The 118,943-nt window shown below is 37.0% G+C and overlaps 6 protein-coding genes across 6 annotated transcripts; all 6 read left to right on the forward strand.

Annotated features, from left to right (window-relative positions):
* Positions 1–2,279: 2,279 nt before the first annotated feature.
* On the forward strand, positions 2,280–55,514 carry LOC139123819 (uncharacterized). The gene is made up of 31 exons (XM_070689970.1): positions 2,280–2,810; positions 6,086–6,262; positions 6,577–6,656; positions 7,134–7,163; positions 7,832–7,929; positions 10,341–10,456; positions 11,560–11,663; positions 12,380–12,502; positions 13,093–13,234; positions 13,922–14,050; positions 17,155–17,372; positions 37,158–37,236; positions 37,851–38,005; positions 38,913–39,053; positions 39,623–39,745; positions 41,074–41,260; positions 41,837–42,055; positions 42,288–42,672; positions 43,204–43,263; positions 43,649–43,798; positions 44,415–44,514; positions 44,873–45,037; positions 45,639–45,759; positions 46,567–46,724; positions 48,563–48,613; positions 50,341–50,417; positions 50,949–51,088; positions 51,383–51,439; positions 52,231–52,347; positions 52,641–52,841; positions 53,652–55,514. The coding sequence occupies exons 1-24, from the start codon at positions 2,280–2,282 to the stop codon at positions 46,618–46,620; spliced, it is 3,687 nt and encodes a 1,228-aa protein (XP_070546071.1). The 3' UTR covers positions 46,621–46,724; positions 48,563–48,613; positions 50,341–50,417; positions 50,949–51,088; positions 51,383–51,439; positions 52,231–52,347; positions 52,641–52,841; positions 53,652–55,514.
* Positions 55,515–63,323: 7,809 nt separating this feature from the next.
* LOC139123820 (tripartite motif-containing protein 2-like) lies at positions 63,324–64,610 on the forward strand. Its single transcript, XM_070689971.1, has one exon. The coding sequence runs from the start codon at positions 63,324–63,326 to the stop codon at positions 64,608–64,610; it is 1,287 nt and encodes a 428-aa protein (XP_070546072.1).
* Positions 64,611–90,200: 25,590 nt separating this feature from the next.
* LOC139123821 (E3 ubiquitin-protein ligase TRIM56-like) lies at positions 90,201–90,845 on the forward strand. The gene has a single exon (XM_070689972.1). It carries the CDS (start codon positions 90,201–90,203, stop codon positions 90,843–90,845), a length of 645 nt encoding a protein of 214 aa, XP_070546073.1.
* Positions 90,846–90,950: 105 nt separating this feature from the next.
* LOC139123823 (tripartite motif-containing protein 2-like) lies at positions 90,951–92,396 on the forward strand. The gene is made up of 2 exons (XM_070689974.1): positions 90,951–91,251; positions 91,408–92,396. The coding sequence occupies exons 1-2, from the start codon at positions 90,951–90,953 to the stop codon at positions 92,394–92,396; spliced, it is 1,290 nt and encodes a 429-aa protein (XP_070546075.1).
* A 9,176-nt stretch (positions 92,397–101,572) lies between these two features.
* On the forward strand, positions 101,573–108,215 carry LOC139123824 (tripartite motif-containing protein 2-like). Its single transcript, XM_070689975.1, has 3 exons — positions 101,573–101,795; positions 102,107–102,628; positions 108,100–108,215. The coding sequence occupies exons 1-3, from the start codon at positions 101,573–101,575 to the stop codon at positions 108,213–108,215; spliced, it is 861 nt and encodes a 286-aa protein (XP_070546076.1).
* A 6,116-nt stretch (positions 108,216–114,331) lies between these two features.
* LOC139123825 (E3 ubiquitin-protein ligase TRIM71-like) lies at positions 114,332–115,303 on the forward strand. The gene has a single exon (XM_070689976.1). It carries the CDS (start codon positions 114,332–114,334, stop codon positions 115,301–115,303), a length of 972 nt encoding a protein of 323 aa, XP_070546077.1.
* The last annotated feature ends 3,640 nt before the right edge of the window (positions 115,304–118,943 follow it).

The following is a 118,943-nucleotide window of genomic DNA, read 5'->3' on the forward strand; positions in this document are numbered from 1 at the left end:
GAGGGACAATAATAAGTAAAGTTAAGACTATGCTTAAAACTTTGTGTCATTCTAGTAGACAAGATTTAAAAATTGCCTTAAAAATTATTACGTCCATATTTAAAATAGTTTCATTTCCTTAAAGAACGAAAATAATCAACTACTTGTTTTATTCCTTATTTTGGTCAATGACTGTATTTGTTAGTGACGTAATGTTTTTGTATATGAGCGCAACATGTTTAGTGTGCAGTTTTGTTGCGACCTTGAAGGCCCCAAGTCGGCCCAAGTACACGGGGGTGGGGGGGGGGGGGATTATCAACAGAAGTGGTTGATAGATCCTGCAAATACAGGTATATGAAATTATGAGAATAAATAATATGGGAAAAGAAAATTACATGGTAACTCATCGGTCGGTCTCAGAGGGTCCCTCAAGTTCCCTCTCTTGAAAAGCTTGACATAATATCAGAGTTTGAAAATATGTTGTTAAAGCTGAGTCGATTGTTAAAGTAACGTAAACTTGGTTCTAAAATTACTTTATTTGATGTTATTTGCATGTGTCCTTTTGTATACGTGAGGTATCATGTGGAGAGAAAGCTGCAATTTTCCACTCGATTTGCGACCAAGTTGGTCGACCCACAGTGCATTCTGGGTAAGAAACGTCATGCATACAAATGAGCTGCCTTCATGCGCGCAAGTAGCGATCGTAAACACGGCAGTTTGTGCTGTATTATTTACGAAAATAGGCAGCGTCATGTGTTTCTACAGCTACTGAAGTGAGACAATACATCCCGCGCGCATTTCTGCCTTTTTCCGTCCAAACTTAGAGGTTTTCCGACCCGGAGGAGTCGTGATCCGAAACCGGAAGACGATCTGACAGGTAGAGAGTGCACCCGAGAACATACATTCCAAAATGGCGATGACAACTTAGCGTTGTGCAAACAGCTAGCAACGGGGACAGGACGCTAATTTCTCTAGAAATGTTGATGTCAGCCGTCGAACCCGCAACGAAAGTCACCAGAAAGGCGATACGGAGTGTGACACTTCATGAAACACATTGAAATCGAAGGTAAGGTTTAGTTTATTGCCTTTCACGTCCTTCAAAGTCGGTGCTATGGTTTCTGTGTGCAAGCTTGCGTTTCGAAAAGTGTAGGCTAGGCTATCACAAAGGTTTAATTTTATAGTTCTACCTTTAAACTTTATTGATTTTTTCCGCCGGCGACATAAATACCACAATCGCAATAGCCCCATATCTCGTTATATTTGTCTTAAATGGGAGAATAGTCTAGAAAGAGTTCCTTTTTTGCACCATCCTTTCAATTTATAAGTTTATTGATGAATTACGAATGGTTTCCACACGATGTATGTGCTATTGAAGTTGAACATAATTTTGTCTTTTTGTCCACCAAGAGTAAACCCTGCACCCTTCAAATTTATCACCAGACTGTGTTCTGAACTTACATTTTGTATTCTATAGGTAATACCCGTCAAGTCAAATATTACTTTAATTTAGTTACCCCACTCTCACTCGTGAAAAATTATCTTATTATCAAGTGATATCCCCTTCTAATTATGCTATTGTGCTATTGTACTATGAACAACAGTCCACTGAAGCAGCATAACAATGCTTGACACAAAATATTGTTCAAATACATTAGGGAAATGAACTGTATACTATGTCTTCCAAAATGTTATTGTAATTGCTGTCAAGATCAAAGAGAGAAAACATACATTTCTTAAACCCCATTCCTTTCAATTTACTTTTCACCATTTTGCTGTCATGTGCCAGCTTAAAAGTATTATATAGCAATTTCGTACTTGCAACAAAATTTTAAACTTTTTCTTTTGATATCAAAAGTTCCAGACACTGCTCCCAAAGCCACAAGAAATTTTTACAACTGTAAAATCATTTGACGGTAGATTGTCTTTGAAATAGAAGCGCTGCATTTTTATCGAAACTACAGTGCAAGTGGTGTACTAAATACCCCAGTATGTCAGAGTGTACATGTCTATGTAATGTATATTTTTGTATGTGTGTGTGCAAGAGAGAGTGCTGTGCTGTCTCGTTTGACTGTCTATGGTTTGAGTATAACCATATGAGAGAGACTGACAGAGAGAGTGAGGGAGAGGGGCTGTTGTGTCTCATTGAAATAGTCCAATAAAAAGAGAGCGAGAGAGAGAGAGAGAGAGAGAGAGAGAGAGAGAGAGAGAGAGAGAGAGAGAGAGTGTTCGTGTTTTGTTTCAGAAGTGTAACCTTACAGATGATCACTGTTTTGTATTTTCTGGTGCAGGCATATAATAAGATGTCCTTTCAGAATTCTGGTAAAAATGGGACGGAGAAAAACATAAATGGGAATAATGGGAATAGATTAGTAAAGCCAACGGAAAGACAGCGTCCTAGCACGGGAAAGCTTGGTCCAACCGGAAGACCGCCACTGAACCGAAAAGAGAGTAAATCGCTGACTGATCTCCGATCTGCTGATCTTGACGAGGCCATTGCAAAGACAAATGAAAGGAAAAAGCTGATTGATCCCGAGGATTTGAAGGATTCTGCGCAAACTGTCGAAGATGACGGAGGGAGGAAGAAGAATGGAGACGAAGAAAAGAAGAGGCTGGTCATCCTGTCGACGAAAATGCGAAACTTTTCGCAGATTGCGAACGCTGTTTTGCCAAACGTGGCTCTAGTGCAATACAAGTATGAGAATGTGACATTGGAAGGATTACTGCAGCAGATTTCACAGACTCTAGGAAGCAGGAATGTGGACAGTATAGCATGTGTGATGTATTCAAGCCCCGGGTCAATAACAATATGTGGGAATGGTGATAGTAAAGAGGTAGGTCAAATATAATTCATTATTGCCTCATGCACTGATCACATATTAAAGGGCCTGTAGTTGTGACTTACAATGATCTTTACATTTTGTTTTTAATGTCAACTACAGTTTCTTGTTCATCTTCCCTAAGCATGTTGAGATACACAGTATTCAGCTTGTCAACTCAGCCTGTACATGTGTAGACTGCATTGTTATTGTTGACAAGTGAATTCTGGTCCGGACTAGAATTTAAATGTCAACAGTAACAGTGTACTGCACGTGACAAGTTGTGTAAACACTGTTTTGACAAGCTGAATGGTGAGTCTTTCAACATGGGGAGTAAAACAAGAATTTTTTGTTGATATATACAAAACAAAAATAGTGAACAAAACCGCCAAAAGTGACGGCCACTGGCCCTTGAACATCTTTAATGTTGAACAGAATATGTACAATTTTAATGATAAGGTTCGTTTTGAAATTTTTTCCTAAAAGTGTGGACTCAGAGTTAAAGTGCCACTCTGTAATGCTGCACCAACATCCTTGTCCCTGCTGTGCGGTACTGTGATATTGTAGCCTCTGTTCCTCAGGGTAATAGGTCTCCAGATATGCATGTGGGTTTCACATAAAATTCCATTTTCTTTTGTGCTCAATATTTAGAGTTCAATACTGTAAATGTAGTAGTAGGTATGTAAGGGTAGTTCTTGTATTAGACTTGGCAGATAGTCAGGCCTTAAAGGGTGGATATGTATGAAAACAATGGAACATTAAAGGAATTTCTGGAATCTCAAAAAATGAATACAAAAAGAGTTTAGTATTAATAAAGATTTGCATGTCAGAAATGATATTAAAAATGAAACATGGTACCTGTCTCAATAATTTGAGCCAGGTTTGCTTTTACACAGAAGTGACAAAGAATTGAAAAATAAAAGGAAATGTAATTAGCATATTATTAAGTCTGCTAAATCTACTGATTGTTCAGCCATTGAAATTTTAATTATTTCCCTCTGTAAATATCGGACTGAACTCATGTTGAAAGACAGTTACGGTCACGGACAGAAAACATTTGTAAAACAGTTTGCTTTCAATGGTTGCACTCTCATTGTAGAATAAAAAAAATTACAAGAGTTAAAATGCGGAAAGGTTCAATTCTTGTTTGCAATGTATGCGCCCTTTGTTTCTTATTTTTATAGTCATATTCTGTCCCCTCCTTTTTCCATGGCTCCCCTACTGTGTCTGTATCCATTTGTCTCTCTGTCTCTCCTTCTCTGTCTTTCCCTTTCCCGCCCCATCTTCCTCCTCCAGCATGAGTTTTTATTCTGTCTCTCACCCTTTCTACTTCCTCCTGTTTGTTTCATTTGTCAATTTTGTTTATCAACGTTTGATCTCCCAGGGGTAGACGTTAATGAGCTCAGATGATAATTATCTCCAAACTAGCCGTAAAATGTGGCATCCATACCATGCGTGTGAGCTAGTTAAATTTTATTGCAACACTATGAACGGAAGTTTAAAAATTGTATTACATATAACACAGACTTCAGGTTTTGGAACAGGAAAACTGGGTCGTTTCTTAAATTCACTAGCAAAACCACTGTATGTAGAATATTTTATATTCACTGAAATAACTGAAATTTTTCCTTCATCATAGAGGTGGTTTTAAACTTTGCTTCTATGCATCTAGTCATTTGAAACGTGAATAATTGTATCACCAGGTTTTAGATGATGTAGGTAAATATTTCAAAACTTTTCATATGGTGTGTTTTATGGTAAAGTCAGAGTGTTTATGTTACTAAGTATCCAACAAGTCAATATTTTTACACTGATGTACTTTTTAATAAAATGGAACTATAAAAATGGCAATCCTATATTTGTGTTTAGATAGTGCAAGATTTTATGCCTACAAATATTAGTTATAGATGTTGACTTACGGTCTGTTCATTTGTTTTCTCAAACAATGCTCATTTTCCCGCCCAAAATTTTAGTGCAAAATTTCCCAATTTTTGATTTGTTTTATAATTTTTTTGACAATTTTTGGACCAAATGGGCCTTTCTTTTCATTGGCAATAGTGTTTGATCAAAAATTTGGAAAAAAAATCTGAAAAAAATAGTAAATACATTTTATAAAGTTGTCAGCAAATGACTTGCATACAAAGGCTTAATTAACATTTTGAGCAACGAAGTCAATTAGTTGCATTTATAAAATGTACCACTGTCAGATTTTTTTCAGACTTCTGCTAATATTTTGATAAAAATTGTAGCTAATGAAATGTGATGTCTGTTTGGTCCAAAATTATCAAAAAATTACAGAAAAATTTCATAAAAATTGGTAAAATGTTGCACTAAAATTTTTGTGGAAAAACTTACAGCACTCAAAGACAGGGTTAATAAACTTTGCATAAATGAATACATTTATTTAGAAAATCGAGCATAGATTTTTTATGTTGAAGGGAAAACATGTTTCATCCCATTAGTGATTTTAAGTCAGTATGCTAGATTTGCTCAAATGTTGCCCCACTCTTTTTACCAGCTAGAAATATTAGATGTCAGTAGCAACATGTTTCTCATATTGACCTGAATTTTATAAAATTAGCCTTTGGATTAAATATTTGCATACTGCCCCCAAATAATACTCATGTCAACATTCCCAGTCCCAGGATGTAAAATATGAAAGCAAACAAATACTTTGGTGATGATAGATTGTGGTACAGATTAGTGTGAATCCAATATTTTTGGTCTTGTGAATCCCATCTGTTGTTTTTGCTACGTTCACTGTTATATTATCCTTCTGTGAAAAAGTAAATGGTCTAATGATTGGATGAACTAATTCAGTAAATGACCAAGTCAATGAATAAATATACAAATGAATAACTGACTAAGTAAATGAATGAATGACCAAGAATGAATTTACAAATGAATAAAGATGCAAATCAATAATGACCAAGTGAATGAATAAATGAAAAAATGAATATCCATACACAAATGAAAAAATGACAGTGTGAGTAAGTGAATGAATGAATGATTGAATGAATATATGACTGAATAAATGTACAAATGAATAAATGAAAGAGTGAGTGAGTTTATAAACAAATTAATGAATGTATGTACATATGAATAAATGACCAAGTGAGTCAGTCAGTCAGTAAATGAATGAAGGAATAAGCATACAAATGAATAAATGAACAAACATGTTCAATGAATAATGTATGAAATGAAAACAGGATTATTTAATAAGACACAGAAATGGTGGATTGAATATAAAATAGTTTCTGAAACTGAGAAAGTTTTGATTTCATTTGCAGATCATCACATCGACAACACTATCAGAGCAACAAAACATCAGGGACTTCTTCTGTAATTTGGTAAAGAACTACCTAGACAAGGACAATGTCAATGCCAGAATTGACTTCTTAGCGTGTCATGCCGCACAGAATCCAGATGGAACACATATTGCTAAGGAACTGGAGAGTTTGATTGGGGTGAGTGGTTTTGCCTTGATTTTGATATATCGGAATCAGCGTTTTCCATCAGGGATTTTTAGGGCTGGGCCACCCCTCTGTTTTTCAGCAACCTATTTGTATGTTATTATTGTTATAACTAAGCAAATGAATATATTCCTGCAACAAAAGATTATTATGCATTGTTATGTAGATGGGCTGCCCTCTTTGGTTTTCCAAGTTAAAGAGAACACTATGAAGCTGTTATGGTTTTGATTCATCTTTGACAAAGCAGGTCATTGTTGTCCATAGTAGACATCCATGATATGTAGAAAAAGTTGCTTTGGTTATTAAAGGCCAAAAAAAAGCAAAAGCTTTTTATTTCTCATCCACCCGTGGATCGATCTAGACTGGTCACATCAGCCTTGTTTCACATGTTTGTAAAACTTACGAAATAAAAAAATTACGTTGTGTAATGTGCAGCAGAAAATAACACATTTATTACCGGGTAGCTATAGGATGACATGCACTAAAATTTGTAAAGTTTGGAAAATTTGTGATAACTGATATCACAATCATAATGCCAGATATCAGAATTACTGTTGCATGTAAACGTTGTCTTTTTCAAGTCAAAGCTGGATCTTATGAGCTCAAAATACAAAAGAAACAAACAAACAAAAAAACGATCAAAAAACCTCCCCCAAAATAAAAGACCTCATTGCTGGGTTTGTTTACTTTTATGATTATTTTTATGCCTTGACCCAAAAAGGTTTAAAATAGGAGAATAAAAGAAACTGTTAAGAATATAGCAAACTAAATTACTGATGTGGACACCTTATATGTTGTATGATTTTGTTTTGTTTACAGGTGTCTGTTGGATTATCAAAAGAAATTTTAGGTACTGACATTCCAGCACTAGAGTTGGAGACACCAGCAAAATAAGGTAAGAAATCGTATGGATTGTGAATGATGTCATCATTTCTTGTGCACTTACAAATCGAAACTGGTGTTCCAAATTTAATGATGTTTTAGAGACTGCAAGTAAGAAAATTGTAACAAAATGGCATTTTTTCACCTTCTTTGTTTTGACAAAATGATGGAGAATTTGAGCAGCTCAAGAAAAATAATACAGAAAAGGCCAAACACATAATAATACAGCTTTGTTTTAATTTGCTGTTTTAAGTCAATTGTGCATTATAATAGAATTTATTCTAGTTAACTCCAACACCTAAGAAAGACATTGAATTTACTTTTGATGCTTTCAAAAAGTGATATTTTTCAAAGAAATTCAACTTATGGGGTGCAATGAGAGGAACTTTGAAAAGTCATACAGGGTGTACAAAAAAATCGAAATTCTACTTTGTGATTATATAAACCTTACATATTTCTATGATTGGTATGCAATGGTGTTGTTCTTACGATTGTATGAATACAATGATAGCTCTCCCTAATTATCTCACTTGATTTCAAAGGAGTGAAGCTATTAACATTCCCTACACAGAGTGTCACCCTCAATGAAAGATTTTATTGTCGAAAAGCATTTACCACAGAAGAGGAGATTCATTTTTATAGTAGGATGTAGTTTAGGATGTCTTTTGTTTCTCTCTGTAGTGTCGGTGAGCTTTACTTCAAGGTTGAAAAACTAGAAAAGTGGAAAACAACTCCCCAGTCACTAGCTGGCTTTGAGAAAATCAGGACTGTAGGCAAAGGTGAGGCCATATTGAGATAAATATCTGTTTACAGCTGTAACTTTTTATGTATTTTTCAATACTTGTGTCATGTTTTAAACTGTACAGTTTCTTGTCCTATTCCGAAAATTGTGTCAAAATACCAAGTATTCAACACTGTCAATATCTTCTGTATGTGTACCGGGGTATAATAACCAATATTATTGTTGACAAATGAATTTAAGCACTGACTATCATTCCTTTGTTAACAAGAACATTGCATATTGTGCACATCGTGTTGTGTTTACAAGGTTAATACTTTTATTTTCACATACTTAAGGGGCAAGAAGACAAATGCACTTGTTTTATGAAGAAAAATTTTATAAAAATTTTATAAAAATTTCAGCCACTGTCCCTTTAGTTGGCTAGAAAATCTTAAATCTTACTGTCATGCCATGAAAGTTTATGAATTAAAATAGGAAACATTACACTGTCTTGAGTTTGGAACCCAGACAGTGTGATTGTTTAATCCTTTGAGTGGTGTACATGTTTTGGGGCATATTTCAGTGCAACATTTTACCAACTTTTATGAAATTTTCTGTAATTGTTTTGATAGTTTTGGACCAAATAGACTTAAATTTTCACCAGCTACAGGTTTTGACCAAAATTTTGGATGAAATATAAGAGAAAAATTATCTTGATAACAAGATGTGAGAAAAAGTGTTTGTGTTGTATTCTGCAAAGGGAACAAAAATTGTCTTTGGCACTCAAAGGGTATACATTTGAAACGCACTCATGTAGTGGCAATATTCAGGACTTGCCATCTGCACATCTTTGTCATGTTGCTCAGAAACCCTGGAATTTCATCTCAGGATTCGTAAGGAAAGCTGGTGGTCTTCACTATATTGAACTAGTAAATTAAATGCTGTTTGTTTCGACAAGTATATGATTTGATTTGTACATGCCTGAAAAGCACAGTGATTCCAACTGGATATTTATTGTACAGCATATGGTCTGTAGACTGTCATATACACTGTATACAGACAACACATTCATTACAAGTCGTTGCAGAGTATGCATTCATCATAAACAAACTCGTAAATGGTAATGTGTATGCCATTCATACAAGTACTCACAAATGCTGCATGTTATGGCCTATCAGTCTCATAATATTCAATGTCCGCACCAATTAAGCAAAACTGTGCCTGTCTGGTAATTTGTAGGCTTGACTGTGAGTTTTAGCTCCCATTTCCATATGTACAAATAACAAGTCAGAAAGTTGGTGTGAATATTTGTTTCTTTAAAAGTACAATGTCAAGGTTTCATCAGGTCTCTTAATTTTTTAATCAATTTTAATTAGTATTACCAAGGCTTGTCAATGCACAAATTTCAACTGGAAATCGTGCAGCGTGTTTGCTAAAGAGAGGAAAAACCAATTTTTGGAAAAGTTTTGTCACATGACCATTATGCAAATAATGGCTATGTACTGTGCACGGTCACATTTCCCAATATCAGGGTTTTCAGGAAATACATACTTTAAGAGGGACCGTCTCAGATTGTCGCAGAAGTTCAAAAAGCGAAATTTATTCGTTTAGGGGGGGGAGGGGTTTGACCTCCATTCAATTAGTGAACTTCACTTTCGCACTTTTAGTTTGTGATCACAAGTTTTCGTGTGTTTATTTTAAATTAAAGAAAAACTGCACACTCGTGCCAACAAATTTGTAACTGTTTCCATCTCGTTTGTGCCCCAAACACAATTTACCGATAGGAACATTGTATCCTAAACATTTCATTCATCAAATTATACAAAGACAAAAAGTATCATTTTTTAAAAATGTGCTATTTATAAGCGTCTGCTCTAACCACTAGATGTCTTTATTCTCACTTGTTATGCACCTGGTCATAGTCGTTTTAATATGATTGAACATGCCTGGGCCCCCTTGTCAAAGTTTTTCGCTTATTTACCGCCCCTACCAAGTACAAATTGCGTGTTCACAAAGACAAAGAACAGCACAAGAGATGCAAAAAGGGAAAGTAAATAAAATGAAACTTTTATGCGGTAAAATGCCCTGTTAGTACTCAAATCTGATCGATTACTTTAATTGTAATGTGGCAAGGGGAATACGTCTTTAGTAGCTATAGCAAAATGCAACATTGTACTCTCAGGCAGACATGAACATTTCGTACTTTTGAAGTTTCGTTTAGGGGAGGGGGGGGAGGGGTTTTGATCTAAACGAAGAAATTTCGTTTCTTGAACTTCTGCGACAATCTGAGACGGTCCTTTAGGGTTTGGGACTTCTACCATAACTGAGAAAAAAATAAAAATCTCAAAGTGTCTAAGGTACCGGTATGTAGCTACCTTAAATTTGCATCAAATCTGAAGAAATGAGAGCACAGTTTCATTGATGCTGTTTTCCCAGTATATATTTGACATTGATTTTTCCATCCACCAGGTGCCTATGGAGCAGCTGTACTCTACAGGAAGAAAGATGATGACTCGCTGGTCATTTTGAAGGAAATTAATATGCATGATTTGACGGCTGCTGAAAGACAAATGTCTCTAAACGAGGTAATGAAGCATGCATCATATCTCTTATTCATTTTTCCCAAGCCTTTTGAATTAAAAGGCACTGTCTTCTATTTATTTAATTCTGTCTTTCTTTATTAATTAATTAATTAATTAATTTCAAGGAAGACCAACAGGAACAAGTCCCATTTACAGGCTCCATGATATAAATAGAAAAATATAAATGCAACAAGTTCTGTAAAACAATAAGCAACACAGACAACTAACTGTAAGAAACCATTAAAAACATCTACAAATTTAAGCATGACATTCTGACCAGGCATCTGAAGCTTCGATAAGATGAAGTGATGTCAATGTCAGGGTTTGAAATGCACTATTCATTTAATGTGGCCATATATCGTTGAAGAGCAGAGCACTTAAAACATTGAGTTTACAAACTGCAAGTCTGAACCTTATTCATTTAAATGCCGACTGTCAATATTTAAACCTGCCATCATATAGAGTTTACAATGAGACAATGAGAATTATGTGATGTGATAACATATTTGCTCAGAGTTAATTTCATAAGATGGATGTCTTTTTGTTTTCACTGGTTTAAATTCACTTATTTGCCCTTATAACAATAGAATCTATTGTTATTTAGCATTTTCATTGGAATTGAGAGGAATTCAACCATCAGCAAAAATGGCGGAATGAAATCCCAGTAAATAACTAATGCCTGTATTTCAATTTACGTATTCAAGAAACTCAACTCACACTGTGTATATCTTCAGTATTATAGACAGATTTCCTAAATCCATCTTTTCCGCTGCTGTCAAATGCTTAAAGCCCAACATCTTTTGTAGTATTCATGTGTACAAAGCTGTGTATGTAGAGGGTATTGTTGGTGTATGCAGGGCTTCCTGCAAGGGGATTTTGAGGGGTGGCCCACTGCTACGTTTTTGGAACAGTCTGTTTATATGTGAATAACGATATAAAAGAATACATTTTTACAACAAAAGTATATGCAAATAATATATTGTTTTTCCAAGCATTGGAGTACATTGAGTATGAAAATGTCATGATAAAATTATGCACACTGGTGTATTTGGAGTAATGCTCTGTTTTCAACCGACATTGAGATCTGATTTTTTCCTCTTGACAAGGTCAACGTGCTAGCCATGTTGGATCATCCTAACATCATCAGTTACTACGACAGCTTTGAAGAGGATGGTACACTGATGATAGAAATGGGATATGCAGATGGAGGGTAGGTCATGACTTCTAACCTTTAACCTCATCACTTTGATCTTGAAAAAGGCACAGTGACTCAAAGGCAACATATGTGCTTACAGTCTTTATATTGTTTACAGCTGACCTTTCTAGGTCAAATGACCTTTGTTTTGTCATACAAGATTTTGTGCTGTTTCGTGATACTGTCCTCAAGTTTGGATTTTGAAAAAAATGAGCTTTGAACAACTGAACAACATTATTGAATATCACAAAATGTTTGTAAAATTACAGTATCTGAAAAAAGGTATCAATTTCAGAAATTAAAGACACACTCAAGACAACGTTGTGTGATAAATTTTATGAGTTGTAAAATTTGATGAGTTCGTGCCTGTTCAATGATTTTATTGTGAGATGTCGTAAGGTCACTGGCAAACAATAAATAATGGATGAAAAATGTTTGCAATGTGGTGAGGTTTTGCATAAAAATGGTCGTATCTTAGAAAAAAAAGAATAATTTTTGTCCCAATTTTAGCATTTTTTAAGTTTGAAAACAAGTCAGAAAATAATCACATTTTTAGCCAAATTTTTTTTTGTAATCTCAATGTCTTGCAAAACTTGAAGATGCTATTTTTACCCAATGTTTAGATAATGATTTGTCCCATGGCTGTCTTCAGTTGAAAATTCTGTTTAGAAATAACTTTGCATGCCTGGATGCTCATCGTAGCAATGCATTTTTGTTTTGTTTGTTTGCAGCACTTTACACCAGTACCTAGCCAACCAGCAGAGGAAAGAGTTGGAAGAAAAAGAAATTTTGAACATGTTTCAACAAATGGTAGCGGCCATCAGACACATCCATGAACACAACATCTTACATAGGTGAGTAGAGAAATAGCACTGATATGTTCAAGTTAGAAAGGTACAGTTACTGTTGTCTGATGACCCAGTATGGTTTCTGCCTGCATTCTATGCAGATATATCTACCTTGTCAGAAAGCTATCTTCGCCAGGGACAGTGACAGTGTAGTTTAACGTAGACATTGAATTGATTAGGATGTCAGTGAAAAGATTTAATATTAATCAGTAAGTTTTATAGGAACATTTTACCACACTTTATGCTGAATTCATCAATTTTTATTCCCATTTTCCTAGTGTATCCATAATAAGAGGTCTTTGGATTAATTGACATTCTGTATGGAAAAGGCATATAACTTTTAGTGGCAAGGAAGTTTCCGGAAATTCCTATATTGACTCATGGATCCCAGAAATGTTGTAAGGTACAGGGCATACAGTAACAGTATGTGCATACATGTGTTCAGAAAGGTTGAACTTGGACTGAAAAATGAACCCATTGCAGCACAAGCCAAGAGGCAGGTTGAACAACTGGCTAGTTGTATTGTGTACTCTTGCGTCATAAAAGCTGCATAACATCGTCCTAAAATCATGCATTTGTCTCCTCATTTCTTTCAGAGATTTGAAAACAGCCAACATCTTCCTGACCAAGGAAGGCATTGTGAAAGTTGGTGACTTTGGCATTTCCAAGATAATGACATCAAATAACAAGGGTGCTAACACTGTCCTTGGAACACCTTACTACATTTCACCTGAAATTGTAAGTCAAGGACTATGTAATTGCTCATACATGTAATCATGTATTTCTAATGCTTTCATCACTTAGCTGAGAACACAATTTCAAAGTCAGACTGTTAACTGCTAGTAAAGCTTTTGTTTAGCTTGTATTAAAGTTTAGACAGTCATATAACACTTTAACTCAATGAATGATGGCACTGAACATTATTGATAAATTTTATTGTTTAGTATTATATTGATATGTGCAGTTTGTTGTCCAAGTATCATATCGCATTATGTCAGGTCACAGCGGGTTATGTTTAAATCATGTCATGTCAAGTAGAGTCACATCACATGACACCATATCATGTGGCTACACCTCATACATTATGAAGTGCAAAGTTTGCTTGAGTCCATCATGGGCTGGGAGGGGTACATTATTGCTATTATTTTATAGTTTTCGCAATGCCAGTGAATTTGTAGATGTAGAAAACATCTGAGCCACAATGCTGGGTAATCGGATACATTATCTGTGATAATCTGATGGTATGACGTCGCAAAATTCACTGGTATTGATAAAGCCGTAATAAAATCATAAGTATAGTAGGACCAGACATAGAATCATTTGACTGTGATAAAGCATTGTGTGTTCCGTATTCTAAGAAAGACCAAAGAATCTCAAACTGTTGAGGATTGCATTGATAAACTGATTTGTATCTTATATTGACAGTGTGAAGGCAAACCGTACAATGAAAAATCTGACATCTGGGCATTGGGCTGCATCCTGTATGAAATGGCCTGTCTGCAGAAGACGTTTGAAGGATCCAATTTACCAGCCTTAGTTAACAAAATTATGAAGGTAAGCAATTCTTAGATTTTAGGTTTATGGGTCTTGGTAAATGATGGTAGATTGATCAAGAAATGAAAGAGCACAGTTATGATGCAGAATTTGAACTCTGTTCAAAATGTGGAACTACAACCTGACTGGGAGAACAAATTACAGAAGTTCCCTAAAATTGAAAACTGTTGAGCTGCTCCTGCTCCTCTGTAAGTGTAATGAAATGAAATGGAAATAATACCAGTGTACTTTGCATCATTATACATCTACCACCAAGAATATTGAAATTTTGCATGCACTGAAAAAGCGGTACAGAATGACTTCCATAACATACACTTTTTAGCTCCCATTTGCCATACATATATGGCAATTGGGAGGTTATATGGTTGAAAAGTCTGTATGTGAGATGTATGTATGTATGTATGTATGTATGTATGTATGTATGTATGTATGTATGTCCGTCCAACGCAAAAACTCCGAAACTGCTGCACGTATAAAGCTGATATTTGGTGTACTGATGCCATATGTGGTCTAGATGTGCCGTTGTTAAAATGAACTTGTTAGTTTTATGGATATGCAAATGAGGTAGAAAAAAGGGCGAAAATGGTCAAAAATCAATAACTCAGGAACTACTCTTCTGATCATTGTCATATTTGGTTTTTAGGTACCTTGGGCCCCACTCATTCAAACATATAGATTTGGTGTCAATATTGGCTGCTTTCTATTTTTAATGAATTTTTTCTCTTTTTTTTGCCATTTCAGTAAAAAATTGTTTCCTCTGAAACCAATGGTCTGTTCGCTTTAAAATTTGGTTTGCAGCTTTCTTGTGATGACCCAAAATAAGATTCATCGAAATTATGGCAAAATTTGCATATTTGTATTTTTGGGCAATTTTTGCCATTTTTGGTCAAAAACATCTTCTTTGAAACTGTGTATGCCATTACTTTCTAATTGGGTGTGCAGGTTCCTAGGAGTGACCTGAAGATGACTCGGTGAACTAATGGCGAAATTTGCAAATTTGTGGTACTTTTTGCCATGCTTTCAAATTTGGTACACAGGTGAAATGTAGGTCATTCATTTAAAGTCAAGTACTGCCTGTGTGAATGAGCAGATTATGATTGTGCTGTTCCAGGCTGAGGTGTTATTTATAGGAATGATGCAATGTTAGACGGTAATTGATATTTACTGAATTTGACTTACATTGTATGTAACTCTTGTACTGTATAAACCCTATCAATTCACCCAGAAAAAAATAATTAATATAATTTTAAATAATTGAATTAATTAGGAAATCAACAAAGCCAAAATAATTTTAGTGTAGAATTATTAGAAAGTTCAACATTTTTGACAGTTCATAGTGAAATGTTTACCATTTTGGATGATTAAAACATGTAAAGGCAACTTTCCTGAATCCCGACTTTGACATATTCTGTACCGTCATGTATTGTTCTCTGTATGTTATCTAAAAGAAATTGCTCATAATAGTTTGTCATGATAGGTCGGCCAAATAAAGAGAGATAGAGACAGTTCCTATTTCCAGTTGTAATCAACTTGATAAGGATTAAATAAAATTACATTTTGAGGTAAAAAATAGAGTGGTCAATTAAAAGAGTGGTCAAAGTGATAGGGTTTTTATGGTAAAGCTGGGCTATAATATTCCTCATGTTCTATTTATAGCAATTATGCAATCTGTGTAAACAGTGCAATGAAAGAGTTACATGATTCCTTATAATGCTTTTGATGACCTTGAACTTCTTAAGTTGAAAACATTTGTCTCTTCAGTGTGCTTTCTCTGAGTACGTACAGTCTCAACTTATTCAACAGAACTTACTTGCAATGTTAATTTGAGAGTTAAAATGTGCTTGGTTAATACGATGAAAATACTGATAAAGTTAACAAGCTGAAGATTCTTTATAACATGACAGATATTCTGGGTTTTTTTGACATATATTGATAAGCAAGGCATGTTTACTTTAATTAGAATGTAATTAACTCTTGTTTATATTATTATAAGCAGTAGTACTGGGTATCAAGTTGAACAAGCTGATATTGATAGGTTGGGCGGCTGTTGGAGGTTAAAAGCTGTAAAAATAAATGTATGTATGTATGCATGTCTATCTGTCTGTCTGTCTGTCTGTAGGTATGTATGTATGTATGTATGTATGTATGCATGCATGCATGTATGCATGTATGTATGTATGTATGTATGTATGTATGTATGTATGTATGTATGTATGTCCATCCACATTAAAAACTTCTAAACCGCAGCACCTAGGCTCTTTATAGTGATTTTAGTTACATTTCTTCAAATTGTGGTGAAATGTTGAAAGTTGTATTTTTGGGGCGATTTTCCCATTTTTGGTCAAAAAATCTTATTTTCTGAAAGCCCTCATCCCATTGCTTTGAAAACTTGTATGTATTATCCCAGGGTTTGCCTTTGTCAGATTCGTTCAAATTGTGGTGAGATTTTCATATTTGTATTGTTGGGGCAATTTTTCCTATTTTTTGTCAAAAAAGTCATTTTCTCCCAAAGTATTTGTTGGATTGCTTTAAAACATGGTCGTCTTGATCCTAGGGTTGTTTTCTGTCAGATATGTAAAAGTCATTATGACATGGAGCATTTCATATTGCTGGGGTATAAGATTAATTTGGACTCACAATGGAATTTTCTTAGTAATCAACCTGTAGGAATGCACTGTCATGTGTGTACTGGTACTTAGTATTTCTGTAAAATGGGAGCACAGTGTCATTGACACTATTTTTCTAGATGTACCCACCAGATGCGTCTTGGCATTTACTTTCGAATTGTAAGGGATCCATCTGACGAATGCTAGAACATGTCTCGTGCTCGTGTGTGCAGTGTCTGTGTAGTTCACAGAATGTCCAGTATCGCGTCCATGCTTGTGTTATAAAGTTGTTGAACTGGCATAAAATGCTCAATATTTGCCCATTTGACACCACAGTCACAAATGTAAGATGTATTATAACAAGGTCATTACGAAAATACCGCAAAAGATGCTGTCAGACATTGGCGCTGTGCATCTCCCCACTGCAACAAAGCTACCGGTAGATGTATGGCGCCCTCATTTGATATGAATTCCCTTTATTTTGTTTTTTTCTAACAGGGTCAATTTACGCCTGTAAAGGGAAACTACTCGCCAGGTTTCAAAGCCTTGATTCGTGACATGTTGCAACGTGAACCAGAATACCGTCCATCCGCCAATGAATTAATGTATGCAAGATTGCCGGAGCTGATGAGCCAGTATGAAGATCCTGTCACCGATGTTGACGACGAGTTCATGTTATCGGCTGACAGCATGACAAGCAGGAAACAACGTACCAGGTATGCAGTCAGTAGACTGAATCAATTTGAAAACACACCAGTTTGGCCAGAAAGCTGCCATCACCAGGCACAGCCACTGAATAGTGTGTATGCCCATAATTACAGATAGCTTGTGCAAGAATTGTGTTACACTGCACTGATTTTGTGGAGGGCGGTATATAGGTTTATCATATACCTACATTCACATGCCTGTGTAAAGCTATGGAAGAAAGTGCCCTCAGATCCTTGCATTTTTTTACGTATCACGCCCTAGCCCGGTGCCCAAATATGGGTCAATCGCGTGCATTTCTGAGCTACCTCGATTCTGGTTACTACGCGCGTTGCTATCCGCAAAAGTTCCATTGTACACAAAGACAGCAGGAGATTAGGAAACGTCTGCTCGTTCAGATCGTAGTTGGGCGTGGCGACAGTGGAGTCGCGCAGGTAACACAGGCTTTTATTTCTAAATTCTAGTGAAATCCTGTGTATACTAAGTGCATGCCTGTTCAGTATAAATTACAGAAACTGACATCACGATTTTGTCCTTCTTACACCTGAATTCAGCCTTGATCTCTGTTGGTCACGTAATAGTACGGATGTTGCTTTGCGCGTTCTAGAATTCTGCAGGTAAGCAAATGACGTCATTATGTATGTCAATCCGCGACGGGAAGTGGCCATCGTATTTATGAAAAACTGACTCAAATGGCGATGAATTTTTGACATCGCACGCATTTTTATCTCCTAAACAATGTTGAATATTATGTAAACTACATATTTATCATTCCATAAGGTAGGTATATGATAAAACCTTTACGGGCCTGATACCGCTTTTGCGGCCCTTGGTCGTACAGCGTACGGGCCCTCGCACGCTCGGGCCCTTCCGCCGTACGACCTCGGGCCGCAAAAGCCGTATCAGGCCCGTAAAGATTAAAATTGACTGGCACTCCCGGTCATATGCGCCTTTCTAGAGGGCATTATATAGGTAAATTGACTGGCATTCCCGGTCATATGCACTTTCTAGAGGGCGGTATACAGGTAAATTAACACTTTCACTGCGTAATTAATTTTTATACATGCATTCCTGTGCGTAGTTTTCTTATCGAAACATAGCCTTATATATATTGATTTACATGCATGAGCTGTATCTTTGTAATTATAAGAGTATTCGGGACAATTTTTTCAGTAAGTATTGCAATATGACAGAGCATCATAAAAATGCACAAAAGGTCATGTGACACGTAGGTCACGTAATCATGGCGGCCATATTTGATTTTACAAAAAAATTTCAAAAATGTTGCATTTTTTTGTTATTTCAATATATAAATGTATTTTTTTCAGCGTAACACTTTAAAAATTACTACTTACGTTTCATTAACTCAAATTCAGTAGGGGGAACACATACTCTAAAACATATTCCACATAAATGAGGTGAATATGCATATTTATTACAAGTCCATCTTAAAACAACAGGTATTATCTGGCATTCAAAAGAAAGCTCCATTATATATAAGCTTATATACTGGTAGCTAGTCCGATGTGTAATTGTCATTGATAGATTGATGTCGTACAACATCCACAGGATACCCCATCAACGTTTGTGACGTCGGTCACCGGCCCTTTGTCGCACTTTTCTCTCAGCATGCTCAGCTGGCCTACCTTCCTGTCTTGCTTGCAATCTCTGTCTTTGCTCAACTGGTTCGGGAACATATTCAAGTTTGGTATTAGAGTTGTAATTTGAAATTTGACTTCCGCTATCTCCGTCGAGTTCAGTTTCAGGATCAGTGACAATTCCACTATCACTGTCTAGAAAAACATGCTCAAGGGCTTGGTCGGTGGTTAACTGTGCCCGCGTCGCCATTTTTAAATACTCTCTGACAGAAAAACAACAACCGATCACACGATCCGTGCAAATCACGGCGGCGAAATGACCGAGTATGGCGGCATTTGTTTACAAATTTGGCGCGCATGCTCATTTAGGTTTGACCTCTACCTCGTACGCTACGCTAGGCTTGAGGAAATAGTCAACAAACATGATGTAGATTAGACAAAGCCAACGTATATTGAATTCATGTAAACGCGTACGTTCTTGGCGCGTTACGTGCCTCCCGCAGTCTGGCCGTTGGCGCAGAATGCGCCCACCCCGCGGTGAAAGTGTTAACTGGCACTCCTAGTCATATGCATTTTTCTAGAGGGCGGTACATAGATTAATTTTCTGACTTTTCTCGGTCATGTGTTTTTCTAGAGGGTGGTGTATAGGTAAATTTACTGGCGTTCCCCGTCATATTACTAGGGTTTCCTTTAAATCTATGTTATCATATCAGAGAACAACAGAAATGGTGTAGGATCCCCAAACTATTTACCTGTGTCCTAAAATCATCGGAAAAATACTATCTAAGCAATGATACTATGTAAAACTAGACCACGGTATGTTGATATAACCCGTAACCCCAATGTTATCAATAGTTAGTGCGGACCTGTTAACAGGGAATTTGCGGTGAGCAGGCTAAAGTTTCATTGAATCAGTATAAATGTTGGTGAGTTGATTTTATATGAACAGAATTTTTGACTGTATCAACTTTGGCTCATGTTGGTCTAAATGCCTTAGAAAATGTCAAATATCATTAGGCTCTTTTCAACCACGACATATCTGACATGTGTTTTGCTTAGGATGTGTTTGCAGACAATTTTGATCAAATTTTGTCAGGGAAACTAAACATTTTCTCAGTGTGGCTAGTTAATTTGAGAATTGTCCTGTGGGAAACATTATTTGCTGCAGTCTTAGTAAAAATTATACAAGTGAGTCTTTTTTGGATTGTTTGGCCAGTGTGGTGATTCTGAAATATAATTTGCCAATTTGACAAATTAAATATTATCAGATCTAGGAATACAGCCATTACCCCTGTGTGGCCAGTTCAATTTCAGAATTGTCCGGTGGGAAGTATTATTTGCTGCAGTCTTGGTAAAAGTGATATAAGTGGGTCTTTTTTTGGATTGTTTGGCCAGTGTGGTGATTCTAAAATATAATTTGCCAATTTGGCAAATTAAATATTATCAGATTGAGGAATACAGCCATAACCCCTGTGTTGCTAGTTTAATTTCAGAATTGTCTTGTGGGAAGTATTATTTGCTGCATTCTTAGTAAAAGTTGTAGTGAACCTTTTTATAGATTGTCTGGCCAGTAATGTGATTCTGAAACATTATTTGCCAATTTGGCAAATTAAACGTCGTCAGATTTGAGAATACAGCTATTGAACATCACTCCAGTGAGGCCAGTTTAATTTCAGAATTGTCATGTGGGAAGTATTATTTGCTGCAGTCTTGGTAAAAGCTGTATAAGAAAGCCTTTGTCCATAACATGATTCCAAAATATTACATGTACCCTACCGGACAGATGTAAGTTGACCACTTCACGCAGTATTTCGACGGTATTTTATCGTAATTAATTCAGGTAAACATCGTTATCGGACATTATGTACCGCGGGTGGGTTATAATCTTCACGCGAACAATGAACGTGTACTTCGAGCAAACACGACATTGCGTGTACTTCAACACAGTGCGTTGCTTGTGAACAGTAAGTGTGAGCGCCACCTACGGTTCATCATCGTAGACGAGAATTTCTCAGAACCACCTTGCACCTCCCCGATCAAATGACGGATATGGCCGTGTGTTGAATAGTGCAGGTTTGAAACGCCAGTGCCTTTGTTGTATTGCAAGGTGTCTTGATTGGCCGATGCAGAACTTAAAAAATACTAGCCCTGCGTACGATGCTGTGTGTTCTGCTACAGCTAATCGCCCCGCTCACCGCTTGGTGAGCGGGGCGATTAGCTGTAGCGGAACACACAGCATCGTACGCAGGGCTAAAAAAATACGAACTTTTCATACGTACATAACATAGACTAATTATTTTGTTTTGTCTATAGTGCATGTCATGCAATGTTCATTGTCATGTTTTATAGTATTTCTAACAATAGTAACATTGTTTATTTCTTTCAAATAAACTTCAGACTTTTCAAGAAAATCAACCTCGTTTAGTTCTATTGGACGGGGATAACAGATTTTCGTTCCATCGGCAACTGATGACGCCGACTGTAGCATGTAGACAGTATAGGCTGTGTGTGTGAGGTTATTTGTTTCATGGATGTAAAATGTTTGTTTCTGAAACGGTATATTGCGTGATATAAATTGCCGAGAAATTCACTCTTTAGACCCCCTTTCCTTATAAAAGCCTCTCATCATAATGATGGAGGAAACGAGGCAAGTTCAAGAAAACACAACACAGGAACAACCTATTATTTTCATGGGCCCTGTTTTCCAACCTCATCTCACGTTACGTAGATAGCCCTGCGTACGATGCTGTGTGTTCCTACCACACAGCATCGTACGCAGGGCTAGCGAGGGAGTTGCCGACATCGACGGTTATTTACGAGAAGTGAATAAAAGACTGGCATTTTTGGAAGCGATCGAGTAGCTGAGGTAGGCAGGGATACGACTTGGGCCAAGAACGCTGAATTTCGGCAGTAATTTGGCTTTTTACGTCAAGTCCCAAATGGATTTGAAGTCACCCTACGGGTCTTTGCAGGGCTGTGGTGAGCGGGGCGATTAGCTGTAGCGGAACACACCGGCATCGTACGCAGGGCTAGTTACGTAGATTGACCAAGGTTTCTAACCATGTGTAAATAACCAATGCACGTCGGAAATATCGTCGATAAGATTGTTAACATTCCCTGTGTGCCGTCTTTGTTTGCCTGGGCTAAACTGGTAACGCACCCAATGTAAATTCAGTGTTTTGCCCATAATCCATGATAGCTGAGGGCTATAGAATCAATTGACGGATGTTACATTTCCTCCGACGTCCGCAATGCATGACCTTTCAACTCTCTATTGACGTACTCATTTCAGGGTCAGTCACTCCACACTGAACAGTGCCAAGATGTTTTAAAAGTAGAATTTTATCAACCTACAGACGCACCCGATTTTATGTTTTCTGGCTGTAAAAACATAGGCACAGTAAGAAATTTGAACTTCAAATTGTATCTCTATTGACAAACTATGTAGGCCTAAAATAGTTTTATGAACGGACCCGATTTTAAGTTTTTCGGCCGTAAAAGAAGTGTCCGAACGATATCAAATTTGAACTTCAGATTACCAACAAACAATGTGAATGGTCTCAGATACGGACCCAATTTAACCACGGTTTTCGGTTGTACTAACATCGGAACGTGAACAGTTTGAACATCGGATTTTACTACTGTAGGGTCATTGTACATTTCTGTCAGTAACGGATCCAATTTTCATTTTAACACGATCGTTCTTGAAACGTCTGAACAGGAACAGTTTTGAAAATCGGAACCCTGGGATTTTATCTGTACCGACAATCATAAATAGTTTCAGGAATGAACCGAATCGTAACTTGTTTTGAGTCATTTCTTGCGTGATTTGTACTGTGTCTCTTTTAACGTTTGATTGTATTTGTGTTTTATGTCTTTCTGTGTCTCGACCTCCATGAAAGAGGTTTTCGTAACCTATGGAGTTATCGAGATTGATAAATAAAGTTTAAATAAATAAAAATAAAAACGTAAGAACGGGAAAAGTTTTCAACATCCATAGCTGGGGGCCGAAGGGTAATTTCCTAATAATCGCTGGATGTTAGTACGTTTTCTCCGACATCCGCATTACGTAATCTTTAAACTCTAGTGACCTAGCTTAAATTATTGTTCACGGTCAGTCACTCCACACAGAACAGTTACGAGATGATCTGAAAGTACAATGTAGGACTTTATTGATGACCTACAACACGCGCCCGATTGATATTTTTTATTTCTGTCGTAAAACATAGGAACAGTATGAAATTTGAACTTCCAAATTTTATCTGTATCGACAAACTATGTAAAATAGTTTTATAAACGGACCAGATTTAAGTTTTCTAGCCTTAAAATAAACGTCGGAACGATATCAAATTTTAACTTCAGATTAACTGCAAACAATATCAATGGTGTCAGATACGGACCCAATTTAACTTAGTTTTTCGGTTGTAATAACGAATAATTTTGAACATCGGATTTTATCTTTACCGATAAACATTGTGAAATAGCATCGGGAACGAAACAAATTTTAAGGTTTATTTTAGCCATAGCGTGAACGGGAAATGTTTTCAACATCGGATTTTATCTGAATCGGTAGATGTAGACAGACATTTAAATTGTGTCAGAAATGGGCCGTGATTTAGGGAACAGAAGACAACCTCCCTGAGGTCGACGAATGTCCTGAAGGGTAAATAGCTCAAAACAGCGATGAAACTTGCTTGATTGACCCCGCGATGTGAAAGTCTTTCTGATGATTGTTACTAGGCTACAGATTGCTGCAGATAAACAAGCTTGCGTAAATAAATTAATAAATTAATGCTTGCTTTCCCCAGGGACAACACAAAAACGCGTTGGAAATCACATTTTCTCCCAGGTCACTGTGCTCGTCACTGCAGGTCGGCAGTCGATATTGACCAACTATTGTGACTAAACTTAATTCCCCCCTTTGTATGTAGCATGGCAGAGTTTTTGGTGAAATAGTTTTTGGTAGCCGGTCACAGACACTTCGTGTTCGTGTCGTCTACATGGACGATCTGCCACAGTGACATGCGCACTCCGTACACAAAAGCCCGTGACACGCAACTTCCCATCGCGCGGTGGCTACATCCCCTATAGCCTACGTTACCCTACCGAAATCCGTTTATATGACATCGACATGCAAGCTGCGATTTCAAAATAATGATCTGTGACTGCCGGTATCATGGTGTGAAATAAACATTACCCTTCGCTAACTCGCAACCTTTACGGTAATGAGTTGTCATAGTAATCCTACAGTAATCGCTATACTGTTTACCCATGGATGTAAAAAATAGATCTATGTGTTTACCATGCGTACAGTGATCGCATCGGGCAACTCAAAATGCTACTAGTCTTACTTCACATGTATATATTGGGTATCATCAGTGAGGCTATTTTATCTTGAATTTCTTTAATTGCAACAATGTTACACAATAAAGGTTTAAATCACTTGCCCCGTTTACGATAGTGTGTTTTATACCTTTTCACTATCGAGTCTATACCATTTAAAGTGATCCTTTTAGGTACGCTGCGTACGGGTTTCGTTTCACGTAATTACGTCCAATCATTAAGTTGCTTGTAGGCTTACAAGTTCGCCTGAGACCTGTTAAGATACAGTGCTGCAATAAACTCCGGCCGAATATTGGTAACATTTCTGAAATCCTACCAAGCTGCAATATTAGAAGTTCAGGCCATATATGTCGAAAAAAGGTCGAAGTCATCAGTGGGTAGGTAGGCGAATTTCAAGCAGACGTCTGGTTTTATTTGCTTTTAATACCGCGGTAAACACATGACTCTTCCTGAGAGTAAAGAACTACTGTATTTTTAATGTAGCTTGAGACTTGATTTTCATTTTAATGAACCCCCGTATACGGTAACTTTGAGGTTCAGTCAGTAACAACACGGGTAAACAACGTGAAAGAGTGGTACACAATTGCACATCGGGTAAAAAGGGTCTTACCAATATTTAGCACAAGAAGGCAAACAGCAAACATACCCATCTTGCATATAAGTCGTACAGAAAACAAAAAATCTTCGAGAAAAACCTCAACACTGAACGAAAAAAACTGTTTACCGGTAGGCCTATGCGTGACATAAGTAAAAACCTCTTTTCATTACATTCCCGCGTAACCCCGCGCACTTTCATTTCAAGTGCACGGTGAGAAACATTTTAAGATCGGGGCAATTTGAATAAGTGTGGTTTGGGTTAACATATTTTTATGTAGGCGTAAACAAGATTGACTCTCATGAATTTAAAAGTATTGATCCATCTCGGTATAAGACTTACTTGATATATTTCACAAACGGCCCATGGCCCATACGGGTGTGACCCTGACCTAAAACTGATTACCGCGGAAGTTCACGTTTAGAGAACCATTGAATCTCCGTCGCCTATGGACATTTTTCACTATTGAACAACATAATACGTCTTCAACATAGTCTAAACTTGTTTCTCATTATATCATTTATTGAAAACCTATTGGAATAAAAGCAAGTCAGGATAACAATATGCAGAAACTGCCACAACAAGCTTAAAGGTCAATGCACTTTCTCGCTGCATTTACAGTAACACGCTCGAGAGAAGATTTACTCTTACGTTAGAAATGACGCTGGACGTGCCCTCGGTATAAGCCAACTCTTTAATAGCCGTATAATTTCCACTAATTTTAGGGGGTATATAAGGCCCCCGTAAATATGGCAACTATTGTACAAATCTTCCGCGGAAATTCACATCAGTAAGCACTACCGTAGCTGGGTGCCAGTTTATCTCCCGATATACCATAAGCTTTAACCCACTCGACGATTTTTTATGAATCTCTACTGTCTTTCATTGATACTAACGATTTTATCCCCTTTTCAATAAAAATCATATGAAATTGATGACTGCATAGCCCACGTGTCATTTTCTCAGACAACATCAATTAGGCTAACATACCAAAGTGTGTTTTGTGATCACAAAGAAATGAGGTACTGTATCGGTATTAGGTCCTGTGACAGTAGTCATCACAGTCGCGCCGGACTGCTCCTATGACATAGCGAAGTGGCCTTTTCTACCATGTCATAGGCAGTCCTGTATGCCGTGAAACAACCCTCAAGTCATTATAGCAATCATAGTAACATTGGATTGCGTGACACAATTGAAATCATCCTCAGTTACATTACTTCCGCTTTCAGCAGAGAAAACAAAGTTTAGTGCCGAGAGATTGAATTACGGTACATTGAGGCATATTTTCATTTTTTAAGGTCTACTCATCGGTATGATTTATCACGGTCTGACCGGTACCAATGTGATCTGAAACTGATTACCGCGGTACATGCATTCGAGGCAGCATTTACATTTTTCCAATCTCCCGGCATCTATCAACATTTTGCACTTTTGGACAACATAACGTCTTTTCAATCTAGTCTAAAGTGTTTGGCTTTGTATCACTCGTTACTTCAACTGCTCCCCCCTTCAGTTGACATATTTTTATGTAGGCATGAACAAGATTGACTATCATGACTTTAAAAAGTATGATCCATCTCGGTATAGGACTTACTGGATATATTTCACAAACAGTCAAGGCCCATGTGTGACTCTGACCTAATACTGATTGCCGCGGAAGTTCACGTTTAGAGAACCATTGAATCTCCCATCGCCTATGGACATTTTTCACTATTGAACAGCATAATACGTCTTCAACATAGTCTAAACTTGTTTCATTTCTTGAAAACCTAATGGAATGAAAGCAAGTCGGCAGATACCATGCTGAAATTACGGCAGCAAGTTAAAAGGTCAATGCACTTTCTCTCTCGCCACACTTACAGTAACACGCTCGAGAGAAGGTTCACTATTACGTTAAGAAATACAGCTGGACGTGCCCTCGGTATAAGCCAACTCTTTATTATAGCCATATAATTTCCACTAAAATTTGTTTTTGGTATATAAGGCCCGGCGTAAATATGGCAGCTATTGAAAGAATCTTCCGCGGAAATTCACTTCACACTACCGTAGCTGGGTGCCAGTTTATTTCCCGATGCCGTAAGCTTTAACCACCTATTTTTTTGAATCTTTACTGTCTTCCATTTATACAAACGATTTTCGCCCTATTGCAATACAAATCATAATTATGAAATCGACATCTGCATAATGCAAGTGCCATTTTCTAAGACAACATAAATTAAGCGAATATAACAAAGTGTGTTTTGTGATCACACAGAAATGAGGTACTGTATTAGGTCGGTCGGACATGTGTGACAGTCGTCATCACAGTCGCGCCAGACTGCTCCTATGACATAGCGAAGTGGCCTTTTCTACCATGTCATAGGCAGTCCTGTATGCCGTGAAGCAACCCTCAAGTCAATATAGCATCATAGTAACATGGGATTGCGTGGCACAATTGAAATCACCCTCAGTTACCGTACATTACTTCCGCTTTCAGCAGAGAAAACAAAGTTTAGTGCTGGAGATTGAATTATTGGAATCGTATTTTCATTTCATTTCTAAGGTTTACTTACAGGTATGATTTATCACGGTCTGAACGGTACCAGTGTGATCTGAAACTAATTACCGCGGTACACGCGCTCGCAGCATTACGGTCACGGTACATTTCTAATCTCTGGCGTGTATCAAAATTTTGCACGTTTGGACAAATAAAGTCTTTTCAATCTAGTCCAAAGTGTTTGGTTTTGTATCACTCGTTGCTTCAACTGCTTCCCCCTTGGATTGACATATTTTATGTAGGCGTAAACAAGATTGACTCTCATGAATTTAAAAGTATTGATCCATCTTGGTATAAGACTTACTTGATATATTTCACAAACGGCCCATGGCCCATAACGGGTGTGACTCTGACCTAAAACTGATTACCGCGGAAGTTCACGTTTAGAGAACCATTGAACATCGCCCATGAGATTTTTCACTATTGAACAACATAATACGTCTTCAACATAGTCTAAACTTGTTTCTCATTATGTCATTTATTGAAAACCTATTGGAATAAAAGCAAGTCGGCAGATAACAATATGCAGAAATTACCGCAGCAAGTTAAAAGGTCAATGCACTAATTTCTCCCTGGCCGCATTTACAGTAACATGCTCGAAAGAAGGTGTACTCTTAGTTAGAAAAAACAGTTGGACGTGACCTCGGTATAAGCCAACTCTCTAATAGCCGTATAATTTCCACTAATTTTTGGGGGTATATAAGGCCGCAGCAATTGAACGAATCTTCCGCGGAAATTTACATCACACTACCGTAGTTGGGTGCCAGTTTATTTCCCGATACCGTAAGCTTTAACGCACTCGACGATTTTTATGAATCTTTACTGTCTTTCATTGATACAAACGATTTTCACCATATTGCAATACAAATCATATGAAAACGGTATCTGCAAAGCGCAAGTGCCGTTTTCTCAGACAACATCAATTAGGCGAATAACAAAGTGTGTTTTGTGATCACACAGAAATGAGGTACTGTATTAGGTCGGTCGGACATGTGTGACAGTCGTCATCACAGTCGCGCCGGACTGCTCCTATGACATAGCGAAGTGGCCTTTTCTACCATGTCATAGGCAGTCCTGTATGCCGTGAAACAACCCTCAAGTCATATAGCAATCATAGTAACATGGGATTGCGTGACACAATTGAAATCATCCTTAGTTACATACTTCCGCTTTCAGCAGAGAAAACAAAGTTTAGTGCTGGGAGATTGAATTATTGGAATCGTATTTTCATTTCATTTCTAAGGTTTACTTACAGGTATGATTTATCACGGTCTGAACGGTACCAGTGTGATCTGAAAATAATTACCGCGGTACACGCGTTCGAGGCAGCATTTACGGTACATTTCTAATCTCCTGGCGTGTATCAAAATTTTGCACGTTTGGACAAATAAAGTCTTTTCAATCTAATTCAAAGTGTTGGCTTTGTATCACTCGTTGCTGAACTTCTTCCCCTTGGATTGACATATTTATGAAAGCGTAAACAAGATTGACTCTCATGAATTTAAAAGTATTGATCTATCTCGGTATAAGACTACTTGATATATTTCACAAACGGCCCATGGCCCATACGGGTGTGACTCTGACCTAAAACTGATTACCGCGGAAGTTCACGTTTAGAGAACCATTGAATCTCCCGTCGCCCATGGACATTTTTCAATATTGAACAACATACGTCTTCAACATAGTCTAAACTTGTTTCTCATTATGTCATTTATTGAAAACCTATTGGAATAAAGCAAGCCTGAGTCGGCAGATAACAATATGCAGAAATTACCGCAGCAAGTTAAAAGGTCAATGCACTAATTTCTCCCTGGCCGCATTTACAGTAACATGCTCGAAAGAAGGTTTACTCTTATGTTAGAAAAAACAGCTGGACGTGCCCTCGGTATAAGCCAACTCTCTAATAGCCGTATAATTTCCACTAATTTTTGGGGGTATATAAGGCCGCAGCTATTGAACGAATCTTCCGCGAAATTCACATCACACTACCGTGGTTGGGTGCCAGTTTTTCCCTAAGCTTTAACGCACTCGACGATTTTTATGAATATTTACTGTCTTTCATTGATACAAACGATTTTGGCCCTATTGCAATACAAATCATATGAAATCGATATCTGCAAAGCGCAAGTGCCATTTTAGCGCGAATAACAAAGTGTGTTTTGTGATCACACAGAAATGAGGTACTGAATTAGGTCGGTCGGACATGTGTGACAGTAGTCATCACAGTCGCGCCGGACTGCTATGACATTGCGAATGGCCTTTTCTTTGTCACAGGCGGTCCTGTATGCCGTGAAACAACCCTCAGGAACATGATTGGAACTAATTTGGGATAATTGGACGGTGAACTAATGCCGATTTAAGCTACAAATGTAATCTAATGTGTCTTTCTTTTACATTACGCACTTGTTTTTACGAGTAATTTGCAATATTGCAACATTCAATTATTTGGCACCTAACACTTTTGAGAAATTTGAAAAATATAAAATCCAATTATCCCAAATTAGTTCCATCGTGTTAATTGCGTGACACAATTGAAATCATCCTTAGTTACAATACTTCGGCTTTCAGCAGAAAAACAAAGTTTAGTGCTGTGAGATTGAATTACAGTACATTGAGGCATAGTTATTGGAAAAATATTTTCATTTCATTTCTAAGGTTTACTCACAGGTATGATTTATCACGGTCTGACCGGTACCAGTGTGATCTGAAACTGATTACCGCGGTACACGCGTTCGGGGCAGCATTTAATTTTTCTAATCTCCCGGCATCTATCAACATTTTGCACTTTTAGACAACATAACGTCTTTCAATCTAGTCTAAAGTGTTTGGCTTTGTATCACTCGTTACTTGAACCCCTTCCCCTAAGAAGTATAACTGAAGAAAAGTGTGGCAATAGCAGGTCAAGTCATACGACGAAACTTCTGTCGTTTCCGTATCACCTTCACACTGTAACGTCAGCTGTTGTTTTGTAGTTGACTTTTTTCTTCACGCTGATGTGATATAACATGGCAAATGAAAGCAAAACGAAAAACCGATATCATGCTCTCAACACTGAAAGACATCCACTTTGACGTTCGGAACATTTTTTGGTGTTTGTAACTACCGGTATTTCACAACCAACAAATGTTACAGTAAAGCAGTATGATTATACTACTTTTATCATGATATCGTGTAAAAATGTGTTAAAACTTTATTTCTCTGTTTACTTTGCTGTTATGTTTCAATGAGAAATGATTCTTTTACGATTCACAGGCTCAAAACCCATTTATTATTGTCGCAGTTTGACCCGTGCGTCATGTCAATGCGTGACGTAATGATCCTGATACGAGTCCGACCATATAACCTGACCGTTGCCACAACCGTTAATACATTTCTGAAATAATCTGAAATAATATGAAGCTGCAACCTTAAAAGTTAAGGCCATGATTTCGAATAAAATCGGCCTTTAGGGTCTCTTGATTTTCATCGAGGCGTCAGGTTACCAGAGTTACGTTTTCATTTGTCTTACGCCATTGACTAAAGTGACGGTATTTCTCCTGTAAAATTATGCAAGACATCCCGGTCACCATCAAAATTCTAACTTGATATGCCTTATGTCAAGACGTGAAGTACAGAATTACTGACGAGTTTTCAGTTACTTGTAGTTTCCAGCGTTGAAGATTGCCAATTTTCTTTTGACGTTGAACACATTGAAAATACGGCGTGTGGGTTCAACGCACTTTCGCTTTAATATATTCACGTACACTGATTTAGTCCGAGTTACTTCTCTGGCACTTGGATTTTCCAATAACATTAACCATCCAGGACTATGTGCACTTGTATCATGTAAACCTCCCTGTGACAGAGATCGAAATCATCCGTTGAGATGGGTCCCGTGTACCGGTAACACGGTTTTTAAAAATCATACAAAGCCAAACTGTTCGGCAAATCCCCGAAAGTGTGCAGTGATTTACTGTAAACCTTTAAAAACTGTCCGTAAGCTTTGAAAGTTGCTCATGACGTTTTGCAAAAAAAGTTTATAATCAAGGCAGAGAAATTGCTCCCATGTCTCCGCTGATTATAGCGAGTACGGTAGAGGTCATATTGTCCCCTCTTGAGCTTTACATATGTAAAATAACAAGAAATCGTGATATAAAACAGCACAGGGCTTTAAATTACGCCGGCTCAAATGTGGACACCACCAAATGTGGACACGACCAAATGTATTCCCTAAAGAGGACTAGTTTACACCGTCCCTGGTTTCAGTCGGATTTGGCCAGTGTCAACAACACTTGATGCCCTTGATATGCTGGTGGTATGGCATTCTGTTTGCTTTCTTTGATAATCAGAGTAATAACTTTTAGTACTGCAACTTGTAACATGATTTTCTTTAGAGTGAACCAACAGTCAAGTGAATGCCTTTGCCTGCATTCCCTGGAAGTTTATTGACCCCTTCTGACAACACTTCAACGCCGTTGGCATGACAACCACCCTTCATGGTTGGAGGTTCATGAGTGGTTGGGGTATTTGTGAACTTTCACCATCGCTGCCAAACTCCTCTGCGCGGTAATGCTTGTTATTAATTTTTTGATCTTCATTTCTAGAGACATTACAATTACTCCTCATTTAGAACTTGAGATTCCCTCAATGGAATTTCTTCCTAGGCAATTCACGGAACTTGCGTCAGGCCGCCACAAAGCAACTGTGTACAAAATGCCACAACATGCTGTGATCGTTTTGTAGGTTGAGAGGTGAAGTTGGAAATATAAACCAGACTTTAATCTGCAAACAAACTGTCAACTGCTGATTAACTACTTTAGAATTTGACAAACAGATTATACCTGGAAGTGTCTTTCAGTGTTTATTGAGCAAATACCGTCCCACACTTTGCGACAGGCAGTGGCCGCTGTGATGTAATGATGTAAATTTCTCTATAGACAAAATAGAAGTGTTACTAATCTGTCACTGAATAATTGTACCGCACAAGAAATAATCCTGAAGGCCTGAGAATTATTCCTTCTCTGAGCATTATGGGACGAAACAACTGGTCCTTCGCCACATGCATTTTTGTTGTTGGCATCATCATTGTTTTGACCGGGTTTTATGATTTTAATAAGACGAACCGGACGTAGAATCTGCTATACTGATCTTTGTATTCACGATCATTTGTACCCGTTTTCGTGACGTTCAAGAAATCTTAAAAGATGTTACGGCATTATTTATCAAGGTATGATTTCATCCGGGTCATTGCATTATTGCCGTACACCAAAATTCGGCACTGTTTTGTGTTTCGTTAGTTTTTAAAAAATAATATTGCAGCCATAAAATCTAACGCAAAATACAAACTATCTAGACAATCACACAGACACAAGCCATTCTGAACGAGTCTCGACTGTCCGCGATTCGTCCTTGAAAGAACACGGTCCCTCCACAAAAGGACCGTGAAAGAACGCAAAACTACCGTGGTTCAGGGATAGAGTTCACCAAAAGTTCATTCAACTTTGATGCAGGGGCGTTTCACTTGCGCGTCCGTCCTTCCACTCAATCAGTCACATCGCTTCATTGCCAGCTCATAACAGGTCAAATAAAATGCTAATAGACGTGGTTTCGTACATATTTCCATGGTTTTACAGGAGTTATGTATTAAATACAATATTTTATCAGACATAAGGCTTTAAAGTTGCAATATGAATCAAAATTGTCATTTTTTTGCTCGTAAAACTAAAGCAAATAGACCATACTACGTGGAAGTACTCTTTCTAGGAATTTAAGTAAGCCTCTCACCAATCCCAGCACACAAACACGTTCATTTGGATACTTTGCAGCTGCCTAGACAAGCTGTTTGTAAACAAACTTTCAAAACAAAAACATTGGCGAATTCTGCTGTGCACGTGACAAGTAAGGTATTATCAAGACTGATGACGTCTCCATAGAGTGCACGTTGGAAGGGCAATGTCGACACAATAACAGAACTTGACATATAGAATGAATAAATCAATAAAAAAATTGCGTTTGCCGAACTCTGGTAACATCACAATGTTTCGGAAATATACATATATCGATATAATACAGTACAGCTCTACAAACTATCGTGTGATTGGTTTTTATCACCCATAATCGCCGTATGCACCCACTGCATGTACTGTGTACGTTCGATCGAGCGTCCAGACCACGTACACCGATCTGGTTGTGTTCACTGCGTGCCTGACAGCGTTTCCGCAATCATCTCCCGTTTTATATTGTTACATTTTCATATTGAAAGGCTAGGTATCTGCACGCTATATGTTTTGAGTTTTACCCACTTTTGTATCATCCTCCACTGCAGAAGATCGGCAACTGACTGTCTTGCCCCTCAGTCTGGTCTTGCATGGCCATTTCATCGCGTCGACGAGTCGTAAATGAGACCATGACCATCGATGATGGAGACTGCAGTTTTCTTTGTTTCCAAAAATACCTATTTGACCTGAAGGATTCTAGATTATCAACGAATGCTAACAGATCTCAGTGATTTGTTACCTCCATAGAATAATGGAAGGACTACGGCCCGGTTCACATTACAAATCATTGGGTCCGCACGGTGTTGGTAGGTCAACGTTTCATTATATGGATGTTCGATCGGGACTTGCCCGGGTCCTTCAAGTTGCCCGAGGAAACACCGCTGGCTAGCGAAGTTGATCATCACACGGAACTGCCGTTATATACGCCACTTTGAATTACGTCTGCACAAGTTCGTCTCCTAACTCCGATCAGAAATGGACTTAAACTTTTGATTGAGTAGTCATCAAAATCACATTTAACGCACAAAATGCTTGCTCAGGATTTCAATGAGACTTCACTGAGACGAGGTGAAATGGCTGGGGTAGCAAACGAGCCATGCTTGCATAAGTGACACTGCACTGGCATATTCAACAGACCTTTGTTTTCTCGATGGTCTATGATTCAACTTCTTGCCAGTACCACTGGATTAAAAACCTCGCTGGGCCCTATATCGACGCAGACTGTCGGTAGCCGCTTCAGCTGTTTGTCACGTCAGTGCATCTAAAAAATTTAACCCGTGCTTTCGCACTCGCCCTCGAGCATTTGGCCAGCGGTGCATGGTGGCTCGGTGGGGGAAAGCATATTTACACAGTGGCGACCGTATCGACCGTACCGTGACGGTGGTTCGCGGAGAAACTGTAGACACATTCTGCCTCCTCGACGTGGTGCAGTAGTCACTTGTCACTCTTTTTATGGTTCCATTTTTCGATCTGACCAAAAAATGTTTTCCTAGGCTGAATCAGTCAGCAGAGACCCCTGGCGCGGGTAGAGACCTTCCTGACCGCTTGTGGGAAGGCCAGGCGCATGTCGACAACGTGATGTTGCAACCCGTATGAATCAAATACGCATGCGTATATCAAATAGTAGAAATGACGTTTCAAATTCTGTGCTTTACTCTTGCAAACAGTACGTACCGAAACAGCAATTAATTCGATAATTAAATAAGTTTACTCAAGTTACAATCATCCCCGTTGGCGAATCTGCAAAATGAAATTGTGAAGGATTTGTCTATAAAGTTAAATCTTCAAAATATGAAGGTCAATTCTGATCCATATTGTACAGACATGGGTGAAATCGGGAGAGCCAGAACTTGGACATCTCGGGAAAGCATGAACTTTGAAGATGACCGTAGTAAGAAAAGCAAGCATTTTAATAAAAAAGTTCTACAAGACTGCATTCCTGATGGGATCATGAACTAATAAAGTGTTCTGATGCGTTCATGTACCATGTATCTTGTCCGGTCCGAGTCATCATCGGCCGGTTGGCTGAGCCTAACCTTTGTACACGTTGACAATTACGTGTTGTTCAGTTTTGCAACCATGCATGAAAACTTGGTAATTTATCGTATATTATATCTAATATTATGTGAGAATTTTATAAATACTTCATGAAAAAAATTTATTCGATTATTAGCTCGGTTACCCATTACATGTCATCTCCATTATCCCTACGAAAGTAGATGAACTCTTGTACAGTTTCGTTAATTCCTCGAAATGTCAGTCGGAAAAGATTTCAGGTTCAGAATAATATATGGCACGACATCGGAACATTTGTTATGATACTGAAAATGTACAGAGCACCGTGATTTTTAGAAATAAATGCAGTGATGGCAATGTCGGAAGGGAATTCGACTCAGAAAAAGTGATTACAACGTCGGTACATTAGTCCCGGGTGGATATCGGAAAAAGGCCTATGGATGTGTAAATAAAATACGTCAACAACAAAGTTGGATGCGATTTTTCTTCCAAAAAATTGCGACATAGGTTAATTGATACCAAAATTGCAAACATGAAGGCCCATGGGCTTGTAAATTAAATACATTGATAAAGTCAGAAGAGATAATTCGACATTTGAAAACGTGTCCCGAAAAAGGCCCATAAAGCTGTAAATAAAATAAATCGATGTCAAAGTCGGCAGAGGCTTTTTTGGTTCAGAAAAGATAATGCGACACTATGATTGGTTAATTCACCCCACTTGAAAGTAAGTAAAGGCATGGGTTTGTACATTTACTACATCGATAACAATGTTGGAAGAGATTGTCTGTTGAAAAAATGACAAGCTTTTTGCGACGTATGTAAATTTTTCCGAACTGTGCCACTAGAAATAATATTCGATAACTAAGGTCGGAAAATCATCCATGTTAAAATAACACGTTACTTAACACTCAACCGTCAAAATCCAAAGACAGTCGTTCCCTCTGCGTGAAATAATACAGACAATAAGAAAACAAGCTTGTTACGTTCATGTATTTTATTTCTTTGATCACACGTACCCTGCCAAAACTGCTCAAGATGTGCACTCTTCGCAATTGTTGACATGTCGTAAACTTTAGCTGCGATGATCGTAGAGGTAAATTCATCTGAACAAAGATATTATCGGAGACAGACGCAGATATACTTTGAGACAGTCGCTGATTGGGACTTGCGACAAAAGACTCGCGAGTTCAGACGTACCAGTCGAGATAGAAATCTTAGGCACATAAATGCAACCACGCGTGCAACGTGATCAAGTGCGGTACATGGCCTACTGCACCACCACGTACGCAGGGTAAAAATGGTCCCACGTAGCCTAATGGGTGTAAACTATCGCCCATGGCATGGACGGATCTTACATTTAAGAAGTACAGAATACCAACAAACTTCATAACATTAAAAACACTTCAATAACAAAATGAAAAGGAGCGAAATGTGTTCGTAAAAATGCAGGGCCATATCTTCCGGGTAGATTTAGAATGACAACGGTATGAACGTTGAGGGCGTGTTCCACCAAACCTATACACGATTTTATCACGCAGGTAATTGTTCCGCGGTATCTTGTAATCTCTCGTGTTTACATATTGGTTCACGCGGACGTTACCGCTAATTGATCTATATAAACATGGGGTATTTCCGCGTGAAGTGGTCAACTTACATCTGTCCGGTAGGGTATTGCCAATTTGGCTTATTATATGATGTCAGATTGGAGAATACAACTATTGGACATTACCCCAGTGTGGCTAGTTTAATTTAGAATTGTCTGGTGGGAAGTATTATTTGCTGCAGTCTTTGGAAAAGCTATAGATTGTTTAGCCAGTATTGTGATTCTGAAACATTCCCAATTTGACAAATTATGTTTTCAGATTGGAGAACAAGCTATTGGACAATTTTGCTTTGAAAAAATGCAGACAGTTTGAAAGTTTTCACCATTCGTTTCTGCTTTCGTTTTACAGATCTGTGTTGTATTATTTTGAAACCATGAACATGGCCATGCAGCCCATTGACTTACCTTGCAAAATCAAAATACGAAAAGTAAGTACTTTGCATAGAGGTCAGAGTTCAATACTTATGGCCGTCCAGCATTCAAAGCTGCCAAGTATTTGCCCCCTTGGTGTGTTAAGTATGTGTACATCAGAACATAGCAATCACAGGATTGTTTCTATATGTGTTACACTATGTGCTGCGAACAGAAATTCAGAAAATTTTTGTTGTTTTGTGTATTTTTAAAACTGCAGGCTGTGATTTGTTTAACATTCTTTGATATGTGGTTTATAGTCATCTGTAGTAACAAAGTACCATATTTGAAAATCCGGTTCACGTTGTTCTGAAATTACGTCGAATATTTCACAGAGAAAAATATGTGTTTTTCAGTGTTAATAATGACAATATTACTTTGTTAAGAATCAACACCATTGAAGGAAACATATTTTCACTGAAACAGGAAATGCATATTTTACTGGCTTCTCCATTCAATCCTTGTGCAGCTATACACTCAAATGAAGAAACCAATTTCCTAATTCTCTTTACAGAAAAGTTAAACAGTCGAGCTATGTGAACAAGTTGAGTAGAAACCTCACTTTTATAATCAAAGACATTTCGATTTATTTCTTTGACTTCTTAATTAATCATTTTATTTTTAACTGTAGGTTGCTGTCAGTGCCAATCACATGATCGTCGTGACCTTTGAGAGGGCAGTGTACACCTGGGGTGAAGGGAGCAAAGGTCAGCTAGGTCATGGTGACCTTAAGTCTAGAGGTAAACCTGAAATTGTGGAAGCACTGAAAGGAAAGTCTATCACGAAGTGAGTACCCTTAAGTTGGTGATTATTCTTAAAATTGAGCATGTGCATCATTCGTGTATTGCAAAAGAAAACGATCATTCAAAATTGACAAAAGCTGTAACTTTTAATGATTTTTTTCACCAAATCTGTTTTCAATGTCGTCTACACTTTCTCCTTCTTCCCACAGCATGTTGAGATACACAGTATTCAGCTTGTCAACTCAGCCTGTACATGTGCAGACTGCATTGTTATTGTTGACAATACTAGAACCGGACTAGAATTCAAATGTAAACAATAACAGTGCATTTTACACATGTAGGTGGTATGTTGTCAAACTAAATTGTGGGTGTTCTAACATGCTCTGGGGAGTGGAACACAAACTTGTAACTGACATACAAAAAAAACAGTGAAAAAATCATCAAAAGTTACTGCTATTGGCCCTTAAAGTTCAACTTGGCAGGTCTGAGTGTTTCTACAGTCTGGTAAAACAGCTTGGAAGATTCCTTAGCTTCTCTGAGAATATGTGACAAGCTTTATATTGTTTAAACTGTTTATGAACAAAGCATCAAATAGTATTTTGTTAAACTATCATCAAAAGTACACATCATACTATAGTTATTTAGCATAACGTTTCTTAATCATATTGAATGCCATGGAAGTTGCATCTCAGATAATCAGTATTGTGTGGACAAACACACGCTGTACAAATTATGCATGATGTACTGGTTGACGAGACAAATTCCAGGTATTTTACCATGCTTCAGAAAGCAAATAAAAAAAAATCAGAGAGGGAATTGTGCAAGAATTGCCACAGTCACACTCGCCTGACCATTTTTAGCCAAGCGATTAACCAATTTGAAATGTTTTGAAAAAAACAAATGTACTGGATAACAATGAACTCATAGAGAGGTGTTTATTATTTCCCCAGTACATGCTGTGGAGATGGTTTCAGTGTATTTGGTAGTGATAATGGCATTGTAATGACCTGTGGTGATGGAAGTAATGGATGTCTTGGACATGGTGATTGGTCAAGTGCATCAAGACCAAGACTCATTGAACCTTTGCTGAGGTAAGGACACTTGCCATGGAAGGATTGTGTTGGTAACACTGGGTGCAGATGGGTTTCTGTGGGTTACACTGGGTGCAGTGAAGGATTGCATTGGGAGTAGATAGGTTTGTTTGGGTAACACTGGGTGTAGAAGAGGGTTACTTTGGGAGTAGATGGGTTTGTTTAGGTAACACTTGTGCAGTAAGGGGGATTGCTTTGAGAGTAGATGGGTTTCTTTGGTGAAACTCGGTGTAGTGAAGGAATGCTTGTGAAGTGAATGGTTTTCACTTGGTGACTTACAACCCAACTAGTCACTATTCGTCAGTCAAAATTACCATTTCCCTTCGCAAGTGTACAGTGCAAGATTTTAGACCCATGGATATTCCCCCATTTCACCAATGACATGTTCTTATGCAGTTGGCCAAATTCTTGCCAGTACATTATTACCACATCGTTTTAAAATTTTGGTATATTAACCCCCATTGTATTGTATAGCAGAGCTTGACTTCAGCATTGAGAAATAGGGGTGGCAGGGTGCAGTTACAGCCTTAGCTGTGACTTACTCATCTTTCATCTCATCATTGTTTCAGTGTGGACGTGACGTCCATATCTTGTGGACCTCACCATGTGGTAGTGGTGGGAGCTGACGGTGAGGTCTTTGCATGGGGCTGCGGCAAAGACGGCCGGCTTGGACTTGGCAATGAAGAAGACTAGTAAGTCAAAATGTCATGACCTTGACTGTAACAATAGAGTGTACGACAAGCTTGACCTTGCAGAGAAACATTGTATCGTTTTACCCCATTGTTTTTGATGACATGATTGGAACCTAGCACTTGTAAGTAGCAGTGGAAAGGCTTGTATTTTCTATAGTCAGGTGTGACATACCCCAGTATCTGTGATAATCGTATAACCCTAGAATGCAGAGGAACACTTCATATATATTAGAGCCATAATTTCTCCCTCTATGATTGAACATGCGTATTGAAGAAATAATAGTCTGTGCTGTTAAACCTGCAAAGTTAGGACTTAAAACACCAACTGTAAACAAACAAATTCTGTTCATAACTGGATATTAAGCATGTTAACTTGTCCCACCCCTCAAGGTAAACTTCGAGAAAGTCAGCATTCATAGCTTTGAAAGAGATTACAGACAAGTGACAAAATATTCACCCATTGTTGAATTGTTCAAACATTAGAAACTCAAAAACCTTTGATTTGTAAATAAATTTAGAGATAGTTGGAAGGATTTCGTAATGTGACATAATTGCCATTCGTGTAATTTTTACAATGACATCTTTAAAGCCCCATAAGCTGTAACGTTTACCTATTTTTGCCTATTTTTTTGTTCAGTAAAACATGTTAAAACGTCAATAAAATATGTTCATTCTTCCAAAAGGATGTATTTCCGTAAAAATAAATCGTAAATTACCTCCCCCGCCAATGCACAGCCGCTAAAAAATCAGCCGCGCCAAGCGCCAGATGTCAACAACGTTGTATTCCAGTCCGGACCAGAATGGAAATTGGCAACATAAAATCGCTCGTTGTTGGCCAACGGTACGTGTTGTGATCCCAAACTAATGTGTGATTCTGCGTTATTTGGTAGGACAATTAACATAAGTAAGTCATCATTGAAAACAAAAATAAGAGAAAATTTCAAAAGTTACAGCTTATGGAGCTTTAAGCTGTCATTTGTCTGTATTAAAGAATTAGATGACTTACGCATTGCACAATGAGACTCATGGATAGAACAAATACCTTTTACCGCCATGGTTTGTTCCAAACCTATTGTTATCAGTGGTGATCGTGAACCTGTTTACAGGGAATTAGGGGTGAACATGTTTTAAGGAGAATTGGGGTGAATATGTTAAAGGGCAGGTTTTTTATCAGCTTTGTGTGTGAGCAAAGTGACGAACTGTACAGAACTGACAAAGGAGAACAAAAGACTAAAATTACATATGACTGTCAATTACCACAAATGTGAGAACCAGGGATTGAAAGCTGCCCCTTTAAATCATTCTTTTTTTTCAAATTTTCGAATCAGCTGTGAGCCCATGGAAGTGTCCATCAGTGAGCCAGTGTTTATCCGGGAAGTTAAATGTGGAGTTGATGGATCCATGTTCCTGACTGACATGGGATGTCTGTTAGCATGTGGTAGCAATGAAGACAACAAGCTTGGCTTGAACAACAGACAGGGTTTCCTGATGGCCATGAAAAATATATTTACACGGGTGAGCTGAATAAAGTCAAATGTTTCTGATTTAAGAAGATGAGACAATTACTAGACCAGGATGTGTTTTTCAGAATCTACTCAGCCACTCAAAGTTCTTTATACCACCTACAAAGCACTCAATTTATTGGCATCAACTTACATAACAGACCTCATCCAGGAAAAGCAAACTACAAGGACTCGGCTTTCATTTGCTGAATGTCTATTGAAGGAACCAAGCTTCAATCGTGAATCATACAGTGGACGAGCATTCTCATGCGCCGTGCCTCGATTATGGAATAAACTTCCTCTTGAACTAAGACAGAAGCCCTCAGTCACTAGCTTTAGAAGGAATCTTAAAACTTACTTATTTACTGAAGCATTTGCTTCATAACTATTCAGCGCCTCTGAACTATGGATGCATAGGATACTGGCGCTTTATAAATTCTTTGATTGATTGATAGATTGATTGATTGATTTATTGATTAGATTGATTGATTAGATTTAAAGGGTTACTAATATAACTTGTATCACAAATCATCTATACTGCACCTCCAGGGCCTTATTTCTTATACTCATCAATTTCTTGATTTTACAGACGGAAGTTGAAGGTCGCAAAGTCCCCACTGTCATCAAAGCACTGTCCAAGTTCAAGGTTCTTGACATGATACTCGGGCCGTACCACAGCGCTGTTATAGTCGAACCGGGGCTCGTCTACACGTTCGGGAAAAACGGCGATGGTCAACTCGGTACGGGAAATGTGAAACCCAGAGAAGCTCCTGTACCTGTCAAAGATTTATCAAGTAAAACAGTCCTGGTGAGTCTGAACACCTTTTATTTTGGAATAGTCCTATTGTTTTGGAAGAGTCCATTTTCCAGATAAGAGCCCTCAGGGGGTGTATGACATGCTATCGAGTAGTGCATGTCTGATCATAATATTGTCATGATACAATCGTTCGTTCAGAAATTTTGAAATGGCTTTTTTTTAACCTGGTTGAAACATGAATATTGGTTGGATGGCATTGAATATTGAGCTTGGTTCATTCCAGATGCTGGCATGCGGTGAGAGGTTCACAGTGGCCGGCACCGAAGACAACTCAGTGTTCATGTGGGGACGCGGCTTCAAGCCACCAGCGCCCTCTAGTGAGGAGAGCAGTAAAAACAACACCGCCGATTCCAAAGAAAGTTGTAAATGGTCAAAAGGACACCAGCGAAATCCCAGTAACGCGTCCATCGGCTCTGCGAGCAGTCTGGTCGGCGTGAACGACAAAACGCCAATACCCGAGCGTTCGCCGAACGGGAGCGTAGGTAAAGACTGGCTAGCCTTGGCGCTTGCCACTACTGATATTATGCGTTCGTTTACGAACATGAACGTCGCCAGTAGAAATGCTCTATTAGCTGCCAATGAAACTCCCAATATGCTTGAAATCATAGGTAAGCCACAACAAGACTACATATCTGGTGGTGATTTTGTGACGTAGTTAGTCCGTAAAAACACTGTAAGTATATAAGCACACAATGGAATGATCTTATATGCATGGCCCTCTTTATTCACACAATAACTTTATGGATAATGTACACACCACCCCACTATATATCCCTGTTTTTGTTTGGTATGGCTTCAGTTTGAAAAGAAGACAGCCAAAGTTGCATGATTTACAGGGGGGAGAAGGGCTTTTGGCAAAGGGCAAAATGAAAATGTTTGCAGTAACTATTGATGTCAAATCTGAACTGATTTGAAAGTGAATGTAAGTAGCCTGTGGTCAAGACTGTTGGAAACGAAAAGTTCAAACCTTTATGTTAAAAACCCTCAATGTTTCAACTTGTGAAGAATGAATTATTTACAGCATGAAGTATTTCAAATCATGTGGAGTTTTTAGGATTGAAATTAAAATAATTATATTTATTATTCATTGAAATTTCACAAAGGTATTTCAAACGCTATTTCCCCTGTCTTTCTCCAAGGTTCAGCAAGCTCATGTCGAAGTGCGCCCCCAGCCAACTCTAACTCACTCAAGACAGAAGGTGAGTACAATGAGCAATCTGCTTTATTCTGTATAGCGCCCTCTTGGGCAGGATTGGAGCAACTCCTTGGACCTCTCTTAGGAACAATGCAGGATTTAGAATGATCAGAGCTGGTGTGAGTAAAGTCTCTGGATCAATATTCATGCATGTAATGCCATCATGTGTAGATTCTTTGCCTGGTCCTGTGAACATTCCTTGGACCGCTTAGTTTGCTCAATCTTTTCTGTTTCTTTACAAAATACTATTTTTAAGATTGTATTTTCTATAGCTCACAACATTTAACCAAGAATTTATTGTACCTACATTGCCCTGAACATGTACAGGAAACTGAATATTTCAAATTGTAAGTGAAATTCATGGCGTAATTTCCCCCTCATTTTTCAAGGCTCACTGAGTTCCACAAAAAGTGCGCCACCAACGTCCAGCACAGGAAGTGACAGTGTCTTCCTATCAGCTGGGGAGCAGCAGCAGCAGCAACTCCAACAACAGCAGCAGCAACAGCGACTGAAATCACCAACTTCCAGTGAGATTAAAGGTGAGCGCCCTCTACAGTTCAAAGATTTCTGATATTTCTCATCTCTTTCTATGAGAGACAGTGAGCAATCAAAAGTGTGTATATCTCATTTTACATGTTTGTGCAGTCGGAACATCTCTCATTAATTTTATTTTTTTTTCAAATTTGGATTTGCAAAATAAAGGATTATTTGAAAATCTAAATTTCAATGGTGCTAAAATTTAGAAGCATCAAATCTTGCCGAGGTTATTTTTGAAGTCCAGCCAGGGATGAGCAAGTTCATTTGGTATTTCACCCTTTCAACACCATGGTTTGGCCCAAACCTATTATTGTCAATGATGAGTGTGGACCTGTTTACAGGGAATTAGGGTGAATAGGTAAATGGTTCATCAAAGTCAAGCAGTCCTGTCCTCAAGTTTCTGAGTTCTACATTCATTCTTTATCATACGAGTGTTATGGATGCTTATGATTTGAAACAGAAACTCAATTTCTAAGAAAAAACAGGACACGTCATTGGACTTCATAGCCCCGGGTTATTCTTGTACATCCAATTACTATGTTCTTGCTTTATTACAATAATGTGCATTTATCATTGACTGAATCGTCTTCTTTGTTTTCTGTGTTTATTTATTTTCAGGTCAACGACAGATGCCAAACAGCACAAGCACAACCAGTGTGGACAGTGTGAACGGTGAAAGACTGCCAGAAGTTATCCTGAGTCCCCAGCCAATATTGATGTAAGTGAGAGTGTGGTGAGGTGTGTGTGTGTGTAGTGAGAGAGAGAGAGAGAGAGAGAGAGAGAGAGAGAGATGAGAGAGAGAGAGAGAGAGAGGAGAGAGAGGGATGAGGGGTTGAGGGATGGAAGGAGAAAAAGATGAAGAAAGGAGGACAATGGTACATTGCAGCAAGAAATAGGCAAGACATCTCAGATTGTGAAATCTTGACAAACAAATGAATTGCCATAAAGAGGTCTTTTTTTGAACGACAAAAAATGAACTTTGATATCACTTCACGTTGAAAAATACCCATAATTTATGTAAAAGGTATAATCAAAATCATAATTCAGAGAAAAATCATTTGAATTGTTGTTGATAGGCTGGACTCAACAGGTTCACAGAGTACAGAGGAAGGTGAGACGTTTCCGGTAACTCTCAATAATATTATTTGCCACGGAGAAAACTTATTCCTCCAAGTTGAAACCACTGCCCCGCCTCCTAGAAGGAGATCTAAGAAGAAGAAGAGGAGTCTCCCTAAACGGCAGTAAGTGATTTAATAAGTTTAACGACCTCAGTCAGGTCAATATCAAAATTTGGCAGGTAGTGATTTGCTAAGTTTAATGACCTCAGTCAGGTCAATATCAAAATTTTATTGACCACATCCTTTGAAACATGTTGTATTGCCTGCTACTATAGCATTACGTTGATGGACATCCAAGAAGAGAAGCTAGGAGTCTGCCTGAGTGCAAGTTATTAGCTAAGTTAATAACTTCATGCAAGTCAGTATCAAAATTTATGGACCCTTCCCTTCAAATCATTTCCCTTTTGCTCTCACTCTACCTTGAAGGAGATCCAAAAATGACAAAAGTTTATGAGTGATTTTGCATGTTTAGTGACCTCAGCCAGGTCAATATAAAAATTACTGAACCTCTGTTCAAAGCTGTTAGCACTGCCCTGCTGTTTACAATATAAATTTGGATGATCACATATTACTGTAAAGGTAGGGTAGAGAGTCCCATTATACAAAGGAGATGACAATTTTGGATCTGGCTTTGTAAACTTTTCCAGAAGCATTTTAATGGGCACCATATACTTTGTATGGCATGTTCATATGGGGTGTATTGACATCTATTGTTTTATTTCAGGAGTAACAATAATACACTACAAGTGCCAGAGGGCAGTAATGCATTGAATTCTGCATCAAGTCATGAAGCCGGAGATGAGTACACTAGCTCAGAGGCCTCGGAACTGGATTCCATGGGAACAGTAAGTTCAAAGTTCAAAGATGAAGGAATTGGGGGGGGAGAGAGAGAGAAAGAGAGAGAGAGAGAGAGAGAGAGAGAGAGAGAGAGAGAGAGAGAGAGAGAGAGAGAGAAAGAGAGAGAGAGAGAGAGAGAGGTGGTGAGAGAGGATTACAAAGGACTTGATTGCACCATATTTGAAAGTTGAAGGGTCACAATTTGCATGATAAGAGGATGTAGAATGTGGAGTTTGCATAAAATCCTGGTTTTCCTGCTGAGCTTTAACCCTTTGAGTGCCGTAATTTTTTCCAACCAAAATTTTAGTACAACATTTTCCAGTTTTTGCAAATTTTTCTGTAATTTTTTGATAATTTTGGACCAAATAGATATCATATTTTATTTGCTACAGTTTTTTATCAAAATTTTGGCAAAAATCTGAAAAAAATTACTAGAATACATTTTATAAAGGTGACAAAAATTGACTTTGGCGCTCAAAGTGTTAAATGAGACCGTTCAAGCCTGTGTGGGTTTTTCGTATTACAGAAGGGCTCTGTAATTATCGTTGTTGTATCACTTGTACGAGTACATGATGCACAACTACTAAATTGTAAAATTAGTAAAATGTGTCAGAACTTGAAAGGAAGTGTGCTGTGTGACCACAAAATGTTGCGATAAAAAAGTACACTTACATTACAAATTTTAATAAGAGATTGCCGTCTGTCTCTGATCCAGTTTATGCAAAAATGCAGTTCTTGTTTATTTCTGAAATCCTATGTCGCCCAGTCCCTCTGATAAGTCTTCAACTTGTCCTTTTTTTTTGTATTTTTGTCAGATCCCAACATGGCTCAAAAAAAGAACTGAAGGACTCAGAGACCACGTTGCCTGACGATAGTGAAGACGATGACGACGCGTCTTCCGACGATGAACACAGCAGCCATGGAAAGTTTGGCAGCATTAAGATTAGCACAGGGTTAAAACAAGAGATTAAAGGTAAGTTTTCATCTGATATACCTGATATTTGTTGATGGGCTGAACCATTTTCAGTGAGAGGGGTTACAGCATCTGTATGCTAATATTTGTATTTAATGGGTATGAGCAAGGTACCTCAGATATTCTAGTGTTTCATATAGGCTGCAGAATTGTTGGATTACCCCATGTTTCTTCTGTCAAATGATTAAAAAGGGCTGTGACGTACAATTGGACAACATCCAGTCAATCCATGTTCTCATCGTAGACAATTGTTGTCTGTTTATAGCCAGGCAGCATTGTAACGTGTGCATTTTAAAAAGTGCAGACCCAAATTAACATTGTGTTCTTGGTATTGGAACTCTTTATGGCATTCCTTCGAATTTTCTACTCCTAATTAAGGTAGTACACACCTCCAAAGTGAAAAACTTAAACTTTTGCTCAAACTTTCCTCAATGAAACTTTCAACCATTCTCTTGAGAAATCCAGAATAAAAATCAGTTCTCTCCGCGCAAAGTCTGGTACAAGACATTTAAATTGTCCAATATTAAGCGATCTTTGAAATTCAACATTGCTGCCATACACTGTGTTAACTCTGCGGGCAAAAGTGAATTTTGATTTTCAGAAAACTTAAGATGGTGAAAACTTTACTTACGCCAGGAGTTTTAAAATGAGCGCCCTCAAGTGGTAGACCAGAAAAGAATTGTAAAAATTTGGAAATGCAAATAACTGCCCCCAAAGCACATATACTGCCTTCAAGACTAAGATTTTGTGGCCATGAACATGATCACTTCTCATTATCAGTGGGAAACCGTTCAATGGTACTGTTCTATGCACTTGTCAGGTTAATTAGCTTGTATGTTCCATTTTCACTTAAAAAATCAAACAGGTCATGTGAAACAAAGAATTTCTATGAAAACCATAGATTTTTAAGCCCCCCTCAATAATTCCACATCCACCTCTGTAAATGTGGCAAAGAGGGGCACAAAGTGACCCCTGAAAGATACCCTGATATACACAGAGGTTTAATTCTGCACACATACTCAGCTTTCAATAAACCATCTACCCTGCACCCTTCATATGAATGTGTCATGTGATCAGTTAGAAAGAATGGTTCAGTCTGTGTGCCTGACACTGCCTGTATGTGTGTGTAGAATACCATCAACGTCCGAGTATGACAAACCACTGATTCTGTAGTGATCTTATACATGTAAATGTAGGCCCAACAAAGATTCCATATAACATGATGTTTGCACAGGGCTGGCTGACTTACAGATATCTCAAGAAAATGTCAAATTTTAAATTGACTCTAAGAGATAAAAAAGTGTAGGAGGACATTGTGGTGTGTGGATTTGTGTGTGCACTAGCGTGCATGCAATGGAAGAGTTTTATCAACAAGCACTATTTTAGCTGAATATGTTGTACATGACGCAATGGTTGTTAGTTGGAGCACCCTGCAATAATAAGGCAGTTGCAGTCCCATGAGACCCCCAAAGTATCCGATGTACTGTAGTTGAAAAGTATCAAGGGGATAGGGGATGTCATATAGGGCCCTCTAACTTCAATTATATTTTGAAAAATATCTTCCAACAAAATTTCTCGAATCATTTAAAAACTTACTTTTGAAATGTTGATGAAGTATTCCGTGATTATCAAATTTTTGAGCAATCTTATTATTTCTTATGGAAAACTTTAACTTGTAGATATGGAAATGGAGGATAAGTGGAAAAGGTTTGAAATTGTATGAGCTTGAAATGTGAAATAATGGTTGAAACTTATATTATCAAACTAGACTGACATATTCCATGCTGGTTCCTTTCTCTGTTGTTTCTAATGTTGGATGCGTGTGTCACTGGATGTAGGCCAGAATGGAGTTGTTCCCACGGCAACCATCCCAGCTAGCCATGAAACCGGTAATTCAATAAGTATCCATTAGTTGTTAACCTTACCCATAATGCACTACAGTAGCACCATAGCTCATCACTCATATCTGTGTGTCTCTGTGTGTCTATGCATGTCATTGTGTATGTGGGTCTTTGTGTGTATAAGCATGTGTGTATATAAACATACAAATCACCCCTTCTGGGCATGGCAAGGTTTACACTGAAGGTCATGGGGTCAATAATGCCACAATATTGCTAACATCAATCGATGAAAAGTGCTATTTAGCATATTAAAACCCTTCTCCTGCCAAGTTCATATTTACCCTTAAGTTCAAATTGGTTAAAGGTTGAGCAAGCACAACATGTCCACATGGTGAATTTTAACATAAAATTCAATATTTGAAGGCCCCTGAAATCACAGATACTGTAAATGTGATTTTTACTGACTAAAGCTGCAATGACATTCCAAGCCAACACATGGTTTGGCTAAATATGGCTTTTTACTTACATGGCAGATGGGGAAGGGATACTGTCTGACAGAAAAATGTGACTCTTACACATGAAATATATTCAATTCAACTGAAAATTCTCCAGACTGTTATATAACTGAGAAATCAGTGGTTTCTAATCCACACCGGCAAAATTGACCCGGTGACCTTCCTTTAAGTCATTTTCTCATGTCACCCTCGACATCTGTAAGAGTGGTTAACAAACCCTGTAGCTAACACTCTGTTCACGTGTCTTTCTGTCTGTGCATGTGTAAATTTTCAATTTATATATACTGATGTTAGTATTTCTTCTGTAATAGAACTACTGTAGAGCTGTTGACATCGCTGTATGTGTGTGTTTATACAAAAGCCATCGTGAAGGTGTTTAAATTGCTTGTTTTTCTGTCTGTACATAATAGGTTTAAACTCACAGCAGGCCATTTTCTTGTCTCCTTATTGACACACATCCTGTCAATTGTTAATGCTATTCAAGTTTCAATATTTTATTATATTAAAAAAATGCAGTAGAGACTTCAGTAAAAGGGTTCAGTGAACCATCCTGCAAAAAAAAAAAATGCCAGGATATAAAATCATTTTTGGGTCATAAAATGGTTGATATATCTTTGATATCATTAAGAGTGATCATTCTTGTAATTATTAATATACAAAGTCAGTAGATTGATCATAATAATGTATTATTGAATGTGCACCAAACAAAATTATTGGTGCTCTTTAATTGACTTGTCTCCCACAGGAATAGCTTTGAACTTCATGTTTCTACATTGTGCTATCTGAAACCTAAACTTAATGTTATATGGTTCTTCAATGAGTAGGCTATATTGACCCTAACCCTAGCCCAGCCTGGTAGATGGGAAATGTAAACAGGGATCTCCACTTTTGGATTTTTAGGGACGGGCCACCTCTCTGTTTTTTTGAGCAAGCTATTCATATGTTAATACTTGTACAAAAGAATACATTTTCACAATATAAGAATTATGCAAAGTATGCATTGTTATGTAAATTTGCAGTCCTATTTTCCAAGCTGTGTGGAACAGTGGTAAGGATGGACACAGTCCAGGGAATAACCTTCCTTCTAGCCACTGTACATAACACAGAGTGTACGGAGTTTCAATTTGGGTGATTCTTTGATCAATCTAAGTCTCTTGCAAGAAATACATCTTGAAGAGAACTATGAAGACATTAACCCCATCTTTTTCTTCCCTTCCTTCCCCTCTACCTCCCCCTTGCCATCCCCTTTTTGTGTTTCAGTTGGTCGGTTGGAGTTCTCCAAGGCTGCAAATAGACAGAGTACCGGTAAAGAAAATGCCACAGCAGCGTCTAAACAGGTAAGTATTGCCAAGTTTTTGTTGTGCTTTGATGAATTTAGAATAGGCCAATATGTGTCTCATGTCTGTGTGTGTGTGTGTGTCTGTCTGTCTTTGTATGTATGTATGTATGTATGTAGGTAGGTAGGCAGGCAGGTATCAGTAAGTAGGTAGGAAGGTACAGGTAGGTGGGTACATAAAGGTGGATAGATGGGTGGTTGGATAGGTGGATGGGTTGGTGTCTGCTGGTATCTGGTATGTACCAGTACATGCATAATTAGCTATGTAATAAGTGGATGGAAAGTGTATGACATGTTTTGTTTGCTGTTAGATATTTTTATACAAATGTCTGTATCCCTATGGGTCAGTATAGGCTGTATTTTACCTATTTCCTCAGTGCAAAATTCTTATGTAGAGTTGCATGTTCTCAGCAAGATGAGCTATTGACCTAACAAGTGTATTTAATATGTGGCTGTATTTTTAATTCCTAATCAAATCAGGTCTGTTTTGTTGTGAATGTTTGTAACTTCCTGACTTTGATTTGATTGGCAGAGTGAGAAGTCAGAGAGAGCGCCCCCTGTCAAAATGAGACAGCGGGCGCGTGCTGCATCATCGGAAAGTGGTGTGGACGTGGTGGAATATTCCACAGATTCCAGCTCCAGTGATCTCAGGGCTACAGCTCAGGCATCTGAGTATGTATACTTTTCAATCTGAATCTGAATCTGAATCACCTTGGCTCTCATTTTACAAGTTTGCTGAGTCCAAGTGGATGGATGCTCAATCTGAACCTGAATCTAAATTACTTTTGCTTTGGAATTTGCAATAGTAAGGCAGCACAGTTGGTAATATTTGGTAAATATTCAGGCTTAATCTGAATCCAAATCATGTTGTTTTTGTCACTTTTGCTGATTCATGATAAACATGTTGAAGAATACTATAGTCCAGAAATGATTTGCTTCATTAGATATTTTTTTACTTCTGAACAGAACGTCCAGGAGTCCAAGATCAGCCAAGAAGGCATCATACGGACCCCCTGCATCAATGTAAGAAACTTTTTCAACCATTTTATCTTATCTCTATATAAAATATCTGTAAATGTCTATGCATTCAGTGTTTTATGAAAAACAATTCCTGTTTAGAGCAATGTAGAATACATTGATGAATGACAGATGTCAGATTCTTAGCTGTTATGCAAGCCTTTATAGACTCAAATTATTGTTAGATATTTGTACTCTGTTGTATACATAGCATGGTATTGTTTATCCTGTGTTTCTAAATTCCCTGTAAACAGGTCCACACTTATGGAACAGGGCCGTACATTCCTGGAACGTCCTTGAATTTTACAGCTTTTTTGATAGTCCTGGAAAAGACAGTGAAAATAATATTGAGAGTCCTGAAGTCCAGGAAAATTAATAACTAATAATCCACACACAATTTTCAAAAATGACTTGATGATCAGCCATGATATCCTAAAAATGATATGTAAAATGACATATAAAATTGATATATCACTAAAAGGATATCTTGAAAATGGTATTTTTGACCAGAAAAATGATGTTGAAAATTGCTGAAAAACCCTTGAAAGTCCTTGAAATTTAAGTGACTTTGAGTGTATGGACCCTGCCATATTTAGCAGTAGGTCTTTGCAACACCACGACAATATGATACAGATCTTATTCCCAATGGCAGTGGTCATAATATGCAAATTAGATGTCCCTAGCAACCTAAATGTCCTCACATAAATGTAATATGTGCAATCCTTCTCGACTATAGGAAATAGTCAATATTTGTAACATCCACAATTTGAGCCAAATTGTTCTTTTTTTCTTTGCAGTCCCTCCGCAAAAATATCCAATCCGTCCCCTTACCATAAACCAAAGACACCAACTGGAGTACAGGGTCAAAGACCGCTGAACAGGTTGAGAGCTGGGAGAGGGAGAGCCAGAACAAGGTAAGTGTGCAACTGGTGCCCACTGTAAAAATATTTTCAATGTCTTCAAATAATCTGGTACGTTTTTGTCTCAAAACCACACATCAGTGTTGCAGGGTCCCGAGTATAATCTGTTGGTCTAACTCTGAAAAAGGGTGTGGGAAGATGGATTTTGATTTATTGTAGTGGAATGATAAGTGTAGTCTGATTTTATTAAACCTTACCTCATACCCTGTGCAACAGGTTTAGGCTCACAGGAAGGGAAATTTGTGCATAAAAACTCTTCTGAAATTTTTGTATTTTTTTCCTTGCAGCTCTTGGACTATTGACGGCGTTCTGAAAGAACCAAGCAGATCACACGCGCAGCCCATGTACCAACAAGATGAGCAGTTGAAGGCTGAATACATAAAGTTATGCAAGAGAAAAGAAGAGCTGAAGAAATGTTAGAGCAACTTCAAGAGCATAAGTTGTACCATCAACAGCAGGTACATGTGGAAGCAGAAAGACTGGCTGAGGTAAGTGTTTGATGTATTACTGTAAAACCCCTATTAATTCAACGGCTCTATTAATTTTACCACCTTATTTTTTTCTCAAAATGTAATTTTATTGTACTCTTATCAATGTGACCATAGATGGAAATTGAGACTTTCTCAATCTCTAATAATTCGACCAACCAATCATGACAAACTGTTTTGAACATTTTATTTTCGATAAAATACAAAAAAAATACAATGTACAGCACAGACTTTCTAAGTCAGGACTTCAGGAAAGTCACCTTTTTATATTTCAATCATCCAAGATAGTAAGCATTACTTATAAACTGTAAAAAAGTTGAAATCCTTAATAATTCAATCACAAAAATTATTTTTGCTTTGTTAATTTTCAAATAATTCAACTATTTAAAATCGTAATTAAATTTTTTGGTTGAATTGATGGGGTTTTACGGTACTATCTCAGTCATAGATGTTTTCTTTTGTTTCCCATATATGGTGTATGGTGAAGTACAATTTACATTTTTGATATTATTTGATCAATATTCATATTATGATTTAGGTATTGTGTGGTATTTGCAGAGCTTGAATTGAGTGGTGGGCCAAAGGAATATTGTAAAAATTTGAGTCTGAATATCTGTCCCTGAGGCGCATTCTACCTCAAGGGAAACCCAATTAACGTGACTGGGGAAACTTGGTAGATTTTACCATCTATAGGTACCGCTGTTAAACAAAAATACTGCTTGGTGTTCCCATAACAGAGACGGATCCTGTCAGTGCATTTTTGGTTTCATATAATCAAAAATAATCAAATTTTGAATTTTTATAATGCAGGAGAGAGAGAAGAAGCTCCGTGGGGAGATTGACATTTTGAAAAATGAACTCCGATCTCAGAACAGCAAACTGCAGGACAATTACCACATTGTGATGCAGCTGCAAGAACAGTTGGTCAAGTTGCAGTCAGAGCAAATGAGACAGAATGCACGAGAGAAAAGAGCAAACAGTGCCGTGCCAAACAGAAAAGTAAATCTCCAAGGTCCACAAAGTAAAGTTTGTATCGTCATGTAGCTTTTACAGAGCAATGTCTTCACTATCCCCGTACTCTGTAGCGGTGACAAATAGGTTAGCAAGAAAAGTTAGCATCTTGCGAAAGCCAGCAGGTTACGCAACGAAAGCTGAAGATTCTGGAACTAAGAAGGGTGGAGAGTGACATATAACAGCAAAATATCAACATTTTGGCTTCTTCATTTCTTCCAAAACAGGCTGACAGTTAGCTAGAAAAAGTTTGGCACTTTGCCAAAATGTTTTGGCAGATTGCCAAGAGTAAATTGGCATAGTGCCAAAACAGGTTGCCATGTTGCCTAATGATGGTATTCTGCCAAATGTGATCCTGAAGAGTAATTTAAAAGTAAATAATAACAAAAACTTTCTAAAAGGCCAGGAAGCATTAGGCAGTTCACCAAAAGAGGGGCAGCAGATTGTGAACAGAAGTTCGTCTTCTTTTGATTCTAGTCAAGAGTGTCTCTTGAGAAGAGAAAGCTGATACTATACTGCTGCAAGTCTGTACTTCATACGAAATGTAGAATTGTGTGTATGCTAAATTGTGTTAATACACTTTGAGCCAAACTTCAACATTCTACACATGTTCTGTAAGACTTCCAACATTTGCATAGAGCTATTGTGTTACAGTTGGATATCTGAACTCTTAAACTTTGGGGCTGTCATGAATTAGCTCTTGAAGTAGGTCTGTTCTTTTAAATGTTTTTTTTTACATCAAAACACATTCTTGTCCCTTGTTTATGAACAGTGGCAACTGCACTTTTGAATTCCTTATAAAGTAATGCAGAATTTTTTTTTCTGTGTTACACAGAGATGGCAATGCTTCAAGTATATTTTTATTTGACAGGTGTGCAATATTTTTCTTTTTTTTCCTCGGTATTTTTTACCCAGGTGTATTCTTTTTAAATTGTTTTGGTATCAAAATTAAAATTTTGTGATATAGAGAGAATCAAATATGTTGGATTCTTTTAGATGCCAAATATGGCCCTAAAGTGACATTGAAATGTAAACAATTTCATTTCATGCATTTTCAAAGGTAAAAGACCTTGATATGCTAACCAGGAACACCATATATGGTATTCATTTTGCAATCAGTAAGGAAAAGGGTGACTGAGGATGCCATATTTGGTCAATGGTGATGTTATCAGTGTTGGCTACATGGCAATACCATATATGGAAGTAATTAAGTGATGGACTAGCCAAGGCTACAAGAGAATGTCATATATGGTAATGATTTTATAACTTGTGAAAGGACCATTCCATTTGGTAGAAAATTTCAAATGAGGTGGTGGGCAGTACAAACACAAAATCACTTGTGTGAAAAATTGATGAGATATTGGTTACTACTTAAACTGATTATCAGGAATTGCATATTACTTAAAAATAAATGTATTTTTATTGAAAATATGGTATTTTGTAAACAATGTTACCGGAATAGTACCAGTACTCCTGGAGCCTTGTAAAGTGTTAGCAAAATCTTCATTTGTAAGAAATATTTTCCTTTGCAAAGAATAATGTGTACTTTAAATGTGGATATTATATTGTAAATATTTGCTTAAGATGAATTGTCTGTATGCTGTCCACTTAATACTCTGGAAAGAATTTTAGAACATATATAAAATATTTTTCTAAATTCTACATTTGTTTGTGTCTTTTTTATTTGCACCACTGTTTATGTGACAAGCAGTCATTAATCAGTCTTTTCTGGTTTGCTCAACGAAGAGTATCAAGATCATAAAGCAAAAACTTAAAAATGAAACATATAAACTACAAAATATAGAACGTCAGAACCACCTGGTGTGTTGAGACAGAATCACCTGGTAGGTTCTGACACAAGCTCTGCAAATTGAGGACTTTGTGGAGGTAAACACTGCAGAGAACAATACTGTGACGCAGGGATTGTTGTTTAAATTAGTGAAAGCACAGTAACACGATTGGAACTAATTTGGGATAATTGGATTTTCATATTTTTTAAATTTCTCAAAAGTGTTAGGTGCTAGATAGTTGAATGTTGCAATAATACAAATTACTCATAAAAATAAGTGTGTAATGTAAAAAGAAAAGCAGATGAGATTACATTTGTAGATTAAATCGGCATTACTTCACCATCCAATTATCCCAAATTAGTTCCAATCGTGTTAGTACCAATAAGAAAATTTATACATGCATCAGGGAGCCTACTAGAGTCACAGGGCAACAGTCAAAGTCGCTTGTGACATGAGAAATCTTTCAAGTACCAAGACAGTAACAAGTTTGATTGAACGACTTCACGTAATTGAGCATGTGTGTGAAGGCAAAAATTCATTTCTGACACGACTGATGAAATTTTTCTGAGCTGTTGAAAATTTGTGCAATATCTGAAAAGCACCAAGTGTATAGTGAATCTAAAAAAAATTAAAGGTTACTTTATGCAGTCGGGTAGGTATAAGTTCCATACCATCAAGGAGCTGTGGGAAGAGCTGGTATAAATGTGCAAGGGTAACTGACCTATTGAATTCCCCTTTTACTACATGTGTTTTCTGACATGCATAAATGTTTGTGTAACGTGAGATTAAGATGTGAAAGATATGTGATAAAAACTTTTAAAGTAAAGTGAAGTCAGTGTTCTTTTAATAGCACCCTAAGAAATGAAAAGTGCTTCGGTGCGCACAAAAATTGGCTGAATTTTCCCTTTTTTTCTGTCAAAATTTGAATAGACTTGCTTTACAGATTTAGCTTATATGCAAGCATATAGTTGACCTTTTTTTCAACATAAAGCTACCTAGCAGGTAAATGTCTGGATGAAAAGCCCCAACAGGTAGGTAAACTTTAATCCAATAAAAAAACGTGGTGTTATATTCTTTGTAGAAGACATTTCGCTACGAAAAATCGGGTATCTCCCCAAATTCATCGCACCAAAAACAGCAACGTTTTGCGTGCCTAAACCTCTAATACTTCGGTGAACTTCTGACGTCAGTGACTACGTATGTGTAAAGAGAAGTGAAGAGTCAGCCTATGAAAATGTCACTCTCAAGGAAGCAGAGTCGAGTACTCGGCCGCGTGCGGGCGATCTTTTGCATGCCACAAAAAACAATTCTGCCGGAGCACTTCCTAAATTAGCCGAGCTTTTATAGGGTTTTTTCCTCGAAATTCAGATAAGTAGACTTGTTTTGCAGATTCAGCTTATATCCAAGCATTAACACACATCCACCTAGCAGGTCACTATTTTGGATGAAAAGCTTGTAAACTTTTATCCAATTAAAAACTAAAAGTGCCGCATTCTTTGTAGAAGACATTTAGCTACGAAAAATCGGGCGCTTCTTTCTCAATTCATCGTGACCAAAAGCATCAACGCCTTGCATTCTTAACACTCTTTTAGGGCTCCGATGAACTTCTGCGGTCAATGACTATGGATATGTAAAGTGAGGTGAGGAGTGAGTGTAATAAAATCTTTTTCCTCTCAGAGGCGCTTGGCACTTTTCTGGGATACTAATTGTCTTTAATATGTAGAATGTCTATACAACATGATTACTCAATAAAAGAATCACCTACATGATATCACTGTTGACTTCTGTACAGCAGTGGACTATACGTGTGTTCATCGGGCCCAAGCCGGCGGCTACAGCCACTCGGTTAGGCTGGCCGACATGCACAGTAATATCACGAACCATTATTCTTTATCGAATAATCAAGTCATATAGACATTCTACACATTAAATATGATTATGCTGTGTGTTCGCCGGGCCTGAGCCAGGCATCCACGCATAGGCACTCGGCCTTATCATATACCGTGATTCTTTTATTGAATAATCAAGTCGTATATAGAAATTCTACATATTAAATACAATCATTATCTCAGAAGTGTGCCAAGCGCCTGTGGTTCCTCTCAAAGAAGCAGAGTCGAGTGTTCGGCGGTCTTGGGCACCATGATAAAAAATCACCGGAGCGCTCACATTTCTCACATTGGCCGAATCTTCTGAGTCTTTCACTGGAACTTCAAATAAATGGATTTCCTTCTTAGATATAGCTGATATTCAAGCATATAATTGAGGTTTTATTAACATACAGCCACCTAAAAGGACAACATTTTTGGATGAAAAGCCCCGACAAGGAGGTAAACTTTAATCCAATCAAAAAACAAAAAGTGTTACAATTTTTCCAGAAGCCATTTAGCTACCAAACAATCTAACATCTTCCCAGTGAACTTGTAAGGTCGATGACTAGTATGTGTAAAAAGAGGTGAGGAGTTTAACGTATGAGAATGTTGTCACTCTCAAGGAGGCAGAGTCGAGTAACGGGACGCGTGCAGGCGATCTTTTGCACGCAACATAAAATTCCAGAGGAGCACACGAACTTCGAAAATTGGCCGAACTGTTTTTCCCTCGAAATTCAAATAAATGGACGTGGTTTGCAAATTTAGCTGATGGGCAAGCATATAATTGAGCTTTTACTTACATAAAGCGACCAAGTATGTCAACATTTGGATGAAAAGCCTCAACAGGCAGGTAAACTTTCATGCAACCAAAAAAATCTTCAAATGTCACATTCTTTCTGGAAGTCATTTAGCGACCAAACAATCACGCATCTTCCCGATGAACCTCTGACGTCAATGACTGTACTTATACGTATGTGTAAAGAGAGGTGAGGAGTTACCGCATGAAAATGTTGTCACTCTCAAGAAAGCAGAGTCGGGTACTCGGCCGCGCGCAGGCGTTGTTGGCACACTAACAAAAAAATTCCGCGGAGGGCACAAAATTCCCGAATTGGCCGAATCTTCGGAGTCTGTCCTTGAAATTCAGATAAACAGACTTGATTTGGAGATTCAGCTTACATGAAAGCGTATAATTGACCTTTTCTTAACATACAGCCAAATAGCAGGTCAGCCTTACATGCCTTATACCACTCATTGCCTCGTGCCCATTGTTTCAACCATACTTCTTATTTTCTATAACCGACTCTGCCTCCGGGAAGTCTTTTGTTTGAAACTGTTTGGTGTTACAAAGCCTTTGTTTGAAAGTGTGGGTTTACAATGTAAACCGCACACTTTTCTTGTAAACCCACACTTTTTGACTTCAAACTTTCAAGTGTATGTATAGGTGAACTGTTGATATAATGTGGAAACATTCTTTTCACTTGAAAAAAACATCAAAGAGCCGTGCTAGGATTCGAACCCGAGAGCTCTCGTTCAATGAGTCTCTACTGTCTCCATTACTCCACAAGGGAATTTCTGCTGATCGCTCGTCACAGATGTTATTTAGGTATTCAACACCAAGTAAATGCGGATGTGACGTAATGCATGCGAACTAGAGCTACGATCTCGATTCTGACAGTGCCAAAAACACCCGAAAATTCGTGGTATAAGTCGGAAATACCACTCGTTGTCGTGGATTTACAATGGAAACCGTACAGTTGCGGTCAGAAGCTTGTAAATGTCACTCGGCCTACGGCCTCGTGACATTTACAAGCTTCTGACCGCAACTGTACGGTTCCATTGTAAACCCACTCCAACTCGTGGTATTTCTATACTTAAACTCTTCTACTCTAGTGAAATTCTCAGGTCAATGACTACGGATGAGTAAAGAGAGGTGAGCGTCAGAAAATGTTGTCCCTCTCATGACCGTGTGCGGGCGTTTTTGGGCACCCGAAGAAATAAAATACGCCGGAGCGCACAAACTTCCAACTTTAGCCGAATTTTTGGTGTTGTTCTCTCGAAAGTCAAATAAATAGACTGGCTTGGCAGGTTTAGCTTATACACACATTATTAACATACAGCTATATGGCAGGTCAATATTTGGATGAAAAGCCTCAACAGGCAAATAAACTCTAGTCCAATAAAAAAAAACTAAGAATGTAACATTCTTTCCAGAAGACAATTAGCTACCAAAAATCGGGCATCTTCCAAATTTTAATCGGAACCAAAAACATCAAAGCCTTGCATGCCTAAAACTCATGTACTCAAGTGAGCGTGTAAGGTCAATGACCCTGAGTGACCCCATGTCACTTCAAAATGCAGAAAATTGTTTGTTTTATTGTTTGTTTTTTTCCCTGTTTGAATTTTTTCTAATATTGGTTGAACCTTTGTTGAGATCAGTTAGTTCACTGTCATGCGGAGTGCTTTAGTTACCCCGGATGATAGTTCGTAAAGAAAGTAGTACCGGAGTTTGAATTTTTTAATCTTAACAATGCTTGCCTAAGTTGAGCTTCAGATTTGAAAGGTCAGTGAGATATCTGTTTTAGCTCCCTGTATATCATTGAATATTGGTGAACATTTGTGGAGATAGTGAGTTCACCGTCAGAGGGAGTACTTTGGTCACCCATACATAAGTCCATAATTAGGCCACTGTCATGCCGAGTGCTATCGTATAAGGAAAGTAGTACCTGAGTTTGAGTTTTGGACATGAGTAATTCTTATTTAACTTGAGATTAAGATGTGAAAGTTAGGTGATAAAATCGTTTGATACTACTATTGATGTGCGAAGTGAGATGAAGAGTTAGAGTGAGAAAGTGTTGTCACTCTCAGGGAAGCAGAGTTCAGTACTCTGTCGCGTGCGGCATTCTTGGGCAACCCACAAAATATCCGCCGGAGCACACAAAGTTCCAAAATTGGACAAATTTTCGTTTCGCGTTTTTCTCTCGAAATTCGAATAAATAGAATTGTCACTTGTGTGTAGATTTAGCTTACATTCAAGCAGGTTCTTGACCGTTTATTAGCATACAGCCACCTAGCAGGTCATTTGAATAGATTGACATGCAACTTTGTCATAGAAAACTGGGTTTCAGAGACATGGAACAATTACATGGATAAAACATTTCAAAATCACTTTGGCCATTTCATGTTACATACCTTTTGATAATTTTGGTATATTCGCAGAAACTTCAGCATCTCAATTGGTATAAGTGTAAAATTGCTAGAGTATATAGGTATGGCATACAGTCAGTTATGGGGGATATGATCAATTATTGCATCAAGTCTCTGTTTTTAATGTTCTTGTACATGTCTGATATTTTGACAGGAAATTCACCATTTCCAGAAAATCATCAGACGAGGGGCCAGGGCTCAGAAAGTTTGGAAAGAGCTGTATTTCTCAATTATGAGCTTCATCTCATTTATTATAGACCTGAGGAATACATTCAAAAATTGGACGTTTCTTCAAAGTCTGGGGCAACTTTACACCTTTGATTGCAAATCGATCATTCCATCCATACTGTTCTCTATAGAATTTTACGTCCTATGTACTACCAAAATGGGGATGACAGGGTGGCCAAAGCTATCTATCCATCATTAATTCATAGTTAGAAAAGTACTGACATAATGATAATCTGACACATGATTCTCTGGAAGTCTTCATAGTTAAACACCCTGTTCTGTAATGGAAGATTCCGTGACCTGGTTGACGACCACTAGAAATACTCCGTTCCAAGTCTGCTTGGACCAGCTCCATTTTCTAGGGTGTAGTCAAGTGTACCGTTGTTTGTGCTGTCTATAGAGTATATTCCAGTTGGATAGTGTATCGGTTGGTATATTGTCAATGAAAAAAATACGAAAAGAGGAAACTCAAATCTAATTCTGTAATCTACTGAGTAGAAAATTCAGATTACGTGATCCATCACAACTGACAGAGACTGTAGTGATGAAATAATAAAAACATGTTTTATGAAAAGTTTGACAAAAATACACATGTAAGCATATAGAAATGATCTGTCAGTGCGATAATTATTTTAATAATTCATGAAAAAAAGGAAAAAATAATATTACAACTGTGACTGTGTTTTTATTTGTTTTGTGGTTTCTCAGGAAAGACAAAATCCATTGGGTATTTGATTGTATTAAACAAGAATCACAATTTGATGTAGCATCATTTATCACAGCTCCAATTCAGCATAATTTATGTACATGACATTGTACATAAGAGTGACATTGTTAAATATAGTGTATTACGAAGTCTTCTTTTAGAAATAATTAAATCAAAACATTGTATTCAAAAATAACCAAAGTTCTTAATTGTGTTGAATAATTCATCAGTTAGGATGAAAACGATTGGAACTAATTTGGGATAATTGGACGGTGACGTAATGTCGATTTAATCTTAATGTAGTCTCATCTGTTTTCTTTTTACATTACACACTTGTTTTTATGAGTAATTTGTAATATTGCAACATTCAGCTACAGGGCACCAAGAAACACTTTTGAGAAATTTGAAAAATATGAGAAGCCAATTATCCCAAATCAGTTCCAATCGTGTTGATGCTACATAAACTGTGGCTCTACCAGGACTGAATTTGAAATTTCTCCTTCTACACCAGCATTGTGTAAAAGTGACCTCCGACCTCAGTCACATGTCAGTATTCATAGCACGTGGATCCCCTGATCAAGAAGTAGGTCACACAAGAACTCCCTGGCTGAGTATATGAAATATTTGTTTCTCTACAATTTCATTAAAGTCACTTAGTGAGTCATGTGACACCGTGAACAGTATTTGCAAAGTCATTTAGAGGAGCGTTACCTGCTATCAGCTTAGTACCTGTCTCAGAGTGGTTTTACAGAAACACACAATGGCTGCTGCTTCTGGACGCGCAGTTTTGGAAGAAATCAGTGAAGATTTCCTGCATTGTACCATCTGTCTGGAGCAGTTCAAGTCTCCTAAAATTCTACCATGTCTGCATACATTCTGTGAGCAGTGTTTAGTCACACTGGTTGAGAAATTGGATCTCTAAACTGTCCAGAATGTCGACAGCAATATCAGCTTCCTGTTGAAGGAGTGCCAGCGATAAAAAGCAACTTCTTTATGAGCAATCTGATTGAGATATTCAAGCAACGCCTGGAGTCTATGCTGGGAACTGCGATTAAATGTGAAGGCTGCCAACAGATTACAGCGACTCACAGGTGTGTGGAGTGCAAACACTATCTCTGTGACAACTGTGTTAGGGCACATAAATATCGCCATAACACGTACACATAAACTTATGACCAAGGCAGAATATGAAACAGCAAAGTCAACCAGTCCTGTGACTCTTCAAGCAGTGGAATATTGCAATGTTCATACTGAGAACAAAATTGAATTTTACTGTGAAACCTGTCAGGTACCTGTCTGTTCAAACTGCACCATAGTCAAACACCGCATACCAGAACATGTACACAGAGACTTGAAAGATGCAGCAGATGAGTATCTAACAGAATTGAAAGCCATGATCGACATACTGAAAGTGAAAGAACAGGAAGCTGAAAAGAACAAAACCTGGCCAAGCAGATACACACTGACCTTAAAGAGCAGTTCGGCAGAGAAGAAAGGAAGGTGAGAATGAAAGCAGAAGAAATCATCAAGGAAATAAAGAGAGAAGAGCAGAGACTGATAGATGAACTGAAAAACAATTACAAAATGAAAATTAAAAGAGCAGCTGCTGATATCGATGAAATGGAATTAAAAACATGGTAACATTAAGAGTGCAGGCAATTACATAGATACACTGATGCATCATGGGAATGCTGCTCAACTTCTCTTCACAAAGGGTGATGTCAACACTCGTATCAAGCAACTGATTACCATGGAAACTACAAGGCAAGCTGAATATAACGACTTCATATTCAGACCACGAGAGGAACTCTCTCAGCATGGAATTCTGGGAATTCTTGAATCTCAATATGACATTGAAATCTCCAAGTGTACGGTTGAAAACATTCCAAAACAACTCCTGAAAGGTGACTCTGCAGACCTACTGATCACAACCAGAGATTCCACAGGAAAACAAGTCATCCCAAAACAACAAGTGAAAGCCAAGGTAAGAAAACCTGATGCATCATGGGAAGACATCAATGTAGCTGATAACAGAGATGGTACACACAATGCTAGAGTGCGTGGACAAGTAGATGGACAATATCAAGTTACCATGACAATAGGAAATCAACCAATGCCGGGCTGTCCTGTCATTATACCTGTCATCAAAGGATTGTTGATTGGCAGTCAAGGAAGTGCTGAGGGATACTTCAATAACCCGTTTAGTGTTGCCATAAACAAAGACAGAGGCATTGTCACTGCTGACAGAGACAATAATAGGCTGCAGATAACCACCAGAAGGGGGAAAGTTAAGAAAAGTTTGGCATTCAAACAGTTTAAGAAGCCTTTCAAACCAAGTGCTATAGCTGTATCAAGTGATAACACATACTATAATTTAGATACGGGCAATAAGCAAGTAGTTGTCAGTGGTGAGAAGGGACATGTCATCAGATGCTTTGGACAAAATGAGTTGAACGATCCATATAGTATTGGGATTAGTCCTGTAGATGGTCATGTCTATGTGACAGACTATGGTGGGAAGTGTGTCAGGGTTTATTCACAACATGGCAAATACCTAAAGTCATTTGGGTCCTATGGTAAAGGTCAAGGGCGATTGAATTGTCCCTGGGGCGTAGTCATTTCAAGTAATGGAACAGTGTTTATAGCAGACTACTATGACCAGTGTATCCAGGTATTCAATGCACATGACCAGTATTTGTATTCCTTTGATTGTCAGACTGGGGATTGTAAGAGGAGACATCCCACAGGCATAGCAATTGAAAATGATAAATATGTCTATGTTACTACTAATTTCCCTAGTAGTCTTTTGAAGTTTGAGAGTAGTGGTAGGTTTGTTTGTCGTATTGATAGTGATAGTGATGGGCTGAACTGCCCCTCTGGAATAGCACTGACAGATGATGTACCTTGCAGGGTGGTTGTAGCTGATACCAAAAACCACTGCATCAAAGTGTTTGTACAGTGATAAAATCGCAATAAATTGTTCCAAATTGTTTTTATTGATTGGTATTGGTCAAAATCAAACACAAAGTTCCAGTGACATTCTTATGAACATCTTTCAGTGACATTTTAATGTCTATCTTTTGAATGCTGATGATTTCTTCTGAATATTTCTTCGTCTTCTTAATATCAGTATGTTGTGGTGGAATGGAAAAAATCAATTTCCTCGCAACAATATTGGATTCAGGCTATTTCTTGTGATAAACAACTTCAAAATGTAAACAAGTGAAACAAAAGCTTTTTCATGGTTTTTCACAGTTAATAATACTTAATATGCTACTGGTTTGTATTTTTTGCACATAGTTAAAAAATTAACAAGTTGTAGAGACATTTTTACCTTGACTTCATTCACGAGGGAACTTTATATTCACATCATATTCTTCCATTATCAGAAATAGTGCCTTTGTTTCGTCTTTGAAGAGCTTCATTTGTCATATCAGAACAGGCAGTATACACAGGGTTAATGTGTGTACAGAGAATTTTCCTTCTCTCTTTACTTCGGGAGGTCAAGGTAGAATACCTTTTCAGGGCAGCTACCAGACTTAAATTTTACAGATCTTTTCTGATCTACCACTAGTTGGGGTTCATTTTAAAGCTCTTGAAGTGAGAAAAATTGCCACTGTCCTAGTTTTTTTCAAAATCGCCATAAAGTTGACAAAGGAATGGGGAACATTTTGAATTTAAAATACTTGTATATATTGAAAATTTGATTCTCTGTAACCAAAACTTGCACGGTGACTCGTGAATTTTAGTGATTTTGAAAGAAATTGGTTAAAAGTTTACTTGATGAAAGTTTGAGAAATCCAAAAGTTGAAGTCTTTCATTTTGAAAGCATGCACTACCTTTAAAAAGGACAACAGTTGACATCTTTATAATATTCTCAATATTTTTTCATTAAACAAAAAGGTATTTGACCCAGCAGAACAACTGTTTATTTTGACTTTGCATCATTGGTAGACAAATTAAAGTTATCGTTTTAATTTAGCACAATAATTTGTACCTTAACTGCTGTGTTTTAGTGTATTTTCTGTGTGTAATTATTTCTTTACTTAAAGCAATAAATCAGCATTTTATTCGTACAATATCAGATGTAACTGTGTCACTGATGTGCTAGATGTACAGGTTTGTACTCATATCTTGTTTGGGTGTATGACACTGAGTGCAATGTAAACACGGTATGAGTCTCAAAACTTTTACTCTCCATTTAACACGATTGCAACTAATTCGGGATAATTGGATTGGGAAGTAATGTCTGTTTAATCTGCAAATGGAAGCTGATCTGCTTTGCTTTTTAAGTCATACATTTGTTTTTAAGGAATTTGTAATATTGCAACATTCCTCTATATCGCACCTAACATTTTTGAAAAATCTGAAAAATATGCAGATACAATTATCCCAAATTAGTTCCAATCATGCTAGTTATGTTTATACCGTTTGATTGAACAAGGAAAACTGAAATGGTCCAAAATAAGGTTATTGAAATGAATAATTGGAGGCATGGTTTTCTGGTTTCAGGCCATACAAGATAAACCTGCCATCAAGGAAGGGCATGGGGTCAGTGATTGTAGCAAAAAGCGACACCAGGGGTCAAAGCTCAAACTTCCAGCAAACATTAGTTTCTTTTTAAACTTTGATCCCAATGTGCTTCTGTAGTGGCCGGTAAGCAACAATATGTAAATATTTAACATATCTAACTCTAGAATATCAAAATATCTGACAGCTCTGCTCTACCAGCATTGTAATACCGCATTGCTATACACACATATGGCAAAATGGGGATCACAAATCTGTCTTGAAGTGTTACAAGGCTAACAAGCATAAACAATGTAACAATTGAGTGTCTTAATACACTGGTCTCATGAAAATTGATCATAAAACAGCAGGTATTAGGAGTGTAAAACAGGAGTAAACAGTGGGTTCAAGAGAGAGCAGTGGCTACAACCTGACAGAATGCAAGGTGCAAAATCATAGAATTGGTAATGTTACTAAGTGGCAACAATAATCGTTTTTTTAAGTTGCGGATTTTATAACGTAGTAAAAGAAGTAATTGCCATGGATTTAGCCACAAAATTAAAAACAAAATGATCCTGTGTTAAGTCACAGAATGAGTGTAAGAAAGGTATCAAATACTGGATACTGACTTCAAAAAAATTGTAACAAGGAACACAAACTTATTGTATACCAAGTTACAGAATGGCAACAATGAAGCAAAAGAAACTGGGTAATAAGTACCGCACTGGTTACAAAGTAACCAATATTACAGCATACCGCAGTCACAATTTTTGAAATAATTGAAATAAGCATTGAATGAATGGAGGCAAATAATGACAGACAGGTAAGCATACAGACTCTTACAGAAATCCAATTCTCTACAGCTATGTATGTACCATAAATTGTGTTGAATTATGTGGAATGTTGAAATTCATTAGGCTTTCGCAAATCAATACAATGAGGACTGCATATGCTAGACAGAACAGAGATAACACAACTCCAGACCACTAGGAATATGTAGTGAAGCATGTTGATGTGTTAGTATAATCCTATTCTACACATCAAACACTAAATGTAGAAGTCCATCTTTCAAGTATACTTCTTTTTTCATTTAAACTGCTGGACTGTGTTGACCCCAAAAATATCTGAAATTGTTTGAGCCATAGTTGCCAATATAATTTCTCTTCCTATGAAATCACATTGAATGAAATTAAACTTTTCCTGAAGTGTGAGGCAAAAGTAAATAACAATAATACATTCACAATCACAATATTCATCTATCTCTGCTGTTCACTTCCTAATATTAAACTATTATCACATTATTTAAAACATCGCCATTATTAAGTTCTGGAACTGCTACGAATTCTAGTCCAGTCGAAGTGTTTTGAGTTCAAGTTAAAATTTTATGTTGCATGTCAGTGATGTTGCAAGATCTAAATATGCAAGGTGTGGTCATGGGCAAGCTGATGAACATGTTGTTATGGACAAAGAAATGAGAGACATTGCGACTCAGATGACCAGTACTAGACAAGATTCTAAAAGTTTCAGGACAGGCATTTAAGAAATGGAAAGAATGGGCGGAAAGAAAAATGTGAGTCCACTACCTGTTAATGCCATTCATGTCGAATTAAGTCGTCTGATATGTAATAACGTTAGTTTTCACAGTGATCACAAGATACTCAACTTGGAATCAAGTAAAACTGACCAATGTAGAAAAGGGAACGAAGTAACAATAGCCAAGTTGGCATGTCCATATGCTAATGTGCAACGTTATACTAGTCTATGTACCGGTAATATTGATATTCATAGTAACGAGCTTTTGTTTCAAGTGTTATTTCACACACGCAGTGGTATTAAGCGTGTAACTGTAAGAACAAAACTTTGGGTCATACCAGGGCAAGGGAAGCGATTTATCAAAACCGTTTTATAATATCCTATGGATGTCTATAGTTACGTGTTGAATTGTCGTCAGAAACTTTTTTCAGTCTCAAGGAAGCTGAGTCGAGTACTCGGCCTCGTGCAGAAGATGTTTTTCACCCAACAAGAAAATTCCGCCGGGCGCACAAACTTCCATAATTGGCCGAATTTTCTTTTTTCCCTTGAAATTCAAATAAATAGACTTGCGTTCCAGATTCAGCTTACACATGTAGGCCCAATTGACCTTTTATCAACATACAGCCACCTAACAGGTCAATATTTGCCAATGAATGAAAAGCCTCAACATCTAGAAAAACTTTAATCAAGTAAAAAATCTGATTGTTTCTCTCTCTCTCTCTCTCTCTCTCTCTCTCTCTCTCTCTCTCTCTCTCAAATGTGTATAGACAAATATCCAAAGTTAAACAATGCTCAGTGGCGCTCAGAGTTACAATGAAAATGCTCTCTGGAGGATGTATGTCATGATACGTAGATTTCTAGGAGACATTTAGCTACAAAACAATCGGGCACCTTTCTGAAATTAATAGGGACCAAAAACAGCAAAGCCTTACATGTCTAAAAGTGTTTTACTCCGGTGTGAAATTCTAACTATAATGACGACGGATGTGTAAACATAGAAGAGGAGGTAAAAGCGTCGGAAAATTTTCTTCTCAAGGAAGCACACTCGAGTACTCGGCCGCGTGCAGTTGATCTTTTGCACGCCAGCAAAATATACTGCCGTATTTTGGCTAAGTTGAGCTTCAGATTTGAAAGAGTAGTGAGATATCAGTTTTAGCTCCCTTTATGTTATTCAAAATAGTGAACATTTTGTGATCAAGATTAGTGAGTTCACTGTCACACGGAGTATTGTGGTCACCCATACTCCATATAAGGAAAGTAGTAGCTGACTTTCAGTTTTCCGACATGCAGTAATTGTTGTTAAACTTGAGATAAACATGTGAAAGATGCGTGATAACAATTGATTTTTTCCTCCTACGGATGTGTAAAGTGAGAAGAAGAGTTAGCGTCAGAAAGCATTATCCCTCTCACGGGAGCAGAGTCGAGTACTGTGCCGTGTGAGGGCGTTCTATGCGTGGCTCTCCAAACCCCCGCGAGAGGGCCCAAAGAAAGACAAATCGTATATTGGCTATTTCCATTATATATTTAGACAAAATGTGGTAATGGAATGCTCAAAATCCTCCCTTGGGTGTAAGAGATAATGTTTACCCCTGATAAACCATCATTTCAAGAGAATTCAAAATATCTTTTGTGCACCGACGGTACTGTATATTCCCGTTTAAATCCGGCACAGCTAATATCAATATGAGCCGGCAGTGTCAAGATGCTCTGTATTGGTAGTGTGGCATCTTCTTCGTTTAGGGGAATAAAATTTCATTCCCTCTGCATCAAATTGTAATAATACAGATAAATTTACACTAAAATGTTGCATGTGTTACAGAATAATACATATGAATTCACATGAGTCCACATAAATATAGCCTTGCTGAATACAAGCAATGGATTATTGACAGTATTCAACTAAAATACAGGCAATAATTCATGCTATTACTAAAAGTATTATAGGGGTTTCATGCAGTGTCCGTTGTTTTTCCTAATCCAGACATTTTCAAAATATTAGGCTAGTTGGGGCACACGGAATTATAAATGCATTGAAAATTAAATACAGTTTATTCCAGGAAGTTGAATTTGCTACTGTGGATTATAATGTGAACTGTTTTGTAATAATGTTTGCAATAAATTATTTCATTTCCTGATAGTTTGCGGAAAAATATGCTCTCCTCTAGTCTGCCTTGGTCATGGTCGCCTGATTCATTTTGCGATACAGTTTATTTGTCCGTGGCTAATGACGGCCAAGTAAAATTTGAATATTTCTTGAAATCGACGAATTTGCTTTGGCGAAATTTTAAGTTTTGGGATTAGTTTTATTTCAGATATTACGCTCGTTTTGTACTCATTATTTGGAATTTCCTACGATTTTCGAATTTGGTACTGCTGTATTAGTCTAGAAATTCAGTGTGCCAAATTAAAGGAAAGCGTTCCAATATTGCTGGGTCTGTCTGCCGAGTTGCCATGGCGACAAGTTGCTGACCGGTCTCTTTCACGCTTTTTTGACAACTTCTCTTGCCCTTGTGACGTTCGCTTCTTGTAACGTTCAACTTGCTGTGGCAAAAGAAAGGTTTGTAGTCGAATACATCGTTCCTGATTATCGAGCTTGGATAGGTAGTCGACGCTACAAAGCACTTCTCACGCCGAGATAAGATGTCTATTGGCAGCCCGATATCCAACTATGCGGAGATTTCAGGGACAGCGCGCCAGTCACGACATCCACAATCTCTCCGCAACTTTGAAATATTGAAAATAGGGTGATTTAATTCCTATCCCGTGTATTGATAACTGTACAATAAACACAACATGGATGGGCTTCTTTGATTCTATTCTCTGGTACAAATGCATGTGATAAACGTGGCATGAGTAGGTAGGAGAATTTGATTATCCGGCACCTCTCGTTATGTAACAGGTGAAAGGGGCACATGCAGTGTGTGTGCAGGGGTTGATGTGAATGGGACTGTCTCGGTTGCTTCTGTAGAATGTTTTTATTTTAGTCAGAATGGTGTTTTTGTGCTTTGCTGAGATGGACACCTATACGATTTCAAGTTTTCCTTACCAACTCAGTATTTTTTGATGCCGCCCCTGCATCCCCCCTTTTTTTCAATCCCCAGTCAATTCTCCAACCATTTACAGTACAAAGGTGTTTGTCAACAGACTTTCGTCAGCCTCCAAATGAACTAGTTTTAGTCATTAAGTTTTTCCCAATTTTCGCGCATTGTAGAATCGTGTCGTCCTCGACTGATGGCATTACGATGAGTAGGCCTATTTTGAATCATATAAAATCGTATGTAAACGTGTGCACTACAAATCAGAAATCTCCCGGGCCGCCTTTCAAATTGATTTAACAATAACTTTTAGACCTTTAAAGCAGATTAAAACGTTTACATCTGAGGCCATAAATATCGTCTGGCGCGGATATTAAGAAGATTATCGCAAATACAAACACGACAGAAAAGCCAAATATTAAACATTTACAAACTCGCTTTTCTCTGATCTTGGCTATACTGTTGATATCTAGATGCGCCCATATATGCGATACTCGCTAGCACCCGTGTAAAATTGGACGCTTGCTATGATATCTGATGAATTTCAAAAACGAGATTAGAGATGCACGAGATTAGGCCAAGAAAATAAAAAGTTTGTTTCTCATGCTCGCGCGAGCCAATTAAGACCCGCCGCGTCAACCTTTCTTTCTGCACATGAGGAAATAAAATGAACAAACCGCAAAAATACGTGACGATAGTGCATAACATAATGCTGTATAAAACAGAACCGTAAACAAAATAACTGACTCTAACACTCCATTGAGAACTGTACACATTTGTCACTGTTATATTAAGCTGTCAAAACTGTGCATTGCTGCACTAAAAGTAAAACCACAGAACTGTTGCTATGCAAAATTGCTAAAGCAACACTGCTGTGCATTTGTCTCGGCGTGCATTCCTATGTTGTTTTCATGTTTTTTCCGCGTTCTTGTTGTTTGAAGAATAAAAACAATTGAGGAAAAATAAAAACGAGTCACAGCATCATTTTTGCAATATGTCTATAAGATGATAAATCAAACTTTTTATTTTTCTTGGCCTTATAACGACAAAACCAAATTAGAAAATTGCGTCAAATTCTAAATGGAATGAAACAAGATATGCAACATCTTAATCACAATACGATTGAAACTAAGAAGGGATAAATGAATGGTGAAATAATGTCGGTTAAATCTAAAACTGTAAACTTATCTGCTTTCCAAAATACACACTTGATTTTGTGAGTAATTTTTAACATCGCAACATTCATCTTAAGAGCATTTAAAATTTGGAATTTGAAAAATATGAAGATCTAATTATCCCAAATTAGTTCCAATCTAGACTTGAAAGTACATCAAAAACAAATTCGTCGATTTCACAAAACAGTAATAGAATTTTGCTTGGCCGTCATTAGACACGGACCTTTATTCTATAAACTTGTTTCGGACATGTCAGAAATTTGTCATTGTCAATAGCTACTAGTTATGTATTAATTTTAAAAGGGCGCTGTACGAAATATAGCGTATTTTCCTAAAAATCACGTTTTGCAAAATATTCATTCAATTTTAAGTAATTGTGAACCCAAGATTAAAATATTGGTCAGGTTCACCTTTTAGCTTCTCAAGCAGTCGTACGTTTAGTGAGAAAGAAGTGTAAATTTATGTTAATTTATGCGTGTCACCCGATTTCTGGTTTCCCTTTCTTACAATTTCTAGATTTCCATAGAATTCCACTTTGGCTAGGTCAAACTTTCTGAAATTGTCACATTATCTTTTTTAAATACTATTTTTACCGAAAGACAATTTTGCTTAGCAATTAAATTCTGACATTTTGAATAAGAGACATTTTAATTTTGCTTAATACAATTTTAATAATTTTTTAATTGTCAGTCTATCAACAGAATGGGGATAGAAAATACAAAATAAAATAGTGGTCGTAATACATTTACTATTGTTCGAATTGAAATATTGAATTTCAGGAAATAGTATAGTTTTTTACTTAAATTAATTTATATCAGAAATACCAAAATTGAAGTTTTCTTCCCAAAATATATAACCTTTTCTAGTAAACTGTTGCTGCAACACTAAAGTTAAGATTTTCTGCGTTTTGAAAATATATAGTACGAGGGGGTTTACTTGGCATCTTTGATGAGAAAATATTCATTTGAAAAAAAAAAAAAAAAAACCAAAAAAAAAAACTGTGTTGGTTAAGTGCAGTACGATGTCTCTTCTCAGTCTTTCTAAAGATTTCCATCACTAGTTTTGTAACAAATGACCAATAATGCATTCAGCTCGGTCCTTTCTGGAATTTTTAATCACAATAGTGCCCCATATTTATTTGCTAACTTCAACTTCAGCCTGACATTTTATTTGTGAAATATTACCCCGAATGCGACGATTCAGACTATTCCGGTTCCGGGTCTAAACTGTAAGAGTGACAACATTTCCACAACTTTTTGTTTAAGGTAGAATGCATCTCGGGGAAGATATTCGGACTCTCAAACATTTCAAATTCGTTTCTGATCTACCACTTGTGGGGGCTAATTTCGATCGTGTCGTTGCATTAACTTCATAAATATAATTTGTAAATATTCTAAATAACTCAAAATACTATGGCTATCCGTCGCTAGCGCGGTGAAAGCTATGTCCGCCGATGGCCGACTTGCCTTGGCATCGGTCCAGCGCGAGACAATGATTGACACGCGCACGTGACCTAATCCGTATGTCTGATTGGTGGAGATACCATTTGATGTATCAAAATTTCAGCTTAATCGGATTTATGAATGAAAGTATACCTGTAAACATTTGCACATCTCCTGGGTGACGGGCCGCTTTACTCATTAAATGAAAGTAATCCGCGTAAATAAAACACAAAATCGCGACAAAAATCATGCAATTTGTTACAATAATTTTGATCCATCCACATCAAAGAAAAATAAGAAGACTGTTCATGTGATAAATATATAATCCCATGGAATTTTCTCTGTTTGACGTCATCGTATACTCGTGTTTTTCGCGGAGCCGCACAACTTCTCGCCTTCGGCTCGAAGTTGTACGGCTCCGCGAAAAACACTCGTATACGATGCGTCAAAGAGAGAAAAAATACCATGGGATTATAAATAAGAATTCACTGGTCTGCTGGTGGCTGGTTGATCTGGTTGATATATAACTAAAATGTTATAACAAGTAGAATAAATCATCCAAAAGAGGACGCTAATACGGAACATGTTGCCTCACATTTGTCCGATTTGTAATAAGCTATCTTCGCAAAGGTTGACGGGTAGGCTTTGGGTTGGATATCGCAGACGTTCCATCAATTCCATCAAATAATGAATGTGTCCTCCACAGTTTTTATTTCAACGGCAACTTCTCTTTTCAAAATCATTCTTGAACATGTTTCTACGAGGCTTCGTTGCAATTCTTACAATGTCAATTGTAGTTTGCTGTTTTGGGTTCTTATGGCTAGAAATTGATGATGATCATTTGAGAAGAGGCTATCTACCACGACCGAAGAAGAAATTGAAGACTTTAGAAAAACCGAAAACAAAAACTCCTCGCAGCAGACACCTTTTCAATCTGTAAGTGTAAAAATTGATTTCAGCAACAATTGTGTTATTACGTTTGGATAGTGATATGACTGCCTCTTTTACACTGTATTGGCTCTCTGTGTCGGACTTCAACTCACATCCGCCAAATTAAGTTAGGATTTTGATGCAATCTAAAGGAATTTGATAGTTTAAAGTTTCTTTAAAATGGGTATTCGCTATTTCTATATATTCTGCAAAATTCATCCTCTCCATCAAGGTTAGGCGCTAACATGTACACATCATCGAGTCGGCCAACAAATTTAGAACAAACTTACCAACAGGTATTTAAGGTAGAACGCACCTCGGGGACAGAAATTCAGGCCTTCAAATTTTATCAATTTTTCTTCTGACCTACCACTTGTGGGGGCTCATTTTGAAGCTCTTGCGAAAGAAAAGTTTTCACCGTCTTAGTTTTTCGAAAATCGAAAATTTTATTTTTTCTCATAGAATTAACACAGGGATGGCGGCCATTTTGGATTTCAAATATCGAGAAATCGCAAGTTATTTGTCTCTCTAGTACAAAAGTTTGCACGGTGACCCCTGATTTTTATTCTTGATTTGGTAAGAGAATGGTTGAAAGTTTCACTGAGGAAAGTTTGAGCAAAAGTTTAAGTCTTTCACTTTCGAGGTGCATATTACCTTAATGAAGTTTCATGGTTTTGTGAAATACGCCATCCCAAAGGTAGGCTACACATGACCTTCACATTTAACAGGCAGCATTTGTAAATGCTTCTCTGCACTTCACAAGCTGTCCAAATAGTCCTTTCCTTAACTAATTGGGTCAATATTAAGGATGTATTACTTTCTTTCAATACTTGTCACAGATCAAGACAATGCCACATCGTTGCGTATCATTGTTATGCTGTACTTGTATTAGCATCATAAACACAAAGGTAGACTTTAAACTTGGCTTATATAGAAGAGTTTGAACTGTTACCTTTATGGTTAAAATTAACAGGTTAATTTCAATACATCCTATTACGTCCGTAGGTCTATACGAATTCATCTACACGACTCCTGCTGTATATCAATCCCATAGGAAACGGCGGCCCTAACTGTCAGTACGGTCATTTTAAATCGGCCCTGCAATACTCTATCGCGCAAAATCGTTCTTTGGTGAACGCAATTATGTTTTATGAACATTCTATGTTCGGAGCACAGGGACAGCTTAAATACGCAAGGACACTAGAAGAGACATTTGATATCAACAAGTTGAAGGAAATTGTAAATATTATCTCTCTGGAAGAATTCAACGCTCATTGCAACAAAACAGTCGAAACTGTATTAACATCTCCTAATAAAGAAGGAAAGCACTTGACCAATGCGTATTCAAATGCTGCAAGACTTTATCATTCTGCATTCGCTGTAGCAGTACCAGAGTACGAACACCTACCGGCAACAACAGATCAACTAACAGAACGACTTGAAACAGCGTCTTCGATGAACTGTGTTGGAGTTTGGGCCCTAAGCGCTGCAGGTCTTTTCACACCGACTATTCAAGAAAAATTCGTCAAGCATCTGGTACCGTCACTAGGTATACGCCATTCAGCGGATAGCATTCGTAAGAATGTATTGAAGGGACGGCCATACCTTGCGATCCATTGGAGGAACAAGCCTAAAGAAATGTAAATAAGTTGATATCACTCATGCCTCTATTGTAAAGGAAATTTTATGATTAAGGTAGAATAAGCCTCGGGGACAGATGCTTCAAATATCGGTAAATCTTTGGTAAATTGTTTCTCTAGTACCAAATTTGAACGGTGACCCCCCCCCCCCCTATTTTATTCTTGACTTTGAAAGAGGATAGTTGAAAGTTTCATTGAGGAAAGTTTGAGCAAAAGTTTATGTCTTTCAGTTTCGAGGCGCATATTACCTTATGTAAAAAACTCACTTACTAAACGGAGTAAGTTTGTATCTGGAACTGATGTGTGTTAGAAAATATCACCAAAATCAACAAGCGTTTCGCACATCAGACAAATTGCTTCAGGAGAGTGTCTCTGATGCTTCTTTCTGCGAAAAGAAGGACTCCTTATCTTCATGTGTCTGTGTAATTGATGCACTCACATTCTATGGGTAAACTAAAACACCTTTAGAAGCACTCACATTCTGTGAGTAAACTAAAACACCTTTAGAAGATTTAGCCAACCTCTATGCCTTGAACATGACGTAAACTATTATGTATTATCACGTAGACGATTGCTTACATATATTCTGTATTACCAACAAGTCATTATCAATAATCCCCAGTACTTAAGGTTGCGGAAAATATTTTAAAGCTGAAATTGTGATGATTTAATCGCATTGCTATTGCATCATAAGAAAATCTGACCATTTTTTATAATCACTGCACATAGCTTAATCGATTTTGTTTGAATGATATATTATATTTTTTGCAGTTACAAAAAAATTTGTGAACATGTCGACAGAGGTGAAAATAAAAGATGTTAATACTATACGCGGGACCTTGGATTAATGATGAATCTCACGGGCGATATTGCTAAATCTATTCAGAATTTCATGAACACCACAATCTAACACAAGTGTACGTCGCTAGTCCACCTATCTCAACGGTAAGTTCTTGAAATACCCTTCTGCTGATTCACGCTTTTGCATCCCTTATTTAACCCTTTCACCACCATGGTATAGCCCAATCCTATTATTATCAATGATTATTGTGGACCTGTTTACAGGAAATTGGGGGGTGAACAGGCTAAGAAATAATGTACCCCCTCCCAGCCCATAATGGACGAAAGCAAACTTTGCAAGACATAATGTACGAGGCGAAGTCAAGTACAGTGCAAAGTTTGCTCGAGTCCATTATAGGCCGGGAGGGGGTTCATTATTGCTATTATTTTATAGTTTGGGTAATGCCAGTGAGTTTGTAGAAAACGAATACAAAAGCAAATGAAAACTGAGTTTGAAGCCAATGAGCATCGCCCAGTATGATCGGCCCTGAATCTGTATACTGCATACATTTAACAATATTCCGCATTCACTGCACTGGACATGCACGTTCAACGCACAAAAATGAGCAGCACATTTATGGTTCAAATTACATTCTTATCGTCTATATCCAGCTTGAAACATCAAATTTCAATATCATGTCATTCAAAGAGCTCAAAGCACGTGAAATGCAAGGCAAACAAAAGAACGGATTTTTCATTAATACGAATATCGACATCATGTCAAGGGCCTGTTGCAGCGAGCTTCATGTTATAAGCTGATTGATGCGATCAGTATCACAGACAAAAAGACATTCTATTCGCTAGTAGCACAACATTCAATTACAGACAATATCAACGTAGTAGCCACGTCAAATATCGACCGTTGGCATTAAGAAAGTGTGTTTTAAAAATGTTACCAAGTGGGAGTGCCACTATGAGGGTGATCGAGATGCTTGCTACGTCATCATAGCTGCGAACAATAGAACGCGCCCTCTACGACGCGCGCGTCCACTGTACGTGACCGAGACCCTGCGATTCGCGTTCTTCCCTGTTGGAACACGCGCGCCCTTCAGAGACGCGACGCGAATCCCAGGGTCTGGACGTTCTTGCTTGGCTGGTCCCCGCCTCAGTGACTTCGTGCTGCGTCTAGCTAGTCACGTGAGACGCAGTGATCAGCGAACGTTCTTGCAAGCGACCGGTCGGATTTCTGCCTGATCCGGGTACTTTATAGAACTCCACGCATCCGTTAGGCCTAATCAAAACAAAAATGACAAGTAGCAGCGCCAAATAAAATGAAAAATGAAAAATAAAAACATACCACGTATAGGTCTACCGGCTACTAGTATATATTCTCTCCGCCCAGTTAGATCTGAGGTGTTTGTTTTGACGTCACTACCCTTATGATATTCATACCCTTGCAAAAACGGACAGTCGCTGTGTCTGGCAGCGCGTGCTCACAGCTGCACAGCGTAGTCTTCGTAGTCTTCGAATGAAGGCCCATCGTGGGCGCGCACAAAACAAGGCACAGCGACTGTGGAGAGTCTATACGTGACCGTGCTCACTGTAATAAGGCCAACGTAATTAAATTCTTTGTTTTGCGTCCCTACCCGCCTAGGTTTTTAAGGTTTTCATGAAAAGCACACACAGTGTATTTGAATAGGATATTTTAGGACATAACCGCTTAGCTTTTCTGAACTAAAATTTTGTTACAATTTTTTATTTGCTGCAATCAAATTACATTGTGTTAATTTTCTTGTATGTGTTTTTCAGCCGTTTAGACGCGTACTTTTTCCATTAAGAGTGGACGCAAACAAATAATTTAGTTACTTTGGCCTAATTACACCGTGGTTTAATGGAAACCTATCTTCATATACATCTTATTGTCAGAGCTTTTAGCATGAAAGCGGACGTTGTTAGTGATGATTGAATGATCATTATAATATGTTCGACTTGAACGTTTTAAATATTTGAATGTTGATACATTTACAGTATTTAAAAATAATTTGAAAAGGACATATTTCTCATCAAATTGTGATTTTTCCCATTTCACATATGGGGAGAGGGTGACATAGCATTGTAAATAGGCTGGTGACCCCATATTGTTATTTGATGCATATAATGTGCAATATCTGAACAATAATTTGTATGAAAATAAACGAAATTGTTGGATTGGAAATCTAAATAATTCTACAAAGTATGGATAAGGCGTGGTCATTACTTTTAAGTTTGCAACAGCTTTAACTGTTGTTTTGGAAGGCCTGGGAAATGGTAATTTAAATTCATATGCACATTTTCAGCGGAAAAAATAGCTAAAACTGTCATTTATTATTCAATGTGGTTCACATGTAAATAAACAAGAAAGGAAGTGAAAGTAAATATATCGGGTAGGGCAACGCTTACGGGAAATTCATAATTTCTGTCATGCCAATGGGATAAAGTGGGTATATTTAAAATCGCTGTTGCTGCCAAATTAATCTGGTGACACATTGATTTTTGTCGTAATCTCATCATCACATATAAGTCTCACTGTTATAGAAAAAAAAACGAAAATTGTTGGTAAAAAATTTAGTGGCTCGATCACCCTTAAATTCAACATTTTTGTTTCGTTTTGGTTTTGTTTTTTTCCTGGTGAATATTGAGTACTATGTGAACAGCTAATTAATTTGAATATTAATATATATTAATATAAGCATCAGAAGTCATAATATTCACTGTCGCCTCGCAGTGACTAGATGTATTTTCCACTCATTTTCGTCAGCGATGAATCGAAAAAAAAAGATAAAGAAATTTACCTCGGAATACTCATACTCCTCGTTTGGTTTGTTGCAATTTTCCAGCGTACTGAGTTCGGTTTCACCTACCTATATACACATGATATTATATATCAACAAAGCGAGCCATGTTGTAAACAACGTAGCACTGAGTACTGCATAGTATCGAAGGGGAGCTGAGCGCGAGCAAGACGGAACAGACGAAGAGTACACCCAGGAGGACTAGAAATTTTTGATAAATCGCACAGAAAGACATTATTATCGATATAGTACACCATTATCAAGATTTATCGTTAAATGTATTGCATGTATGTTTACTCCATAATATCCCTTCTTATAAAGCGCCAATGGCTGCTATTTTATGCACTATTTTCATGATTTTATTTTCAAACCAAAGTTGATTCGTGTAAATGTTCTAACTGAAGGACGTGTTGAAGTACACTGCTAGCTGATTTGCAATTGGATCACGCCTACAAGTTTTAACAGGCTTAATAATAAACGGGTGCCTCATCCATAAATGGCGCCGTCACGGGAAAAATACAAAAAAAACCCCAGTATTTCCTACACATACACATCGTGATCATACCAGAAACGAGCATGATGGCATTTACTTCAATGCACAGCACAGGATGGCCAACATTTTGTCGTTTTAATCTTTATTTTCTATGTCATATGATTTTTGTTTGATTTTCTATGATTTTTAGTTTTTGAAAATGGCGGGAAATCTAAAATGACGTTAAAACCTTTGAATTTACGAATTTACATGCCACTTTGACACTCGTGGAAGCGTTATACACTTTACAGACTCTAAAGGGTCTTATTCAAAGAAAACTCTTGTAAAACTAAGGGTATTTTGAGATCGGTCTATTAAACATTCGTAGCTATTGGGGCTTACCCACGCCTTTATTCGTTTATAAACAAAAACCTTGTATTGTTATGCTCGCTGAGGGGCCACGATGCTTTATAATGGGGTACATTATCAGTAATAATCAGGGGGTAAAACGGCACAAAATTCACTTCTTTTGACAAAGCTGTAATATAATATAATGTAGATTAATTACCCAAGTAATTAACACACCAAAACGCGAAAAAGTTCACCGAACTAATTGTTGGACCTTGTGACATGAACGCTGTATATAGGTCTTTACTTTTTGTATACAAGCTCAATTCGAGACAACATTCCTGATGCTACAGGGTAAATTATTCCATAGTTACGATAATATTGAAACTATTTTGAGAGTCTTTAGCTCAAATGGTATATGAACGGAAAAAGCACGTAGAGTGTTGTATCTATGGATGAGGACACTACCGACTCATTAATCCTCGCATTTGTGACATCTCAGTTAGATTATAATAGTCACTTGTATAGATCAGCTGCATCGTTTGCAATCTCTTCCAAACTTCTGTTTTCAGTCTCGCCTTTGTATGTGTTTTCTCTTGCAGTATAGTTGTTTTATTATTTTTTGGGTGTCTGTGTTCAGTCTTGTTATCTTTGAATGCCAGTGAGGAAGTATAGGAAATAAATAAAAAATAAATAAATAAATAAATAAATAAATAAATAAATAAATAAATAAAAACACCGCAGCACGTTTAATCAGCCGTTCTCGCAAATTTGATCATACTACACTTGTACTTGTTGATTTACATTGCCTGCCTGATGAAGTACATATTAAGTTTAAGTTTATGCTATTTTCCTTTAAAGTATATAAGTAACTGCTTTTAAATTACTAGAAGTTTTGCACGTGTGCATTTGGCAGAGCTGATAGAGCAGTATGTTCCTTCCAGAGATCGCCGTTATGCAGATAAGTTACGTCTAATTCCACTTCGCGGTAAATTCAGTAAGACATACAGCCAGAGAGCCTTTTCAGTGTGCGTGCCATCTTTGTGAAATATGTTGCCTGCAGAGATTCGTACGGCAAGGAATGTTGAGTATTTTGAACGCGGTTTAACATGAATTGTAAGTGATTTGTTTCACCGCAGGACTGCTCGTGTGGTGTGTTATTATCCGTGCTGCTTGCATTAAGTATTTTGTAAATGTTGCATATTCTTTTGAGTGTTCTGTACAGCGTACTATGACTTATATGTGTATGGCGATTGTTAAGAAGTTTTAATAACAATGATAATATTTTGTCTCAAGGGTACAGTTACAGACAAAGAAGACGCTCCTTGGCCATGAACCATCATATGCATCAAGTTTGGTTTTACATATGCAACCTTTTGTTCAACTGAAAGCGAGTTTAATTTCTCAAAATGCGTGACATCAATGTGTGTGCGGGGAAGCAGATCCAAAATAAATCTGAAATTTTGTTTTGTGTTATTTCTAAACGACGTTAATTTGTTGTGATACATTAAGCCCTGAATAAGAGAAGGAGCATGCATAGTCGTAATCAAATTATTTAAAGCGTAATACGAGTTTGAGCCTAGAAACTTTCTCAATATAACGTGTCTGGTTGTACTGTCGCCCTTCAATCTTCGGTCTAAACCAGACAAATATTGGCAAAACTTTAGCACTCTCAAATAAAGCATTGTAAAGTATAATATTACGAATATCTGTCGCGAGGCGCATTTCTACATTAACTAACCTTCAGAATGCAATTTTTATTTCAATTCTATTTATTTTCCGTTTTTATGACAAAAATTTGAAATAACGTTTTGGTAGTATTTTTGCGCCCAATCCATTCTGAAATATTTTAAAAAGCCTATTGTAATAGAAGGCATTATTTCAAATGTTGTCAATAGGATTTCTTTTTCTCATATTTTTTTCAATGAATCTTTTTCAATAAAGCTCCCGTTTTTAAATATTAACAAAATGCGTTCTGCTTTTTCATGTTTGAAATCCGACATATGATTCCCAATATACTAAACTCGAAATTACATATCAAAATGTAATTTTTTGAACTTTTTAATGTTTTTTAAGTATTTTTTTTTAAAGTAAAGAAAAGTAAAGAATGTTTCTTCTTTTTCAACGAAATGAAAATCGTATTTTTGAAAGTTATTTTAATTTTTCATTTATCACTGCATGGATTTGGACCGTGACGCTGGATACACGCATTGTGCACGTCCATAATATGTACCCACACTGGCATTGAGTAGAGAAGGCTTATGGCCTGTGGAGACTACATTCGTTTATCGGCAAGATTAAGACATGCTCAGGTGACAAGTCAAACGCGCTCAATATACGATAATTCTCGAATTTACATTTACAAATAAATTTTAGAATGCACGTTCTGCTCTCTGGCATTTATGAATGTTGAATACGTTACTTGCTTGTGGAGTCATGTAATATCAAGTTTATTTCGCCTGCGTTTATTTGTAGGGCTACTGGTATGTCGGTTTGTTGTCTTATGGTGAGAGACGATTGTTCGAAAGTGACGAAGTTGTGTGAAGTCGGTAATTGCGGTCGCATACCATTTTAATACCTCCATTTGTACTTAATTTCTGTTTATAAAGGATTTATGTAATATCTAGTTTATTTTCCAAATAAATTGCATATGTTTCAAGCCATTAAAACCTGAATGCAGCCCTGGACTGCATATTATCCCCAACGATTAGCTGTAATCATTGTAATTTTTTCATTGATTGTTTGGTAGGCATTTTCCCAAAACAAGGGGGTAGGATATTAATTATCGGTACATTTATTCTTAGTGCACGATAACATTTCATACATCACAAAATCCACATTCTCTCTTTGCAAATATCAACATTCTCGTTTCAGTCCATAGCACACACCAAGTGGCTTGATTCGGAGGTATTGTTTCGACTGTCTTGACTTTTATAGCAAATTATGTGGTGTGGCTTTTTGTTTTGTAGAATTTCGTGCAAATACTTAGGAATTTAGGAGTCGCAAGTACGTTTTCTGCTGAAAATATCACAAGTGACATAGATACCAAAGCAAAGAATGATCCTTACATATGGTCTCTTGTTGAACAAGAAATCTGCACAAGTAAGTTTACATTTGTTTAATCTTATATTTAAAATAAAAAAGCATTGCACTGATAAATAAGCTTACCTCTATGAACTATGCATTTTATGAACCACCGTCCCATGCACAGATGAACTAAGTCTAAGCAAAGAGTCTATTCAAAGTTACCTATAAATCTGTTGAAGACAGCACCTTCCAATTCTCGTTATCAATCTACCTGATTTACCGATTTCTGCAATTAAAAATGACATGTGTTACCCATTTAGAGAAAGTTTATACTTTGGACTTTTACTAACCTAACGAAAACAGCTACGTTGATGCTATTTCAACAGTGACAGATAGTTTTGATGCCAGTCTAAGTCTACTAATCCGATACTACCACGATGACATCATCTTATACAACATGAAAAATTGCTGTTTTGATCGTTTTACGCTTTAGATGATGGGTATCTTTCAAAGAAATGCTATGCCTAAAAGGTTTTCAGCAAACACGTTACCTTACACAGAACATAAAAATGATTCTTCAGGAAAATTTCGCCTTTAACGAAATATACTCTTTCATGATTAATTTCATTTTCTTGTCACAATCACTTATTCTCGTGAAGGACACAAATAACGAAGTTCACTATATATAAAATGTAAACTACTGTGTTTTTAAAGTACGGCTGAAGATTTTCGGCCAGAATAAGTCAATGAAGGCAAAACCACTTCAGATAAAAGTCGATTTTTTGACGAGACGTCCGCATAAGTTAAAAATATTTATTTTTATTATGTTGCCATTTGAAATTACAGTTATTCCTGTCCTTAACCATTATTTTTAATGATTCTTCCCTGTCCTTAACCATTTTTTTTAATGATTCTCTTTCACAGAGAAAAAATAATGAGTTGATATTGTGTAACGTTTCTCTTCGCAGATGCCCACGTATTTATTGGACACTACAACAGCACTTGGTCGCGGAGAGTATGCGAGAGAAGGTATGGCTAAATGCTTGACGATTAAAGATTTTGCAGCTAACCATACGAATGAACTATTTAGCCGTCGTCGCTAACGTGATAGCAAAATGGAAGTACACATTTTTATCGTTTTATTAAATTTGAAAGCTTTTATTTTTTGAAAGGTGTTAGGCATGATCACATGCACATGCCAAATTTGTCGTCTCCGAACAAAAAAATACGGGATTTATTCTCTGGTCGTTCTACGTCACGACAACCCGCGTCTATGTCATCAATTTTGGTGCGTCGGACCTTTTTTTGCGTCGATCTTCGGTGTGCTCGTAAATGTAAACAAACAACATGGCGGCCGATATTTCTCCCACGATCAAAATGTGTCTGACGTGAAAATATCGCAAACATTAGTCATGATTATTAGAGTCTGACAATACATCAACTAGGCAAATTTTTGAGACCTCGTGTTTTAGTTTTGTCGCCGATATGCATGGGGTTTCGTATTCGTATGGACCCCGCCGACGCCTGAACTTTCGACGCACTGTGTACTTTCATGCGGTAGACTAGACCACGGTAGACATACGGTTTCCACTGCAACAAGGGGGTCAAGTGCGGTGTCCATGCCTCCAAAAGTCATGTAATGAAATCGATATTTTCACAGACTACGACATTTAATCCGAACAATATAAACACAAGAGTGTACCGCCTGTATATTCCGAAGCCGTGAATAATTTGCGGAAACCACGAACTCGAAGCTGGTAGCGTTACCGTGGGTCAGGCTCGACGTTTACAGTGTTTGCGCCGTCGAGATTCACACGATATTTTTTCCCGAAAAATAGCGTATCTTCGTCTGTGATAAATTTCTAGGCCTATGCTGTCTTTGAAATAGTGTATAACTTTGCGGAAGGTAGTCGTGTTGACCGAGAGGTCCTCAGGCATTTGCTTCATACACGAACGAACGTGAACGCCGTGTTCCTCGCTCACGCGCGCGACGGACGACTGGAAATGATTGACAACTTGCGCACGGCGTACTGATATTATTCCTAAAGTAGTTCAAAAGTTTAAAACGCGGAATCGTCATCCTTCCATCCTGACTAATCTACATAGATTTACTTTGCAGATTTAGCTTATATCAAAGCATATACTCTAGGTGTTTTCAACGTACAGCCACCTTGTAGGTCAATGTTTGAATGTGAAGCCTACACAGGTATGTAAAGTTTACTTTAATCCGATCCAAAAACTAAAAATGCCACATTCTTTCTAGAAGATGTTCAGCTACCAAACAAGCGGGCATCTTCCTGAAATTAATCAGGGCCAAAAACAGCAACGTGACTTCGGTGAACTTGTAAGGTTAAATACTACGTATGTGTAAAGAGAGGTGAAAAAGTTAGCATGTGAAAATGCTGTCGCTCTCAAGGAAGCACAGATGAGTACTCGGCCACGTGCGGGCGATCGTTTGCTTGCCAACAAAGAATTCCGCCGGAGCGCACAAACTTCTGACATTTGCCTAACTTTTGGTTTTTTTTTCGAAATTCAAATGAATAGATATGCTTTGCAGATTTTGCTTATATCTAAACATATAATTGAGGTTTTATTAACATACAGCCATCTAGCAGATCAACATTTTGGGATGAAAAGCTAGAACAGGCACGTAAACTTTAATCCAATCCAAAAACTTAGAGTGTCAAATTCTTTTCTACAAGGTAAATTAGCTATCAAACAATCGAGCATCTTCCCGCTGAAAAAAAAAGTATATATGTGTAAAGAGAAGTGGAGAGTTAGCGTGTGAAAATGATGTCACTGTCAAGGAGCAGAGTCGAGTGTTCGGCCGCGTGCGGGCGATATTTTGCACGCCAACAAAGCGTAAATTCCGACGGAGCGAAGCTTTTACCAAATTGGCCAAATTTTCGGGTTTTTCCTCTCGTAATTCAAATAAATAGATAACATGCAGGCATTTAGCAGGTAAATATTTGTGGTAAATATTTGTGGTTAAAAAGCTTCAACAGATTGGTAAACTTTAATCCAATCAAAAAACTAAAAATATAACATTCTTTTTAGAAGACATTCAGCTACCAGACAATCGGGCATCTTCCCAGTTAACTTCTAACGTCAATGACTATGTATGTGTAAAGAGAGGTGATGAGTTAGCGTGTGAAAATGTTGTTATTCTAAAGGAAGAGGAGTCGAGTTTCCAGACGCGTATATATGGGCGATCTTTTACAAGCCACTCAAAAAATCCGCCGGAGCGCACAAACTTCCCAGATTGGCTGTACATTCGGGTTTATTCCTTTGAAAGTCAGATGAATGGATTTATAGCTTATATCAAAGCATATAATTGAGCTTTTTTAAGATAAAGCCTACCAGGAGGTCAATATTTTTGGATGAAAAGTTAGACTTGGTTCAAGTCGGTGACTTTTTGAAAAATAAAATCATTTAAAATATAGTTTCTCTTGTGTCTCTCCTATTTCGTACAAACCTATTCGAATTTGGTAGCCCAGGACAGGTTTTCCCAGCGATTGAATGCGTTACCTTTGAATCTGTGTAGTATAGCCATATGGGATTCGATCTCCGATGATGACGATGATGATGATTAAATATTTAAAAATGAAGAAAAATAAAAATATATTTGGACTCAGTAAATTTGTTGTTGTTGCTGTTATTGTTTGTTGTCGTTGTTGATACTATTTGCAGAAAAGAACAAAGTATGCGCTGCAAAATTCAACATAGCCTAACTATACATGTGCGTTGCAAATTCAATACAGCTTAACATTACCCAAGGGATGTCACTTCATTGCCACACACTTTTTTTCAATCGCCAAAAATGCACCTAGTAAGCATAGAATTTTACCGATTTCGATGCATGCTAGGTGCATTTTTGGCGATTGAAAAAAAGTGTGTGGCAATGAAGTGACATTCCTTGGGTAATGTTAGGCTGTATTGAATTTGCAACGCACATGTATAGTTAGGCAGCAACGCACATGTATAGGTAGGCTGTATTGAATTTGCAACGCACATTTATAGTAAGGCTGTATGTGTTGAATTTTGCAGCGCATAATTTGTTCTTTTCTGCCAATACTATCGACAAAGACAACAACAATAACAACAACAACAACAACAACACATTTACTGAGTTCAAATATATTTTTATTTTTCTTCATTTTCAAATATTTAATCATCGTCATCGTCATTATCGGAGATCGAATTCCCTATGGTATAGCGAGTTAGTTTCTGCCGGTGATTCCGGTGAACTGAACTCATCGCGTCCACTTAACTCACGCGCGCGTTTCACATGAAAGCAAAATACATATCATTGCGTTCACTCCACTCAAACATTAACAAATCACAGACTTGAACCAAATCTAGATGAAAGCTTGAATAGGCAGGTAAATTTTAATCCAATCCAAAAACATAGAGTGTTATATTCTTTGAAGAAGACATTTACTACGAAAATCGGGCATCTTCCCCAAATCATCGGCACCAAAAACAGCAACGCTTTTGCATGCCTAAGACTCTTTTATTTCAGTGAACTTCTGAGGTCAATGACAACGTATGTTTAAATAGAGGTGAGGAGTTAGCGTGTGAAAATGTTGTCACTGAGAAAGCACAGTTGAGTACTCGGACATGTGCGCAAAAAGATACGTGATTAAAATCGTTTTATACTCCAATATATATGGCAGTAGCAATTAAGTGAGATGAAGAGTTAGCGTCAAAAAATGTTGTCCCTCTCAAGGAAGCAGAGTCGATTATTTGGACGTGTGACCATAGGGGAAAGAAATCAGTCCCCTGGGGTGGGAGGGAGTTTTTTGTGCAACGGTTTACCTTATTTGATTTTATTAATTTTGACTGTGATATTTCAAATAAAGTTCAAGTCCAAACCATCTGACTGCTTTCTTTATTACTACAAGTAATTTTATTAATTTTGACTGTGGTATTTCAAATACAGATTTCGACTCCACACCGTCTGACTGCTTTATATATTACCGACAAGTCCTTATCTCCTCTCCAACTTGTGTATACGCCACTGTAATTGCTCCGAAAACATTGCCAACTTGCTAATCCGCTGTCGGTATCAGCGGATTAAGTGATTGAGTCAACACCACAGCCGTCCTTATTTCACTACGTGTGGGACGGCTGTGGTGTTGACTTAATAAGCTAATCCGCTGATACGCTCAGTCATTAACAAGTTGGCAATGTTTGCGCAGCAATTAGAGTGGTATGTGCACTGGTTGAAGAGGAGATAAGGAATTGGAAACACAGTCAGACAGTTTGGAGTCGAAAGCTTTATTTGAAATATCACAGTCAAAATGAATAAAATCAAATATTAAAGGTAAACCGTTGCACAAAGAAAACCTCCTCCCCACCCCAGGGGACTTTCATCTGCCCCCCCGTGTCCCTTCTGATCTTTAAGTAGGACCTGCATACTACAATATTGGATGACGGGGTGGCTATAGGCCTAAAGCTGTCTATCCATCATTTTGCATTCATAAACACGATTGGAACTAATTTGGGATAATGTATGGTGAAGTATTCGATATAATCTGCAAATGTAAGTTCATCAGCTTTTCTTTTAAGTTACACACTTGTTTTTATGAGCAATTTGTAATATTGCAACATTAAGCTATACGGCACCTCAAACTTTGAGAAATTTAAGAAATATGAAAATCCACTTATCCCAAATTAGTTCCAATCGTGTTCATAGTTAGAAAAGTACTGACATAATGATAATCTGATACACAATTATCTGGAAGTCTTGATAGTTAAACACCCTGTCCTGCAAATGGAAGATTCCTTGACATGGCTGACGACCACTAGAAATACTCTGTTCCTTGCCTGCTCGGGCCATCTTCATTTTCCAGGGTGTAAGCTTATAGTCAAGTGTACTGTTGTTTACACGGTCGGTAGTGTATATTCCAGTTGGATAGTATATCGGTTGGAACATAGTGTTTCTATTGTGATAATAATAATCTTAACTGTGGTTCTACCCGAACTAAATTTAAAATTCCTCCGTCTACACCGGCGCGGCATTGTTGTAGAAGTGACCTCCAACAGCAGACACATGTCTGTATCACACTGGATCACCTGATCAAGATGTAGGTCACACGTACAGACCTCCGTAGCTGAGCGTATGAAATCAAAACAATTTGCTTCACTCCAATACTACCACAGGGAGAAGAGAAAGGTCCCTGGGGTGGGGAGGGAGTTTTTTTTTGTGCAACGGTTTACCTTATTTGATTTTGTTAATTTTGATTATGTTTATTTTGTTAATTTTGACTGTTAATTTAAGGAGGGCACCGTGGTCCAGTGGTTAGGATGGTGAATTCGACGCCCGGTTCAAGACCGGGTAGGGTCAGAATAATGGTCTAGCATGGTGTTGTGCCCTGAGCCCCTGATGATGGACTGATTAAAAAAAAAAGAAAGAAAAAAAAAAGAAAACTGTTTATTATTTCAAATAAAGAGTTCAACTCCACTCTGACTGACTGCTTTATATGTTACCACAAGTCCTTAGAGGAGATAAAGACTCCGAAAACATTGCCAAAACTTGCTAATCCACTGTCCGTATCAGCGGATTAATTGATTAAGTCAACACTTGAAGAGGAGATAAGGAAATTGAAAACACAGTCAGACAGTTTGGAGTCGAAAGCTTTATTTGAAATATCACAGTCAAAATTAATAAAATCAAATAAGGTAAACCATTATACTTAAAAACACTCCCTACCAATCTGCTCCCTGTGATACTACAGTTGGTGAGTCATGTGACAATATCTTGTTGAGGGGCCTTATCTGCTATCAGCTCTGTACCTGTCTCAGGTTGACCGACGCTCCTATGCACAATGGCTGCTGCTTCTGAACGCAAAGTTTTGGAAGAAATCGGTGAAGATTTCCTGTGTTGTACCATATGTCTGGAGCAGTTCAAGTCTCCTAAAATTTTACCATGTCTGCATACATTCTGTCAGCAGTGTTTAGTCACACTGGTTGAGAAGACTGGATCTCTAAACTGTCCAGAATGTCGACAACAATATCAGCTTCCTGTTGGAGGAGTGCCAGCGATAAAAGGCAATTTCTTTATGAGCAATCTGATTGAGATATTCAAGCAACGACTGGAGTCTATACAGGGAACTGAGATCAAATGTGAAGGCTGCCAACAGAACACAGCCACTCACAGGTGTGTGGAGTGCAAACACTATCTCTGTGACAACTGTGTTAGGGCACATAAAAATCTGCCAATAACACGGATACATCAATTGATGACCATTGGAGAATATGAAACAGCAAAGTCAACCAGTCCTGTGACATTACAAGCAGTGGAATATTGCAATGTCCACACTGAAAATAAAATTGAATTCTACTGTGAAACCTGTCAGGTACCTGTCTGTACAAACTGCACCATAGTCAAACACCGCATACCAGAACATGAACACAGATACTTGAAAGATGCAGCAGATGAGTATCTAACAGAATTGAAAAGCCATGGTTGACAAACTGAAAGTGAAAGAACAGGAAGCTGGAAAGAACAAAACCCTGGCCAAGCAGATACACATGATCTTACACAGCAGTGCAGCAGAGAAGAAAGGAAGGTGAGAATGAAAGCTGAAGAAATCATCAAGAAAATAAAGAGAGAAGAGCAGAGACTGATAGATGAACTGAAAAACAATTACAAACTAAAAATTAAAATAGCAGCTGTTAATATTGATGAGATGGAATTAAAACATGATAACATTAAGAGTGCAGGCAATTACATAGAGACACTGATGCATTATGGGAATGCTGCTCAACTTCTCTCCACAAAGGGTGATGTCAGCACTCGTATCAAGCAACTGATTACCATGGAAACTACACCAAAGAATGAACATGAGGACTTCATATTTACACCACATGAGTTCTGTGAGCATGGAATTTTGGGAATAAATAAATCTGATGTATATATGTCAAAGTGTACAGTTGAAAACATTCCAAAACAACTCTGGAAAGGTGACTCTGCAGACCTACTGATCACAACCAGAGATTCCACAGGAAAACAAGTCATCCCAAAACAACCAGTGAAAGCCAAGGTAAGAAAACCTGGTGCATCATGGGAAGACATCAATGTAGCTGATAACAGAGATGGTACACACAGAGTTACAGTGTCTGGACAATTGGATGGAAAATATCAAGTTACCATGACAATAGGAGATCAACCAATACCAGGCTGTCCTGTCATCATACCTGTCATCAAAGGATTGGTGAAGACCATTGGCAGTCAAGGAAGTGCTGAGGGACAGTACAACAATCCCTATAGTGTGGTCATAAACAAAGACAGAGACATTGTCACTGCAGACTATGGCAATAATAGGTTGCAGATAACTACCAGAGAGGGAACATTTAAGAAAATTTTGGAATTCAAACAGTTTATCAAGCCATTCACACCACGTGATATAGCTATATCAAGTGATAATACATACCATAGTTTAGATGACAACAATAAGCAAGTAGTTGTCAGTGATGAGAATGGACATGTCATCAGATGCTTTGGACAAAATGAGTTGAAAAATCCATATGGTATTGGGATTAGTCCTGTAGATGGCAATGTCTATGTGACAGATGGCGGTGGGAATTGTGTCAGGGTTTATACAGAACATGGTAAATACCTGAGATCATTTGGGTCAGGAGGTAAAAATCAAGGGCAATTTAACTGCCCCAGGGGTTTAGTCATAGGAAGTACTGGAATGGTATTTGTAGCAGACTACTTGAACAAGCGTATCCAGGTATTCAATGCAGATTACCAGTATTTGTATTCCTTTGATTGTCAGAGTGGGGATGGTAAGATGAGATACCCAAGGGGAATAGCAATTGAAAATGATAAATATGTCTATGTTACTACTAGTAACAGCATACTGAAGTTTGAGAGTAGTGGTAAGTTTGTTTGTCGTATTGATAGTGATAGTGATGAGCTGAACTGGCCCACTGGTATAGCACTGACAGATGATATACCTTGCAGGGTGATTGTAGCAGATTCCAACCACCACTCTATCAAAGTATTTGTACAGTGATAACATCACAAAATATTGTCCAAAATTGTGTTTTATGGATTGATATTGCTCAAAATCTAACACAAATGTCCAATGATGTTTCAATGTACATCTTTTAAATGCAGATGATTTATACCGAATATTTCTTTTTTGTCAGTAATCCAATCACAAAATTGTTACGTTGCAGAGGGGAAGGAAAAAGTTCATTTTCTTTCTGTAACAATATTGCATTTACACTTTTTCTTGTTATAAACAACTTAAGTAAAACAATTTAAAGCTATTTCATAGTTTGATCTCACTCAATCACATATAATTTGTGACTGGTTTGTACATTTTGCACACAGTTAAAACATTAAGAAGTTTCAGAGATATTTGTACTTTTACTTCATCCATGAAGGAACTTTGTATTCACATCACATTCTTCCATTATTAGAAAAAGTGCCTTTATTTCAACTTCACTTTGTTCATTTGTCAGAACAAAGCTGAGTAGATGGACGTAATTGTGTGTACAGAGATTTTTCTTCTCTATTTACTTTGTGAAGTTCAGGTAGAATATTCAATTTCTCAAATTTTTACAATTCTTTTCTGATCTACCACTTGTGGAGGTTCATTTTAAAACTCTTGGAGTAAGAAAACTTTTTAAGGTCTTAGTATTTAAAAAATTGAAAATTTGATTTTTCCCTATAGAGGTAACCCAGAAATGGGAAGATTTTGAATTTCAAATATCAGTACATATTGGATTATTTTATTTTATTCCCATGCACCAAAATTTGCACGGCGATACCCGAATTTTATTCTTGCATTTGAAAGAATTTTGTTGAAAGTTGCTTGAGGAAACTATGATCTAAAGTTGAAGTCTTTTCTTCTTGAGAAGTAAACTATCTTAAAGGGATAACAGTTGAAATCTTTTCAATATTCATAGTATTTTTTCCATATATAAAAAGATGTTTCCTTCTTATTCTCCTCATAGAATGCATATGTAGAAGGAATCGGCCTTCTATGCACAATATACGATTTCATAGTTGACAATATATTTTATTTTCGCACAAAAATTAAGTTGTCAACATTGACATTTCCTTATCGCCAGAGAGATCAATGCTTGGTAAGTTTGGCAGACTGGTATTTTAAATGTTTTTATAAATCATCAAATGTAAAGAGGTCTCACAAAAATATACTTCTTTAGATTCATTCAAATGTATTTTAAAACCACATCGATGTTGAGATGACAAAGGATTGATATTTACGATCTTTGTTGATAAAAAGACATAATGTACATATTTCACAGAAACTAGATAAATATTCAATACAATGAAACCACGCCTCTCAACATTTTCAAGTTTGTGTAAGTTTACTTGTATATGTTTCATTCTACAAAAAGAAAGACAGATGTTTTGATTTCCACATTTTACAGTTTGAAATTTCTGAAAGTAAAACATAGCAAACTTTCAACTACTTCATTTTAAATAAGCTGAATGAACTTTTAATATTTGATGTACCATGTAAGAACTGCAAAATTGGCTGACAATATAAAGCTATCTCTTTGAAGTGGTATAACAATTTTGGGACTGGTTTTCTTTAGTTTAAAGTGCTGTTTTTTAGTGTATTTTCTGTGTGTAATTGTTCCTATACTTAAAGCAATAAATCAGTAATTTCTTCGTTCAATATCAGATGTAACCGTGTCACTGATGTCTACGATGGACTGGTTTGTACTCACATTGTGTTTCATTTTGTAAGACTGAGTGAAATATAAACACGGTTAAGATTCTCAAAAATTATACTCTCTAGTTATGTTTATATCAAGACAAGCGACCTAGCGGCCGATATAGCTCCGCTGTGTTTATGTACAGAATAACTATTTTTGACACATGTTGATGAAGAAGGTGGAAATCTTTGATAACTCAATGCAGTGGCCATAAAAAAAGTGGCTAAAATAAGCTGCAAAAATACATATCACATTCGATCATCCCTAAGAACATGTCAACCAAAGCTATCTGATAACTGGTTTTTTGAGAATAAAATATTCTGACCAAAAATGGCAACAATTGCCCCCAAAAATAAAAATTGCAGATTTCATCATAATTTCAAAATATCACACTTAGTTCATATATTGAAACCTGTATACCAAATTTCAAAGCTGTTAGACCAGTACTGTTTGAGAAACGCTTTTTTTGACCAAAAATGAGAAAAATTGCCCTAAAATTCAAAATTGCAGATGTCATCATTATTTCATTCAATATCATTTAGTTCATCTATGGAAACCTGTATACCAAAATTGCAGATGTCATCATTATTTCATTCAATATCATTTAGTTCATCTATGGAAACCTGTATACCAAATTTCAAAGCTATCAGATAAGTAGTTTTGGAAATACACATTTTTTGACCAAAAATGGCAAAAATTGCCCCAAAAATACAAAATTACAGATTTCATCAGAAATTCAATATATATTACTAAGCTTATCTATAGAAACCTGTATACCAAATTTCAAACTATCAGACCAGTACTTTTTGAGAAATACATTTTTTGACCAAAAATGGCAAAAATTGCCCCAAAATTACAAAATTGCAGATTTCATCATTGTTTCCATAAATATCATTTAGTTCATCTGTAGGAACCTGTATACTGAATTTCAAAGCTATCAGGTGAGTAGTTTTGGAAATACACATTTTTTGACCAAAAATGGCAAAAATTGCCCCAAAAATACAAAATTACAGATTTCATCAGAAATTCAATATATATTACTTAGTTCATCTATAGAAACCTGTATACCAAATTTCAAAACTGTCAGACCAGTACTTTTTGAGAAATACATTTTTTGACCAAAAATGGCACAAATTGCCTTAAAAATGCAAATTTGCATATTTCTGCATAATTTGAACAAATCTGAAATAGATCACCCCTAGGGACATATGTACCAATATAAAAGCTATCTGACCAGTAGTTTTGAAGAAGAAGATTTTTAAAGATTTTTTTACCAAAAATGACAAAAATTGCCTTAAAAATACAAATATGCAAATTTCACCACGATTTGAACAAATCTGATTTAAGTCACCCTAAGCAAACTGCATATCAAATTTCAAAGCAATCGGACGAGCGGTTTCAGAGAAGAAGATTTTTTTACCAAAAACACCAAAAAATGCCCCAAAAATACAAATATGCAAATTTCACCATGATTTGAACAAACTGAAGTGAGGTCACCCCAAGTGAACTGCATATAAAATTTCAAAGCAATTCGACTTGTGGTTTCAGAGGAGAAGGCAATTGTTGACGGACGACGACGGACGCCGGACGCCGGACGCCGGACGACGACGGATAATCAACCTATTTGATAAGCTCCGCGTCGCTGACAGCGGAGCTAAAAAGCTGAAGTGGTCCAGGGCCCCTTCTCACCTAAACATCGATCATGGAAAGATGGGTTATGGGAAAGAGTAATTGGAAGGCATGTCATGTGATGATTGTTGTTCGGGTTTCAGTGCCTACATGATATCCCAGCTGTCAAGGAAGGGGATGGAGTCAGTCATTGTCACCCCCCAAAAAACCACCAAACAAAATAAAAAAACAAAACACCAACTGGGTGTGCAATGGTGTGGTGCTAATACTGCAAGGAGGGCATGCTATGAGCCCTGAATTAACTCTGGGGCATTGTCTGTGAACACCAAGAGTGTTATGTTGTATTCTATATAAAGCTATCTATCGCATTGACATGCCATCAGACCAAATAGATGGAAAAAAAGTTTCACTTTCTTAACAATTTCACTCTTATTTCCTTCTGTAAAGGTCAAACTTACCACAGAAACCAATGGATTGGGCCAAACCATAGTGGCGAAAGGGTAAACAACTGACCATGGTACATTGCCACTGTTTTCAATACAAACTTGAACCTTCGTACCCAGGAATGTTTCTGAAAGAAACCTTACTGAAAAACTCACCCTAAGTTCAACATCACGGGGACATTCACCTATCACTGGATCTCTTTGATTTGCATTTTGTTGTTCCAGTTCAAGGTTTCCAAAATCCCTATCATAGAGTGTGGCTCTGAGTAACCCAGGTTGATATCCTGATGACCACAGCAACTCATTAACATATTCTTTTTAATTAGCATGTACACCGTCTTTGATGGTTGTCAGCTTCCAAAAGTATACGGTACAAAGGTATTGCATTACAAGAAGCAGCCTAAGTGGGTTAAAACATGGACTTCAGTGAGATTCCGCTACCTGTATGAGGATTTTTTTGTTCCAAAATCGGAATTAAAAATCTAATCAAAGTCAAAACAATGCAGTGAGATAATTTAGTGTCTAAATACACTGCTAACATGAAAACTGCTCTCAAGTTACAGGGCAAGAAGTGTAAAACAAAAAGTAAATAGTAGGTTCAAGATCAAGCACAGTGGCCACAACCTGGCAGAATGGATGGTAGAAAATCATAGCATTGGTAATGTAGTAGCCTAAGTAATATCACAGATTTGAAGTTGTAAATTTGGTAACACAGTAAATTATTACCATGGATTTGGCCACAGAACTAACACTGTGACCCAATGTGAAGTAACAGAATAGGTAACAAAGTCATCAAATACTAGCTACTACATTACAGAGTCTGAATTGGTTGCAAAGTAATCAAACTTAGTAAGTCACAGAATTTGCAAGATATAACAACAGAAACTGGGTTGTAAATCACTGTATTGGTAACAAAGTAACTGCAGTCACAAAACTGGAAACAAAGTAAGCATTAAGTCAGTTGAGTGAACGGAATGCAGTGAAAACTGCAAGTCAGGTTAGCACATAGACACTTGCAGACAGGTAAATCCAATTCTCTACAGCTGTGCATGTACCATCAATTGTGTGGAATGTTGAAATTCATTAGTCTGTCACAAACTCTGTCCTAAGAGGCTGGCATAGGCATGACAAAGCAGAGACAGTTGTCAATCAGAGTAACAACATTAATGACATGGAAACTCAAGACCACTAGTCTGAGAAATATCATATGTAGTGGAGAATGGTGATGTATTATTAATCCTTTTCCAGTGTCAAATACTAAATGTAGCAGTCCATCTTCCAGTAACTAAATAGGAATAACACCAAAGATTATTGTGGTTGTAGGATTCATGGCTTCAAAGACAGTGGCATGTGAACAATTTAGGCTGACTGAGAAATATATTGTCATGCTTACATGTTTGTGCTTCAGCCGCCAACATGACAACTTGGTATGGCAAATGCATGTTACCTTAATGAACTGTCAATATAAAAACAATATGTCAAGAAATATTATAATTATAACGCATAAACTTTATTTACAACTTGTGTTACACATAAAATAGCTCTCTTTAAATAAGTTATTTCTCTTGAGAAAATCTAATAACAAAACTTGAAATTATAACAACAGCACACAACCGTGTAAAAATTGTAAAACAACAAAAATTGTAATGGCAAACACACACTGCCAAAACTCAGAAGTCTTATAGAGGCAGAATGATAAAGGCATGGACAAAAATGATACATTTCACCTGTTTCTAGTTTCTGAACATTTTTAAAAGGTAAAATAATCAAGATGCACTCTTTCTTTTTCTAATTTTCATAATAACAAGCAATTCTTTCATCTCAAGCTTGCCAAACATTCTTTTTAATTTAAACTCTGGGTGCTGTCGTTTCACGCTGAGTATTTTTTCAAAATAAGTAAATCCTATAGCTATACACCATTTTGTACAGCATTGTTGAACTTCAAATTTTCTGTTTTCCACACTGAAAAAATTTTCAGAATTACTGGAAGCTAGAAATGAACATTAAAATTCAATATTTGGACTCAACAAGTAAGTCAAATTGTTTGAGTCATAGTTGCCAGAGTCATTTCTCTCACATGAAATCAAATTTTTGTTGAACTAGGACTCAAAATTAAATAACATACTTTCAAATCACAATTTTCATATGTCTCTGCTGTTCATTTGATGATATTAAACTATTACCACATTGTTCAAAATCCTCCATTGTTAAATTCTACAGCTGACATCATTTGCAGTCTTCGTTATTGAGGGTAAATGTGAGCAACATTTTATGTTGTTTATCACTTGACTGGCAAGTCAAAAGACGATGCCAGCACAAGGACCCCATCAACACCCACCACAATGACACATCCCATGTCTCATATTGTGTCTTGGATAAGGGTTTAGGATGGATATCAAGGAAGTAACTGTGGTTGAACTACCATTGGTAGGACTTATTACCGTGGTAAAGAAAGACATATTGTTATTTTGACTTCAGAATACGGAATAACAAGTAAGTTGTTAAGAAGTAATATTTGTATCACCTTTTTATAGACCTTAATTACATTTACAGAAATGGACAAAGCTGTAACAAAGTAGCAAAGAAAAATAAATTCTTTGGCACGTTTCTTTCTAAATTCTAGCTGCCTTTGGCACTTTTTATTCTCTTTACATTGCTTTTTCATCTGAAAAAATTGAATACTGCTAGGTAATTTTAATGGCAAAATGTAAACAAAAAGGTTCATGACAAGCACACGCAATAATGTATCTTGTTGATACATAAATAAGACATAGTCAAGATATTGGCATCAAGTCTTTGATGGCTCTTGGTTTACCAAAGTATACGGATTAGCCAATCAAGTAGCTTCTGACAAAGCCAATGCAAATTAAAGCATGAATGGCTGACTATGATTGGACGACTGTAAATAGTGAAGGCTGGCAAGTTATAATCTTCTCTCTTGTGGAAGATTATGGAATAGCACACATGATTTCAAAAGTCCTCATCATTTCAAACATTACAGTCTGAAAAATAACAATAAATAGAAAATGTATCGCTCAACAAAATTGCAAATAAGTGTTAACACAAAAATACCAATTTCTTACTTTCACAGGATGTGATGAAAAATTACAAGTCATGCAAGAAAGCTTAGTTTTGTAGTGGTCATTGACTACAAACAATCCTACTTTTAGATTGAAAGTGCCGTGTTTTGTACAAGCAGCCGTTATACTTTAAACAGTTTTGACAAGGTTCAAATGAGAAAAGTGGTAAGACTTGAGAAATCTTCTGATCGTCACTCTCTGTAATCTAGTATTTTCTTGATGATGTACTGCAGCGGACAACATAACTGTCCTTATTTTGCTGATAAAATCAATGTTTTTCTTAGAAGATGTACTTCGACTAAAGGTTACATGATAAAATTTGGAAGTAATAGATGGGAGCAGTTTGAGGTTTATGGACAAATGCCTGTTTTGGGAACAATATCAACTGGTCTTCTTGTCCATAAATAAGAGACCTGCAGTATTTGAATTTTTGTTCAAGTTTTTGCCTTTTAGCCCCTGCCATCAAAGCTTGGTAGACATGAAAATTCACGGTTTTTTTTCAGATACTCGTGTAAATTTTGAAGTATTTATGTGTGATAGTTTAGTAATGTTGGTTACCTGCAAATGTAAGCTCATCTGCTTTCCTTTGCACTGCACTTGTTTTTGAGGGTATTTTGTAATGTTGCAACTTTCAGATATAGGTCACCTAACTCTTTTGATAATTTCGAACAATTAAAAGATCTCATTCTCTCAAATTAGTTTCAATCATGTTCAAAATGAACGTCAGTTTGTGTGAAAACGTGGTGCATTTATGAGAATAAATAGTGAAAATGGGTATAGGTGCCTTGCTGTTTAACAGAGTGTCTGACATGTCACTTTGTCATAGAAATCAGTGTTTCAGAGATATGCAAGCCTAACATGGATACAACATTCAACATCGCTTTGGTAGTTTCATATCACATGGTTTTTGATAAGTTTGGTAAATTTACAGAAATGTCGGTATCTTTACTTGCATATGCAAAATTATACTCGTGCTGGTATGGTATGGTATAAAGGCAATGGTATGATGTGATTCATGGTTGAACCCAGAGTCATTAAATAATGTTCTTGTACATGTCTCAACTATTTCAACAGGAAATTCATGTCTTCCAGTGAATCAACAGATGAGTGACCAGGTGAGACAGTTAAGAAAAATACTTTAATTTTTAAGAGAAATGTTGGGGCGGTGATTTCTCAGTTATGATTTCACATCTAATTTATTATGGACCCGAGGAATACATTTGACAACAGGACTGGTTCCTTTAATGTCTCAGACAAATTTACACCTTTGACTGCAAATGATTCATTCCAACCATTTACTGCTCTCTATAGAATTGTAGGACCTGTGCACTGCAAAATGGGGATGACAGGGTGGCTAAAGCTATATATCCATCATTTTTCATTCATAGTTAGAAAAGTACTGACATATTAAATGATAAACTGACACATGATTCTCTGGAAGTCTTCATGGTTAAACCCCCTGTTCTGTAAATGGAAGATTCCGTGACCTGGCTGACGACCACTAGAAATACTCCGTTCCAAGCCTGCTTGGACAAGCTCCATTTTCCAGGGTGTAGTCAAGTGTACTGTCGTTTGTGCTGTCTATAGCGTATATTCCAGTTGGATAGTGTATCGACTGGTACTGTGAAGGAAAAAAAAAAATCTTAAATGATAAAATTCAGATGTACTATATGCATTACCCCTACATATAATATATATATCCTATCAAATTCGACAGCGAGGGGCATAATTTCTTGCAAGATTTTTAACTACAAATTAAACAAATGTAAAAAATATACTGAAAAGAGGAATTTACAGATACTATTCTATGGAATAAAGTTCTTATTAGTAGTCTTATTCACGATTTCATTACGGCAAGAAAAACACATGACATTTTATTTAGATCCAAATTTCTGTTTTAGATCCGAAATTCCATGCTGTTCCGCTCCAAAATTGAGTGGACAGAAGAAAGAAATGGACTGTTATTAAGAGAAACTATTTTTCTTTTTTGTGTGGCTATTTCGTTCCGTTCCGTTCCGCAAATCAGTGTAAGCCAACATGGACTATATGTACTTAAAAGTTTCAACAATATGAGCAAACAAAGGCAGCTTTTGAATGTGTCACATGTCAGTATCCATACTATTAAAGTGGATCGTCTGATCAAGAAGTAGGTCACCAAGAACTCCCCAGCTGAACGTATGAAATCAAAACATGATTTGCTTCGACCGTGATCATACAATACTCAAGTCAGTTGGTGGGTCATGTGACACCATGAGAAGTTTTGCAATATCATTTTATAAAGGGGCGTTGTCTGCTATCAGCACTGTACCTGTCTCAGGTTGTTCACTGACACACCTATGCACAATGGCTGCTGCATCTCAACGCAAAGTTTTAGAAGAAATCGGTGAAGATTTCCTGTGTTGTACCATCTGTCTGGAGCAGTTCAAGTCTCCTAAAATTCTACCATGTCTGCATACATTCTGTGAGCAGTGTTTAGTCACACTGGTTGAGAAGATTGGATCTCTAACCTGTCCAGAATGCCGAAAGCAATATCAGCTTCCTGTTGGAGGAGTGCCAGCGATAAAAGGTAACTTCTTTATGAGCAATCTGATTGAAATATTCAAGCAACGACTGGAATCCATGCAGGGAACTCAGATCAAATGTGAAGGCTGCCAAAAGAACACAGCCACTCACAGATGTGTGGAGTGTAAATATTATCTTTGTGACAACTGTGTTAGGGCACATAAAAATCTGCCTCTATTAACACGGACACATCAACTTCTGACCATTAGAGAATATGAAATAGCAAAATCAACCAGTCCTGTGGCACTACAAGCAGTGGAATATTGCAGTGTTCATACTGAGAACAAAATAGAATTCTACTGTGAAACCTGTCAGGTACCTGTCTGTACAAACTGCACCATAGTCAAACACCGCATACCAGAAGACTTATACACAGAGACGTGAAAGATGCAGCAGATGAGTATCTTACAGAATTGAAAACCATGGTTGACAAACTGAAAGTGAAAGAACAGGAAACTAAAAGGAACAAAACCCTGGCCAAGCAGATACACACTGATCTTACTGAGCAATACAGCAGGGAAGAAAGGAAGGTGAGAATGAAAGCAGAAGGAATCATCAAGAAAATAAAGAGAGAAGAGCAGAGACTGATAGATGAACTGAAAAACAATTACAAAATGAAAATTAAAAGAGCAGCTGTTGATATTGATGAGATGGAATTAAAACATGGTAACATTAAGAGTGCAGGCAGTTACATAGAGACACTGATGCATCATGGGAATGCTTCTCAACTTCTCTCTACAAAGGGTGATGTTTGCACCCGTATCAAGCAACTGATTACCATGGAAATTATAAAAACTGAATATGAGGACTTAATATTTACACCACATGATGAGCACTGTGAGAATGGAATTCTGGGAATATTAAAATCAGATGTGTGTATGTCAAACTGTGCCTCCAAAAGGGTTTTTGTTCCTTTTAGTTTCCTGTTCTTGTTTCATTCGTTAGGACAAAGTTGGGTAAATGCAGGGTAATTTTGTGTATAGAGAAAGTTTCCGCTCTATTATTTTGGGCAGTCAGTGTAGAATGCACCTCGGGGACAGATATTTGAACTCAAATTTTTCATTTCTTTTGTGATCTTATGGGGGCTCATTTTAAATAAGAATAAGGAATAAATTTACAATGTCAGTTTTTCAAAATCTTGATCATTTTACTTGTCCTCTTAAAGTTTACACAGTAATGGCAGCCATTTTGAATTTCGAATGTCGATAAATGTTAGGCAGTGCGTTTCTTTAGTACCAAAATTTGCACAGTGACCCTGATTTTTATTCTTAATTTGGTATGAAAATGGTTGAACTTTTCATTGAGGATAGTTTGAGCAAAAGTTTAAGTCTTTCCCTTTAAAGCGCATTAAAGGGATGACCGTTGTAATCTTCACAATATACACAGTATTTTTCCATATGAATATAAATATGTTGTCTTCTCATTTCCCACAGAATGCAAATGTGCAAATAATCATCCTATTATGCACAATATGACATGTCATAGTTGACAAATAATTCTAGTCCTGACAAAAATCAAGTTGTCAATAATGAGACTGACTTATTAAAAAAACAGAGTAACGTATGGTAAATAGATTAATGGTTGGCATATTTGACGGACCATATATTTGCTTGGAGTCAGTATTTGGAATATGTCTATCAGTTAAAATATTTCTCATGAAAATATTTATTCAACTGTATTCCGACACCATATTGACTCCGGAATCATAAGAGATGGATATTACAGTCACTGTAAATAAAAAGAGATAATGCACGTACCTTAGAGACTACACCTTTATGCATAATCAAGCTTGTGTAAGTTTACTGCATTTCATGCTACCTTGAAGACTATTGAATCAAAAAAGACAGTCAAAAATGTTTTGATTTCCACATTTCATTGTCTCAAAGTAAAACATTGCAAAATTCAACACTATTTCATGAATTGAAAGTAAAGAAATTTGTAACTGTTACTTAGACTTTGCATCATTTGTTGACAATCTCAACTTATCTTTTTGTAATAGCATTACAAATTTGTGACTGGTTTTCTTTTAAGTGCTGTATTTTAGTGTATTTTCTGTGTGTAATTAATCCGTGGCACAATTCGGCCAACCAATAAACCAATTTACATTTTCAAAAAAGAAAATCGAAATGGAGCTAATTTCCAATTTTCAAATGGTTTTGTCATCTTGATTATTAACTTTTAGGCCTATTTCTAAATTTAAAATCTTTGGGCTGAGATTGAAATATAGGAAACAGGTGTATACTGCTGTGAGGATGGCACTTTCGGCCATTCAAATTTCCCTCTGACAAACTCTATTTCCCACAATTCGCATTTCCGTTTTTTCAATTTCCAATATACCAAATGTCCGATTTTCCCATTCATTTGGGGAGTGGCAGCTGATAGTATCTATCTTTGGCCTTGGAATGCATCAAATTGTGACAGTTATTTGCGCGGGTAACTCGTTCAATGGATCGAGTAACGAACATACAAGGAACAATAGTGTTGCGGCCGCCGGAAAGGAAAGTCCGATATAATCAGTTTGACCTGACCTGCTGAAGTTTTGCGCGCTTCTCGTCAACGTCGCAAACTGGAACATTGTGTAAAATTGTGACAGTCATCAGCCCAATCAGAGCGCGGCATCCACATTTAATTTTATCTGATCAATTTATTCAGCTGTCAATCTTTGTACGCAATGATGTTCTCCTCATATCATAGTTTTAATCCGTATGCCGGCTCACTTTATAAATTGCACCCGTTCCAACCCGATCCAAATCTTGACCTTAAAGGCGTTTGATATCATGTTTGAGACATCACCGTCTAACAGTTCGTTCAGGGATACCACTTGCCCTGGGCAAAACACATAATATGGGGTGAGAACATTTTGGAGATGAACACCTATTTCGCGGTGACTTCTTCCTTTATCACCCATTTCTTGAATTTCCTGCGGCTGAACGCGCACCCTCACTTTACCAACCAAAGAACAGCTTTTTTTCTTGTCTTCAAGTATGTGAGACGATGTTAGGGATTGGCCAGTTTGTTCAGCCTCGCGCGCTCTGTACGTAAGCTTACGTGTGTAGTACTAGTACACACACTCCAGAGTTTGCAGAAGCCGTCTGAGATAGCGTTCTACATTTGCACTATAAATCGGAAGAAAAATGTTGACATTGCACTAAAGCGGTCACTACTCTGACAATTTGTAGCTGTGGTAACGCAACTATTGTTGGCAGGGTATAGCGTGCGCCGCTATGCGGGTCTCAAAAGGCGGGGTTGACCTTTGATGACCTTTTGATGACCTGCATAGCCACGCACCCTACCAGCCAACAGATATCTTCCATAGCACAGCTAGACAATTTGATGCCCAGTGAAGAATGTAGATGTATAATAATAAGATTATCACGAAAATACCGCAAAGGATGCACTATGACATCGGCGCCGTACATCACCCTCCGCTTCGCGTCCAGCGATACGCTGCGCCAATGCCCGGGCGCCAATGTCCTCGTGAATCCTTTGCGGTATTTTCGTAATAACCTCATATTAGTAGGGATTTTAGGTCACGTGACATTTGTGTTGAACGTACGCGTTCGATACAGGTCTAGTCCGAACTTTCGTGTTAATTCTTAAATAGACCAAATAATCAGAGAAAATGAAACTGTTGTGTTGAAGATTATTATTTTAACTTCATTTTGGGAAATTTTCACTTTTGTACTACGATAAATGGCAAAACAGCACGACTACAAACTCACGCGTACCGGCGATTTTGGCGTCCAATTATGAGCGTTGTACCGTGACCTCAAATGTCCCGCGAAGGAGATCGAACATATACCTCTTTGATAGGCTCTCCGCATGACTTATTCTGATCGCATCACTATTTTTAGGGTTGGTACGAAAGTAGAGATCATGGGCTTCATTTTGAGGGGGCGAACGTTAAAATCGGCCGAGAAAAACTCAATCTGTGATCAAACTTTGTGTTTCGTTTGTGTTTTTTTGAAAGAAAATCTTGATTTCCTTAAACGTTCGGCCCCAAAATTAATTTTATGATAAATATTAATTGTAATTCTGCAATAATTACGAGTCTGACGATGCGAAAAATGATGCTTAAGGCCCTTTTTAGCGAGTATGGTTTCACCCGAACTTTACATCCGGGCACTCCCAGGAATAACATACAAGTAATCGGCGCTTCGCCGCATGTTCTGTGTCAGGAGGTCTAAGCTGAGTTCCGACGTTCATGATTTTGCAGCTTGATTTGTCTGATTTCTTATCTAACGCAAGGATCTAGAGAAATATACTTTTCCCTTTCAAACGTTATCTTGTTCGAAGTAGTTTGACTTCCGGGTGATATTTTTCGATAGATACTGAGAAGTTATCAAGCCAGCACTGCACTGCAGTGTACAACACACTTTGCCGATACTATACTGAAATTTTAGTTTCGATCTTTAGTTCCCGAGAAGGGGACTATTTTGGTTTTCTCTGAAGAACAAGGCCATAGATCATTAATTTGTTCTTTCCTCATTGATGGTGTCCCTGACTTTGGAAAAGTTGTATTTATACTGGTTTGTATTTCGGACCGCTGACTTCGACATGTTCGAGGGTCTATGTTATTTCGGGGGCAGCTTAACTTTACATCCAGTTAAATGCAGTTGTTCATTCTATAAATGCGTGTTGCTGTTTTACGGCATTGACAAAGGGTTGAGAACGAAGTTTTTTTGACTTTTTGGAAGAATATTTTGTTAAATTCCAATCAAGTTCTAAAATGTCACAGGTATCATTTGATTGTTTACAGGTATTGTTGTTTATTTGTTTACCTTGTAAATATAAATCTAAATAACTGTTTTCATATATGCAAAGTAAATATGATGGAATATGATTATCATATTTCTGTTGATGTTCACAATACATAATGCATACAGCGATCAATGTCACAGGTATCATTTGATTTTTTACAGGTATTGTTTATTTGTTTACCTTGTAAACAGCATTCTAAATAACCTTTTTCATTTATAAAAATTAAAAACCATTGAACATTTCGTCAGCAATATCCACAAAAAATTTCATCAATTTTCAATAAGAAATGCTTGAGTTATTGCAAAAAGCACAAGAAATTGCAATTCTAGTTTTCTCAAACAATGTTCAAAATGGGGTCACCTGGTGGTTATGATAACTACAGGTGTCTACCATGGCATAATTTCTAAATGGGAAGAAGCTTTTATCAAATTCAACAGGACATATCTCTGCATGTACTGAACCGATTTTCATCAAACAAAATGCAATCAATTGGTCTTGAAGAGAGCTTTCTTTTGATATATAATTTATTATTATTGTAGCTGTCTATCAATTTCATGTAAAATCCCTAATATTAGTAAAGTTACGCGCCGGAAAGGCGCGTCGGAAAATGAAACTGAATGATGAAATTCATGGCTAGCACGATGCATTTTAGGCAAGTATGAGCCCGTGTCGAAATTTAAAAACACGCTGACCCCCTAATTGGGCATTTCAAAATAGGTGACCCAATCACCTAAGTGAAAAACCGTAGGGTGACCCCAATGAATCCACCGGCCTCCAAGGCCGAAGAAACTGACCAGTCCCTCATTCCCGCTAATTTTAAAAGTATCTTGTGCCAATCATCGTAACCAAGCCCCGCCCTAGTACATTTGGTCACACTGAGATAAATGTTACACCTTAATTCCAATTCGATACAGTTATTTCCGCCATAGTATGAAAAGATACTGGGCCACGCCCCAAATGAAATGGGAAAATCGGACATTTGGTATATTGGAAATTGAAAAAACGGAAATGCGAATTGTGGGAAATAGAGTTTGTCAGAGGGAAATTTGAATGGCCGTAAAGTGCCATCCTCACAGCAGTATACACCTGTTTCCTATATTTCAATCTCAGCCCAAAGATTTAAATTTAGAAATAGGCCTAAAAGTTAATAATCAAGATGATAAAACCATTTAATTAGCTCCATTTCGATTTTCTTTTTTGAAAATGTAAATTGGTTTATTGTTGGCCGAATTGTGCCACGGATTGTAATTGTTCCTCTACTTAAAGCAATAAATCAATATTTTCGCTTCTTCATTCAATATCAGATGTAACTGTGTCACTGATGTCTAAGATGGAATGGTTTGTACTCATATATTGTTTCATTGTATGACTATGATTTTAATGTAAAGACGGAAAATGTTACTCTCTAGTTATGTTCATACCAATTAATTGAACAAGATAGACTGGAATTGTCTAAGGCTACTTCTTACTTGGACATTGATCATGGAAAGACAACGTTAGCGGAAAGAATAATAATTGTGGCATGTCATCTGATGATTGTTGTTCAGGTTTCAGTCCCTACACGATAATCCTGTGGTCAAGGAAGGGAATGGAGTCAATGATTGTCATGAAAAAACAACAAAAACAAAACCCAACTGGATGTTCATTGGCAGAGCAACTTTAGCTGCATGCTATAAACCCTAAACTATAGTCCATGAACATGAAGTAAATAGAGAATTATGTTTTAATACAAAGCTATGGTACTGACTTGCGATCTACCAGGCCAAATACATGTACTATGTCTGATCTGAGTTATAATGCAGACACTGGACCATGCATTGATATGCTCATTCAGATGAGAGTAGTATAATATATTTCATCTTTACATCTTTTTTTAGATTAAATATCTGCATAGTGTCATAGGTCACTCCAGGGGGAGGGTTCAAAGTGTTTATCCTTTGGTCAAAAGACCAACTCTCCAGCGAACTTTCACCCATATTTCCTTCTATAAAGGTCCAAATTTACCACAGAAACAAATAGATTGGGCCAAAGGATATAGTGGTGAAATGGTAAACCTTTGACCATGATATATAACCACGTGCACTGATTTCAATACAAACCTGAACCTCGATACCCAGCAATGTCAACGAAAGAGTCATAAGGTATATCTAATGAAAAACTTACCCCAAGTTCAACATCACCAGGACGTTATCACTGGATCTCATCTATTTGCTCCAGTTGATCAAATACTGGATACTAAGTTACAAAATTGGTATCAAAAGTGACCAACTTAGTGAAAACTGAGTCAAGAATTAGCAATAATGTAAGAAAAGAGTCACCGAATTGGTAAAAAAGTAACCAATATTACAGCATACTGCAGTTACAAAATTGGTAACAAAGTATGGAACAAAGTGAATGGAAGGCAAAACTAAGACAGGTAAGTCCATAGAGACACAGATTGCCAAATCCAATTCTCTACAGCTGTGCATGTACCATATCAGTTGTGTGAAATTGTGTGGAATGTTGAAATTCATTAGCCTGTCGCAAATTCTGTCCTATGAGGCCTGCATAGGCATGACACAGCAGAGATAGTTGTCAATGAGAGCAGCTACAACATTAATGACAGGGAACTCAAGACCACTAGTCTAAGAAATGTCATATGTAGTGGAGCATGGTGGTGTGTTTTTGATCCTATTCCACCTATCAAATACTAAATGTAGCAGTCCATCTTCCAATAATTCAATAGGAATCAGACAAAAGGCTGTTTTGGTTGTAGGATTCATGGCTTCAAAGACAGATGCATGTGAACAGTTTAGTCCAACTGAAAAATATATAGTCATGCTTACATATTGGTGCACCAGCCAACATGACAGCTTGGTTTGGCAAATGCATATTACCTTAATGAACTGTCAATTTAAAAACAATATGTAAAGTAATATTATAATTAGAACGAATAAACTTTATTTACAACTTGTGTTACACATAAAATAGCTCTCTTTAAATAAGTTATTTCTCTTGAGAAAATCTAATGACAAAACATGAAATAATAATAACAGCACACAAATGTGTAAAAATTGTAAAACATCAAAACGTGTAATGGCAAACACACACTATCAAAACTCAGAAATCTGTTAGAGGCAGAATGATAGAGGCATGGACAAAAATAATACATTTCACCTGCTTTCTCAACAGCTTTAAAAGGAAAACCATTAAGATGCACTCTTTCTTTTTCTAATTTTCATAATTACAAGCAATTTTTTCATTTCAAGCTTGCCAAACATTCATTCTAATTTCAACTCTGGGTGCTGAGGTTTCACGCTCACTGAGTATTTTTTCAAAATAAGTAAATCCTATAGCTATATATCTTTTTGTACAGCATTGTTGAACTTCACACTTTTCTGTTTTTCATGCTGAAAATATTTTTCAGAATTACTGGCAGCTAAGAATGAACATTTAAATTCAATATTTTGACTCAACGATTAAGTCAAATTGTTTGAGTCATAGTTGCCAGTGTCATTTCTCTTCACATGAAATCAAATTTTTGTTGAACTAGGACTCAAAATTAAATAATGTACTTTCTAATCACAATTTTCATATGTCTCTGCTGTTAATTCATGATATTAAACTATTACCACATTGTTCAAAATCTTCCTTTGTTAAATTCTAGCACTAATATCATTTGCAGTCTTCATTATTGAGTGTAAAATGTGAGCAACATTTTATGTTGTTAATTACTTGACTGGCAAGTCGAAAGACAATACCACCAGAAGGACCCCATCAACACCCACTGCAATGACACATCCCATGTCTCACATTGTGGCTTGGATAAGGGTTTAGGGTGGATATCAAGGAAGTAACTGTGGTTGAACCACCATTGGTAGGACTTATTACCGTGGTAAAGAAAGACATATTGTTATTTTGACTTCAGCATACGGAATAACAAAGCAAGTTGGTAAGAAGTAATATTTGTATCACCTTTTTATAGACCTTAATTAAATTTACAGAAATGGACAAAGCTGTAACAAAGTAGCAAAGAAAAATAAATTCTTTGGCACATTTCTTTCTAAATTCTAGCTGCCTTTGGCACTTTTATTCTATTTACATTGCTTTTTCACCTGAAAAAATTGAATACTGCTAGGTAATTTTAATGGCAAAATGTAAACAAAACGCTTCATGACAAGCACACACAATAATGTATCTTTTTGATACATAAATAAGACATAGTCAAGATATTGGCATCAAGTCTTTGATTGGCTGTTGGTTTACCAAAGTATACTGCTTAGCCAATCAAGTAGCTTTTAACAAAGCCAATGCAAATTAAAGCATGAATGGCTGACTATGATTGGATGACTGTAAATAGTGAAGGCTGGCAAGTTATTATCTTCTCTCTTGTGGAAGATTATGTAATAGCACACATGATTTCAAAAGTCCTCATTATTTCAAACATTACAGTCTGAACAGTCTGAAAAATAACAATAAATAGAAAATGTTTCATTCAACAAAATTGCAAATAAATGTTAACACAAAAATTCCCATTTTCTTACTTTTACAGGATGTGATGAAAAATTACAAGGCGTACAAGAAAGCTTAGTTTTGTGGTGGTCATTAACTACAAACAACCCTACTTTTTGATGGAAAGTACCGTGTTTTGTACAAGCAGACATCATACTGTAAAGAGTTTTGACAAGGTTCAAATGAGAAAAGTGGTAAGAAATCCTCTGATTATCACTCTTCATAATTGAGGAATTTCTTGATGATGTGCTGCTGATTACAACATAGCTGTCCTTATTTTGTGATAAAATCAATGTTTTTCTTAGAAGATGTACTGACTTAGACTAAGGGTTACATGATAAATAGATGGGAGCAAAGTGAGGTTTATGGAGAAATGTCTGTTGTTGCCTTTTAGCCCCTGCCATAAAAGTTTGGTAGACATGAAAATTCAGGGGCATTTTCATATACTTGTGTAAAGTTTGAAGTATTTATATGTGATAGTTTAGTAATGTTGGTTATCTTCAAATGTAAGCTCATCTGCTTTCCTCTTTTTGCACTGCACTTGTTTTTGAGGGTAATTTGTAACATTGCAACTTTCAGCTACAGGGCACCTAACACTTTTGATAATTTTGAACAATTAAAAGATCATATTCTCCCAAATTAGTTTCAATCATGTTCAAAGTGAACGTCACTTCGTGTGAAAGTTGGTGCATTTATGAGAAATAAATAGTGAAAATGGGTATAGACGCCTGGCTGTTTAACAGAGTGTCTGACACGTCACTTTGTCATAGCAATATTCAAGACTTACATGGATACAACATTCAACATCACTTTGGTAGTTTCATGTCACATGGTTTTTGGTATATTTGGTAAATTTGCAGAAATGTCAATATCTTCATTGGCATATGCAAAATTGCTCATGCCGGTATGGTATTGTATAATGGCAATGGTATCTATAGAGTATATTCCAGTTTGATAGTGTATCAGTGGGTACTGTAAATAAAGAAAAAATGAAATGATGAAAATCAAATCTCATCTACAGAATAGAAACTTTCAGATTATGTGATCCATTACAACTGACAGATTAAGTAATGATGAAATAACGAAAACATGTTTTATGAAAAGTTTGACAAAATAATACACATGTAAACATATCTAAATGATCTGTCAGTGCGATAATTATTTTAATAATTCATGAGGAGAAAAATAAATAATAATAAAATTATGACTGTGACTATGCTTTTATTCTTGTTGCAATTTCTCATGAATAGCAAAATCCACTGGGTATTTGATTGAAACAAGAATCAAGATTCGATATTACCATTGAACCAATAGAGAATATTTCACATGCATGCCATTGTACATATGTATGACATATATTGTGTAAGCAGTCTTTCAGAATATCTTTGAATTTCATAACTTTACTCCAAAATAACTAACATTCTTATTTTTTGTTTGATAATTCATCAAATTTGAAGAAGACATTTGGTACAAAGAGGCATAAAAATATAACTTTCAGTTACAGAGTGATTCATTTACGAAGTAAAAAAAATATTAACTTCCAAAATTCTATGATGGTACAAATTTCATCAAAATTTAAACAAAAGGAGACTGGCCAGGTCAATTACATACAGTTGAAAACATGTTGAAACACCAACCACATAGCCTGTCAACACAACATCTATATGTGCAATACACTATTAATATTTACATTTGGATTCCAGAAATGATCTACATTTGAAACTTCTTACACAGTCTTGTATGTGAATCTTACGCTCCAAGCACCCTACAAGCAATTTCAAAGCAACAAGAGAGGTGCTTCATAATGACATTTTTTGACCAAGGATGATAAATCACGAATTGCATTGTGATTAAACAGGTTTTCTTTATGTGAGAGCATCCCTAACAAAATAGAAGGCAATTGAGCATAATGATTTGTTACAAGATTTCAAACCACAAATTAAAGAAATGCACAAAATCAGTTACAAATAAAGAATTTACAGATATCATTATCAAATAAAAAATAACATAAACTTTAGAAATTGTACATGAATAGCTGATATCTGCAAACATTACATACTTGTTAATATTGACATACATATTATACCCAGCCAACTAATGTTATTGCGGAGCTCTTGCACCAGAAAATACTTCAGTTAAGATTCTTTGTGAACTGAGGTTCTGCCAGAACTCAGTTTAAAATCCCTACGTAAACAATGGTCTTGTTGTTAAGGTGACTCCGACCTCAGCATTGTCAGCATTCATATGTATTGACTGATCAAGAAGTAGGTCACCTAGAACAGCCTAGCTGAGCATACAAAACCACGATAGAATTTGCTTCACTACAATACTAAAGTTAGTTGGTGAGTCATTCAACACAATGAACAGCATTTACAATATCATGTTGAGGGGTCTTATCTGCTATCAACTCAGAACTTGCCTCTTAATTAGGTTGGTTCACTGACATACCTATGCACAATGGCTGCTGCTTCTGAACACAAAGTTTTGGAAGAAATTGGTGAAGATTTCCTGTGTTGTACCATCTGTCTGGAGCAGTTCAAGTCTCCTAAAATTCTACCATGTCTGCATACATTCTGTGAGCAGTGTTTAGTCACACTGGTTGAGAAGACTGGCTCTCTAAACTGTCCAGAATGTCGACAGCAATATCAGCTTCCTGTTGGAGGAGTTCCAGCGATAAAAGGCAACTTCTTCATGAACAATCTGATTGAAATATTCAAGCAACGACTAGAGTCTATGCAGGGGACCGACATCAAATGTGAAGGCTGCCAACAGAATAGAGTGACTCACAGGTGCGTGGAGTGTAAACTCTATTTTTGTAAGAACTGTAAACGGGCACATGAAAATATTCCAATGACACGGTCACATAAACTAACAATGACCATTGGTGAATATGAAGAAGCAACGTTAACCCATCCAATTACACTACAAGCAGTGGAATATTGCAATGTCCATACAACGAATGAAATTGAATTCTACTGTGAAACCTGTCAGATACCTGTCTGTACAAACTGCACCATAGTCAAACACCGCATACCAGAACATGTACACAGAGACTTGAAAGATGCAGCAGATGAGTATCTTACAGAATTGAAAGCCATGGTTGACAAACTGAAAGTGAAAGAACAGGAAGCTGAAAAGAACAAAACCCTGGCCAAGCAGATACACACTGATCTTACAGAGCAATGCAGCAGAGAAGAAAGGAAGGTGAGAATGAAAGCAGAAGAAATCATCAAGAAAATAAAGAGAGAAGAGCAGAGACTGATAGATGAACTGAAAAACAATTACAAAATGAAAATTAAAAGAGCAGCTGTTGATATCGATGAGATGGAATTAAAACATGGTAACATTAAGAGTGCAGGCAACTACATAGAAACACTGATGCATCATGGGAATGCTGCTCAACTTCTCTCCACAAAGGGTGATGTTGGCACTCGTATCAAGCAACTGATTACCATGGAAACAACAGCAAAATCTGAGGATGAGGACTTCATATTCACACCACATGATGAGCTATGTGAGCATGGAATTCTGGGAATCCTAAAATCTGATGTGTATGTGCCAAAGTGTACAGCTGAAAACATTCCAAAACAACTCTGGAAAGGTGACTCTGCAGACCTACTGATCACAACCAGAGATTCCACAGGAAAACAAGTCATCCCAAAACAACCAGTGAAAGCCAAGGTAAGAAAACCTGGTGCATCATGGGAAGACATCAATGTAACTGATAACAGAGATGGTACACACAGAGTTACAATGGCTGGACAATTGGATGGAAAATATCAAGTTACCATGACAATAGGAGGTCAACCAATACCAGGCTGTCCTGTCATCATACCTGTCATCAAAGGATTGGTGAAGACCATTGGCAGTGAAGGAATTGCTGAGGGACAGTACAAACATCCCTTGAGTGTGGCCATAAACAAAGACAGGGACATCGTCACTGCTGACATAGACAATAATAGGTTGCAGATAACCACCAGAGAGGGAATATTTAAGAAAATTTTAGAATTAAAACATTTTAACAAACCTTTCAGACCAGGTGATATAGCTATATCAAGTGATAATACACACTATAGTTTAGATTACAACAATAAGCAAGTAGTTGTCAGTGATGAGAATGGACATGTCATCAGATACTTTGGACAAAATGAGTTGAAAGATCCATATGATATTGGGATTAGTCCTGTAGATGGCAATGTCTATGTGACAGACTGTGATGGGCATTTGTCAGGGTTTATACAAAACATGGCAAATACCTAAAGTCATTTGGGTCAGAAGGTCAAGGTCGAGGGCAATTCAATTTTCCCTGGGGTGTAGTCATAACAAGTACAGGAATGGTATTTGTAGCAGACTGTTTAAACCAGCGTATCCAGGTATTCAATGCAGATGACCAGTATTTGTATTCCTTTGATTGTCTGAGTGGGGATGGTAAGATGGGATACCAAGGGGAATAGCAATTGAAAATGATAAATATGTCTATGTTGCTGCTGGTAACAGTCTACTGAAGTTTGAGAGTAGTGGTAAGTTTGTTTGTCGTATTGATAGTGACAGGGATGGGCTGACCTGGCCCGCTGGTATAGCACTGACAGATGATGTACCTTGCAGGGTGATTGTAGCTGATAGGGACAACCACTGCATTAAAGTGTTTGTACAGTGATAACATAACAATAAATTGTACCAGACTGTGTTTTGTTGACATTGGTCAGATCCAGAGACATTTTTGCTCTACATCTTACAAATGCAAATGATATGTACTGAATATTTGTTCATCTTTTACAAGCAATTTAATCAAAACATCGATATGTTGTAAAGGAAAAGAAAAAATTTAATTCCCTCACAACAGTATTTGATTAGGCTTATTCTTGTCATAAAACATAGGGCCAAAGTCCTGAAGCTACTATAGACATGGATACAAAATTAAGTATTTCCTGACTGTATGAAATTATCTCACTAAGGTCATCCTACCAATCTGACCAGCGGTTTTGAAAAACAAGCGACTCAACAGTTGACAGAGCTCTGCTGTGTTATGTAGAGAATAACTTTTTGTGACACCTGTATTGATGAAGAAGGTGGATATCTTTGATAGCTCATTTCAGGATGGAAAAAAATGTTCCCTAAAAATACAGATTTGCATATTTCATCACAATTTTAACAAATCTAAGTTGGGTTATCCCTAGGGACCTGTATACCAAATAACAAAGCTGTCTGACCAGTGGATATGAAGAAGAAGATTTTTTACCAAAAACGCCTTTTTGGTGCTAATTTGCATATTAGAGTTCAACAAATATCAAATCAGTAAGTACTACAGTTCTCAAGATATTTGAGTGGACGGATGCCTCACAAACGGACATACATAATACATACATACATACATACATACTGACAGTGCACGCCGGACAGATACCCATCCCAATAGCTTCTATAGACTATATTAGTCTATAGTAGCTAATAAACGAGAGTTAATTACATTCTAATTAAAGTAAACAAGACTTGCTTAAATCAAGATCAAAAAACAGCATATCTGTCAGGTTATAAAGAATATTAAGCTGGTTATTTTATCAGTATTTTCATCCTATTAACCAAGCACATTTTAACTTTCAAATTAACATTGCAAGTAAGTTCTGTTGAATAAGTTGAGCCTGTAGGTACTCAGAGAAAGCACACTGAAGAGACAAATGTTTGAAACTGGAGAAGTTCAAGGTCATCAAAAGCACCATGTAACACTTTCATTGCACTGTTTACACAGATTGCATAATTGCTATAAATAGCACACGAGGAATCTTACAGCCCAGCTTTACTATAAAAAGCCTATCACTTTGACCACTCTTTTAATTGACCAATCTATTTTTTTCATCAAAAATTAATTTATTTTATCCTTACCAAGTCAACCATAAATGGAAATTAGAACTTTCTCTATCTCTATTTATTTGACCACCCTATCATGACAAACTATTATGAGCAATTTCTTTTAGATAACATACAGGGCACAATAAATGACGGTTCAGAATATGTCAAAGTTGGGATTCAGGAAAGTTGTTTTAATCCTCCAAGATGGTAAGCATTTCACTATGAACTGTCAAAAAAACTTGAACTTTCTGATAATTCTACACTAAAATTATTTTGGCTTTGATGATTTCCTAATTAATTCAATTATTTAAAATCATATTAATTATTTTTTTCTGGGTGAATTGATAGGGTTTATACAGTACAAGAATTACATACAATGTAAGTCAAACTTTGACCAAAATGACAAAAAAATTCCTTAAAAACACAGATTTGCATATTCATCACAATTTAACAAATCTAAGTTGGGCTATCCCAAGGGACCTGTCTACCAAATAACAAAGCTGTCTGACCAGTGGTTAAGAAGAAGAAGATTTTTTACCAAAAACGCCTTTTTTGCATTAATTTGCCTATTTTCAACAATATCAAAAAATTAAAAAAAATAGTTTCTCAAATCATATTTTTCATCTACACAACAAATATCAAATCAGTAAGTACTGCGGTTCTCAAGATATTTGAGTGGACGGACGCCTCACAAACGGACATATACATACATACATACATACATACATACATACATACAGACTGACGACAGACGCCGGACGGATACCCATCCCAATAGCTTCTATAGACTATAGTATACAGTAGCTAAAAACCTTCAAAATGCAAACAAGTAAAACAAAGGCTTTTTCATGATTTGATCACACTCAATCACATTTAATTTGTTACTGGTTTGCAGTTTTTGCACACAGTTAATAAATGAGCAGGTTTCACAGACATTTTCTCTTTATTCATTAAGGAACTTTTTATTCACATCATATTCTTCTACTGTTCGAAAAGTGCCTTTTTTCAACTTCACTTGGTTCATTTGTCAGAACAAAGCTGGGTAGATGGTGTGTAAAGAAAATTTTTCTTCCATCTTTACCTCAGGAACTCTGGGGCAGACATCCAGACTCTCAAATTCGTAAATTCTTTCCTGATCAGCCACTTTTGGGGGGTTGGTTTTAAAAATGTTGGAGCAAAAAAAAATTTCAGTGTCTCAGTATTTCAAAAGTTGTAAATTTTACTTTCCCTGTAGAATTGACGCAAGTATTGGGACATTTTGAAGTATCAAATATCAGTAAATATTGGGTTATTTAATTCCCTGGTACCAACATTTGCATGGTGATCCCGAAAGATATTCTTGCTTTTGAAATAAATCAGTTGAAAATTTGCTTGAGAAAACTTGATCTAAAGCTTACGTCTTTCATTTTTGAGGCATGAACTACCTTAAAGGACAGCAGTTGTAGTTTTTATAATACTCAAAGTATTTTTTCCATATAAAAAATCAATTCCTTTTAATTCTCAACACAGAATGCATTTCACGTAAAGTAGATAAATATTCAATACAATGTAAGCATGCCTTTCAACATTTTCAAGTTTGTGTAAGATTACTTATACTAATTTCATTCTACTTTTAAGACTTTTGTTGAATAAAAAAAGACAGACAAATGTTTAAATTTCCTCATTTCATTGTCTCAAAGTAAAATATCTGTAACTTCAACCCTTACTATTTCATGAATTGAAATTAACCAAATTTGTAATATTTGATGCTGCACAACTGTTTATTTAGACTTTGCATCATTGGTTGACAGTCTAAAGTTATATTTTTTTAAACATGCAGCATAACAATTTTGTGACTCGGTTTTCTTTTGTTTTGTGTTAATGTATTTTCTGTGTGTAATTGTTCCTATACTTAAAGCAATAAATCAGTAATTTCTTCATTCAATATCAGATGTAACCGTGTCACTGATGTCTAAGCTAAGATGGACTGGTTTATACTCATATGTGTTTCATTGTATGACACAGACAGCATGTAAAGTCAGTAGATTATCAGTCTCAAAATGTTTACTCTCTA

Source organism: Ptychodera flava (genome assembly GCF_041260155.1).
Source record: "Ptychodera flava strain L36383 chromosome 23 unlocalized genomic scaffold, AS_Pfla_20210202 Scaffold_23__1_contigs__length_28996876_pilon, whole genome shotgun sequence".
NCBI classification, from domain to species: domain Eukaryota; kingdom Metazoa; phylum Hemichordata; class Enteropneusta; family Ptychoderidae; genus Ptychodera; species Ptychodera flava.

Excerpts from the sequence above, each read along its gene's own strand:
- LOC139123824 (XM_070689975.1), top strand. The coding sequence starts at position 101,573 with ATGGCTGCTGCATCTCAACGCAAAGTTTTAGAAGAAATCGGTGAAGAT. Across the intron at positions 101,796-102,106 it reads AGGAGTGCCAGCGATAAAAG|GTACCTGTCTGTACAAACTG; the intron begins GTAACTTCTTTA and ends GAAACCTGTCAG. Across the intron at positions 102,629-108,099 it reads TACACCACATGATGAGCACT|GTTTCAGTCCCTACACGATA; the intron begins GTGAGAATGGAA and ends ATTGTTGTTCAG.
- LOC139123821 (XM_070689972.1), top strand. The coding sequence starts at position 90,201 with ATGGCTGCTGCTTCTGAACGCAAAGTTTTGGAAGAAATCGGTGAAGAT.
- LOC139123819 (XM_070689970.1), top strand. The coding sequence starts at position 2,280 with ATGTCCTTTCAGAATTCTGGTAAAAATGGGACGGAGAAAAACATAAAT. Across the intron at positions 7,930-10,340 it reads AATCAGGACTGTAGGCAAAG|GTGCCTATGGAGCAGCTGTA; the intron begins GTGAGGCCATAT and ends TCCATCCACCAG. Across the intron at positions 43,799-44,414 it reads AACTTCCAGTGAGATTAAAG|GTCAACGACAGATGCCAAAC; the intron begins GTGAGCGCCCTC and ends ATTTATTTTCAG.
- LOC139123823 (XM_070689974.1), top strand. The coding sequence starts at position 90,951 with ATGAAAGCTGAAGAAATCATCAAGAAAATAAAGAGAGAAGAGCAGAGA. Across the intron at positions 91,252-91,407 it reads ATTTACACCACATGAGTTCT|TGAAAGCCAAGGTAAGAAAA; the intron begins GTGAGCATGGAA and ends CAAAACAACCAG.
- LOC139123820 (XM_070689971.1), top strand. The coding sequence starts at position 63,324 with ATGCATCATGGGAATGCTGCTCAACTTCTCTTCACAAAGGGTGATGTC.
- LOC139123825 (XM_070689976.1), top strand. The coding sequence starts at position 114,332 with ATGAAAATTAAAAGAGCAGCTGTTGATATCGATGAGATGGAATTAAAA.